Here is a 116,455-nt window from a genome sequence, read left to right as displayed (position 1 = left end):
TTTTCGCACTGATGTTATTTTGCAGTTCCAATGTTGCCTTGGTTAAAAGACTCAATGGGCAATTACTGCTAATATTTTTGGAATCTTTTTTAAAGGGACAGAAGATGAGACGTGTTGCTGGTATGTGTAATACTATTACTAACAGGCACTGTACTATACATGTTTCTTACCTCACGTTTACTATAGAGATTTCTTCATCATACCACATTACGTGCCATATGAAAATATTTTACTGTGTTAAATAGTTAAATGTATTGAAGATCTTGCACTTCGACAGAAAATGTCAATAATTTCAGACATTCAAAATATGTAGAACATTTTTACAATTATCATTAATCCAAGATAAGGATTTTGCGTGTTAAGAAAATAATAACCTGAAAACAATTTCTAGTTGTGATCTTTTGCTATATACTTTATATATAAGTTCTCATGAGAACGAAGCCACCCTGCTATTCCCCAGTACTACTACTGTTGATAAGTAATTTGCGTCACATATACAGTATTAGACGTCGCTCAGAGCTCTTCACCATTTGTTGCGGAGAGACAAATTATTCTTTTCTAAGGATGGTTTTGTCGTTCTTGCATATAATTTCAGATATTACGAATACTAAATAATTGACTTAAAACTTACATATGCACAAGTTAGATGGTAAAATAATTAAATAAATGACCATGTTTTTTTATTCGTTAGCGGCAATCTATTCGATAGGTATTCGATTATATCCAAACTCCCTCGGCTTTCTCCATTGCAACTTTTGCAGGGACCCCACAGACATGTTGGCCATTAGCTGAAGTAGACCTGCAATTTGGCTCAACTTTTGAGCCAAAAACAAAACTCACGATCCGTGGGGTTTAGTTGCAGAAATCCTACCCTTCTATTTCTACAGAGGACTGGTCCCTAAACCAGAATCTTGGATGAGCATTTCTAATATTTTTCCTTCTGATGAACTGGGCTAGTAATGCAGGAGACAGCGACTCTGACAGTGGCTCAAGATGGCAGATTTTTATTGAGTTCTAAGCTGAAATCTCGCTTCATTTTTTTGCCATGAATAACAGAAGTCCTTGCACCGATGGCCCCTATGTACGAAGGTAAGGAGCTTGAATGCCGCAGCTTTCTTGTCCATTAATGTAACTTTGTGATAATTGATAGAAAGCAATTTTTATTAGACCCTTACGAATCTCCTTTGTATACCAGCAACCAGCTGTATGGTTTCGAAATGTAATTTTAGTGTAAATTGCAAATTGCATTTTTAATGTCAAATGTTTTTCCATATAATTTTTATTTTTTCTGCTTTCAAACATTATCTGGAAATGATCAGAATAGCAATTAAAGGATAGGTGCTAGATATCATTTACTTTGTGTCAACCTGTCAATCGTGAGTTTTGTGTCATCTATTAAAGAAAATGTACTGATAGTTCTTAAAATTCTTGCATATTTTTACTTCATAACCTATTCCAAGCATCATCATGAGGATTTTGGCTACAGAGAATTGAACATTGTAACTGTAATCTTACAGAATTCATCTTTACCGACTATAGATATGTTCAGTATATCCTAAATTCATACGGTTCACACAGTGTCTATTTATTTTTAAAGCAAAACAAAAAGGCTCGCGGATTAAGAATGGTTTTGTATTGCATTATTATTGTTGTAGCGAATCTAGTTGTGATAGACTCATCTTAAATCATGAATATGTATTTAAGATGGTTAATATTACTGTTAATAGTGCACCAGTGGACCATGGCCAAAGGAATGACATGTTTTAGAAATAATACCGTATCGAAATTAGTGTTGCGTCAATCACATAAAAATGTAATTTAGATTTTTAATATTTTTCGATAGTTATTTTGTTTTTGTGTACCGTGTATACTCACGAAGCAGAATCCTGAGAGATTTTATTTTAGATGCAATACCATGGTTTATTGGTATGTGCATAACAAAGAAATTCGTTGGATTAACCCAGATAAATGATTTAATTTTTTTCATTAATCATCTACTGGCGTAGTTTCCACAACATTAAGCATACCTGTAAGATGAAACAAAACAGCAGAATACATTTGATATGAGTAATAGTGAGAAAAATGTGAACTCCCATTATATGACTGAATGGGCCAAAAATCCATTGCTAGAATTGTCTGGATTGTATGGTGATACAATGCTACTCTACTTGTTACCGTTTGCTCCCTCTGCTGGACAGTTTAAATTCCACATATCAATTCTAGTTTATGATTATTAGTCTTAAATGTTTAATATTGGTAAAGTTGAAATATACAGCTTAAGTAATCAATATATATATTCAGTTATAAAAGTTATTTTTCATATACACTCTTCATATTTTTAAAATATTTTTAACTAAATTCGATGACCTGAATGTTCAATTACTGTTGATTTTGAGGAGAACTGGAGTTTTCTTGACAAATGACCAGACTGGTAAGGTTACAAAAAGTGCTGAAATGTAATTGTACATTTTAAATTTAAGTGTATAGTCTAAACTTTTTTAATACAGTGTAAGATGTAAAAGCACCCTGTACCAAAAATATTTTGTAATTTAAACAATATTGTTTAAAATGTACTTGTTTTTAGCAATTACCCTTTAAGGTTTTTAAGCACTTACTCAGTTGGTAGTTGTGACATTCTAGAGATATGCATACTATGTATGAATGCATGGTCTGAAACATACTGTAAGTATTGGTACTTCCTGCCTCAACTCTGTTGCTTCACCTGAAAACATACCAATCTTTAGGATAATTTGGTGTTCAGCAAACCAAAAAATACTGTTGTTTACTTTTTTTTATATAATTGAAATTAATTAATTTTTGAATAATATTTTCATGAACGAAGGGTTTACCATTGTATGTTGAACATATAGGCCTAGTTTGTTATAGTAACTGGTGAATTTATTAAATGTTTCTGTTTTTTGCTTATTGCTTAATCCTTAATGGTTTAAACCCTCACAGGCCCGGGACTCATAATTGCCTAAAGTGATAGTTCCTTAGAATCTGAGAATTTGTACATCTTAACTCTTTTTGTCTCATGCTGACAAATTAATTCTTGACTTGCTGAGTTTCCTAAACCTTTTAATTGTGAGTTTCCCAATGTCTAAATCAAAATACCAAAGGCATTTTGGTTATTTTAATTGCTTCCCTGTAGGCCAAGTCCTGAGATGAGTGTTTAGAGTTTGTATTCCTCAGTGATTGGGCATTCCTTTTAAGCATAATAGCATTTTCTTTTGAGCAGTTTCTGTGGTTCTCTGAAAATCAAGTTAACAAAAATGGGAAACTTAGGAGAACATCACAGAACATCTATAGTCTGATGATACATTTCTTCTCTTCATCTTATAATGTGCTCAAGCAGATCTTACAGAAGTTTGAGCCACAGTTTGTTTTAATAGGAGTATTTCACTCTTGTGTTAGAGACTCCTACTGGCATTGTAGATGGTTAAAGTTTTTTACTAGAGAGTAGTTGGGGATACATTCTTTGTGAAACAATGCAAGAAATAGTACTATATCTTTCATCTTCTAAGATATTATTTTTAATATGTCCACACTATATGTCTTAAATTTTCCAGAGGATTTAGATGAGATGATAAATATTGTATGTTTTTCAAATGCATATGGTGTTAAAATAATTATCCCAACTATAATACTTTTGGAAGTTAATTTTAATTTGCAAGGTCTAGCTAAACCACAAAAGCCTGTGCATCAGGTGCATGCACAGTGCAGAGCAGGAAGATATGCTCAACTAAGAGCCTGCTATGTTGAACGTAAATCTTCTTTTACACCGTAGTAAAACCTAGAACCTGGCATTAATGTCCTCTGATTTGAAAATGCGTCTGCTTGTAGAATTAGAAATAAATAGTTGATACATTTGTTTTGTATTTTTAGAGAAAATAATATACCTGTATGTGTTTAAGAAAATATCAGTGCTGTGATAGCATATATTAAACATTTCAAATGCTATGTTGGTACATTTAAATAGAAAGTTGTTGGCCATATTCAAACCACAGAGAATGTATTCTCTTTATTTCTGTGTGTATAGGAGAACAAAAATGTGCCAGTATGGGATGAGAGTTACATTGGATTTTAGTATACAGCAAAATAAATGACTGATTGCGAATTAGGATTTTAAGCACCACAGGGGTTGGTTGACTTTGGACACTCTGGGTCTCAGTGCAAGTAAGAAGTGTGTTGCTTTGACAGTGTGTGTTTCAGGGGAAAGCATACATGAGTCCTAGTTTTCCTGTTGGTACAAGCTTTATTTTGATGTATCCCAGTAATTGGTGATCCCAAATGGGATGGAGGTAGTAATTTGAAGTCTTTTCTAAGGACACCTCACTGAAAAGTAGTGAGAATTGTATTTAGCAACATTCTGTTTCCACTGCTCGGTAATTGTGATTGGAATTAGTTACTTGTCATTACCATTAGCTGTAATTGCACTGTAAGTAAGTACATTTCTGCTGTACACACAGTGCCGCAAGCTGCATTAATTTCTGTTCGGCATGGAACAAGGCCTTTGTGATGTCAAAAATGACAAATTGATCAGTATTTTTGACTGAAATCATATTATGAAGACAGATGGTTTAATACAGAAGTCGTTTATTACCCAGATGGGATTTTTTTCTCAGACCTTATACTTCAACCCAAAGTTTATTAACATATATGCTACTGAAGCACAGGTGGCACTGCTACTGTGACATTGGGATTCTGAGCTAGTTTTCATAGTATTGTTCTGTAATAGTCTACCAATCTTAGCTATGTTGGGTTAGGATTTTGGCTTTGCTAGCATTTTGAGACTTGCCAGTTAGAACCCTTTCTGGAAATACATCCTCCAATTAATGGCTCTGCATTTACAGTACAAGCACAGGTTTCTTATAATGTAACAGGTTGTTAAAACGTGTGGTAGGCTTGAAATTGTGTAACAACCTTCAGTAATGGGTTTCAATAAGAAAATGAAGATGCGTATATTTTTTGCTGTGTGTATTTGTATGAACGTGTTTGTGTGGGGTAGGTGAGGAATAAGGGGTAGGGAGTAGGTTCTTTTTATAGTGTATGGAAGGAGTTTCATTACGCATTCCAAGAGAGTTCAGCTCTGCAGCCACAGCCCTCGGGTACTCCCCCCCCCCCCCATTTATATTTTACTCACAAGTTTGCATGTTTGCATAATGAAAATGTTTTTTGCTCACATGCCTCAAGGCGTATAAAGCCAATGATGTTGTAAGGCCAGATATTTTTAAGGTGTCAAGCTGGTGTGAGTTGGAGTAATGACAGTAATTTGCTTTATGCTGTTATAAGACTCATGTTCCTAAATAATAACACATTATGAGACCTTTTACCTATATTTTGGGAAAGGAAGGAAGTATTTTTGAAGTTTCCTTTGTATTTTTTTCCTTGTTCTACTATTGTTCCTAATTCCTCCTTGATTTGCCCTCTAAGAAGATAATAGTATCTGGAAATGAGATGGATATTTTAAGTTAGCTTAAAAGTTTGTATTCTATTTTCTGTGATAGCAGTTTATGAAAGTGTCCTGCAATAACATTAGAAATAAATATTTTAAATAGCTTATTTAATTTTGGTAGCCATTATGTACGGTCATTTTATATCTTTCTCCAAGATATAGAATGCGCCTTAATATAACATACAGAGTGAATAAATGCTTTTTTGCCTTCTGGTTTTTTTTTCTTATAGGTCTTAAAGTCCCATTCCAGGCTCTTACCTCCTGCATGCATTTCTGTATTAAAACATGTAACTGTGTTATTTTTCTTTAGTTTTGTTTACTCACATACAGTGCAGTCTGTAAGTATTTGGAAAATGACACAATTTGTGATGTTTTGGCTCTGTACTCCAGCACATTGGCTTTGAAATGCAACAATGACTATGAGGTTAAATTGCAGAATGTCAGCTTTAATTTATGTCTATATTGGGTGAACCGTATAGGAATTATACAGCCCTTTTTATACATAGTCCTCCCATTTCAGGAGACCAAAAGTAATTGGACACATAAACATAATCTTAAATAAAATTGTCATGTTTAGTATTTGGTTGCAAATCCTTTGCAGTCAATAACAGCCTGAAGTCTGCGACACATAGACATCACCAGATGCTGGGTATCTTCCCTGGTAAAGCAGCCATTTTAAGTTCCTGCTTGTTTTAAGGGCTTTTTGCCTTCAGTCTTGTCTTCAGTAAGTGAAATTCATGCTCAATGGGATTCAGGTCGGGTGATGGACTTGGCCGATCAAAAACATTCCTCTTTTTGGCCCTGTAAAACTCCATAGTTGCTTTAGCAGTATGTTTGGGGTCGTTGTCCTGCTGCAAGGTGAAGTGCAGTCCAATTAGTTTTTTGAGGCATTTCGTTGGATCTGAGCAGATAAGATGCTTCTGTACACTTCAGAATTCATCCTGCTGCTGCCACCTGCAGTCACATCATCAATAAAGACAAGTGAGCCAGTTCCACTGGCAGCCATACATGCCCAAGACATAACACTACCTCCACCATGTTTCACAGATGAGGTGATATTCTTTGGATCATGAGCAGTTCCTTTTTTTCTCCACACTTTCCTCTTTCCATCACTCTGGGGCAGGTTAATCTTTGTCTCATCTGTCCATAAGGCTTTGTCCCAGAACTCTAGGGGCTTTTTAATGTACTTTTTAGCAAACTGTAACCTGGCCTTTCTGTGGCCTTTCTTATCAGTGGTTTGCATCTTGTGGTGAACCCTCTGAGAGTATGCTGGTGTATTCCTCTCTTTATGGTAGTCTTTGACACATCTATGCCTACATCCTGTAAAGTATTCTTTGGTCATCCACTACTGTGGTCTCCTGTGGTCTACCAGGTCGTTTGGTATCGCTAAGCTCACCAGTGCATTCTTGCTTCCTAACAATGTACCAGACAGTTGATTTTGATACACCTAATGTTTTGGCCATGTCTCTGATTGATTTATTCTGATTTTTCAGCCTCATGATGGCCCGCTTTACTGGCATTGACACTTCTTTGATCCTCATGTTGAGAGACAACAGCAACAGACTCCAGATTCAAATGCCACACATCTAGAATCAGCTCTAGACCTTTTGTAAGCTCTCTTGTGCGTGAACTAACAATGCAACGACACACAGCTGGCCAAGAAACAACTGAGCGGGTGACCTAGATGTTCCTAGAATTAAAAAAAGTCACAGCTGGCAACAAAGCATTTTCTTATAGATCTCTCCAATTATGGAATAGCCTCCCCAAAGATGTGCAGGATTCAGACACACTCTCAATCTTTAAATCTAGGCTAAAAACATATTTGTTTAGTCAAGCTTTCAGATACATACTTAGGAATAGCAACTGAAGGAAACCAACTGAACATTCCGGATGCTGTTGGGCATTACCATACAAGATTGTACTTTGCCCACCATGTAATAGAATACAGACAGCTCTCATATGTGTTCATTCTAATTTAACCCGGTGCCAGCCAGAGGAGGATAGGCTCTCCCGTTCGAGCCTTGGTTCCTCTCAAGGTTTCTTCCTACCTTAGACTATGGAGTTTTTCCTTGCCACTGTTGCCTTTGGCTTGCTCACTCGGGGTTTAGGCCCGGAAATCTGTAAAGCTGCTTTGTGACAATGTCCATTGTAAAAAAGCGCTATACAAATAAAACTGAACTGAGAAGCCAATTGTCCAATTACATTTGGTCCCCTGAAATAGGGGGACTATGTATAAAAAGGGCTGTGATTCCTGTATGGTTCACCCAAAATAGACCTAAATACTGTCAAATTAAAGTGGACGTTCTGCACTGTAACCTTATAGTCATTGTTTTATTTCAAATCCAATGTGCTGGAGTACAGAGCCAAAACAAAAAAAAAATTGTTACCGTCAAAATACTTATGGACTGCACTGTAGATGCACATTTTTATAACAGGAGGATTTGCAGGAGACTCATACAGGATAACCCTCAAGCAGGTATAACTGATTGCAATATATGATATTTATTGGTGTCACATACTTATAGACGTCTAGCAATTTCATCTTGTCTTTGGCTCTTCTGCTTGTTAGTTAGTCTTTGCTTTGTAACATTAATTGTTATTGAATTCAGGTGGATGAGCACGGCCTTCTTTGTGTGATATGCATTACAGCCAGCTTGTAGAAATCCTGGGGTCTGTTGTATTTGATTAATGAGTAGGAGACCATGATGCCACCATCAAAAACAACACTCTTTCTGCAATGCTACTGTAGTTACAGTAGTACAGTGTGTTGTCAGTGTCTGGCTTTATCGATCTGTCCAAATAAAAGCCTAGCCACGCAAATTGTCCAATGGCATTAGCATCTCATAACCTTAACTGAAAGGTTGATGAATCCGTGAGGGCAGTCCAAGTCCATTTAACCCTAGCTGAGGACAACCTACAAAGTGTAATCCTGCTTTGGAAAATAGGTGGAGAGAGGATGGAGCTTAATATGTTTTTTGTATCACTGAAAATGAAGTGACCCCCCCTCCCTTGATGTTGACAGTTTTGACGATGTTTCAGGATTCACAACCTTGTATATTATATGTATTGTAACAATTGAAAGACAATGAAACACATCAAAACTGCATTACTGTTTCCCGACCTTATGTAATTAGCATAACTATTAGAAAAAAAGAAACCAAAATATAAAAAAAACATAAAAATCATACAGGAGTCACAGGAGTCATGTGAACCATGATTTCTGCATGTTTTCTGTCTTTTTCTTACTAGATGTAATAGAGATTTAGAAATGCCCTTATCTGCTTTGACAATTTTACAGTTCCACATTTGCTAAAAAGCAGGGGTTTCTATCCCTAACCCTGGAGAGACCAAGTCCTGTAGGTCTTATAGGTAACCATTAAATAAAAAGCTGACTTGTTAAAATTAGAGAGAGTTTGGAAATCTGAATATCCTTCCTCTCTGAAGGACCAGAGTTTCACTATCTACATTATCAATATTTTAGTGTTCTCAGTTTTTAAACAGATGTGACTTAGGATGACCTACAAAACCACTGCCACAGCCATATATAATTATTTTAAATTCTTTACTGAAAAGCATGAATACAGCAACATTTTGAGAACTTGTGCCAGGACTTTGGTGAGACCCTGTTAATTGTGGGGGATATACAGTATATGGTGTTCTCAATATGGAAGGTACAGTAAATCCAGTAACATTATGCATGGATCAGTGCTTTTGACAATTATTGAATAAAGGATATCATTAATTACAGATTGTTTGAATTGGGGAAAAGAACAGCTTAAGCTGTATTTACTCATGTTGTGGAATTTCATGTGATTTCTGGTTTTACTATATTATTTCCAACTGTTAAAAGTATTTTTCTTTATAATAAAGGGATATTGATTATATTTCTGGGGCATAGTGCCCTTTTAAGTGGCTTCTTCTTCTGAATGTGTTTTTTTAATGGTAGTGCAGACTCTTGAATGGGGATTTTAAACACAATGCTCATCCATTAATAATGCTCACGAGAAGTTCACTTAGTACTGTTACAGTACCTTTTCTTGTTTCAAATGTGTCATAGAAACCTTCAAACCCACTTTTGCGTCCTATGTATTTAATGGTGGATTGCAAAAACGCCCCTGTAAATTAATATTTTGGTTTATTGCTCTCAGACTAAACTAAAACATATTTTAAGACTAAAATACATTCACACTCATTTGAACAGATTGTGGATGTATTGTTTTCATATTTATTCTTAACTGATCTGTTGAAAAGCTCATTTCCAACACTTTATTATATCTCTTTTGTTTTGATTTTCTTTTCACTTTGTGTTTATTCATTCACAACACATATTGATCAGCTACAGTACATGAAACACTTTTTTTGCAAGTTGGTACTGTATGTTGCATACAAGTAATGATCCTAACCTGATCATGTAAATGATATCAATTTATATTGTTTGACCACTTTATATATACAAATCAAATATACTGTATAATTGTTTCTTTGAAATGCTTTTAAGCAAGTGTAGTGTTTAACTTGGTGCAACTGAGAAATAGTTACTTTAGGTACCATCTGTATCAAATCAGCTGATGCATTATTGTTGCAAATCAGCCAATGAATTATCTTCAATGCCAATAAGGATATTTCACTATAATCCACAAAACCACATAGCCTGTATTACATTTATTTTTATGATATTGTCATTATCAGTGCATCAGTTTAGTTTAAAATTAGGCATTTCCTCAGCCTGCATTTTATAGTTTACATATTAAGTACAATTATGTTATATTTATTACACATATTATATTATATTTATTTATTAAACATAATATTAAACCATTATGTACTTTGAGTTATTTATTTCAAACACTACATGCAGTGGCAACATTTTGTTTGTCTTGTACAGCAGGAATTGAAAGTAGAACAACAGCATGGTAAGCTTGATCAGAGAAATGTATACCATCTGGAGTTGTCTTTGAAGATAAGAAGGCATTTTTGTTCAGATCTGTTTGCGAGAATTGTTATTGAAAGAAATAGTTCACAGGTGTGTTCTTACAGGGCAGGAAACAGATGGGAGTGTTTCAAGGCTCTGTAAGCTGAAATGACTCTTTCCTTAAAAACAATATGTTCTACCTGTTCCAGAGTGTATTGTGTGTATGGTTTTTTAATGTTCACGTCTTGTCACCTTTATAGTTCAAGAAAAACATTATCCAGTGTACACAAAGACACAGTGAGACCATGAAAAAAGCAATCAAGGGTGTCCAGCATGTTCTTTTTAAAAAATTTAGAAAGGCATTTGAGAGTGTAAAGGAATTTCATATAAATTAAGAGTTGCCTTGTGGATTTGACTCATATATGAAAATGGGTACACTTTGGTGAATTTCAAACAGGATAGTTTGTTAGGCTTTGACATGAGCTCTGTTTTAGGAGCATCCTCTCAGCTATCAGCACCTGTTTTGGTTTGGCAGGCACACTCTGATATGAGAAGACAAGTTTCAGTCCTAGATCTGCTGCTTTGCAGTTTTATGCAGTAGTGGGGGTGACATAGTGCTACTAAATTAAACCTTATGAAAACCATGCCACACTGCTGTACAAAAAGTGCTGAGAAGACTATAAAATGCTAATGTCTTCTCTGTACCGCTGACGCTTTTTGTAATGGTTCTTTATTGTTGTTGGCATTTCAGAGCCAAAGCACAGATGTGGTTAATCTCTTCTCTGTTTCTGTCCATTCTCAGTTCACCACATGTTACAGAAGGTTTAATTACACACCTTTTACAGTAAAGGCATTTACACAAGAAATGCAATGCACATGTAGGGATCTTATCTAGTTAATGTTTTTTCAAGATCTGAACAGCCACTGAGCTGAGCAACAGCGCCTATAGGTCTGTGGGTTGATCTGTTCAATACATATCAAATTCCTTATGTTGACTGGAGGCATGATTGTAAAGGAATTATAGTGAGAAGATAAGTGACAGAGCAGCTTTCCAGTTTGCTTGCATTGCTGATAATAATATCTCATTCCTTTGTAACACTATTGCTAATATAAGACTAGTTAGCCTTGGCTCTCATCTTCATTGGAGGTTATAAGAAATGGTGTTATTGTCATTTATTTGTATTGTACTAGAACACACAGGGAACTGCATGCGGTCTACTGCTGGCTAATTTTATTCAGGCCAATGGCTTAGCCATTGCTTCACAAGAATAATAAAAACATAATTAATCTAAAGGAAAATATATTTTTCAAAACAATATATAAAGTTCGGTTCTTTCTCCTTCCTTTTGGAAATCTTTAAAATTGATTTTTATACCGATAAACTATTATAGTACTTAAAACTATAATAGTTTGAACAAACAGAATTGTTGTGGAGGGGTACTTAAAACTATTTTAAACAATGACACCATTATGGATGTCAGTAAAGGACATTGGGATCACAGATAAAAAACCATTCAGACAAAACAAAATGCCATTGTAATCTTTAGTATTAACATAAAAATGTCCAAAAGGTTTAGAAATTGTATTTTCAATGGATACTTATTTAGGGAAAGTAAATTAAGTCATATATACAAACATAAAAATTGTTATATACAGTTGCTATTATGTACAGTACTTTGCTAAATACTAGTGTGAAACTGTTAGTCTAACGGCAGTATACAATGTACAAAACCGAACAAAGGAAAGAACAGTAGGAGCTGACTTTGATGTTTATGTGTATATGCAGTGTATAGTGTGTGGGCTTCTGTTCATTCATATGCATGCTATCGATGGTTGTATTTCTCTTGCTTAGTGCCAGATCTTTGCTTTCTTAGTCCTTTAACTAGGAAACAGAGCAGTTAGCACTGTACCGTAGTACTGTTTGAATAAGATCAAATAAAGGAATTTAATGCAGCTAATTTTATAGATAATGATGTTGATTTTTTCCTTTGAAGGACTGGCATCCAAGAAACCTACATTATAAGAGAGTTACTATTATTTAACAAAGTTTGGTTGGTACGTGAGATTATCTCTTTGTGCTGGGAGAGTTGCATTGTAGTTATATTGTGATGTAGTGCTCCCCCCTGTTTAGGATTAAAGGGTCTGCTCATCCCTCTTGCTTATTCTGTTCAGGAGCCCAGCTTATCAGCATTCGCCAGTGGTGCCATACGGCACAACCGGCTTTTCTAAGATGAGTTGTGATTGCCAAAGCTGATTTGGTTGCATAAAGCTAAAAAATATGTTTGCACTTCAGCCTTTAAATTTGATTAAACTGACAGTTGTGTGTTAAGAAGGTGAGCTTGCTATTTGTTAAAAAATAGATGGAGAGCATACAAATAGTTGCTCTTGTAGCTTGTTTGGGTTCTGGTAGCTAATTGATTCGAGAATTTCTTCAACCATTTTTGAAAGAAGAGGAGGTGCCATTTTAAACTACGTGGGTGGTAGCTTGTTCCAGACTCATGCAATCCTTTGTGTAAAAATACATGCCTCTTGTCCTAAGTTTTAAATTCACTTCCCTGTAGTTTCAGCTTACCCTGTACATGTTTCAGTGTGGGTTTTGAAAAGGTTCATTGGGTTGATTTTCTCCATCCTTTGAGGATTTTCAATACTTGCTCTGCTCAAAATGAAGAAAAACGTTTAGTTTCTTTGGTCATTAAGGCATTCCTTTAAGCCTAAGAATGTGTTTCGTCACTCTTTTCTGGACTCAGCTGCAATATCTCTATTGTTATGTTACTTTATAATGTGGTTTTCATTGCTTCCTTACATTGTCTAGATCTAACAGATGTGAATGATTTGTAAATGATTTGTCAACATAAATGGTATTTAATATACAGTCTGAATTTACGGAAATTAATGAAACACCCCGAGTATTGTGTTTTAATCAGTCTCTCATTTTGATTGTGAAGTTTAAACCAGCCTATGCTAAATGAGTTTTGAAGTGTTTTTTTTTAATTTTCTTACTCTAATTGTTGTTGTTGGCTAGTCCTGGCTCCCATGATAAAACACTGTGTGATGTTTGTGAAAAATAGGAACAGTAAATTTTGTTAGACTACAGTTGCTCGTCTGTCCCGTTCTCGGGAAAATGTAGACCTCCTGTTCCTGACCTTTCACAGATGGCAGGTACAGAGACATGGCCGGCTGAAAATAAAAGGGCTTCAGAGTCCAGAGGCACTACGGCATCATTTAGTTATACAGCACTGGGGGGAAAAAGATGGAATAGATTGAATAGGTTTGATGGTCAAACCTTTCTGTAAAGATATTGGTGGTTTGGAGTGTGTCGTCACATTAATCAGTGGCCTGGACTACCTTTAGCTGAACCATCGGCATTTTTGCCTGCTAGCTGAGAGGTCAAGGGGTTCTGCCTTTCTCACATTTTAGAATGGATCATTAACATAACTGCTGGTCACGGCTTGCTGACTGTTCCTAAAACAGAGCTGAAGCACTTTGCAAGCCGTACTAATTCAAAAAATGGAGTGTTCAGATAAAATGGACACAAACTTGAGGACTTATAATTACAGAGCTGTTTTCTTCTGTGTTTCTGTGTGTTCTGTACATGGAACCGATGTCTTGCAGTGAAATTCTCGTCAATTGCTTAATGAGTCTGTGAATTACATTACTTTCATCGAGCGTAAAGAATGTTTTTTTTGGCCGAGTTGTTTATCTTTGGTCAGAAAACAAGGAAGAGCCAGACCTGGCAAGTGCCCATTCATTTGATATGTAATAGTTTTATTGCCTTTTTTTATTGGGTCAAAAACAAAGCAGATGCATAATGGCTAGGTGCAAAAATAATAAAACAAGGCTTCTATGAATTCAAAAGCATACAAAACAAATTTTACCTTTTAAATGTATCTTTGAATACAGTACTAGTCTGTAAATACTTTGACTGGAAGTTGTTTTTTTTGTTGTTATTGTGTTAGCAGGTGGATTAATTTATTTCTGAAGTAATGGATGCACCTTTTCTCTGTCCTGTCTTGTTTGTATGGTGATGATTGATGTGTGGAAACCACAGATAGCAGTCTTAGATCAGACCAGCCCCTGGCATCTTTCTTTCATACTCCTTCATTAAAAAGCCCATACAGATTGTCAAGGCAGCTACCCCTGACTTTTCTTTGAACATGTCAACTTCAGTTCAGGTTTGGATCGTGCTCTCTCTAGGGGTTCATCTTTAGTTCATGGTCATAATGCATAAGTTATTTTCTGTTATAAGCTGCAAACATTTGGGGAATTGTGTGCAAAGAAAAAAATATCCGGGCAAAGGGTTTCTGTGTGCTGAGATTCAGGATTAATTACATATGGGCTCACTAGTCCTTGGTGATTGCATCTTGGCTGCTTTGTGTTCTGAGAAAGACAACACAGTTGATGTTTCTCACTGCTTCAGAAGGGCTGAGAAAAGGACAGCGTCTGGCCTTTGATTTATATGAAAGAATATATGTGTCCTTTGATAGTACAGGGTCGTTATTTTTAGTTGACTTAATTTGGACTGTGAGGGAGCTACATGAGGAAATGATTACAGAAAGATAGTTAAGCTTCAAGAACTGTTTCAGCCACCACTCCTTAATATATCCTTGATATGTGAGCAATTTTGTACTGCAAATGTATGCTTTATAAATTTCTATTAATATGCATACATTGTGCCATGTAGGTTAAATCGCCACAGTAGCTCTGAGCATGAAATAGTATATACGGATGGCTCTGCTCTCACTTTTGGTCCTTGTATATCAGAAGTGTGAAGCAAGAGAGATAGCATGATGACAATATTTTGTTTGTTTCTACTGTGCTTGGGGGTAGAATTAACTAATTCTGTCTCAATTAGAGGGGCTGTGGTCATCTGTGTACAGGTTTTCCCTGAGAACTGACACCTTTTGGGGTGACCTGTACAGAATGGGAGCCCTGAAATATGGCCCAGATCCAAGATGGCAATGTTAAGGACACCCACATCTTTACTAGCTAAGAGTTTGTACTGATTGTGGTATAATGGGACTAATGGGTCTGTGTGCCCCCTGTGACTGGTGTCTTATCCAGGGTGTTCTCTGCCTTGCACCTATTGCTTGGGGGGAAAGGCTCTGAGACCCCTCAACCTTAAATTGGTTAAAGTTATTAGAAAATGGATGGATATCTGTTTAAGTGGGTTTTTTTTTACAGCAACAGTCACTTTGTCTTCTAAATATTCCTACTTAACAGGCTAAGCACTGTAGCTCAATTAAAAGTTCAAGGGTGGCTATTCTAACTTTTTCCACTCTGTGTCAGCTTACACAATAGCCTGATTGAAATGCTTTATATGGTGAGCAGTTTTGGTCAGGAATATGTAAGTGCTCTATATTACAGTAACTGCATTAATGACATTTACCTGCTGCGGCCTACAAACAGGCACATTTTGTTTGCTTATTGGCTTATGGCAAGCTTATCAAAGTCATTTTTATTGCAGAATGAAACTTCCCCCATTTAGTATTGTGCACTAGGCACAGTCACAATACTGCTGAGTACTACCTGGATCAGTAGAATACATTTAACTTCTGTTCATGTTTTGATCAATTTAAATGCAAATCCAGTCATAGGAAGCAGTAATATCTTGTGGTCGTCTGTGCATTGCGTTTCAGTACTGTGGTACCAATGATCAGTTTGTGCATTCTTGTTCTGTCTTTAAACACCTGTTTTGTTTTCTTTTTTGATGGAGGCAATGAAGTGTTTCCTTTTTGAGGCAGTGTACTTTAAAGGCTTTTTATCAACTTTATCATGTGCAGTGTCATTGTATCATTCATACGGTTTTAGTGTCTGAACGTGATAAATACATAAATCGCCAAAACGTCTTTTGAAGTGTAAAGCAGGTGAAACAAAATGTTTTGAAGAAAAGGAGAGACTTTGCTTTTCACATTACACATTAGCTTTTTGGGTCTTTATTAATATGTGATGGTTACCAACATTTTTAAATTATGCAATAGCGTAATTTACGACATTTGGTAATGCACTTTGTCTGAACCTGATCTAAAACCTTGACCATTTTTCTAATGTTGGGTTAATGTTCAATGGGAGATAAATGTTTAAAATATTTGTCATGCACACAGTGAATATGTCAGTTCCAGTAATATGCATTTTTCCATTACATTTCAAGTGTTTACCTCACAATGTAGTAATCCCAAGGTTTTTCTTTTGTCATTTCCTTTCTAATTCATTTGCAGTTGCAGTTTGGTGTCAATGTAGATTATCTGGGGCATTATACAACAATAACTAAAACAGGTTTCTGTCCTCTTTTAATATGTTGTTACACATTATGAGAGGAAGAAAGGATAGTAGTCAGCTTTGTCAAATATTACTTATTTGACTCCCTCCCAACCTTTGTTCTCCCGCTACTTTACCTTTGCCTACTGCCCTGTCTCTCTCACACCTGAAGAAGGCTCCACGGCCGAAACGTTGTGTTCTCTTTCTTCTTTTTTTCAGCATGGAATAAACCTATTACTTGTTCCTTTGCAGCCTACGCATGCTGGCGCAGCTACCCACCTGAACTACTACAAAATATTACTTATATTAGTAACTTTTAAAAATTTATTAAGAGTGTTTAAAATTGCTAAATATACAATTAGAACAAAGACATCCTGGCTCTACAGTTACATGCCTGGTTAATAGTACAAAGTTATCTAATTAATAGAAGGTGTAAAATGTGTTCACATTGTATTCTTGAGAGGAAATTACAGATTTCACAAGCTAATAGAGTACTCCTTCTTTCTTTTTCATAACAGCATGCATGTCTTTGTTCCATTTTAACCCCGAGTTCAATCTAAATGTGAGATATAGCACTTATTTCCTTAGGCCAGTTTTTCATTTGAAGACGTACTGTATTCCAGGTAGCATAAGCTTCCTTATCTCTTTCAATATCGTTTTTTGCAGTATGTGTAAGGTGGTGTTTCGGCATGATGCTTGCATAGAATTTCCTTGTAGTTGCTACAGTACATACAGCTTATATACTGTACAGATTGAATGTTATTGAACTTTTATTTTTGCTTGTAATGTCTGGCGAGGTTCGACATGCCACCAAAATCCCAAAATTCCCCAAATCCTCAGACTGTCCCCTTCAGTAACACCTGTTGTCTGAAAGAAAGGTTTGATCTTGTTGTGATTAAGAGGCTGCTTAATTGTTGAGACATTAAGGAAATCCTGTTGCCAGTCTGTTCTTAATTAATACTTTGCAACCATGCTCCCGTGTATGTTGTTTGCCTTCGAGTACACTTCTTCAGGTTTTATTGTTCACACTGTGTGCCTTTGTGGTTTTTGCATACCGTATTACTGAACTCTTTTGATGTATTGTGAACTACTGCAGTGAACGGTAAACATGCTGCTCTATTTAAACATAATTTCAGGCATAGTAATGCTTTAAAACAGAATTGGTAGGTATTTATAATATCATTAAACAATGTATAGTCATTTTTTAAAATTTAAATGAATCTGCCTTGCAATTGTAATGTTAACATTCTGGAAGGTGGGGCAGGTTCTCTTATATGGAAACTTAATTAAAATCTGATAACACCATATAAAACTCAAGTAGACTCTTCTACACTTAGAGTGAAATCATTTTGAGCTTTCAACTACTTTCAAATGTGTGTGATACAAATTTGCCAAAACTGCTTAAAACTATGAATCCACTCTGTCATAAGGTTCCAAATTTCCGCACATCATATCCAGTTAATAAATAGCACTATTTTAAGGAAATACATTTCCACATAAGGGTGAAACTCAGGATTCTCAAAATAATAATGTAAACTGAACCTTTTTGTTCTGGAACTGTTCATTTTATATTAAGTTAAAAAATCTGGGATACTATATCTTAAAGATTTCGTTTGTAAAAAGGATAGCTAAAACAGACGCCGTTGTTACCAGCCTATAAAAGCATATATGAAGTGTGTAATTAGCAATTAACAACTTGCAGTCCAAGCTCAGTAAATAAATGGAATCATAAAAAACTATGAAAAAATAACAATTAAAAGAACAATGTTTCAGATTGTTTAAAGCTACTTTTACCCATTGATAATTGTGCTTTGAAAAACGTAAACCACTGCACAAAAACCATAAACTACTCTGTAGTAGACAGTGGTAGTGAACCTCATTTTCTGGAAATGCATGATTCGTCTACTAGTAATAAGATGAGGTGGAAAATGTAAAACTCGGAGGTAGTCAGTAGCTGCACCGGGGCTGCAAAAAAGAGGGACTGCTCAGCCGTGCTCATGAGGACTAGATTGCCATGTTGGTTTCATGATTTTTGTTCTGCTCATTGTGTGACTCCTTCTTATAAGTTGTAACTGGGATGCAAATCAAATGCTTAGCAAAAACAAAAAAATGTGCAATTGGTCGTTCTTGGTAAAGTAGAACAGTAACCAAAACCTGGTGTTCACACAAAATTCAGTGTCTTTTCAGTACAGTAATTGGCTAAGGATCTGCGCCTGTGACTGGAAGGTTGCTGGTTCTAATCCCGCGGCCGGCAGAGGAATCCTACTCCGTTGGGCCCCTGAGCAAGGCCCTTAACCCTAACTGCTCCAGGGGAGCCGTACAATGGCAGACCCTGCGCTCTGACCCCAAGCTTCTCTCCCTGTCTGTGTGTCTGTGTCTCCATGGAGAAAAGCTGGGGTATGCGAAAAGATGAATTCCTAATGCAAGAAATTGTATAGGGCTAATAAAGAAACATTATTATTATTATTATTATAAATATTATATTATTTTTATTATTACATTAATTCAGACACCTCTGTCCAGACACAACAACTCTACACTTAAAAGCAGTTATTTCACAGCTTACTTGTTTCTTGTGAGGTTTAGATTATCAATTATCTTTTATTTTGTAAAAACTGTTACAGTTAATACATTGCCAGGTATGTATAATCATTATTCAGGCTGAACATTCAGGATTCCTAAGTGAAAATAAAATAATTTAAAACAATCAAAGGGTAATAAAGAATAAGAAAAATAAAAGTATATTAGGCCATGTGTTACTTTGAGTTTTCAGCATTGCATTGCAGTGTTTAACAGTTGTGTCATGTAAATAGTGATATAACCTAGACAGGTAAATAAATAACTTGAACAAATTCTGATAGTTAAGCATTATTAATCTTTGAGCCAGCCCTTGAAATTGAAACAACTGTTTTTTTATTTGTCTTTACTTCAGTGAATTTTAGGTATGGAAGTGCTGACACTGCTTGTCGGAATGCAGTGACCCATTGGCAATTGTCTCCACTTGTACAGGTGTTTTGCTAGCTGTTTTCCTTGACAGTGATGTTGCTGCCCTGTAACTTCAGTGTATGTTCGTTGTATCTTCAGAAATGAAGTCTGGAAAGGAGCACGATTTGCCTAGACCCCGGAACATGTCCTGAGCATATTTATTTTAGCAGTTATTAAAGCTACTCCAGAATACATGTCCTTTTTTGACAGGATAAGTGAACACCTTCTGAACTGTGATTGGTGAGTGATGCATTACCAAAATGTAGTGGAATAAATCCTCTTCTCTGCACATTGCAGATGATTCATGCTAGTGTGAAAAATGCTTGAGATGAGAAAGACGTTTAAAGTTGCCCTTAATCTGTCTGAAACTGAAATCTTCAGATGTAATGTTTTTAATAGATTGTTTCAATGATTCTCCAATGCATCATAATTTCATAGCCTTTTTAAAATGTTGGTATTCTGCTGATTATTAATCCATCATCTTAATTTAAATGCTGCAGTAAGTGAGTATCATTATCACTTTCCCTGCCATTACAAAGTGAGCACCTTATCTGACAAAGGAATATTTTGAGCAAGTCTGGAAAAATTAGTAGAATTAACAGAAACAAACTGAAACTAAAAAAATATAGATGAACAGTTTTTTTCCCCCTTCATCACACTAGTTTTATCCCCACAGGTACAGTATGTCAGATCTTATTTTTTCATTTTGAATCTTTTTAAAGAAAATGTATTTTTAATTTAATATTTAAATCTAATTGGTTTGGAGGTTTAAGATTACTAACACCAAGCATCTTTTTATGGTGTTATAAATTCCACTGCACTGTGGATACAATTTAGCACCTGATGTGTGTAGCTATCATGAAAGTTAAGCCTGATTTAACAATCATCTGCATTTCCTGTTTCCTATTACCAATTACACATCAATTCAGTACTTGGCCAGAAACAGTGGTGCCTTTTTGCAGATTTGATATTCTTTAAAAATAGCACTGATCAGATATCTCTTCAGAAGACAGATTGTTGCAGTTCCATTTTGATTTGTGCAACAAGAATGCAAGTGCAAGCAGCAAATCATGAACAATTCTGACAGATTATTACTACAGTCCTGTTATTTGCATCCATTTGAAAAGATAAGCAAAACGTTTTAGAGCATGACATTAAGGGCAGAGTCAGTTCTTTGCTCACATTAAAAAGTACATTTAAAATACCATGTAAATTGATGGCAGAATTACGCGTTGGGATTTCAGTGCTGAAGATCTTGATTGCCCAGCATAACAGTCATATCAAAGAATAAACAGAGTGTGGTGTTTCTTTTCCTAAAGTAGAGCAGCATAGCAACGTGGTTTCTGGAACCGTTTTGCAGAACATTTAGAGAAAATAAAGTTCATCAGTGTAAACTCTGGAGTATTCAGTATTTCACTGCATGCAGTTGCGGTTTAAATGTTATGCATATTAGAAAACTCAATAATACAAGGCAATTACTGAACTATGTACAGTTTATATCTTAATAAATTATATTACTACGATGGCAGTTAGCATTCCTGTCTCTCAACTTTTCAGTCCTGTTGTTCTCCAGCATGTTCACATGGTTTTTCAGCTAGGTGCTCTGGTTTTAATATGACTGAAAATATTTTTTTGCATGACAAATTGTATTTAATAAATACGTTGACTATAATAAATATTGGTGCTGTTGTTAATGCTGTTTTAGTTTTCACTTCTGTTTATGTATTTTCTTAAAGTGCTTTGAAATTAGACAAGTAAAAAATACAATAAAATATGGCAATATATAAACCTCCAACATAAACATATGCCATTTTAGACAGGTTTATTGAAACTACAAAAAATGACTAGACCTCCACTGAGAAATAGATCCCTATTTTGTGAAAAATGAATCCATTTGGAACAATAATGCAACAGTTGGTAAATTTTGGGCCCTTGGAGACAATGTTGTGCACTCTTATAGAATATATAGAATTATAAAAAACATGTATGTGCCCCAAAATGACAAGGTATCTGGAACACAGAATCTTGAGTAAGTACAAGCTCTGTTGGTGAGGGTTTCCTCAGAGCAATGCTGGGGGATTGGTTTTCGTTGTCAATGAAAGGACTATTATCCATTGTAGTACAAAGACGAGTGATATGTATGTAATAAGAGATGACATGTTGACTCTTTTACTGAATTAAGAAAACATTTATTTTGTGATTTGGAAAATGTTTGAAAAACAATTGTTAAAAGTCACTGTCCCTTGAGTGTCTCGTGGCATGTATTGTGCAGCCATGTTCTGTTGGTTCATGTATTGCTTGCTTATAGGAAGTTGTTGACTTTGTTCCTTAGGAAGAGTGAATGCTTTCAGTTGTATGGTCAATCCATCGGTGTTCAAACTGCATTTGTTTTTCTAGATATCCTTGCTAATGACTTTCCTAGAATGTTATAAACATCTTAAGTTTAAATTATTTTTAGCATATTGTCCCAGCAAAGGAAAATAATAATCCACAGTGACATCAGGCTCTGGTAGCTTAAGTGATTATCACAGCAACTCGCTCCTAGTAGCCCCGTGGCTATTCTTTATGATGTGCTGAATTACGGCTGTGGAAGACAGGTTGTAACCTATTTGAAAAATAGCACAAACACAGCTTGGCTCATAACAGTATGATATGTGGGTACAAGAGAGGGGTGCACAACAGGAGTCCCTCCACTGCCCTCTGTGGTCTTAATCAGCTTGCTTAGCCCTAAAACGGTACAGGAAAATCCAGGAGCATTAAGGTTAAGTCCAGATGAAAGAAAATATAGTGGCATGCATCCATGCTCTACCTTCTGTCCACTGTAGGGCAGTCAGCCAGATAAAGCAATTTAGGAGGAGGCTGGATTTATATTTACTCTAATAACTCTGAAGTACAGTTAATGAAGAAGGAATCTGACTGTGCCTCTACTTTTTCCCCATGCCAGTGCTCAGCATGTTGTCCATCTTACTCCTTCCATCACCCCGTCTCATTAATTAGCTTGGTGTGTCTGAACTGATAAGTATGAATCTTAACCCCTGCCTTTCTAGCATGTGCCAGAGAAAACAGCATTTTCTTTGTGTGTGGCTGAGTAATACTTGATTTATCTTCAGTGCTAAACCAAAAACAAATATTAATTGGGGTAAAATTAATTAGATTCTGCTAAAAGAACAAAAAAGTTGTAGGAAGTGAAAAAATTAAACACTTGCAGTAGGTAACAGATCTTACCCAGGAACATTTTAATGCAGAGCATTTGTCTGTTCCAAACTCTCTTTTCCATGTGCTCCTTTTTCTCCAGCTTTTTCATGTAATCCTGACCATTAAATGTGTGTTTTTGCAGACTTTAACTTGTTGAATTTTATTATTGTTGTAGCAGTTGTGCTATATGCTGATGATGCACTTGAACACATCACAGTGTGTTACTAATTTTTGTATCTACAGTATAGGTGATTTAAATGGATATTCACACTCTTAGTTTGAATGCTTACAGATAAAATTCCTTTTTCAAAACCTTGTTTTTGTTTCGTTACACAGTTAATTAATCAATGTAGGCTAGTAGATATAAACTTTCAAGATCAAGCCTGTGTACTTCTATAAATTTCTGTCTTACTGAAACTCAGCTGCAGGTGGTTTTTGTTCATTTCTAGGGGTGTTCAAAATGGTTCCTTTTGGAAAAAGCCCCCACATCTTGAGGTGCATGAAAAGGATGAGTGCTTTGTGTTTACTTTTGAGGAAGGATTCTGACTCTTCTAAGGCAGTGTTTTATTAAGACTACTGATTTAGTTATGGCTTGCAGGAGTATTTTTAAGCTGCCATATTTTTCAAAGTTCAGGGTTTTATTGTTTTTTTGTTTGTGTCTGTTTTCTTTGGTTTCCAAGATAACATCTTAGAAATCCAACCTAATAGTGCTTTTGCTGTAAAGATAACAAGCAACATTCTATAGTTGGGGTCTTTAGTAGGTCTTTGTAATCATTCCTGAGAGGTCACATAACTACACATAAGCCTCCATAGTAGTACATTTGCATTCTTTTCTTACAAGGTTGTATTTTTATCTGCCAAAATGTGCTTCCTGTTCTCTCTGTATCACCTGTACAGAGCACATAAGTTGTGTTCATGTGTGCTTAAAATTGTTGCAGTTTGCTGTCCCTAGTGGGCTTTTGGAAGTATTCACAATAAAATGCAAAGGCTCCTTTTATGTTCTTATAATATAGATGTTAAACACCACAAACGCTTAACTTCCTACCTGTAGCCACCCACTCACTTTCAGTCTGCTTTTCCCATGTAGATGTGTAGTGAGATACAAACACATCAGAGCAAGCTAATTCTCAGCCCTGTCCCACCACCCTTTAAGGTGTAGTAGAATAATACTCCCATTTATGTGTTCCATTTTGCATGGTCATCCTGCAGCTTTTAATTTTATTAGAGTTTTCTTTATCAGAGAATTAAGTAGTCCTGGAGAGCTGCAGGCTAACTCACAGAAGTGCTCTATGAGTATTTGGAAATGTGTATTTATAAAATGATGCAAAAATACCATTGGAACCCTTTAAATGCAATACACCGTTTTGTCAATGCATGTTTCTTATTTTTATTTTCTTTTTCCATCTGTAGTTATTTATAGTTGATACAGAAATATGAAGGTTAGATGTTTTGCTAACACAGGCAGTCTTATAAGAAATGTTTACATATCAGTAAGCCTTTATTGCGAAGAAAACTGGTTTCAGTTTTCTTTCATTTTCTTCATTTTTCTGTTTGAATTACATTCACATTCAGAGACTGCCAGCTGCTGTAAATTAAAATAATTGAGATTTAAATATTCTCAGGGGTTTTAAAAGTAAACACTTCATATATCAATACATGACGACTGAATGAATAATGCATCGTATTTCAGTTTGAAATGATAACCTCATAACCTCAGACAATGCCTGGACTGTTTGCACGGTTGTAAACTTTGTGTTCCAATTTAAGAAAAAAAGTGAGGTGTACTGTTGTGTTTCATGTCTCACATTTCTGCTTCACTTTATGTTTCTTCTCAGGTATGGCCTCGCAAGTGCAGGTATTCTCCCCTCACACACTCCAGTCAAGTGCCTTCTTTAGTGTGAAGAAACTGAAGGTGGAGCCAAGTTCTAACTGGGATATGACAGGGTATGGCACACATAGCAAAGTCTACAGCCAGAGCAGTAAGAATATACAAGCCACTCAGGTGGCTGTCAACGCCTCCCTCCAAGTAGCCAACTCTACTCTTCCTTACGAGCAAGCGGTCATCTTCCCAGCTAGTACCGGGCACATAGTGGTCACCTCAGCCAGCAGTACTTCTGGAGCAACGGGGCAGTTGTTAGGAGCTGGCCACAACCTGACCCGTCGCAGCACAGTGAGCTTGCTGGATACCTACCAGAAATGTGGGCTTAAGCGCAAGAGCGAGGAGATTGAGAACAACAGCAGCGTCCAGATCATTGAAGAGCATCCGCCAATGATTCAGAACACAGCCAGCGGGGCCACTGTCGCTACGGCCACCACCTCCACAGCAACTTCCAAGAACAGTGGCTCCAACAGTGAGGGGGATTACCAGCTGGTACAACATGAGGTACTCTGCTCCATGACAAACACCTATGAAGTCCTGGAATTTTTGGGCCGGGGCACCTTTGGGCAGGTGGTAAAATGCTGGAAAAGAGGCACCAACGAGATTGTGGCCATCAAGATTCTGAAGAACCACCCATCCTATGCCCGGCAGGGCCAAATTGAAGTCAGCATCCTAGCCAGGCTGAGCACTGAAAGCGCCGATGATTACAACTTTGTCCGAGCTTATGAGTGTTTCCAGCACAAAAACCACACATGCCTGGTCTTTGAGATGCTGGAGCAGAACCTCTACGACTTTCTCAAGCAAAACAAGTTCAGCCCTTTGCCGCTCAAGTACATTCGACCCATCTTGCAGCAGGTGGCCACCGCTCTTATGAAGCTCAAGAGTCTTGGGCTCATCCATGCAGACCTCAAGCCTGAGAATATTATGCTGGTGGACCCAGCTAGGCAGCCTTATAGAGTCAAGGTGATAGACTTCGGGTCAGCAAGCCACGTCTCGAAAGCAGTGTGTTCCACATACCTGCAGTCCAGATACTACAGGTAGGGTCTCATGGGATTTTATATTAAACACCATTGTATCAGATGTGTATCTGCCAACTGTTTCAACATGGGTTTGGTAGCTCTATGTTTGAATTTCTGCTTACTGTATATATAGCTTTCCAGTATTCATAAAATAATGGCTTTAAATTCATTAGGTGAAATAAAAATGTGCCATAAATAAGTGGCAAAGCAAAATATTTAAGGAGCACAACAAATTGTACAAGTAAGGAGATAATGTGGCCTGTTTGGCTTGGTGGGTAGTTTATTTTTCATCCAGGTATCTCATCCTGTGATTATTTCAATTACCTCCTTTGTTAATAAAGGATATGGGGATTCCTACCGCTGTAAATTATATTTATAAAGTATTTTATTATTTTATATTATTTTATTAATAAAATATTTTATTAAAAGACAGCATAGAGTGAGCTTTTCTTCTTTCACATACATCATGTTTAAATTTTATCAATACAGTTTTAGAAACTAAAGCATTTTTCTTATATTTTGCTGAAGGACAGAGGTTAGAAACATTTCAGAATAGTCATTGGGATTCAAATGAATAAGGTACATCATGCATACATACTCGGGGCTTTGGCCCTTTTAGGTGCAGGGTCAGGACCACCAATTCCAGTTCTTCAGTGCCAATTCCCAATTCCATTTTCTTGTTTATATTCAAAGTGGGAATTGAACATGCTAGACTGGAATAAACTCCAACCCTGGTAGGTGATGATTAACACTTTTTTAAAAGTATTTGCTTACATTGTTTAATATGATTAGGGTTCAATATATTGTTTTTTTAACTGTAAAGTTGGTGGTCACTGTCCTCATTTGTGTGTGAAAACCAAGTGTGCTTTTCTTTCCCATGAAAGTGCTGTAAAATACAAACCTTTGCTTTGTTGAACTTGCTAAGAAATCAGCTATTTCTTGTGTTTAATATGCTGAAACAGCCATACAGTATGTGTTCTGCTTTGAAGATTAAAGAGAACATGTTTATTATGTTTTACAATATGGATTAGTTCTGGGAAGAAAACACCTGGGAAATATGTACTATAAAATAATTTGTTTAGAATAATTTAAGAAAAAGTGTTTCTTGTTTTTTTTTATAAAAGACAGCTAAAAACACCTTCATTTAATAGTGATTATGAACATAGCCAGGGGTTAGTTCAGGCCTGGTTTCAGTTTCCTAGGGGACATAAATTAAAGGTCGAGTAGACTTCTTGTGTAATGTGTGCCTGTAATCTACACTGAACATTTTAGATAAATGAATTGTTGGTATGGATTTTTTTTTTATATTAAGATCAGCGTGGTTATAGTGAAAGTGTCTGATTTGTTTGTTCCATATTTTTGGATGTCAGCATCTGGTTGAAAACGTATCGTAACCTAGTAGTGCGTAAACATTTTCAGTTCATTTTTTAAACCTACAGTACTTTTGTTTGCTGCAGATACTGAAATGTGGTATATGTAGAAAGCGTAACAAGACTATTTGTACTTGGTTGTTGTTGCTGATCAGTTGTTTTGCTTGATTTATACATACAGTAACAGAATGCATGCAGGTATTTTTGAATTAATGGTTAATTTAAAATTCCCTTCCAAGTTTCTCACAGTTCACAGTGAATACCAATGCGCCCTGGCAGGCAAACTGGTCTCTACTCTAAATAGCATGATCTTCTGTAACTGGGGAGGTGCAGTAATCTCTGAATTGGGCCAGCAAAAAACAATGCACTATGTATCGGGAACATACAGTACACCTTTCAAAAATTTTTTTCCTTGTAATACTTCAGCTCTACTACAAAAATACTGAAATTCACTAGGAATAATTCCCTAATATCAAGGACGTATAGGAAATCCTCCTGGAATGGATTTATATTTATGTAAATGTACAGTTTTGCATTGTTACAAAAAGGGGGTTAAAAAATATAACATTTGAGTGGGGTAATAAGTAAGATAAATAATTATAATCCTCAAATTTTAAAGGATATGCCAAGAATATATCCCAGTGGTTGGTATCATTAGAGGTACAGTACCTGTGTTCTTTGCTTTGTGGCACAGCTCTTGCAAAAGAGAAATGAGATGCAAATAAAATATTTATTAAAAATAGCAATAACATAAACTTAACAACACATAAAATTCAAATTACAAGCTACCCCAATTACTAACATCTCAGAGGCCTACGTTCTGACCACTCAGATAAACCCTCACTGCTAACCCAGTAGTCAGAAATCCTGTATAATGCTTAACAGGCCAACAGGTTAACGTACATCCTAAATAAAACAGATTACAACCCAAAAGCTAAATGTCCCTTTCTTTTAATTAGGATGCTCCAAAGTGAATGGGAATCTATCTCCCTATTCTAGAAATGTGTCACTAACTAGGAGAGAACATTTTTGCCTGGGGATTCCTTATAAATGAAATAAGAATTTCCTGAAATAACAGCATGCTCTCTTAGAAAAGGTTTAAATGCTTAGCTAGAATCTGTCTTTAAGGCTGATTTGGACAAGCACCTTTCACCTGGCATGCCTTTTGTCCTCTCCCCTCTCTGTCTCCTTCTGTTCTGCTTCTGCCTACATACCTCTTTTTAGCCCAGGTTTCTGGACTGCTGATGACTTTACTTAACTAGAGCAGTGGTTCTCAAACTGTGGTACGCGTACCGGCAGTGGTACGTGGAGTGCCGCCAAGTGGCTTTTTTATTAGTTGTTGTTAATGTTTTTTTTCTGTAAAACACTTTGAGAAGCCACCTTTAAAGGCGCTATATCAAATAAAGTTTATTATTATAATATTTATTATATGTATGTGTGAGTGTGCATGCGCGCTCATGTTGGTCATTGAGAATTGCTGGGGTTCCTATGAGAAGATGACTTGTAGGTGGTACTTGGATGCTTTGGTTGGATTAGGGGTGGTACTTGGTCCAAAAAGTTTGAGAACCACTGAACTCGAGTAATTCCCCAGAAGGTCTCATTTGACCTTTGACTCTCAGACAACCAAACCTAAGTTAACACATTGTCTACTATCCGTTGATAGTTGGAAATGTTGACTTTTATTACCATTTTGACTTCCTTAACAGTATCTAGAACAAAAACAGGAACGAAGACCCCAGTTGTTACAAGTTAAATTATTTAGAATTACTCCAAATGTCAAGAAACCGCTGCAGTAAATGGATAGCTGTCACATAGCTGTACAATAACTAGGTATAGTTTTTAAAGCAGTGAGTCAAGTTTTACCACAGGAGTTTCTTGAAACTTGTCACCCTGATATCTTCACCTTTAATGGTAGGGGATTTTTTTAAAAAACTGGCTGATTTTTAATGTTAGCATTTTTGTGTTGTGTGTGTTTGTGTACTTCATTGAACTGATAATAAAAAGTTATTTTTTACTGAAGTAGTATTTATATTTTAGTTAATTACATTAACTCTAAAGAACATGCAATACACCATTTGGAGCAAATCAAGCACATCCTGCCTGGGACTAGAATATTAATTCCTTCAATAGGGAACCCATAACAATTTCTGTTTAAAAAGGTACCCACTTCATCCAGTACTGCTGGCCGATTGAAAAACAAGCAGGTGTTTATATTGCAGAATATAGAATTTGCAATTAAATTAACTTTATCTGAGACATTATATTAAGAACAGAAACTGTTCTATTTCCAGGGGACATTTTTTAAAAATAGTAATAAGATTTTTCTAGTTCTGAAACAGTGAGGATTGCTACACAAAACCGCACTGTTTTTGTCCTCTATTGCAGAAATCTCTTACGGCTGCAATAGTTATCAGATGTGTGCTAGTAAAAATATTGTATTTTTCAGGCTAGAGTGACAGTATTTTCTGACTTTTAAAATTACAATAAGAACTCAGTAATGTTCACTGTAATGTAGTAAATGGTATATGTTCTATGTTGCATGTTTAAATAAAGACACCTCACAAGCATAAGAGACAAATCATCAAATTTGCCAGTACTATATAGCAATGTGTTACAATAGGACACCGTTTCTTAGAAAACAAATAGCTTTATTATCACAGTTAAATCATGAACTGATATATTTTCATGTGAGTAATGCACTTTCTGCTGTGATTAAAACACATTATGCACTATGATAATTACAGGTCTTAAAAATAACCTGTGCATATTGAACCACTTGTTAACAACTGAGACAACTGTTGGCTACCTGAAATAAAATATAAAACAAATAAAATAAAAAATGTGCTATCAGAACAACACTAGCTGATCAACTCTCTCAGATTGCATTTGCAATTTGTTTTGTTTTACTATTATTATAAAATTGTCACACCAGTTGGCTTCTGTAACACAATATAGTGCTTGCATTACCATTTGCCTTGCCTTACCATAACGAACATAACAATCACTTTTAAAACATTACATTTTCTACTGCTTGACTGCCTTCTACATGCTCAAATCTCTTTAGAAATGAGTCACACCTGTAAAGCCCGTGAGTCTTTCAAATGATTTAGTAGCTTAATAGGTAAGTTATAGACGCTGGGTGTTTGAAGTTCTCAAGTTTGAACAGAAGGATATTGGGGGTGGGGGGGGGTTGGTGGATAAATGCACATTTCCAAAATATAAATACTTCTTTAAATAAAATATATGAATGATATGAACTGCATATTCTATTTCATTTTGTTGACATACATTATAAAAGTAGTGATGGTAGCTTGTTAAGTCTACTGTTTCAAAATAAGTGCACAGCAAAAAACAATGCAGTGCCATTTTTCCATGACATTTTTAAATGGATTATACACATTGCAGTAAGTATACTTTTTTGTACTGGTATTTTGTCTCACAAGTGTTCAGGAAAATTAATTTGAAAGTCCTGTTAGTTTCAGTTTTTCAAAACCAATCACACGTTTATAAAACCTGTTACTGAAGAAAAAAGTAGAAAGTACAGAATTTCCCCCCTTTTGGTGACTTATTGCTCTTATTTTATGACAGATATTGGCATTATTCTTTCAAATTTTGAGCTATTCAGTTTTACTTTGGTAGGGCCTACAAATGCAGAGAATGATCTGTTGTGGTACAGAGTGACTACAGTTCCTTCTCATTTTAGTAGCTTGGTGCCTGGACTACCAGCTCTCTTGATAAGCTGTAAGTTTGTAAAATGAGCGCCTTTTCCATCTGAGTTAATTGCTGTAGGCTGTAATATGGGGCTGACTGTTAAGTGGAATTTGTTATGCTTTTACTTCTTGGCTTGGACTCTTAATTCCATAACATCCCATGACTTCTGATTTTACAGCAAAGGAGGGAGAGAACCAATTAGCACCCATCACCCATTGGTTTAGAGTATCTTCCCCTCTTAGAGGTGAGGATTTACTGTATCATCCTTTGAGCAATGCTCATTTTAGAACGATTATAAACTGCATGGTAACTTAACAAGTCTAGCAATTCCTTACTCAATGACAGGAATTTTATTTCATTAACCACTCTATCAATTTTGTTTTGCAACCATAGCATTTGGGTTTTTTTTGTTAACTTTTGGTAGACCCTATAGAGCCTAGCCTGTGTGGTAGAGTGTAATTCTGACAAATAGTCACATCGAGAGATAACGATATTCTATACTTCTTTTATTTACCAAAAATTGTAGCTTTTACGGCAATACATGAAAGTTATATCATCATTATGGTTTTCTCAGGCACAGCATCCATGCCAGAAGGTGTGCTATTGTCTGTCTGTACTGTAGGTGACTTTGTAGATCTCTCTCATACATTAAGAAGAATATGATGCTAATGTTGTGTGCTGCATTGCAGAGCTTTATTATTCCAACACCATTGAACTTTTGCAGTAAACTGAAAACGCAGCTTGTTGCCTGTGTGATTTTTTTTCAGATAATTAATTCTAAATGACTGTTTCTTAGATCTCTGTTGATAAATGTATTCAGGTATTTCAGTCTGCTGCCTGAGTTTTGCTACTATTTTAATTGAAAATTACAGCTCATTGGATTTAAAAAGAAATATGTTGAACCCTTGAGCTTTTTCATTATTGGAAAAATGACTTCTAAGAATAATAGGGATTTTTTACTGAAGAAATTATAAAAAAGTGAATGTACTATAATTGAATGACATTTTCTGAGCTACAGTTTTTATTTCAAATCAAGTGTCAGGTGTGATTGTGAACTTCTCATTCATCATTAAATCCGACATTATTTGCAGATAACATTTATTCCTAAAGTGAGAAAATGAAAACCTAAAAATCAGTATCTTAAATGGTTAAGCAAATCAATTAGAAAAAATACAAGGGAAAAGAGAGCTCCTTATAAAATGTTTAAAAAAAGAGATGATCCAGTTAAGGAAAAATAATACAATGGATTGCAAGTACAGGCAAAAAAAATATAAGGCCATAAGAAGATTTGATTGGCATATGGCAATGGAGGCCTATCATGTCCACCTGGGGTCCAGCACTAAGGGGTGAGCTGATGTTACTGTAATAACGGGCCACACCTTCACTCTCCTGTGAATGCCTGTTACCATGGACGCATAATCAGACAGAAAGCCCAATCACCTGTGCACCATTATCAGGCCTCTCAGCCTTAGATGGTGCAGTCTACTGAAAGCCAGGTCACACTTCACTTGGCACTCTGGAATAAGAGTTGTTTGAAAATCTGTTTCTGAGCCCTGTTCTTGAGCTCCTACATTCCCATGTTCCTGGTTCCCTGATTGGTACCTTAGTTATTGTGTTCCTGAATTTCCGAGCTGATGTCTCCTGATCCTGTGTTCCCTTGTAAATGAGCTGTCCCTTGTTTGGATTCCCAGCCTGAACTATCTAGACCTCCTTTTGAATTCCCCCTGTACCCGTGGCTTCCTCGCTGTTTTCTTGGTTTGGACCTTTTCTATTCCCACGACTAAGCTTTACGTATTTCCCCCTGGTGGTTTGGACAGTTCTTAGTTTGATTTTTCTGGCTTTGAACCCCATCTGCATGACTGCAACGCTTGGCAGCACCCTACCTGCTCACGGGCTCTTCACTCAGCATACATAGTGTTCAGCCCAGGCCCGTGTGTGCACAGCACTGCTCCACTATTCCAGGGAGCGTGCAGCTCTGCCTACTCAGCCCCAGCTCCGCTCATGCCTTGGTCCTGGTTTGCTCAATATCCCCTGCCCACTGTGATGTTCGTCTCCTGCTTGGGTTTCTGTCCCGACATAGGTCCGCCTCTCCCTTCCACCGGACCGGCAGACGTAACAAGGCTAAAATAAATAGTAACTACTTCCAGTACTGTAACAGCAAAAGAGCCAGCGTGTGTGAAGTGAAATATATGTGGGATATAAATGGGAACCCACTAGTCTAGACAATGAAAGGGAAATGTCTAATGTTCTAAACATGTAGGCCTATTTCACCCAGGTCTTCATTAAGGAAGAAGTCAACAACATGCCTGAGGCAGCGAAAAGACCAAGTTCTGTAGTAAAGAACAGAAGAGGCAAACCGACTTGTTTCTTTCAATCAGGAATAACAGTGATAGATACACATGTAGCATAGAATATATTGTATTTGGATTTTCAGAAGGCTCTTGATAAAATTGCAAGTGGTAGACATTTAAGGAACCAGATGTGTTTGGATTGAGAATTAGTTATTCAACGGAAAACACAGGTTACAGTTAGGGGGTGAATATGTAAATAGAGGTGATGTAATTATTGGAATACCCCTGGTCTCTGTACTATTAACACTCCTTTTTGTGTATGATTTAGATTTTGATGTAGTAAACTACTCAAATTTTAATTTTATTAATATACAGTATGCATAATTTACCCTTTATATTTACAAAGTACTTCCAGTTTCTGGTGTAATTAGTATGTTCTAGTACTGTATGTTATATTAAATAATGGAAAATGTCTTTAATGTTCAGGTTGTGAATAAAATAAATGTTCAAATGGTGGGTGAGGCACAAAGGTTATTAAAAGGGTATAAAAGTAAGTTGCTTTGGATAAAAGTAACAACCAAGTAAATTAATAATAATATTAGAAAGGAACTTACACTAACAATGAAAATTGAGCATAATCGACATCCAGTTTAAACAATTCTGCATTTACTTGCCGATGTAGTAAATACAGTATATCCTACAAGAAGAGATACAAAAGAAACATTTTTTTTAAAATCACTAAACCATTGCCATGTGTTTTGTTTATTAAAGGTATTGTTGAACATTTGTAGTGAAATCAATGACTGAGGTAATGCCCATTAAAATTGGTTTGTTTTTATTGTAGGCTTTTCTGCTGGGGAAAATAAAAGCATTCCCAGCACAACTGTAAATGTGACTAAATGGAGCTGGAACCCCGCCATGAGAGATCCATTATTTGACTTTCTCTAGTCTATACCCGCACTACCAAATATTTTTGTTTCTCATTTTACAGATTTCTGTCAACAGCTATGAACTCTGACATTGAATCTGGGTGTTTTCTGATGTGCTATGTATGGTAGAGCTGAAAGTGATTTCTGTCTAAGACATGGAAGTAAGCAATACTTTCTTCTCAAAGGTTCCTTATCAAAGGGTATACGAATGCAGTAACAAAATGTCATATGAACATTGTGGTGATAAGAGAATCCATTACAAAATGGCAAGTCTTCAACCAACCAGAACTCACATGCATTAATTATGTGCTGTAGCTTTTTAGGTACTTAAAAAATGGAGATGTCTGTGCTTCATTAGAATCTGATAAAGAATTCTTTCAGAAACGTTAGGCTTGTAAGTATTTTCTGTTGCTCTCTCTGATCATCTATCTCCAATATCAATATGGCTTTTTACTTAGTGGGTTTATTTAATCTATTTTAGGAGGATATTGAAAAGTATTCAAGACATACAGTATGAGTTCTGACATCTGTTACTTTTTAATAGATCTGTAACTGTGTATCTAACTGGGCACAAGAAAGCTTCATCTACAAAGCAGACTTTGCTCTGAGAAATATAAGGGGGTAATTTCCAGCTCTAAGTATTGCTTGTGTCTTTGTGATGCAGAAAACAGTCTGTGGTTTTAGAGGTTCTTAGAGGTTCCCGTATTTAATTAGATATGAAAACTTTCCACCCTTAAATAAGAAAATTAACAATTTGGTTACATCATTGGTTGTCAATATTGTTAATTTATTTTAGATTATTTTAATTTTGGAAACAAACAAAACATAAGTTGACAAAGCTGAAACTTCTACTCCTGCAGCTGTGATGTAGTCTAGCAGAAATAAATGATGCAGTTCTATGAATTAGTAAAACTTTTGCTTAATGTATCATTTTGTAAATGTGGGTTGTTTAATAGATAAAAAAATAAAGGTTTCCGCATGAATATTAGATTCTTGTAGCGAGTGTGTAATTTTAAAGTCATTAATTACCTGTGAAAAAAACTGATTTTCTTTTATGGGAAGCTCTGAAGTTCCAGGAAATCTACGTTGAATCCTTCTAAATCATTAAAGTATTTTTAATGTATGTACTGTGGTTACCATTGGTTGTTTTTCCTCAAACACAAATGGGTGTATTACCGTGGTAATGTGTTTCATAATCTGTCCAGGGAATTTTATTACTACGTATAGAGTTTCACTTCTGACAAACATTTTAATGCATTCATGTGCAGGTCTTGCTAGCAAATCTTGGATTTATGATTGTTTTGCTTACACTGACATATCAGTTTGATGAAATGGCAGTAATGAGTAAATGAAACACAGTAGGTGATTGATGGGCATAGACACAATTAAGATACATTTTCAAACTTTGGTAGACACTTTGGTGTGAATTAGAAAATTAGTGAGTGTGATTGCTGATTTACCAGCAACAAACAGTTCTTCAGCTCCTCTTCTTCTCCTACATAAGATAATCTATTTTTATCTGTTTTCAGTTATAATCATAAAAAGTCCAAAATCCTAAGCCGTTTTATTGCGGGTTACAATCACAATCTCTCTTTTGGCAACATAAAGGAATAAATTACAGTATAAAGGAGACTGTGAAGGCTGTGAATTTTATAAAATGATGTTTGTCTATATATTAGTAATCACATTATCATATTGTTTTATTTATATGCATGTACATACAGGTAGTGCACAGTAAAATGGAATCCCCAATATAAAGACACTTAACAGGCCATTGTGCCACCAGTCGTGGTCAGTATGGCACATACAGTATGATTCATGGCATGCTGTTCAGATCTGGTGACTGAGAAAACTGTGTCATAAAGATAACACCACTGTCATGCTCATCAAGCCACTAGACAACTACACATGCTGCCATCCTGGAAGACAAAAATCCCTTCTTGGTAAAACTGAAACTGAAATTTGCTGTCAGTTGTGCTTGCCTGCTTTGCCTTGCATTTTGACCCTGGAGTATGTGCTTGCACCCCTTGATGCCCTTTGCTTATTATGTGTTTCGTACAGAGTTCCATGCTAACATCCCCTTAGACAAGCTCTTTCCAAATGTGCCCCAATATTTGAACCACTTACAAATTTACTGAGATTTTCTAGCTATGCTAGCCATAGTTATAGGCAATCAGGCCAGTTCAGCATTTCATACATGAACAATCTATCTATGTACTGTACATTATGAAAATATTTTTCTGTTTTTGTTATGCTTCAAAAAGAATACCAGTGAAATTAAAGGCTATAGTTCTTCTACTACAGAGTTTAAGCAAACGTTTAGCTTTGTAGTCTCCAATAAAATCAGCAGTTGTGGGGATAGCAGTGTTTTCTTCATTGAACATGATGACTGTTGTGTTCTAGCTACAGTATCTTCATTGGTTTAATCAGTGTAGTATTTAACACCCACACTGCTGCCAAAATTTAAAAATTGTAAAAAATCAGTTCCAGAAAGGCATATTTGCTAGAACATCATGACATAATTAATTCTCTTGCATCAGTACTGGGACAGCAAATGATTTTGAAGTATAGTTGATTATTAACAAACTAAATTGTGCTTTTGCATATTGTTCAAAATTATAACATCACCAAAATGAGTCCTGTCCTATAGAACATATAGTACACTGTGAATCTGTGATAATCCTCCTAAAAAGTAAACTGTAACATAACTAACAAGAATAATACATGTAAATTGTGCACATAGTGCTATAACGTACATTTATAATCTTAGAAAAGTGTTCTGTGTTTCATTTCTATTGTCTTGTTTGTTTCTTGTGTGGGTTTGTGTGAGTGTTGACCATTGAGGTACAATTGATTATTAATGTTGAGCCAAGCAAATCATGAAGTTTTCTTTTAGAAATTTAAATGTTATTATTACGTCCCAGTGTGTGTTCTGTGTGTGTTTTTTCTGTTATGTCCACACTGCTGACCCTTGATTGTTCTCCCTTCCCCATTGGCCCACCATTACACCACACTTTCAGTATGACGTCATCATCAATTAGCTCTCAGCCAATCAGAACACATTTTATTCACTATGTAGTGATTCATAGTCGTTCAGGGACGCCAAATATGTAATGTTAGTGGCTCTCTGAAGGCACCAGTTCTGTAGGGTTTGGGCATTTACTGAGACAATTATTAATTGTAGCAGTAAATCACAAAGTTGATTCTTTTGATGGCTTTAGAGTCCAACCATGCGACATAACTCAAACAACGCACACACACAGGTACTAATACACGAGGATACATTTATTAATACATAGAATATGCCTTAAACTAACAGATCTTATCGAGAGGGTTATCAGAATACAAAAGATATATATTCAATCAGTTACGAAGTGTTACATATATCAAGAGGACATACGTTCAGTATATCATTCATTAAGACCGTTTCATAAATGAACTTGGTTATAACTTCTACATTAGATACTCGAAACAAGTACATAACTCTTAGGAATTAAATTGATATCAACTGGTTGGGATAACAATTGAATTCTTGAGCTGTAATGCATTGAAGTTGAATACTCATCCAATCTTTGGGGATTCAGATCTCCTGCGGGCACAAAGAAACAGTTGCAGGCTGTTGCTGTCCAATCCGCGCTCTCTGGCTCGGTGCCAGGCTGTGCTGTACGGCTTGCGACAGTGCGCTGCTGATGCTCACTGACCGGCTAGTTAGTGTTGGCTTTAACTAGCAAAGTTTGTGCACAGGAGAAAAGATGACTGTGGGTCCCAGCAAGTCAGGAAGAGGACCGGTTCGTTCCTAATGAAGAGCTAGTTCTGAATAGTGATTCAGCTGTCCACAGTTCCGACCTGTTCACGAGGCCTGCTGCTGGTTACTCTCTGGCAACCTCCACTCTAGACTCTTAGAACAAAGGAAAGTTCTGGCAGGAAAGTGGTTGTCCGGGCTGAGTCTCAGGATGGTCAGGAGGCGCGCTGCGAGGATGTCTTGCCCTTGGGAGCCTTCTGCTCCTGGGCCGTCCTGCCCTGGAATTCTCCTTTGAATTCCCTTTAGAACAGTCCACAGAATCCTCTCCAGAATCCCTTCTGAATCTTGTTGAATCTCTGTGTTGCCTGTTTTTACCTGGAGGAACTTCAGCTCATTGATTGGCTGAAAGTTCCATGGGCATCAGAGTCCCACGTGGGATACTCGGCCCTACCAGTCCCTGATTGGTTGATCAAGGTGAGATATGAGTCACTTACTCCTGACACTTAGGAATGCAATCCAGATGTCCAACTCGCACTCCCTAGACAGATAGGCGCCAATGGATGACCATTGATCATGATAGCCAGGCTTAGCTAAGTGCATCCCCCTTTGGGAGCTTGTTTCTTATCACAAGAAAACATCTTAAATCAGCTTGCATGAATTCTTTCTCTGTGGCTGCACCACAGAGATGAACAGAGAAATGGGGCCTCATTTGGGAAGGCTCAGAACACTTAATTCTTTCTTATTAATAAGCCTCGCCGCTACAACTATATACATGGAGGTTTTCAGCAAGGAAAGGCCTTTCGTTTGACTTCGGTCTCGTTTGGTTTTGGTTATCGCTTCGCTTCTGGTTATTGGTTCGGGTTCATTTGTTGGTTTGTTTTGTTTTGCTTTGTGTGTGTGTGTATTTTTGTATAGCTTCGGCTTTGCTGTTTTGTTATTTTTTTGTTAGTTTCTTTGTACTTTCATTTATTTGTGTGTTCATCCTTGTTTTGCCATTACCTTGCCCCAGTGTTACATGTTCAACTTTTGTGTTCTTTTGTACCCTGCTCCTGTTGATTACTCTTGTTTTCCCTTATTTGTATTCCTGGTTCACTTGTGTTTTTGTGTGAACTTTTGTATATAAGGTTAGTTTAGGTTGTTGGGTACACTTTACACACTTAGTAGTTCAGGTGGGTAGGCTCCACGGCCGAAACGTTGTGTTCTCTTTCTTCTTTTTTTCAGCATGGAATAAACCTATTACTTGTTCCTTTACACACTTAGTTGATTTTGTATTAGTACACTAGTTTAGTACGGGTGAGTGCCATTTGTCTTGTATGGTTTTGGGTAGTCAGTGCAGGTTAGCTACGATGTTGAAGACGCCGAAGACCGTGTGTTTCGGGTTTTCTTTTGTAGTTAGGTTAGCTTTCCTAGCCAGCTCCATTTTGTTTGTTATTTTCTTTTCTTTGGCACCACTCTAGTTCCTTACCCTTATCACGCTTCCTAGTCCCTCACCAAAACCCACCTGCTTCCAAAAGAATTATCCTAAATGTTACACCCCTTTACCCCTAGACACTTGGGGTTGTAACAGTTATTTTTTTTTTCATTAGTTAGATTTGAAGCAAAGAAGAAAGCCAGTTTGGTTAACAGTATGCCTTAATATGACTAATTCAAAATCAATCTGAAAAGAATATTTAACACCTGCATGTCTTCAAGTGTTGTATTTTATGAATTGTTCTGCTCATATAAATTAGAAAACCACAGTAAGTCTTATTTATCACAGTATTATCACAGTATTTTTTGTGCCCTATGTAATTGATTCGTTGTTACTGCCTGAATTGTTAGACTTAAAAATGACTACTAATAAAACCTTATGTTATGCAAACTGCACTAAAATGACAATTTGCAATTATAGTACTTTTGTTCAATCAATCAGGGAGTGTGTGTGTATTAAACAATGTTTGTATTTGTATTTTGTGTGTGCATATACTATGTGCTACCCACACACTCATGGCTCGTGCATAGAGACAATATTGATTTTAGAAAGGTTAATAAATCAGTTAACACAGTGGTTCTCAAACTTTTTGGACCAAGTACCACCCCTAATCCAACCAAAGCATCCAAGTACCACCTACAAGTCATGATCTCATAGGAACCCCAGAAATTCTCAATGACCAACATGAGCGCGCGTGCACACACATACATATAATAAATATTATAATAATAAACTTTATTTGATATAGCGCCTTTAAAAGTGGCTTCTCAAAGTGTTTTACAGAAAAAAAAACATTAACAACAACTAATAAAAAAGCACCATTTCAGTGAGAGGGGTGAGCCTGTTTAGTTGAGCAAAGCAGATGTGAATTAATTTTTCGAGCCTTGATACAATTCACAACCGAGTCTAACAGATATTAAATCGTCAGGCATTTTCTTGACGGCAAAGGTCTCGTGGTGGATGTTGTAATGCGTACATTAATTTCTGGAGCAACCTCTCTAATTCGTGCAACTACACTGTTATGTCGGCTTGTCATTGCTCTAGCACCGTCTGTACAAACTCAGACGCATTTTATCCAGTCGAGGCCATTCTCTTCGATAAATTCATTCAGAAGCTGAAATATGTGCTCTCCTGTAGTTCCTGTTGGTAGCGGTTTACAGAACAGAAAGTCTTCATGGGACATGCCCTCAAACTCGTATCTAACGTAAACGAGCAAATTGGCCAAATCGACTACAGACTCATCTAATTGCAGTGAAAAACATCTGCTCATCTTAACGTGCTCTATCAGTGTACTTTTGATATAATCCTTCATTTCAATAATTCTATGAATGACTGTGTCTTTCAGGGGGAGGGGGGCAGCAGGTCGAGCTGTTTAGCAGCTTTTTCTCTACACATAATACGGGTCAGCTCTTTTGCCAATGGTAAATAAGGTTCTTCAAAAATAGTGTAGCTTACCTGCTTTAGCGATACGCAAGCTTGCATTTTTCCGCGTTTCCGTTTTTATTTCCATATTTATTTAAAGTTTTTATTTCATGCGCATGGGAGCGAAACACAGAGACGCTCGGTGTATTTTTCTCAAATTAGAACAGTTCTTAAATATTTTTCTGTTATCACGCTTTTGTGTGCTCACAAGATTACCTGCGTTCGTAGCACGTATTTCTATGCATTCCTGTGTTTAGAACGTTGGCATAGTTCCAAAATCACGCACATTCTCCTTTCTCCCTATTTGCTGGCGATACAGTAGCTTTTTTTAAATACAATTGGTCACTTGCATCCGTAGCACGCATTCCTGTAGAGTGGTATAGAATTACAGAGTATCTCTTGTGTCCACTGAAGTATTAGCGCGCACTGTATCGTAGTACGTAGGCTGCGTATTCGACACGTATTAAAATACAAAATATGAAAACCCGTCCCGATTTTTCAGCGCACACGACACAGTTCCAGGGTCATTTGGCGTACCACTTGGCGGCACTCCACGTACCACTGCCGGTACGCGTACCACAGTTTGAGAACCACTGAGTTAACAGATCAGTCCTGTGTTAAGGACATGGTTAAAGAATAGTGTTACAGGAACTATGGAGACTATGAGTTGTAATGTTTTAATATATGAGGAAAGTGGTACTGTACTGCATGATATGCTGTCTGGGATTCTGACTACACAATAATAAAAAAAATAGACATTTCTCAGTAAATCTTACATACTTTTCCAACCTTTCTAGCATGAATGTGAGGATCAGACTTTTTTTCTTATGATCCTGTTAATCTTAAATATCACGCTGTTTGTTTTGTGCTGTAGCTTCAAAGCGGGATTATGTTATTCTCAGATTATGGCATACAGTTCCAAATTTGTACAGCAGCTAACACAGAAACAGTAAAGATTAAGTTATTAGACTGCATCACACTTAAGTGGTTTCCTGAAAAAAAAAATCTTCATTGAGATCTGCAAGGAAATGCAGAGAAACATATGGTATCAGAAACACTGTTGTTTGAACCAACAGATGGGCTTCCTGTCCACAATGAAGACTGAGCACAGAATATATATTCTAGTCATTAAGAAAATGAAGCTGTTGTTGTCTAAATATTATACATATTTGTATTGTAGCCTATGGTACATTTTATCCCCTACAGCTACAGAAGTCTCTGTCCTATGTACAATACTGGGATGGGGTTTACTGTTATAATGTTGAAGCAGAATGTAAGCTAATTAAATCTAAGTTGGTCATTACATTATTTTCAGGTATTCCAAAACATTTTGCTGTCTGGAATGTTTCATTCTCTGCTTTGATGTCCTCAAACTATTTATAATAATATGTTACTACAAGATTGCGTTTGTCTCCTTGTTGTGAGCACATGTAACATGTCTTATCAGAATTATACAAAATTGTGAGATACAAAATATGTTAGATTAATACACTATTACTTGGTGTGGGCAAGCATGACCTAGAGAGGTTGATATAGAAAATATAACTTAAAAGCACCAGATTCAGAAGTTGAAGCTATCTTATTTATCTCATTTATTTTTAGCAACGTTTTATGATCTATAATACAGTATATTCTCTCCAAAGTTATCATTGACGTCTGTATATTTCGTAAATGTCTAGACTAGTGCAGTGAAGAGAATAAACTGACAGAAGGACAGTGGACATATTTCTAAGGGATTCATGTTTTTGCTAAACGTAATATTGAAATTGTGCAGGCTCCATATGCCCATACCATTCTGTACTGGTCCGTCTACCTTATTTTCATGTTTTTTCCTTGATAGATCTGATGTTTTCTGTTTGATCTTTTGGGATGGCCATTCAGCCATTTTTGGCTCTGCACATCTTGCAGTGGTCACTATGAAACCTTGAGCAGTGTTTCCGGTTGAATTTACAGATCTTATTTTTATCATGGAATGTATGGATGTCATATACTGTATGTCATGTTTTTTAAATGCGATTTAAGTTTGCCTTGGACACAAAGTAATCATTAGGTACATTTTAAAACTGCTTGCAATTCACTTAGGAGGAGAGGGATTTTGTTTTGTGTACTGAAAGATTACTCTGGTGGAACTTCCACTTGGCCTGCTTGACAGTATACCAAGGGATACTCATGTGGCTGGGAATCCAAATATTTTCCAAAATGACGCAGATTTGAGACTGGAGACAAAACATTGTGGGCAGTCCTTAACTTTTACAGCACTCGGTGGTGCAACACTTACCCGCAGTGAGGGTAATGAGAAATAACCCCTGAAAATCAGAGCTGGCCTGCATCGTTCTGTGGGGTTTCCATAGCAACATGCATGCAAGCATGCTGCAGCTGACACAAAGAGCTGGCTGAATAGAAGATGTGGCGTGAATGAGAAAAGAGCAGAGTCTGAAAAGAAAGAAAGGATCACTAGGCCTTTATTAGAAAGCACTATTGAAGGGCAGAACACAATTAACTAATTAAACAGCTTTAATTTAACTATTCTGTTGTTTATAATCTTCACTGATTTGATGTGTTAAGCATAAGAAGGAACTGACAGTTCAGCAGCGAAACAGTTTTTGGTTGACCTCTCTTCCATTGTTTCAGTAGCAGCTGAAGTTTATACCGTTTTCTCATGTTTTTTTTATTTTCTCTTGAGTTCTTTTAACATAAAGTTTCAAGTTAACTCAGGCTGAATTGTGGGCTTCTCTACAGGTGGGTAATGATAGCCCTTGCAATAATCCTAGTCATCATTCTTCTTCGCCCAAAAATGAAGGCACTGTCTTACAGTAGATGAAGGAAAGCTATAAACTATGGTGTTAAATAGTGTTTAATCTGAGGTGGAAATAAATCCCTTTGAAACAAAATGTCTGAATTCAGCAATTTGACAGTAAGAATACTGTATGTCACAGAATGAGAGACAGAAAAGGGAAGCTTTTTGGAAATAAAAAAGAATGGTTACAGATTTTTGATGTACTAGGTAGTCAGAGTGGGCAAAGTTTACCACTGATGTTCTGGCCTGTTATGAGCTTGAAATAAGCCCTTGTTGAGAAGGCTGTCTCTGTTGTATGCTGAAGTCTGGCTTACCTAAAGTGGCTGTTTAACCAGAAACACAACTTACATCAGAACCTTTTGTTTTGTTATTTTATTAACCTTGAGGTGGACAGAGGTGGAAATACTTGTCATCTTCATTTGTTTTTTTTAGGCTTCTGCAGTCGGTAATGAGTGAGTGTTCTCAGTTAATATAAATGAGCATGAGTTGCATTACCTAATACTGTTGAGGGCAGAATGCTGCAGGCTATTCATAGCCTAGTCTGTTTGTTTCTGTTTTTTGTGTTAAGAGGCACTTTGATTTATGGACTCAGCCTGTTCATCCAAGCTTATTATATACATCCTTTGTTGTGTGTAGCATGTAAAAGTGGATTCCAAGGGCAATACCTGAAGGGCTTAAGAATCCAGCAAAAACTATCAGTTTTTGTAAAATAATGTTTTTGATGAAGACAACCATAGGAAAAGTAAATCTGAAATAGTTCAAGTAGGTAGCTGCATCGGCATGCATCTGCATGCATCGGCTGCAAAGGAACAAATAAAGGTTTATTCCATGCTGAAAAGAGAAGATAAGAAACACGACGTTTCGGCTGTGGTGTCTTCTTCGAGCCCAAAGAAGGCTCCACAGCTGAAACGCTGTGTTTCTTTTCTTCTCTTTTCAGCATGGAATAAAATTAAATCTGTTCTTAGTTTTTTTGGTTTAATTAAAAAAAAGATTGGAAACAATGAAAATGCTTTCTCTTTGCTATATCAACAGCCTGTGTACAGAGAGTTAAAAAGTTGCTACAGTGTGCCATTTTAGAATGTTTTGCAATAACGAATAAAATTTATTGTTGTACTGTAGCTCTTGTTGTCCTTGTTTGTGTGTTACTGGAAAATCACATTTTAGCCAGGAGCTTTCTGAACAAACACTGAGCCACATTGACGTTAATGAGAGTTAACAAAACTAAACTTGGGCCCAATAACTTCCGTTTTGTGACATGTGTAGGCTGTGCATACTTTCAGAATGAGATATGAAGTGATTGGCTGTGAAGCAATGAATGTGGTAGAGAAAATTAGAACGGGAACATTACAATTAGAAAATTACATCCATCAGCAGTCACAAAGTTTAAAAGAGAGAGAATTCTTTTTTTGTATGTCTTCAATACAGGTACAGTACAACAATTAAAGTGGCCTAAATTGTAGCTTCTGTTTTGATCCCTCACACTCCACCCACCCCTTCAGCACCTGATCTAGTATTCTCAGGTTCTTCAAAGGTATTCTAGTAGGTTATACAGTGTTCTGTGTTAGGCAGACTTAGTAGCTCTAATTGGATGCAATCTTTGGAAAGTGGAGTTATTCAGCAGGTGGGAATGATTAAATGAGAAGTCCAAATAACTGGCAGCAAAACAAGCTTCCGAAGTGACCTGTGCAGCTTGTATGGTGTGGCATTTCTTTTCAGTCTGTTGTGATATTTTTTAAGTCTATACCAAAGTGGTGGAATCCAGTTAAACCAGTTTACATGCAGTCTTGTTTGTTTTTAAAGACTTTAAGCCAATGTAATTTGTATTATTTTGACCATGCAGTGAACTTTCAAGCCAGAGAACGATAAAAGGTTTCTTGCAATCCACTTGTCCCATACAAGTGCTTTGTTCTGGAGAGTTCATTATCCTCAGAACAGATTGCACACCTGCGGTGTCCCCTGTGCAGGGAGACTGGCATGTGAAGGTTTAGCTGGAGCCAAGAACATCTATGGGAATCACAGTGCAGAGGTTCAGGGAGTAACACATTGAGCTATAATTGAAACTGTTCCAGCATTTGTCCAGGTAGCTAGCCTGTTACAAGATATATTTGGAAAATGTTTATAAACAAAATAAAAGCAAACTGTTCACACACAAATCACACACAACTCAGAACATACTCATCCCCTTTTGACCACGATTTAATATTTAGTTCTTATTCCAGCATTAGTGGTATGTGATGACTTCCAGCACCTAAGTCTATGCCTGTGGGTTTGGTACTAAAACAAGTCATCGATGTTTGAATTTGAAATAGGGTACGGAGCCATATTATTAAAATAATGACTTTCTCCTTTTAAACTAAGATTGCTTCTTTGCTTCTAATGTTTGGCTATATACACAGACAAACAGTGCAGTATGCTATGCTTTTTTCCTGTGTTTTCTCACTGTTGTTGAATTGTGTACAATACTTTTAGCTTACTCAAAACACAAAGTAAAGCAAATTCAAACTACACATTCCATTTTTGTATGGTTTGGCTCTCACACTATATTTTTAGAAGCTAATAAAAAGGTTTTCAGAAATGAATAATGGTACATGGTCTAAAATAGTTATGACCTTTAGCTCAATAATCTTTCATCACATAAGATTTCATTGTAAGCTATTTCTGTTGAAACAGTGTAGTATAGTAACTGTTTTTAGATGTATCTATGGTATTGTATCAAATGTCTAGAAAACTGTTTGAGACCTAAAAGGCTTTTTGCTGTATGTGTTTATAAAATAAAATGTTTTAAAAGCTGGCATAGCATCTGGAGTTTCTTTGTGATCCTGTTTGTAGTGTCTGTGTCCTAATGATTCCTGCCAAAAATATGTTAAAAAAATTACCATTTTACCTTTTGGAAAACTGACCTCCTCATCAATGAGGACTGCCTGTATCCTCAGGGTATCATGCAAATATGGCTTTATTGGGAACCAGCTATTACTGAATGTGTCCTGCACTTTTCATGCATCCTAAGCAAAACCTGAGAAAAATTGCACTGCATAACAGCTGTTCTGATCTTCTTGTCCTAAATTTCCTTGTCTGGGGAGAGACTGAATCAGAGATTTACTTTAAATAAGTGAATCAGTCCCATAAGACTTCAAAATAAAAAAAAGCTTCCCTGATATTTTAGTGGAGAGAGATGAAGTGTAATATTTAAAAGAAACCAAAAAAATAATTCTGCTTAAGTCTTAGTTTCCTAAAAAATATACATATGTTGTCTAAAACCACAGTTAAGAATTAAATCTTCCTCTTATGGCACTGAATAGAGATGTTGTGCCTGGTTCATGGGCGGACCACCCTTCCTTCTGGCCAAGATCAAGGATAAAGTGCTGCTCATGCCATATGTGGAAGAAAGATAACATTTTATACATTCAACTCCACATAACTAGAACACTTAGTAATACTTCTGTCGTGCAGTACCTGTGTAACTTATTGCATACACACTGTACATATGAGCATAATTATAACTGCAAATGTGTGTATACTCTGTATGGGACACCCAACATAAAACTTACAGCTTAAAGTCCAAAGCAATTTTCTTTTTAAAAAAATACATGTATAGGTTAAGAAGGGATTTGGGAGCCATTTGTCTAATGAGCTTGAGCTGAGCACAGAGCCAGCTGTGGTGACTGATCAGATTTCAGGGCGGCAGCAGAACACATATACTGACAGTCCATGCACAAAGAGACAGGCTGTGGAGTAGAGAGACATTCTGAGTGAGCATTTAGGTTAAACAGACTGCATACAGTGTCTGTTAATGCCTAGGAGGGGATTTAGCAGACAGCAGGGTCTGGCAGTGGAGCTCAGAAAGGTAAACTTCAGAGCGTGCCGTCTTCCCTGTGGACTGTAAAAGAGTCCTTTGCCGGAGATTAGAGGGTAAAGAAAGGACGTCAGTTATTCACAGACAGTCTCGCAGTGAAGATGAACATTGGCAACCCTGCTGTCTGGGTATACTTGTCTTCAAATAAATACAGTGTTCATGTCTGAACTCCTTAAACCCAGGCTGGGTAAAAATAAATAGAACGCTGCACCAGAAAGGAAATTGTAGGCAGTGCAGAAGCTTTGACAGCCTTAGACAACATTGACCTTCATGCACCCACTCCATTATACCCATTATAATTGTAGTGATATTAAATCTTAAATCGCTGTAATCACATGGCATATTGACTGTGATGCAACAAATTTATTACTACCACTTGTTTACAGCACATGTGCATGTTGGTTCTAACATGAACTAGTACACAGAAACTATCCATTGATTCTATGCAATGTGTGAGAGTAAAATGACGTTTCTTCCATACTTCAAAAGGTCAAAAATGTCTTGAATTAAAATGTTTATGACTTTGAAAGTTGTTAAAATATAAAACCCTCTTCTATCTTCATCGCTTTCTCTCTTCCCCTCCTCCTCTGCATTTCCAATTGCTTACCTGTCTCATGCTCTGTTTTCCAGTGCTCTAATGGTTGTATACTATTGTAAAAATAAATCACTGTTTTGATAAAATAATAATAATGTTTCTTTATTAGCCCTATACAATTTCTTGCATTAGGAATTTGTCTTTTTGCAAACCCCAGCTTTTCTCCATGGAGACACAGACAGGGAGAGAAGCTTGGGGTCAGAGCACAGGGTCTACCACTGTATGGCACCCCTGGAGCAGTTGGGGATAAGGGCCTTGCTCAGGGGCCCAACAGAGTAGGATTCCTCTGCCAGCCACGGGATTTGAACCAGCAACCTTCCAGTCACAGGTGCAGATCCTTAGCCACAGAGCCACTGCTCTGCCCCAAATAACACATAAGAACTAACAGTAATAATATTGCAGACAAAATAAGTTGCGATAGTGTTTTCTAGACGTCTTCCTCCTAAACCCTTAATTCTTGAACCACAGGTTATTGTAATGTGAGTTTTCTATAACACAGGTTTCGTCAGGAGCACAGCTATCACATTCTAATTAAACTCAGTGTATCTGTATTCTTTATATTGTACCATACAGAGTACAGTATTGGAAACCCCAAAGTCTGAAATTAATTACATACACACCTTAGTCCAATCACAATGTATGGTAAGAACTTTCCTTGTTTCCTCAAACTGCATGTAAAGACATAATGCAATAACATTGAACATTTCCATATACAGTAACTTATTTCTGTATCCAGAAGAGCCCTGTTGTTTTCTATGGGATGGGAGACAGTATTTCTGATGTAACAATGTTGGTAGATCAGTGGAGGCACTGCTGCCTCTGGAACACAATTTCCAAAAGCCAATGTCTTAGTTTGGTGACTGGGGGCATTGTAGGAAGTGCTGTCCTTCGGACAGGACTTTAAACTGAGATGGTCTTGACAGAACATCCGCAGGTGGTGAGGATGGGCACCAACATATCCTCTACCCTGACTCTAAACACTGGAGCCCCCCATGGCTGTGTGCTTAGCCCTGTCCTCTACTCCTTATTTACCCATGATTGTGTCGCCAGGCATAACCCAAAACTCCATCATTAAGTTTGCGAACGATACAACAGTCATCATCCTGATCACAGATGTGAGGAGTCTGCATACAGGGAGGAGGTTGAAACCCTGGCAGCATGGTGCCAGGAGAACGAACTCTCTCTGAACATCAGTAAGACTAAGGAGATGATTGTGGACTATAGGAAACACCAGGGAGGATATCACACACCTCTCTATATCAACGGGACTGCAGTGGAGAGGGTCAGCAGTTTTAAGTTCCTGGGAGTTAACATCACGGAGGACTTAACCTGGACCAACCATACCAACATAGTGGTCAAAACAGCACAGCAGCGCCTATTCTTTCTCCATGGGCTAAAGACGTTTGCCATGCCATCACATATCCAGGCCAACGTCTACAGATGCACTATTGAGGGCATCCTGACTGGTTGCATCACTGCCTGGTATGGGAACTGTTCCGCCTAGGATCCCAAAGTACTGCAGAGAGTGGGGAAGTCAGCGCAGCTCATTACCAGCTGTGAGCTACCAAACATCCAGAATATCTACTCAGCTAAATGTCTTAAGATGTCCAGGTCCATTCTCAAGGACTCCAGTCATCCGTCGCAAACTGTTTTCCCTTCTTCCGTCCAGTAAACGGTACTGAAGCATTTGGTCAAACTCCAACAGATTACGGAACAGCTTCTACCTCCAGGCAATAAGACTGCTAAATAGCGATCCTGCAGCTCCCTTAGAAAATCACTTGTAATGGCTACATGGACATACATATTTCACTGCATACTGCACTACTTGGACATAATATATTGCATACACCATGGACACAAAGCAGCTCTATTCATATTGAGTATTGTCTGAGTTTATTTTATTCAATTTCTATTGTACTATTATGTATTATTATGTAACCTTCTTTTGTTACTTTAATTTTGTGATTTTTACCCCTCCCGGTGAGCTCGTAGAAAAGACATTTCATTGCCAGCAACTACTGCTGCATGCTGTATTTTTGTGCATTTGATAAATAAACTTTGGTTTGATTTGATATTCATAAGGCATGTGAATGTTAGAAGTGTTAAAACTGGTGTCTTTGCTAAGTTCAATACCTGCTTAAATCGATATGAATTGGTCAAATAATTTCTGCCCCTAATCTGCTATGTAGTGATTAACTGTTATCATGCATCACCCAAGTGCGTGGAGCACTTCAGTTGTGGATGAAGTAGGTCGCCTACTATGTGTGAAAAGATTTTTTTAAAGTGTGAAAAGTGCTATATAAATCCAATCAATTATATATGCATTCCTAATTGCTTTTCTTTTTCCTAAAGCCTCAAGCTGGAATTTTGTGAGGTGTTGTTCAGTGTTCCATTTCTGGCTTTTTTGCTTCCCTCCTGCAGAACTATCTAAAGTACACTTCTAACACAGCACATCTGGCACACAGATAGTCAGGTTTATGTGTGAGCAAGACAATAGACTGCAGCCTTATGGTTGATGTCCTGAATCGCAGGCGAAGGCCTCCAGTAAGCCCTTACCCTAGCAGCACTGTTCTATAATGCTGCACTCATTGAGAGCTCACAGGCCTGCTGGGTGACTAGTCAGGTGGATTTGACACTAAATGTACAGGGTACAGCCCTATAACTAATTAACTGCTTGGGAATTCCCTGAAACCTTTTTCAGAAGCATTTCCTTGAAAGTCAGTTTAGAATAAGCTAGCAGTACAAAGCAAAGCACAATGTGTAATTCATAACTTTACTATTGAGTTTCTGTAACAGAAATCTTGTATTGTAATGTATTGTAGTTTCACTTACGTAAAATTTGAACTTTGTGTGCTGGTCTTGTTTGGCTTCTGCTGCGTTCCTATAGACATTACCACTTGATGTTTGTAATGTAACTTGAATTTGTTTCAGAGGTGTAGCATAATTTTAGAAATATATCCAAGAAATGACTGACTTAGATTTCCCCCTGGAACAGCTGCTTTAGTTTGCATACTGCAGTGCATGCACATTACATAGTTAATACGGAGCAGCTGTAAACGTTTCACCTCTGCATTTCAGTCCTTGCGTGTGATGTTTTGTGACGTACTATAAGGGGGCTATAGTGTTAAATACAGTTTAGAAGCTCAACTGACAGCTAATCTTTCTCTTAGGCAAGAAATAAGAAAATAAAAATCTAAAATATAGGTTGTGAAGGTTTAAACTAAATGTGCACAGATGTGCAAGGTATGGATTGATTAAGTAAAAACTTGATCTATGCCCAAACAATTGTAATATTGTTGTCACTATACTAGTCAGCCATTGCATCTTAGCATGTCTCTCTCCATTTAGTATTTAATCTGCTCTCTGTTTAAATATATTGAACCTGTTTCCAAGGTGATTTTATTCTGCTGAAAAGACTGTTGATTGAAGTTTTTAATTAGTGATGTGAACATTAGTGGCACAAGCCTTAGAAATACATACGGTTCCTTCATCGGTTGATGTGAAAATGACAAGTCAAGAGGCATGTTTTTCAGCACTTCTTCATGATGTTAATGAGTGCTTTTTTCCTGACTGTTTTCATTGTGCTCTAAAAAGTACATCAGATGCATTGGGGGAAATATGTTTTTGTTATCAAGGACAGCAGTCTTTTGGGCTGATCTCACAAAAGCAAAAAAGTTAGAGAATCAGACATTGTGTGTTTTATTCACATAATATTAATAAGGTAATGTCTTCTTTTCAGTTCCTGTTTTTAAAGCTAATTAGATCTCAATTAGTCCAGAATGAAGCAGGTGTTAATTTTAAATTTTAATATGTTTTATAATGCCTGTTAATATGCATATTTACAATCCTCTAGTGGTGACATTTGTATAAGTCATATATTGTACAATAGTCATAGAAAAGGAAATCCACATCAGTGCTGACACCTTTTATCTGTAGTGCTGATTTGTATTATTTCTTGGAAATGGAGGTAATACAGCAGAAAAGAGTGAGTCGTATTACACATAATAGATTAATGGGATATTAATGGGATATTTTAACAGCTTTCTTTGTACTATTATTTTGCACATTTTTTCTAAAGTAGAAAATACTTTTTGTACACGTTTTGTGTACACAGTATTTTTAATTTAATTTGTCATATTTTATGTTATTTACATAATGACAGTGTTTGCCCTCTATTTCTTGCATTTGTGCCTGACTTTGTTTGAATTTGTGTATTATTATACCTCAGGATTTTTTTTTTGTTAATAACTAAGAACTCTGTATGTCAAAAGGAAGAGCACATGCACATCAATTGCCTGAATACATCACCTATTTCTTTAGCCTTTCAGGTGGCTGAAGCATGTGTGAAGCTCATGTTACTTGCTACTTGCTTGAAATGATCGTACAGTAAGTAATTTGAAGATTTTGTTTTGTGTCCTCTTATCATTTCAAGCCCTGTAGGATGCAAAATGTACAGTTAATGTATGTCGTTTGGCAGTCATTCTGAGTTACATACAGTGCCTTGCGAAAGTATTCGGCCCCCTTGAACTTTTCAACCTTTTGCCACATTTCAGGCTTCAAACATAAAGATATACATTTTTTATTTTATGTGAAGAATCACCAACAAGTGGGACACAATTGTGAAGTGGAACGAAATCTATTGGATTTTTGAAACTTTTTTAACTTATAAAAAAATGAAAAGTGGGGCGTGCAAAATTATTCGGCCCCCTTGCATTAATACTTTGTAGAGCCACCTTTTGCTGCGATTACAGCTGCAAGTCGCTTGGGGTATGTCTCTATCAGTTTTGCACATCGAGAGACTGAAATTCTTGCCCATTCTTCCTTGCAAAACAGCTCGAGCTCAGTGAGGTTGGATGGAGAGCGTTTGTGAACAGCAGTTTTCAGCTCTTTCCGCAGATTCTCGATTGGATTCAGGTCTGGACTTTGACTTGGCCATTCAAACACCTGGATACGTTTATTTGTGAACCATTCCTTTGTAGATTTTGCTGTATGTTTGGGATCATTGTCTTGTTGGAAGATAAATCTCCATCCCAGTTTCAGGTCTTTTGCAGACTCCAACAGGTTTTCATCCAGAATGGTCCTGTATTTGGCTGCATCCATCTTCCCCTCAATTGTAACCATCTTCCCTGTCCCTGCTGAAGAAAAGCAGGCCCAAACCATGATGCTGCCACCACCATGTTTGACAGTGGGGATGGTGTGTTGAGGGTGATGAGCTGTGTTGCTTTTACGCCAAACATATCATTTTGCATTGTGGCCAAAAAGTTCGATTTTGGTTTCATCTGACCAGAGCACCTTCTTCCACATGTTTGGGGTGTCTCCCAGGTGGCTTGTGGCAAACTTTAGACGAGACTTTTTATGGATATCTTTGAGAAATGGCTTTCTTCTTGCCACTCTTCCATAAAGGCCAGATTTGTGCAGTGTAAGACTGATTGTTGTCCTATGGACAGACTCTCCCACCTCAGCTGTAGTTCTCTGCAGTTCATCCAGAGTGATCATGGGCCTCTTGGCTGCATCTCTGATCAGTCTTCTCCTTGTCTGAGCTGAAAGTTTAGAGGGACGGCCAGGTCTTGGTAGATTTGCAGTGGTCTGATACTCCTTCCATTTCAAGATGATCGCTTGCACAGTGCTCCTTGGGATGTTTGAAGCTTGGGAAATCTTTTTGTATCCAAATCCGGCTTTAAACTTCTCCACAACAGTATTACGGACCTGCCTGGTGTGTTCCTTGGTCTTCATGATGCTCTCTGTGCTTTCAACAGAACCTTGAGACTATCACAGAGCAGGTGCATTTATACAGAGACTTGATTACACACAGGTGGATTCTATTTATCACCATCAGTCATTTAGGACAACATTGGATCATTCAGAGATCCTCGCTGAACTTCTGGAGTGAGTTTGCTGCACTGAAAGTAAAGGGGCCGAATAATTTTGCACGCCCCACTTTTCATTTTTTTATTAGTTAAAAAAGTTTCAAAAATCCAATAGATTTCGTTCCACTTCACAATTGTGTCCCACTTGTTGGTGATTCTTCACATAAAATAAAAAATTTATATCTTTATGTTTGAAGCCTGAAATGTGGCAAAAGGTTGAAAAGTTCAAGGGGGCCGAATAATTTCGCAAGGCACTGTAAAAGGCCCTCTGAAAGTAATACATTCAGTACAGAACTGTTAGGGTTCCAATAGTACCTGTGTTAACAGAGTTCACCAAATAGTCTAATTTTAATGGGCCATCAAGGTAAGTTTGACTTAATGAATACAGTCAAGGTGTTGTGTGAGAGTCTTTGTTTCTGTTTTAAAAGGAATCTTCAGCCAGAAAAGTGTTAGTGGCTTCCTGGCTTAAAAAACACAGAATGACTCCTGGTCTATATTTCAAAGGATATGGATAAGAATTCTGTAATGAGCTTCCATCTCCCACAAGGACGAAAACATTTTTTTTCTTTAACTAACTGTAACTGTCATGGAACGTTTTTGGGAGTTCTTTTGTCACATACTAGATATAAAAACACTGTCTCTGTTGTGATGGCATACTAAATCAACATAGCTGATGTTTTGATTTTTAAAGGGTAAAGAGAGAAAGTTTTTCATCGTGGAGTAAAGCCCCTAAAACAACAAACAGTCTTATCAGACACAGGGAAACTGTACTGTATGCTGGATCATAACCCCTATTTGAAAATTATTAATATTGTTGTTTCTCATGGTCTAACTGGAAGGCAGCTGTTTGCCTTATTTCTTATATATCTTGAAATTTGTCTCTCATGGTAGCTCATCATAGAGTTAATTTACATCTTACCACTTTCAGTGAGAAGGCTTTAGGCCTGTGTGAAAACATTCTTATCCACCTTAATATAAATATGTAAAGTAGATCATTCTTATATAAGTGGGCAGGCATAACCTTTTCAAGAATTATGGATGTCTTGTCTTTCTTTTACTTATAAATATACACTATCTAGTGTTTTAGATTCTTTAAAATGTTATTAATTATTTAGAGTTCAAAGTTAATCTTAAATATAACTAAAGACTCATTTTATTATCTGGTCTTATTTTTATAAAAGTTTTACTAGACTTTTGTGTTTTGTGGAACTGTATTATATATAACTTGTACTAATTCTTTTCATTGCTGTTATTTCTGATGCATGTACTGTATTGTGCAATTTTGCAATGGTTGCTTTTGAAAACACTTTACAAATCAAAAGTGGTTTAATTATTACTGTCAATACTTGTATTGTTCCAAATGTGTTATGTGTCACAGTAGGGGAATTAAATGGAGTTCCAGGACGCACTTTCAGTTGTGTACATTAATGTGGAGTGCATGTTCTACCTATAATTTTCATTTGGTTTGAGGAGAGCTCAGGAGGCTAGCGATCATGTTATTTCATTCCTGTTGTTGGGGGACATCTCACTTAACAGATAATCTCGCAGAGCTAGCATTTCTTCTGATAGCTCGGCAAATCATAGCGTACACGATAAGAATGTTAAAATACAGCAATTAAAAATGGAGCAAAAGGAGAGATGCATCAGAGTGTTTCTTGGCACAGACGCACTTAGTTTAAGCCATTGATCATGGGCCTCCTAATCTGTTTTATTCTTTTGGTGAATGGGTAGTCGGATCTGTGAATGTAAACCAAACAACTGCAACACAGACGCTCATTCTACTTAGCCTGTGGAGTTTCTTGTTGCTTAGTTTGGACTGTCACATCTGGTGATACTCTAATAAAATTTGGTGCTCTCAGCACTTTATAGTCAGGCTCTGACAATTTTAATTTTTAAAAACCGAGTTTGTTACACTTCATTTGTTTTAATATAAAATACATTTTTGTTCTTCACTACCAGTTATGCTGTTTTCTGCAAAGTGAAAAAAATTTTTTTAAGTTTGGAAAAAAACAATAAATTTTACTGAGGCTTTTTGGCTGTTGTCAGCTGTTTTTACAAGGACAGAGATGATTGTATCCAGTATATAATGCTCCATAGTTTACTTAAATGAAAGAGAGGAGTAAAAGAATAATAATGAAATAAGCAGAGGAAGTGCTTGCTGTGTTCCGCTGCCTTGGCCAGTGCCACAACCTGCCTGGAGGGAACAGCTGGTTGAATTTTTGAGAGGGATATAGACAGCTGTGATTCTGGAACTGTATGGTTCAGAAAGCAGGGTCCTCTTTTGCTCATATCCTGTCCCCTCTGCTGGACTCCCACTTCCAGCCTTTGTACCCAGGCCAAGATATGCCTTGCTAGTTTATCACACTCTATTATATACTGTAACTGAAAGCCAAATGAAAGAAGCTCACCGTCCACCCCCACCTCCTCTTGGTCTCATCAACTCCTGGAGTTAAACTCATCTCACTCATACTTAATATGCAGTAAAACATAGAGAAGACAAAACATTTCCCCTCCATTAAAATGTGTTGATAAAAGTTTACATTTAAACCAGAGGGTTCTGTGCCATATTACATCACACAAATATATACTCTGCTTTTCCTCCAATGAAGATACCAGAAGTCACTTCCTCCATTGCTGGCTTTCATTCGCAGAGTTTAAGTCTCATTTGGTGTCGCATAGTTGTCTTAAAAAGCTTGCTTTTATTGTTGCTCATGCAATTTCCAGTTTTTCCCCTGGAACATCTTATTGCTAATCAAATCAGTATTTTACCTGCACTATATTCTTGATATAAATAATTTATTAAAAGAGTACAAAATATCCAGGCACCTGCAAAGTACAGATTCTGTAGTCACCTTATCTCATAATCTGTAATCAGTTTATTTTGTTTAATTAGTTAACTGTTAGGCTTAGAATAAAATAAGTTATCCAAATAACTTGATTGTTCACTTTGCATAGACAGTTTGAACAAGGGAAATCTGCAACTTGCAACTTGGTTCAAAATGTTGGCACATTCATATTCACTTAAATGTTCCTAAATGGAAAAGTGTCTTTTGAAGTGGAGATAAACTCACTGGGCTGATGGCACATTTCCTGTACCTTTCCATGTTCACCAGTATGTTGCCTTGTATACACCCACTAGCAGGGCACCCAAGAGCAACCTACAGGAACCCGTATCGAACTTAACGTTTGCATTAACTATTATACAAGAATATTTTTATATTGCTGAAGGTCGCTTTATGAGTTAAAATATGGTCTGTATTGGTGTCTCATTTCTTTGGTAGCAAACAATATCCCAATATTGGAATATTCCAATATTCCGATTAAAATTATTTGTGTTTCCATGCTTTCAGTTACATTCCTTAAGTCATTTTTCTCTTCTACGCAATTTATTCATTTTCTAGTCATGTATGTATTGGAGCAACATACTAGCCTAAATATACAGCACAGTGATTTGTATACAGAGTGGAAAGGGGCCTTCTCTATGTATGAATATTGAATGGTTATCAATATAACCATATATAATAAATATATAACCAATATAAATATCTTCATACTCATCTTTTCTCACTTCTTCAAATATGTCATGTTCCATTTGGCAACTGGTCTCTATTTCCTTGCTGCTTAATTTTGTGTTTTATATGTTGATTACCTGACACCACAAAATCACACCTCTTAACTTGCTTGCTGTATCTTGGGCATAGTTTTAGTGTCACAAAAAGTGCTACCTTTTTGAATTCCTTTTGTATTGTCGCTTCTGATCAGCCTGCTCTCTGCTTAGAGTTCAGCTTGCTCAAAAACAACAGGGTTTATACAAGGCATTGTTTAATAGAGCTAGCACTCAGCCCTATTGAACATGTTGTTATAATTTTATTTAACCAAAGGATGTACGTACCTTCCCTCCACAAAGGATTTAACTCTTCCTCCAAGTTTTTTTTTTGTTTGTCAAACTTAATGTGATTACTAATAATACAGTTGGGCATGAGAAGCCTGAATATTTAATCCTGAGAACTGTGATCCTAGTCTCCACCACCACCATGAATGTTCTTAAATCTTTTCAGAACACCTCATAAAAGTGCAGTGGGCCTTATTTGTAATGCCTTTATCTCCATGGTGTACAGTATGCCTGTTTTACTTTGTAATAAGAAAATGAATATAATATAATGAATGTAATATATAGTATCACAAGATTTTTAGGGTGCTATTTTAAGAGTCTCTGGAGGTTGTTTAGCCAGTTCTGAAATATTAGGACTTTTTGGTTTTGATGTACAGTAGTGTAGTGACTGTAGTGACAGCGCTGTCAAATGCCTTTTACTTTGAGACTGTGTTTATGGTTCTTTACAACCTGTTGATTCAACATTGCCCCATCCTTTTAAAACACTGCCTGCAGAACTGTGTAACTCCTGCTGTTTCTCTCCACAGCATGCGCTTTGTTTCTGTTGCAATTTACTTATTACTGTACTTATTTAATCTCTAGATGAGAAACTGTGCAAAGCACCAGGGAGGCTTGTGTGTGGTGATTCAGGTTTCTGTGCAGCCGCCCTATTGGTTTTTGTGATTTTGTGATGTCAGCATAACTGCGGGTGCCCAGGTGCAGCTCAATTCGTTAGCTGTTGCTATTGAACTCTGATCTGAATCGCAGTGGCTTCTACAGTCACAACATCAAGAGCCCATCATATTCCTCTGTCTTTCTCAAGACCTCTGCCTGTTACAGCATGTGCTGTGGTTGTTAATTTCATCATGCACAACGGAGATGGTGAACCAGTGCTAAAATGTCAAGGTTTTTTTATTATTTGTAATGGTAGAGTAACAAATATTTTCTTCAATATACATATACTCCCAGGCCTCAACCTCCCAGCTCTTATTCCCTCTTTTTTGTTCTGGCCAATTATGTACTTTTAATTCCCTCATGGACCTCTGATCAGAAACCTCACCTATAACGTAATAATAATAATAATAATTGCTTACACTTATATATTTCTTTTCTGGACACTCCACTCAAAGAGCTTTACCGGTAATGGGGACTTCCCTCCACCACCACCAATGTGCAGCATCCACCTGGATGATGCAACGGCAGCCACAGTGCGCCAGAACGCTCGCCACACATCAGCTCTTAGTGAGGAGGAGAGCAGAGTAATGAAGCCAATTCATAGATGGGGATAATTAGGAGGCCATGATTGGTAAGGGCCAATGGGAAATTTTGCCAGGATGCAGGGGTTACACCCCTACTCTGGGAATTTTAATGACCACAGAGAGTCAGGACCTCGGTTTTACGTCTCATTCAAAGGGCGGTGCCTGTTTACAGTATAGTGTCCCCGTCACTATACTGGGGCATTAGGACCCTCTTGGACCGCAGGGTGAGCACCCCCTACTGGCCCGACTAACACCTCTTCCAGCAGCAACCTTAGTTTTTCCCAGGAGGTCTCCCATCCAGGTACTGACAAGGCTCACACCTGCTTAGCTTCTGTGGGTTGCCAGTTGTGAGTTGCAGGGTGATATGGCTGCTGGAAGTAAAAACAGATGTTTGCCATTCAGCTCTGGGCTAGCCACCCCGGCAAATTGTTCTGTCCTGACCAGTCAGTACCATTGGCTGGACATGAAACAGTAGCCATTATTTGTTGAGCCATTTAGGTGCCTTCTACAGTAAAGATTCCATCTATCTCTGAATTATTCTGCACACTGTAATTAAGGTCTGAAAAGGTTAGTCCTACCAACATTACACACTGACTTGGTGCAGTTTTTGCACAGTCTTTTTTGGCAGATTTGCATGCTTGCTTGCAGATTGCTTGAGGACAAGTCTTTGATAAGGTACATTTTCACCCCAGCGTTAAGTTATTAGCAGACTATAACAGATTTTCCTCTAGTATTTGCCTGTGCTTTGCTCCGTCCATTTTTCCTTAAAAGGACATATTGACAGATACCAGTCCACTAATTGTGTGTCTTGTTAAGTTTAATTTTGGTTTACCGCAGTTTGAATACTTATGGAATTACGACTTTTCAATTTTTTATATGGTCTAATTTTGTTTTCTTTGAATGTGGAGTAGGTTATACAGTATACAGTATAACTAATATCAATTACTACTTCAAAGTGTCATTGTGCTTTAAAGCAACAAAATATGAAAACTGTGTAAGGGACTGAATACTTTTGAAATATATATATATACACACATTGAAGTGATTATATGGAATGAAGGAGTTTGTCTATACATTTCAGCAGATTCCTATTATTCCTGCTGGCAATGATCTGAAGAAGGCAGTCTGTATTTGAATTGATTCAGTTCCATTTGCATTTGGCTCAGGCTGTACCCTCAGTGTGCCTGTGGCAGCAATGGAGCCCCAGCTGGGAGGATTAGCAAATAATGAAAACCTATTTGTCTTGTCTCATTTTAAATGTTAATAATCAGGCTTTTTATATATAGCACTAAAGCTGTCGGTCTGTGGTCATTTCAGTTACAGAACAGGTGTAACGGAAATACAGTGCCTGACAGGATTTTTCTAATGCACAGTAGCCTGAGGGCTAGGAAAACTTTTTTCACAGAGAATGTTTTTACCTTTTTGAGGACTTCTGTTTTTTAGCTAAGATTATTAATACTTTCGATAAGTATTTCTGTAAAATGCTTATTGTATACAGTATAAAGCATTTTAAAAACAGAATCAGAAATAACAATTTTTAATGATTTCTCAATTTAAAATTTACTTTTCCCAGAGTTATGTTTTTTGGCATATATTATCTGAATTCATAGAAGGATGTACATTAAGCTGTCTTAAAGTATTTTAAATTATGTTGTTCACTAATATACTCACTTGTCTCTTGGGCCCACCCAAAGACACTTAGCTGTATATGGGATTATGGAACAGAGTTCTTCTGTCCATTTGTAGTCCTGCATTTCAGGATTACACCACTGTGAAAATATGTAGTCTTTAAATAAAAAAAATATATACCGCATATATGAAGATGTCCTGCTTTGGTAAAGTAGTCCTCGAAATCTCCTGAGACTTATTCCTGACTAAGAAACAGACCATGAAAGATACTGAGCTCTTTTAAGGGCTTCTATTTTAAGTCCTGTAGGTCACCATCAGGTTCTGAAGACTCAAAAAAAAATTAATTGTGACCAGTTAAGCAGGTGACATGTTACATTAAGGAATTTGCAGATAAATTTTGGACAAAAATCTGAATGTCATTCAGACATTGAGTACGGAAATTATCTTAATGGAACAAATCACTTGATTAATAGAAAAATAAATTACTTGTTTTTTTCCAAATTTAAAAAGGCAAATTTACAGGACTAGATGGATTAGGGTTCTTGTCTCAACTACCATCACCAGTCTTGAGTTTCTGTACTATCAAAGAACAGGAGTTTCAGTATGAGTCAGCACAAGCTTAGAAAATTTTTCTCCTGAAGACTATTGGACAGAGAGAAGTAGGGATATGTAATTAATAATCCAAAGAAACAAGCTTTTTAAATGAAAGACAGTTATACAGCTATATTTATATTCTGTAACATTTTTTTCTTATTCAGCAAGAATAACAGCAAAAAATAGGCATGTATCTATTTGCTCAGACTGCTTCTTTTTGTCCTGTTATTTTAAGTCATTGTCACTAGTATATTGCACCTATGTGCACCTACTGTATGTTGTTGATGATGAGCATTATTATCTTAAAGCTTGTAAGGGAGTAAGAGTACAGACAGGGAAAATGTTTGTCACAGGGAATTTGATTACTGACATCAGCTACAAGGCAGACACTTAATGGGCTGCCTCAGACAGAAGGTCTGTCAAGATTTATTAGCCAACATAAATGAAATTCTCTCCGTACAGTGTTTTTCATACAAAAATAAAAAAATCAGGAAAGCCTAAGAAACACAAGAATATAATAAGGACAGGGACCTTGCATCTGTGGTGCCGTTTGTCCCTTGGGGGAAATCTTGCTTTACACGTACTCCACATTTAACTATCAGATGCCTTTTTACCACATCCTCCCGTATCTCCCTATGATAGGTTCTGTTTTGTTATTATGTGTTTCTTTTTTGTTTTATATCTTGAATGATTTCAGTGGTAGTTTTAGGATTGCATTATCTAGTAGGTATTTCCTCAGCAGTATTCACAGATAGCTTCAGAGTCTCATGCCACATTAATTCTTAGCGTGGTGTAGAAAACTCTACAGTAGTCTATTTAGCTTAAACCTTAACAATCATTAAATGTTATGCGTGAATTTACTCTAGTCATGAGCGATAGAAGCACTTGTGGCAGCACTTACTGGTCTTAGATAAGTGTAAAGCCTGGATACTGCTTTGCACATTTGGTTGGTGATCATTGATGGACTGGTATCTTTTGGTGAGACTTGAAATTTAAATGTAGGTACACAAGGTCAGGACTTTGATCAGGTCACTCATTAACTCATTAACTTTTTTCATGTCAAACCACTGCTGTGGTTTGTAATATTGTCCCGCTAAAATGTCAGTTGTTCACCCCAGTTTTAGATTCATGGATGATTCAAGTAGGGTTTTCCCTAGGGTTTTTCTGTATGTATCTCAATCATCACTCCCCATAACATGATGCTATCACCATCCTGCTTGAATGCTGAGATGGTACTGAGTGGGTGCTGTGCTATGGTAGGTTTGAAGCACATGTAATGTTTTGCATTTACATCAGAACCCTCCATTTATGTCTTGCCTGAGCATTCTGCTACATGTCGGCAGTATCTCATACTAGATCTAAATTGAGGATTTTTGGAATCCTAATTGTATTTCCAATTTTTTTAAATATACAGTGCAGTCCATACGTATTTGGACAGTGACACAATTTTTGTTGTTTTGGCTCTGTAGTCCAGCATATTGGAATTGAAATGAAACAATGTCTATGAGGTTAAAGTGCAGAATGTGAGGGTATTTACGTCTATTGGACACATTAACGTAATCTTAAATAAAATTTGGCATGTTTGCAAATCCTTTGCAGTTGATGACTGCCTGAAGTCTGTGACCCATAGACATCACCAGATGTTGGGTATCTTCCCTGCTGATGCTCTTAAAGGCCTATAATTCAGCCATTTTCAGTTCCTGCTTGTTTCGGGGGCTTTTTGCTTTCAGTTTTGTCTTCAGTTAGTGAAATACATGCTCAATGGGATTCAGGTCGCGTGATTGACTTGGCCATTGTCATTGTTTCATTTAAAATCCAATGTGCTGGAGTACAGAGCCAAAACAACAAATATTGTGTCACTGTCCAAATACTTACAGATCGCACTGTAATTGCCAATTGGGAAGACAAGATGGTGCAATGGTCATCATTTTTGCTTTGCAGCGCAAGCTTGTATGTTACAGTTATTTTGTTAGGTCCACCTGATTTGGAACCACCTATTGTGCATTTTTCACATCACAGCTACAACCAAATATAAACCTAAGAATGAAAAAGCACAAGCAGGCCTCTTACAGTATGACCCACTAATCTTTGAGACACTCATTGTTTAACGCATTAATAGGGCTGTTCCTCCAAAGTTTTACTGTCCACAAAAGGCTTTCACTCATAAGCAGATATAGAATCGGTAAAGTATAGCAGCAGTGCCTTTCCTTCAAAGATGGAGCATGAACCCTGAACGTGATATGCTGTTCAGTGTCTCCCACATGAGACTGCCATGCCACTGCTTTGGCCTGTTCTTATGTGTTTCTGCACAACAGCCTCAGTGGCACAGAGAGAGCACTGCACTCCAAACCCTTGGGTTTTTTTGGGACACTGCTTGTAAATGAAATATCAAAATCCACCCTGACTGACTGATGCACTGTTTGGGGTTGCTTCATTTCAGTGATGATTATTATTGTAGTTAGGGTTATTCCTGATATTATAGTTATTACTATATCTAGGAGATTGTTGTCTGTGAAATGTAAAAAAACAGAATAGTAGGTTTGTTAGATCAAAGACATTTTCTTGTACTTAGCTACAGTAGACTTTTTAACAAGTGCCCTTTGAAGCATCCAGATATGTTACAAATTTTAACATTATCACATTTTCACTTACATATTTTCAGGAGCAGAAAGGTTTTTAAATTATAATTTAATTATAACACTAATGCTACATATTATTAATAGTTAACTTGAAATCTAAGTATTGTAAGAGCTGAAAACTATGAATTATCATATAATATATTGATAGGCAATTGTAAATAATAATTAACAATTAAATAATGCGGCATTCAGTGCAAAGGATCCTCCATTTTGGGGGGACAGAAGGCATGTATTCAATCCAAGGGCGACCCTTGGTTATCAGACCCAGTGAGTTCTGCTTACTTTTGGGAAGCCAAGTCTCTGCTGTGATGGTTGCTGCCGGTCTTTCATGGAGTCTCTTCCTGTCCTTTTCATTTTTGCAAACATTAGATGTGAAAAGAGAGAGCAAGGGCAAGCGCACCATCGATCTTGAATTGTCGGGCCTTTTATTTTAATGTGACTATTCAATTAGTCATGTTGTGACCCTCTGTGCTAATGTGATTCCAGTTGTGCAGGTGGAAATGAAATGTATAATTGATAAGATCAGTAGTGCACGAGAGAGAAAAAATGTAATTATGGAATTGAAAAATGAGGCAAGTAAAGCTGCCCCCTCTGTTTGGTTAGTGTGGCTAATGTGCATCTCTGATTGATGGTTGTCTTTGTTTTCTGGGAAGCTCTTTGTGAGCCCAGTAGAAAACACAAAGAAATTGGTCTATGTAACATAACTGAGGAACTACAGGAGGTCCGGATAGTAGGGAAGATCTTAAGAGTGGTGTCTCTGTGTGAAAATGTCTATTTTTTTGCTTTTAAACAGTATAAATCTATCATTTTTAAGCTGATGTTTTGAGGTGAAATGAAAAGCTGAATGCTTTATAGAACACCCGTCAGATTTGGTACATTGTATTGATAATGCTGATAATACAAATTGTTACTGTTTTACTGTGTTTAGGCAGGTTTGTTCTGTTGCTGCCAATGTAGAAATGAAACCCATTTCAATAATGTTGACACTAAACATTGAAATAAGGAACAGACTTAAGTCCCTGCAGGGAGGTGTGATGAATGATTCTTTGTTATTGTTACTACTGTTCCACTGAAAGTAGATTTTTATTTATTTTAAATATTTCTGATTGCATTTCACAAGCTTGATAGGAGCAGCATTGAGAAGTGGCTGGGGTTCAGGATTGTAACTGGAAGGAGTGTGGTTTGAGGCCTCAGCTGTGGGCACTGTTGTTCTACATTTGAGCATGGTACCTAACCTCATTTGATCCTCTATATCTAGCTGTACAAATACAGATTTTACTTTACAAATATGTAATAATAACATAACTCTTACCACACATCACCTGTCATTGGGGAAGGAGAATAGAGCAGTGAAGCCAGTTTAGAGATGGGGGATATTTAGGAGACCATGATTGGTAAAGGCCAGGGGGAAATTTGGCCTGACCACAATTTGTAATGACCACAAAGAGTCTGGACCTCAGTTTTATGTCTCATACAAAGGATGGCACCTTTTTTTTATCATACTGGGGCATAAGGATCCACACAGATCATAGGGCAAGCGCTTCCTACTGGTCCCATTTATAGCTCCTCCAGCAGCAACCTTAGCTTTCCCAGGAGCTCTCCCATTCAAGTACTGGCTCACACCTGATTAGCTTGTTGGGTTTCCAGTTGTGAGTTGCAGGGTGATATGGACAACCCTGCAGTTTACCAACCCATCCAGTACCCTTGTCTAATTAAAATGCTGCAGAAACTAGAATACAATTTGGCTAGATGAGCCTCTACTTTAATTTATAAAACCAAAAGTAGTTTTTAAAACTAACTTTAATTTATTTATTTTTTCACAATCTTGATGTGTAAGAATGATAATGTTTGAATTTCAACAAATCTTCAAAGAGTAACTTTTTTGAAGCTTTCATTGAGAAGATAAAGGGAGTTATTGTACAATTAATTTATAAATGCAGTGTCTCCCAGGTTTTGTTTTTTGTAGTGCTTTCTCAACACCAAATCCTACACCATAAAATCCAATTTACCTACAATATTTATGCAGGGGAGTGAATTTCAGCTCTAAGATTCCAGTTATTGTATTTCTACCCTAATGCAGGATTTCACTTAAAAAAAGTTTTAGTCTTATCTTTAATATAACCCAAACTGCTAAGGCAAATATGATACTGTATATACTGTTTTGTAACAATTCATTTGTAACAATTAATGACTAATCTGTCATTAAAGACACATTGAAAAAGACAATTTGTCACAAACAGAATGTAAAGATCAACAATTTTATGCTGCTATAAATCACTACACTTATTAGTTATTAAATACTTTTGATCTGTCTTTTAATATCCTTGTTCTCCTTGTTCAACCCTGGTCTTGGAGAACCTGTCAATTAAGTTTTATACTGTAAGTCCTGACTAAATCAAACATCCTGGATCAATTTAATTCTGATTCAATTTTGACTGATTTAATTCAGTTATTCAGTTGTTAAAATAAATAATTTAATGACCTTTTTGAATCAAAATATTAGTATCGTTTGGATTGAAGTTCCATTAATTCAGAAGTTTACTTGCTTAATTCATGGACTGGATTGAATAACTGGATTAAAGGTCTCCAGACCAGGGGAGCCTCAATCTAACCAGTGGCTGAAGACCCCTGGATTAGATCACTGTTTTAATACTTTAAGATAAGACATTGACCTTTTTATTCTTTAGGTCTTCAAGTCTTCAGAACACAATGAATGTCACATGCTAGGCTGTATATCAATATATATTTAATCTAGTATATCAACAGCTAAAAAACGGTATTCCAAATGACTTAAGAATTCACTCAGGAAAAATACGACTGAACAGAAAGCACTTTAAAAAATGCTTAAAGAATCTAGTTAAAGAAAAGAAGTCCAGTGAATTGCAAGCACAAACAAAATGATAACAAAACAAGCAAAAATGGATATTATGCCAAGAAATAAAATTGAAAATATTTTTACATTGGGTAAAATTTAAAGGAAAGTTAGATGTTCTTTATGTAATCAACATCAAAAAACCATTAAGAATGACGTAAAATACTTCCGGAACAATAATGGGAAGTGAGAGAAGTGGCTTATGTACTAAACGTGTATTTCACTCAGGTGTTCACCAAAGAAGAAATGAACAACATATTTTTAGCTTTTGATTTACTCCTCGAGAATGTGGCTAAGATATTTAAAAAGGTAAACAAAATACTAGGGTATATAATTAAAATTGTAGAACTTAATATATGATTAAAAGTGTGGAACCTAAGGGGTGTTATTAAAAACTACAGTTACAAATGCACAAATGAGGCCTCATTTAGAATATTGTGTACAATTTTGGTCACCACATTATGGAAAAATATTGTTGTTCTGGAACCTGTCCAGAGATGAGCAACCAGACACATGCTGGGGCTTCAGGGAATGTCCTACTATGACTGGCAAATCCTCAAAGTCATTGAAAATTAGCTCTATGGGCTTTTTCAGATTCGTCAGTGAAACACAAGCCGAGAAAAAGAAATATAAACAATGTGAAAGTGCATTTAAAACATGGAAAATGAGGCACAATGTAGCTAGCCATAAAGTTGAAGTTGATACCCTGGTTTATGTCAAGAAATGTCTGGATTAGATTCTTGAATCCTGATAACTACCAAACAAGCTAGAAGTGGTAAATGGGTTCCCCTCTCATTTGAGTTTATGCAAAAAAATGTGGAAGCCAAATGATTGTTTAGCTTGGGAAATCCCTGCAATGGGAACACAGAAAAAGTAGATTTGTGGAGTAGTGAAAAAGAATTGTATCACACATATTTTATATTCTTTGCATATTAATTCAAGTGTAATATATATATTACTTCATATATATATATCTTATTTCAATGGTGGGAACCACTTGACCAGGGAAAGAAGGCACATTCTGTAGATAAAATTAAATGTAAAAGTTATACAAAAGTATACAAAACACATATACTAGATTAAACATTTAAATTATGTTCTCTGTGATTAACCTCTAAAGCAGAATTTGAATAATTCAGAAGCAGTGTTTTTTCTTTCACGTTTTTAATATTTATAAGGAAAACATACTAAAAAAAAACAAACATTGTGAACACTGAGCTTTTTCCTGTTCCCAGTCAAGCATTTTGTGCTTCAAAGCAAATTGTGTAGTTTATCAAATACAAAGGTTTTTTAAGTCTACATTTACTAACACGTCATTTTAAAGCATGAATATTAAGATTAAATTGACTTAGCAACTGTCTTTACTGAAAAATATATTCAGTAGTCATTTGCCTGAAAGAACAATGGTTATAAAGAAGTCACTGATTCACGTAAGTTTCTCTGTTTTTCTGTTCCTGAAACAAAACCACTACTTAAGAAACTACTACAATATATCATGGTTTTAGCTGTGTGAATCAGTTTTCATATTAATTTCTGTCACCATTGAAGGATTTTTTAATTTAGACAGGTGTTACTGCAACTACAAAATTGTATTTTGAATATCAATGTATTGTATGTATTGTGAATATCAATTTCAATTATAGTTCTTGTCTTTTTAATTGATCTCTTTTAGCATTGATTAATATCAACCTCACAGCTATAAGACACCTTCCAGATGAATTAAGTCTTGTTTTTGTTTCTGTTCAACTGATACTTTGCACTGTCCATTTGTCAGAATGAGTAAATAATAATTCCCTATATTTCATAATATTCTTATTTTTAAGTATCCATTTTTATGGAAATAAAATTCATCCACCCCTGAAGTGTAGAATGCACCTTGGTTATGTGCTACAATAATTACACACCTGAAGATGTAGAAAAGTGAGACATTTCTTTACCAATTGAATTACAGTTAAAGTTAAATTTGAGTTAAAGGAAAAATATACACAGGCCAGATTGAACAAGCCCTAAATTGAATTTAGCAGGACACTGCAACAAACTCCTTAATGATTCAAGTAGTCAGGACCTCTGTTTAACATTGCATCAGAATGAAAGCATCACCTATTTTTTATTCTTTATTGTATCAGGTAAACAACGTTTATTCAACATTAGCCTTGTGGTGAGTGTTTTAATAAACTTACTATATTTAGGTACACCTTATTGCAGATGGATCAATTTAAGTACATACTTACAATACAGTGTGCTATACTAGATAACTTGATGAAAAACTAGCTGATAGAATAAGTGTGTCTGGATACCAGTTAACTGCACATTCCTGAGCTATCTGTAATCTGCATGCGTGAACAATCCAAAGCCATCCTGTTAGATGTTTTTTGCCTCTAATGTGTTTTCCAGAGGCTGTGTCATTAAAGAAAGGACTGCATCTCCTTTCCTTGCTGCCTGAGCCAGAAGATCACAAGGCCTGTAAATAGAACAGGGCTTTCAGAACACTGCAACGTCAACAGGACAGGGTTAGATAAACAGTCTCCATAATGGCTTTTTCATGGTTTGAAAGCAGGAGGGAGATAGTCTGGGTGTTGGTCTGTGAGGAAGGACGCATTCTTTTTTCAGGAGGAAACATTCGTCTTACTTGTGTATAGTTCCTGCCTGCATATTGAAACCGAATGAACCTTAGAATGTGAAGATCCCAAGCCGGTTTTTGACATTTTACTTATACTAATATGACAGAGCCCTGTCACATCCATATAAGCACACCAAGCATATTTAACACACAATTTCCATGTCAATTGTATAAATTCAGCATTCTGTGATCAAACTAGATGGTAATTTGTTACTTTAGTTGTTTTCCTTGCCAGTACTACTCCCAGTTATGTTCCAGGTAAAGTTTCATTGAAGAAACATTTTGCATTTGTTAATTTGCATGTGCAGTTTTATTTCAAGAGCAGCTGGTAAACAGTGCTTTTATATAAATCTGTCATGTGGACTTCAGTGGAGCATTGTATGGCAAAACCAAGGGCAGTGGGATCAAGTGTTGGCATCTGGAGTTTTCCATGTTAGTATTACAGGGAGATAGTGACCTTTAATCAGGCTGAGCTTTCTAATTAATTGTGATTGGTAAAGTATAACCTGGACAAACTTTTAAAGCTCCTTATTACTGACATCAGGCTCTGCATAAGTTTCAGCACTGAATATTAAAATGCCAGTACTGTGAATGTCCAAAACAGAGTGTCCAAAATTAGTGTTCTCATTGAATAATGCCTGACCTAATTGTCCATGCAGATTGCAAGTGTGTGTCAGGAGGAGGGCAGAAGTTCATGTCCATTTTTACTGATGTTCCTACTTTTCAAGTGTTGTAATGAAGCTTTAAAATGAAAGGTTCCAGACTCTGCAGAAATGTGGTCTCCAAGGCAGTGAGGCTGTGAGACGTCAGTGTTTCTGAAAACGAGGAGTCATGCAGGAGGCTGAATTGGTGCGGAGGGCTTCCTTAAAGAAAACAGTAAATAATATTTGCACACTGCTAGGGCTTATGATTCAAAAATGCAAATAGGGCTTCTCAATTTAAATCCTAATTGGCTTTCAGTAGGAAATCCAGATAATGTCTCCTGATACGCATGCAAATCGAAGGCTTCTGGGCCGCATTCTATTGTTAATCAAGCTTCTTACAGCCTCAACTCTCCAGGGAATGTTACAGTGGGGGTGGAGAAGTATGTGAAAGCCTTATTTCTTGTAGAATAAAGTTACTACAGATATTATACAAAATTATTATTTTAATTATAAAGACTGGATAATTCTTTGTGCTGTTAGGTGGAAGAGCACCGTTAACAGTGTGTTTGCAGATATTGTATTCTCTGCATAAAACACCACATAGACCTGTTTATTATATTGCTATGAGCCGATTCTCATTTGAAAATCAAATGACCTGTGTTTAAAAGCTCTGCTTTTAGTATAGAACACAGATCATGACATTGATGCAGTACTCCAGTGAGAGCCCAGTTGCTCAAGGAGAATTGCGCCAACCTTGGCGTCCCACTCAGTACAGTATGTTCTGCAGCTGCCAATCTTCTTTACGCAGGAAGCTGTGTTTTTTGACAGTTTCAGATAAATGACCAAGCTTGTGTGCTGCTGCAAGAGGAGTGAAGCGCTCTGTCAAAGATAGACCTCTGGGTGCTCAGCCCACACTCTATCTCGGTTTTTTGTTCCTGCAGATAACCTGAATCTAATGTGGCTGGGCACTCCCCTGCACATGCTGTACCACCCACATGTTTACTGTTCCCCAGGGTACAGCATCTGCAACTTGCTGAGCTTGGACTGTTTATTGTGTTGGGAAACCCTCCCACGCGGCATCTCCTTTGCTGCAGCTCCAATAAAAAATGTGCTGACTGTAGTGTGAGCCCTGCTCTCCGTACTGCACTGTTATGGGTCTTGAGAACCTGACTCTGTACTCACCACTGTAAACTCCCAGCTGAAGTGAAGAGTTCTTTTCTGCATTCAATCTTTTTTTCATTTTTTAAGCACATTTCTGCAAATATTTTTCAAGTATCTTGAAACACATACTTTTAGAACAATGACAGTAGATTCCTGTTTTTACAGCTAATTATTTCATAGAGGCTGTAATGAAGACCTGTGTCAGCGTCTTTAGAGTAACAAAGTTAGTGTCAAAGTCACCATGACTCGCTGCCGCATTCCAATGTGCACTGTTCACCGCAGTTAATCAATTATCATTCATGCGTGAATGAGTCAAATTAAATTAAAAAGATAAGTTTGCCCGGTACAAGGTTTTACCGTGCATTTTGAATGGCTGCATCTGTACCGTCTATAACTGTTACCCCCTGCCTCTCATTCTCGTATCTCTGGAATTGGTACGGGGCGCCACTATTTTTTCTAAATTAGACCTCTCCGGCGCCTATAATCTGATCCTCATCCGCGAGGGCGATGAGTAGAAGAGTAGAAAACGGCTTTTATACCACGCACAGCCATAATGAATATCAGGTTACAAATATCTCATCAACCCCCCTGTCATATTTCAGAGTTTTATTAATGACTTTTTCAGGGGTGTTCTGCATAAATTTCTTCTGGTTTACCTGGATGACATTTTAGTTTTCTCTCGCAACCCTCAGGAGTACATCACCCTTGTTCGTAAAGTCCTTCGTCATCTCATCCAGAACAAGCTTTATGCTAAATTGGAAAAATGCATTTTTCATGTTATGTACTCTCCTGCCAGAGTGGAGATGGATTCCTCCAAGACGACGATCATCACGGACTGGCCAACCCGCAGAAAACTGAAACAGGTTCAGCGCTTCCTGGGCTTCGCTAACTTCTACCGTTGGTTTATTCGGAATTTCAGCTCTGTGGTCACCCCCATTATTGCCCTCACTCATAAGGGTCCTAGCCAGGGAAAGTGGAACCCCGAGGCAGACAAGGCTTTCCTACGCCTTAAACGGCTTTTCACCTCAACCCCACTTCTCTGTCACCCTGACCCTTCCCTCCCCTTCGTCCTTGAAGTAGATGCCTCCAGTCTTGGCATGGGTGCTGTTCTGTCTCAACACCATGGGGATAGAGGTACCTTGCACCCATTTGCCTTTTTGTCTAGAAGACTGTGCCCTGCGGAAATCAATTAGGATGTTGGGGACAGGGGGCTTCTCACCATCAAGCTTGCCCTGGAGGAATGGAATACTAGACACTGGAATACTAGACACTAGAGGGGGCCCAGCATCCTTTCACCATTTTCACCAATCAGAAGAACCTGGCTTATATCCAGTCGACCAACCAACTTAATCCCCGCCAAGCCTGCTGGTCTTTTTTCTCTAGGTTCCGTTTCTTCATCACCTACACCCTGGGTTCCAAGAACATCAAGGCCGACGCTCTCTCCCGTCTCCACAACCCACCCGAGTCTGACTATCCTCCTGAACCCATTAACCCGCCTGACAGGATCATCGCGGTTATCCATTGGGATATCGAGGATCAGGTTGGGCGTGACTTGAAGGACCAGCCCCTACCCCCCCTCCGGTGTCCTCCGGACGGGCTCTTTGTCGTCAGCGCCCTCCGTTCTGCTGTCTTACAGTGGGGCCACGATTCCCGCTTTGCCGGACATCCTGGAATTAATCGAACCCTTGAATTTGTCTCCAGGGACTTTTGGTGGCCTTCCCTGAAGGATGATGTCACGCAGAATGTGAGGGCATGTCCTGTATGCGCCCAGATCAACTCTTTTCATTTGTAGAAGGCTGGACTCCTCCAAACTCTCCCTGCCCCGAACGTCCCAGGTCTCACCTCTCTGTTGACTTTCTCACTGACCTTCCCTAAAGTCAGGTCAACATTATTATAGTGGTCATTATTTATCATTTTTCCAAATTTGCCCATTTTGTCCCACTCCCCACCCTACCTTCGGCCCGGGAAATGGCTGATCTTTTCGTTCTTCATGTCTTCAGGCTGCATGGCATTTCAAAAGATGTAGTTTCTGACAGGGGTCCTCAGTTTACTTCGAAGTTTTGGGGGGCCTTTTGCAAGGCCCTTGGAGCTTCCGCTTCACTCACCATGGGGTATCACCCTGAAGCCAATGGCTAGGCAGAGCGGATTAATCAAGATCTCCTAATCTTCCTGAGGGCTGACAGTACATCTCTGTATCCCATGACGACTGGGCTTCACTACTTCCCTGGGCCGAGTATGCACAGAACTCCCTCTACACCTCCTCCACGGGGATGTCACCCTTTTATTGTGCCCTATGCTACCAACCTTCACTGATACCAACCGCCCCTCCCAACTTGGAGGTCACTTCTGTATCACAATACATCTCCACTCTGCAGAAGATTTGGAAACACGCTAGGGTCACCCTCTTGAGGACTGCTCGTCGACATAAGACCATGGCTGAGCGCTGACGACGACCCTTCTCTTGGCTAAGGAGAGGACAATTTGTTTGGCTCTCCACTAAGAACTTCCAACTATGGCAACCCTCCCACAAATTGGGGCCCTGTTTTATTGGCCCATTCCGGATCCTCTCCCACATAACTCCTGTCACGTATCGCCACTCCCTGCCCCCGACCCTTAGAATCCACCCCACCTTTCACATTTCCCTCCTCAAACCTTACTGTAGATCTCCTCTCTCCAGATGGCAGCCATCTCCTCCTCCCCCTCATCTTATTGATGGCTTACCTACTTTCACAGTGAACAAGATCCTGGACGCTCACCTTCACTGAGGCAATTCCTCATGGACTGGCAGGGAAACGGCCCAGAGGAGAGATCTTGGGTCCCCAAAAAGGACATTTTGGACCATGATCTTATTGTGGAATTTCATCGCACCTCTCCAGATCATCCAATTTGGGTGTTGGGAGCCACCCCTGAGGAGGGGGGGTAGTGTCAGAGTCACCATGCATCCACGCACTCCCACGCACTTGCCACCGCATTCCAACATGCACTGTTCACTGCAATTAATCAATTATCCAACCTTACAATATTTTTCCCCTTTCTCCCTACTTTAACATTTCTGCCACATCTTTTCAGTGCTCACTATTGAGTTTCACTCACCAGAGCTACTCCTTTCGCCTGTTTGTCTAGCAACTTTTGGATTACGGATTGTGCCTTACCACCGACCATGGACCTTCTTCACGATTTGGATTTGGAAATCTCCTCCGACTCTTGGTTTACGGATATAGCCTCCCCATCAACTACGCACCTGCCTCATGGATCGGATTTGGTTTTCGGACTCAGCTCTCTGGATTACAGATCTCTGCCCTCCTTCTTGGCCACAGTATTGCCTTACGATTTGGACTTCGCACTCTCTCTCTCAACTTGTCACTCCAGGTCCGCACAGGGTCCGAATCAGCCCTACTGGATTCTGACAGTTAGGTCCATGCTAAAAATAAGAACATAGGCTGCAAAAAAAGATGAGGTCATTCAGCTAGGTTGCTAGCAGCTAACTGATCTGAGGCTTTCATCCAGCTTCTTGTACACATTATTTTAAATATGGTCTTACTAGTTCATTGGACAGATACTATACATTGACCCTTTATTCAATTTCTATTATTTTAATGTTATTATAACATTCTGTTGGCTTCAAAAGGCTTCAAGATTTCAAGGATTTGTCAACATAAACTTCTTTTTTTTCTTCCAGCACAGTGTTTCATGTTTTGTATTGTTTGTTTTTGTAACCTGCATTTAATATTCTTCACTCGTCAGCATTAAACATGATCTGGCAGTTGGTCCAGTCTTGAATTCAATCTAAATCTTTATCATATCTTATCTGCACTGTTTTCAAGCCATAAACTAGTTCTCAAACCATAGACAAATAATCTAGTTCTCAGATCAAATACATTAAATCTTAAACTGCCTGCAGTTTAGGAATGAGTGTTTTATGAGCAGATTTGTCAAAACCTTCCTGAAAATTTTCAGTAAATATACCATATTGTATGCTCTGTGTGTATCCATTACTAATGTTTCCCAAGAACTCACATTGAACTGACTCAGAGTTAGTTAAGCAAAACCCATCTTTTTATAACCAATGTTGTTTGTGTAGTGATTCATAGCCGTTTCAGGGACGCCAAATATGTAATGTTAGTGGCTCTCTGAAGGCACCAGTTCTGTAGGGTTTGGGCATTTACTGAGACAATTATTAATCGTAGCAGTAAATCACAAAGTTGATTCTTTTGATGGCTTTAGAGTCCAACCATGCGACATAACTCAAACAACGCACACACACAGGTACTAATACACGAGGATACATTTATTAATACATAGAATATGCCTTAAACTAACAGATCTTATCGAGAGGGTTATCAGAATACAAAAGATATATATTCAATCAGTTACGAAGTGTTACACATATCAAGAGGACATACGTTCAGTATATCATTCATTAAGACCGTTTCATAAATGAACTTGGTTATAACTTCTACATTAGATACTCGAAACAAGTACATAACTCTTAGGAATTAAATTGATATCAACTGGTTGGGATAACAATTGAATTCTTGAGCTGTAATGCATTGAAGTTGAATACTCATCCAATCTTTGGGGATTCAGATCTTCTGCGGGCACAAAGAAACAGTTGCAGGCTGTTGCTGTCCAATCCGCGCTCTCTGGCTCGGTATCAGGCTGTGCTGTGCGGCTTGCGACGGTGCGCTGCTGATGCTCACTGACCGGCTAGTTAGTGTTGGCTTTAACTAGCAAAGTTTGTGCACAGGAGAAAAGATGACTGTGGGTCCCAGCAAGTCAGGAAGAGGACCGGTTCGTTCCTAATGAAGAGCTAGTTCTGAATAGTGATTCAGCTGTCCACAATTCCGACCTGTTCACGAGGCCTGCTGCTGGTTACTCTCTGGCAACCTCCACTCTAGACTCTTAGAACAAAGGAAAGTTCTGGCACTCGGACACACTGGCCGTTCCGTGGTTGTCCGGGCTGAGTCTCAGGATGGTCAGGAGGCGCGCTGCGAGGATGTCCTGCCCTTGGGAGCCTTCTGCTCCTGGGCCGTCCTGCCCTGGAATTCTCCTTTGAATTCCCTTTAGAACAGTCCACAGAATCCTCTCCAGAATCCCTTCTGAATCTTGTTGAATCTGAATCTGAATCTGAATCTGAATCTCCCAGGCTCTCTGTGTTGCCTGTTTTACCTGGAGGAACTTCAGCTCATTGATTGGCTGAAAGTTCCATGGGCATCAGAGTCCCACGTGGGTTACTCGGCCCTACCAGTCCCTGATTGGTTGATCAAGGTGAGATATGAGTCACTTAGTCCTGACACTTAGTAATGCAGTCCAGATGTCCAACTGGCACTCCCTAGACAGATAGGCGCCAATGGGTGACCATTGATCATGATAGCCAGGCTTAGCTAAGTGCATCCCCCTTTGGGAGCTGTCCTTATCAAAAGAAAACATCTTGCATGAATGGTTTCTCTGTGGCTGCACCACAGAGATGAACAGAGAAATGGGGCCTCATTTGGGAAGCTCAGAAACACTTAATTCTGCCTTATTAATAAGCCTCACCGCTACATTTGCCCCCTAGGCTGTTATTTTCATATAGACCATTCTGTTATAATAATAATAATAATAATAATAATAATAATGCTTTCAAAATCTTACATATAATAGACCTAAGACTTATTGGTTTCATTACTTGGTATATTTTGTTACATTTTATATGTATATATATTTGTGACCTTCCATTCCATGGACACTGTCATGAAATGTCTTTGGAAGAGTTTTGTTAATGTCGTATTATATCACATCTGTTGCTTTAAGTAAAATGAATAGAATAGCATTGGCACAGTAAATTGATCTTCTAGTGCTGGAATCTCTGCCTCTTCTATGCTAATACTATTTAATATAAAGTTTTGTCCTTCCTTGTCCTGTACAGGTGTGATAGATCACATCTAAATGAGACGGGAATTTGTCGTTTTGGCACAAAGATTTACTGAGAAAATTAAAAACTTTTAAACTAGAATGCAAAACCCAAACAAATATAAAGGGAAGATCCAAACAAGACATCAGAGAACCAGGTCATTAAGTGCATAAATTCTACCTAAATGCTAGGAAAACAAGGAACAAAATGCAGGATGTGCAGTAGCACACTAGCACATGAGTAGATATGCACTGTAAGAGAGACTGGAAAAATGGAGGGGGGTGACAGCACTTTAAGTCAAAAACTCTTCAGACGTAGGAATTTAGCCTAGAATATCAAGTGTTTCAGAATCTATATGGGTCAGACTTAAAACATTCAAAAGATATGGTGTTAGGAGAATGTACAGACTGCAAAAATTCAAATATTAATTATAATTCATAATACAGGCTTAAACTGTCCTCACAACTTGGAAAAACCAATAGGAATGTCATCATGCATTAACTTAAATGGTAGTTAATAACTGATTTCTTACCTAGTTTGTCCATGCATTTGGAAGTGCCTGTACAGATCTCGTCTTTTCAAACACTTGAAGTGCAGCACAGGTTTATCCCAAGAATTGGGGGAATAAGCCTTTTTAATAAATCAATTAGGAACAATATAAGGAGAAAGAAAGTACTTTTTTAAACTGTTGAAAATCTTTATCCAGTTGCAAAAAAGGAATTATAATGAATTGTAAGCACAAGTAAAATGTAGACATGAGACCAAAAGAGAGAAAGCAATATTGCATGTAAAAATGTAAAACATTTTTGCTGTATTTAAACAAGAAATAAACAGTAAAGAATGAAGTTAAATACTGTATATGTCCCAGTGTAGCCCAGTGTTGGTAGTTCTTAAGATCACCTCTTAAGAAGGTTAAGATTGTCTTTCATTTAAGATTTTTCACAGTCACAGAAACTGAATTAAGGGATCATTTTTGTTAGTTACACTATGTCACTTTGCACAACTGTTGGGTCTTGAATTTGTAAATTCCACCCTCCACAATGATGTTTGTAGCTTTAAGTAGCACATTAGCATTTTACTCAAATCAGTGTAGCAAGCTATCTGCATCAATAACCATGTCAAACATGGCAAAACAGGAAGTGTGCAGCAAACAGAAATGACTGCACTAAAAATTAAAGTCTGCAAACAATAAGTCTCACACAGGTGCACAGATCACACATTATCAATAACTCCGGACGAATTTCTGGATACTCACACAGTTAAACTGGAGAAGAGAGGAAGCAGCAACTATCAGTTAAAAAAAGTTGCCTAAAGAAGCTACCTAAATGTATAATGTTACTTTTTGAGCATGAAATCTATTTCTGAGTATTAAATCTGTTACTGTTTTTCACAATATTGATGTAGTCACTTATATGATTGAAATGTTGGGATTTGCACGCATACACACTATGCACTTTAATTCTCCCTACTCCAGTCTTGCCATGTATTGTCCAGAAAATTATTTGAAAAGGGATGCTAGAATGTATTTTTAGGTCATGTAGTACATTATTCGATTTTTAATTATATTATTATTTTGGACTGTTTGTTAGATGTTGCCATCACAAGTACAACTAGTGAAGTGGTTTAAAGTCAAAATTCATTATTGAATGTTGCGAATGTTGTCCCAAAAACCTTTTACCCTGTTTAATCTGTGTACATCTGACTTGTTTTCAGATTGTTATTAGTAAAACAAATATACTGCAGAATGAGAAACAATAGTTCAAATATTTTAAGCAATCTAGTTTTAGGGCAGATTCATGAAGTTAGTGGAATGTGCCATTTACTCAGATTTTTCCTTATTGAGCTGACAGTGGATCCTGGGTCCATTTAGCTCAGCGAGGGCCTTGTTTAATAACCTGAAATACTGTTTTACAGCTTATTCAGTACTGTTTTATCTTATCCATTTCTGCCATAAAATACCAGGTGGATTCATGACTTAAATTCCCGTTCTGGGAAAGGGGATTTTTTTAATTTTCAAAGTTAGGGTGAAGATTGTTCCAAGACTAATTTGTGTGGTTTTGTTTGCATCACATAATTGGTTCCACATTTGCCTACTGCAGTCAGTGTTGTCAATTGCAGTTCCTTTTGAGATGCTTTACCTCATGGGAAAGTTCAACAAGCTCAGACTTCATGCAGATTTATTAGTTATGTACTTTTCCATAGATTGTCTAAGTCTTAATTATGGAGCTGCTATTGAAAATTTATAATGAGATCAAAGTCTTATGTCAGCACTTGAGTTAATATAAAAGTGTGATGTAAGCCTAACATTAAAAATATTATTGTTCAATAAAAGAACCAGAAACCATATTAGTGGATTGGACTTTATGGAGCACCAGAATTCTTGGTCTGTATAAACTGATTTCATCTGTTGTGGTTTTAAAGTAAAACAAAGTTCCAGGAGATGCTATTGGATTTTGAAAACTTGTAACTGAGACAAACTGGTAACCCTTTTGATGTCATGTTGTTGTGGATATTTGTCTGGAATATTTATCATAAGCACTATGACAAGTCAGCAAGCTACAGTACAGCAAAGTGAAAAATCGAAAAACTTACTTAAAGCTGCCCCCCCCCCATTGCAGTCAGTTAATATTTTAATACTGTACCTCTACAATTCATTATGGCTAATTCTACACCACCTTTGGACACCACAGAAATATGTGGCAAAATGTGAATATTCTGGCACATTTCTTGTTTCCAAGCTTGCTCTAGCTCTGTCAAGTTGGTTGATGATCCTTTATGGACAGCAGTTTTCAAGGTTGGCCACAGCCTTTATATTTAACTCATGTCATGGCTTTAACTGAGCCACTTGAGGACATTCGGTTTCTTGTTAAGCCACTCCAGTGAAGCTTCAGCTTTGAAAAGAAGGTCATTGTCCTGCTAAAAGCTGACTTTTCATCCCAGTTTTAGATCTTTAGCAGACTGAAGCATATATGCATCAATGATTTGCCTATACTTTACTTCATCTATCATATTCTCAAGCTTCCCAGTCCCTGCTGACTAGAAAGAGCCCTATCCCATAATGCTGCCACTATCGTGCTTAACACCAGGGATGGTGTTGACTGTAAAACATACTGTACATGACTAAACATTCTTTAGAGTTCTAAAGGAGGCTGACAGCATTATGCAGTACACACCCCCTCCGCTGTGAATTTGCACTTCTCCCATCTGGGAGATGTCTCTCTGCCCCAAGGTGTAACAGGAATAGACAAAGGAATTTTTGTTATCCCCTCTGCAATTTCATTCTAAATAATTTAATTCTTTTATCTCCTGAAATTCTCCTGAACTGTTAGTTGATGATATTCACTTTTGTTGTATTGTTTTGCTGGGCATAATTTTGCTGCAAAACAAATTTTCTCCAGAGGATAATAAAACTTCAGTTGAATTGAATGAAATTGAATTAATAATGCACTATGTTGGGCCAAATGTAATGCTTTGTATTTAGACTACAAAGTTCCAATTTTATCTCATATGACCGCAAAACCTTTTGCCAAATTTACTTCGTGCTTAAAACGCTTAAATGCTTTGTTGCAAACTCCATATGGAATTTGAGATAGGAATGCCAATCTACCATGGAGGCCAACAATGTGGAATGACTGGGATATTGTTGACTCAACTTTTTCGCCCATCTCATTTACTTTTTCAAAGTTGCTATTGGCCTCATGGGTGGCATCTCTAAGCAGCTGCTCTTTTTGGACACAGCCTGATCTACGCAGTATCTGGTTGGTATGATACACCTTCCACTCCTTATCAATCTACTTCACTATAGCCAGTATCTTTTATTTTGTATATCATTCTCCTGATGTGTACCTTTTAAGAGTTTTAACTTTAATTTTTCATAAATTGTTTTTGTGGTTGAAACTTTGCTTGAAATTCAATACATGACCGAAGGACCTTACAGGGACAGTTATATTTTATCTGAAATCTTGTTCACCACTATTATTGGACAGAGGACATTCAGCTGATTGTGTGATGTGTCAATTAAATGTAGGCATCTAAACTCATTTAAGTTGATCATAGCAATGCAGGTGAATACTTATGCAATTCAATAAAATGGAGCGTCATTGGAAAAGAGAGAAAACGTTTGCAAGTCACTGTATATTCATTATGAGCACTAGCAGTTTACCCAAACCCCCCACCTTTTTATCTGCAGCTTTATTTGGTTGAGACTAAACCAACATACATTTGGCAGGGTACAGTCTTTGATTCATATTGCTCAGAATCTTCAAAAACCTGATGATAACAACTCACGTTAAATTATAAATTATGAGCAGCCAAGTTTTGTAACAGCTAATTGTCACATTTACTAGTCAGGTTGAATAGACCCATTTTAATGAGTTTCTCATCTTTTGTATCTTCTTTTTGTATCATAAAATAACAGGATAAAAAAGGTTTTGAGTACCTTGATATGAGTGTTGGTATGTGTGGGGGGTGGGATGTTCATGGTGTTGAGAAATCCTACAGTTTATGTAATTTAAAATTTGACAATAGCAAGAGCCAGGACCTTAATCAGAACACTGAGATTAAATTTGTTGAAGAGCAAACAATGCTTTCATTGCATTTACTCCAACAAAATTGATATTTTTTCCAATTAATAGCAACATAATTTTAACTTAATGTTTATAAGTATTACTGTATGTCTTCATATGCAAGGGTCTTAATTGGTGATAAAGTCACTTCCTAATCCAAAAATAAGCTCTGAATGTCCAACAAGCTATGTTGAAGTCGTCAGCAATAACTCTTTTGTTGTTTAGTTTGGTAGGTGCACTAGGAGTATATTGAAAAGGGCTTCAAACCAAATTGAAACCCCTTTCCTGCACTTTTCATTATTTTCCTAAACAGAAGTAATCACTGATGAACCAGTTCTTCACTAACATGCAGTGAAAGCTGCAATGTGTGTAGTATAAGAAGGTCAGCAGATGTGAAAGCAGGACCAGATTAATGAGCACAGATGACATTTTCTTACTCCATGTAACAGCAGGCACACCTCTCCTTCAGTAAAATCATGTAGTGAATGTAAAAAATAGTTAACTGCACAAAGCAATGCAGAGCTGATGCAGAGTTAATCCAGTTAAAGCAAAACCTTAAAACACAGAATCTGCATTGTTTTCACTTTGTTTCTGTAAGTGGTCTTTAATTAGATTAATTATTTCATCTTGAAATGCTCCTTTACCAAGCAATTCATTTCAAACAATTCGTCCCACATTTACAGGTTTAAAAATCATTGGGATGATTAATTTTGACATATAGTTTTTGCTATTTTAAGGTATACTTGTTGAAAACATCTAAGTAAATGAATGACTAAGTAATTAACATATTCAATTGTGCGATATTCATCTTAGATACTGTATATTATTATATTTGTTTACTGTTGGCTTTGACATGAAAACCCAACATAACACAGTTGGCTGCTCTGAGATTTCATGCTTCCCCACACACATGCTGAGTATACATGGGATTTCTGTCTTCTCTATGCAGAGCTCCAGAGATTATCCTTGGCCTGCCATTCTGTGAAGCGATCGATATGTGGTCACTAGGATGTGTCATCGCAGAGCTGTTTCTAGGATGGCCATTATACCCTGGGGCATCGGAGTATGATCAAGTAAGTTTTTAAAATACGTTGTGTTGTTTTTTTGTGAACACATTTCTATTTCCATTTCTTATATTTCAGAAACATAACCATAGCAAGTCAATACAAGAACAAAACTTTTCTCCACCCAATATAATTCCGTTATCTCCAGTGGTACCCCACCAACGAAGAAATTACAGAAAATAACATCAATGTTTTATAACATTATAATTGGTTTAAAGGCTTGTATTCAATCTATGATTAAAAAAGGTGAAAATCAACAAGTTATCACCCAGTTAATAATAACTAATGATAAAGTAATACTTATAACTAAATCACAGTTTAAAACTTCTACAGATGTGCCTGCTATAAAAAGACACTTTAATATAAGAGAAATGAGAAATATAACAGATTTTGAAAGAGGTTAAATAGTTTTTGCCCAAATTGCAGGTCTGTCAGTCACAGAAACAGAACAATTATTTAATGTCTTAAAGGGAACAATGTCAAAAATCATGGTAGAATATACCAAACAAGGAAGAACAGCATTTGGAAAGAGGAACAATGGTCTCAAGATGAAGCTGACCTTCACAGAAAGATGGACACTTAACAAGATAGTAGCCGAAAACCACAAAACAATGACCCACACTGACAGCCTCACAACTGAATCTACACTTCTGTAACCCTGTCTCAAGAAAAGCTGTACAGTATGTCATGAGCTTCACAAAGCTGATATTTATGGCAGGGCTGCCATTTGGAAAGTGCTTGTAACCAAGGCCAGTACACAGCAACGCAAAACCTGGTGTAATGATTACAAAACCTGGACTTTTGAGCAGTAGAAGAAAATACAGTAAACCCAGGAGGGACAAACAGGAGGGAAGGGCTGTCCAACATTGGCAAAAGTCAGTAAAATCACAAATTTTTTTTTCAGCTCAAAAACATGCTGTTATTTGAGAAAAACGTGTACTATGTACTGTATCTGCTTGCAGGATCTTTTCACTTGTTTTTGTAACAGTTGCAATTGCAGTAAACAGTTAATGAAAAGTGTTCCTGCTCCTTCTTATCATATATATATATAATATACAATATTTTCATAAAATAATTTGTTTCCTTCATAAACTGTAAAAAAATTGCTGAAGGTGTTGTTTACTTTTATTTTTCTTGAATTTGAACATTAAACTACATAAATAAAAACAGACGGAAAAGCCATTTTCACTGTACTTTGGTGGTTTCTTTGTCTTATTACTTACTCCCTTATAGCACACTGCAACTTGCCAAATACTACTTCTAACCAAAGTTATATAGAGTGATATTTGTTCACCCATTTTGGATAAAAAAATAAATAAGAGAGGCTAAATGCTTTAAAATGTATTAGGTTAGGTTACATTCTAAGAAGATGTGTATGTAATACTTTCCTATCCCAAAAATAGTATATGATTGCCTGCTTGGAATTGTTGTGATTGTGGATTAAACAGAATTCCAATCGCATTTGGTGTCAAATAAGAATGTTTTTTGCTTTTGTGAAATTATTCTTATATACTTAAACCAGTTCTAGTGACCCTTTATAATTGTTACATTTTCCAGTTCGATTTTTTTATAGTGATTTGTTCCATATCAGAGTAATCTTTCTGATGTATGCAGATTTATTTTTTAAAAGCAAGAACTACGTAGGGTAATGGAAATCTTATTAGATTAAGGATATGAAAAGCTTTGAAAATGGTGAACCGTGTAGTTTATATTCCCATCATTTTAATATTTGAAAACCTTTCTATATAAATTGTTAGGTTATGATCAACAAGGAGTTAAGTTTGAGTTGGCACATGAGACTACACATTATCTTCCTGCTTTCAAGAAATACAATTTGTATATGAATTCATTCTGTTGGGAAACATTCTGATGTTTTTCAAGTCAAGGAAGGAAAATCCAAAGGTTGTAAATAGTAAGAGAATCTTTGACACAGAAACACAGTCAGTGTGTTTCCTTGATATCATAATCCATAATAAAAATTTTGTAATTTTTTCTCATGAAAGTAGGTACATTATTAAATGTTATAAGTGATCATTAACAAATACTGAGTGACTCCCTCCTGCCGCAAAGAAACAGCAAAATAATAATATTGTTTGAATAAACCTGCACAGCAAACCATGTTTCTGTTTCAAAGGTTTTAAAGGAAAACTTTGTTTTCTTTTCCTGAACTTGTCGTGAGTCTTAAGACTGGAAATTCTCTGGATGGTTGAATCCTGATGCATTCATCTTCGTGTTTCCACCTGTGTTTGGTCTTCTTGCTCCACAGATTCGGTACATTTCTCAGACGCAGGGGTTGCCAGCAGAGTACTTGTTAAGTGCGGGGACGAAGACGACAAGGTTCTTTAACAGAGACCCAGACTCGGCATACCCTCTTTGGAGACTTAAGGTGAGGGCGGAGCACTCTTAAATTTTTCCCCACAACATAAGAACTTTAAGAAAAATAGGAGATGTTTCAAAAATACTGTGCAAAAAATGTGATATGTTTAATATTGTATGAATGAGATGCATCAAAGATTCTCTTTGACCCTGTAGACACCAGAAGACCATGAGGGAGAGACGGGGATCAAGTCGAAGGAGGCGCGGAAGTACATTTTTAACTGTTTGGATGATATGGCGCAGGTATGCATGCACAGGAATCTGACCCCTTAAAAGAGGAAAAAATGTAATTTTTTATGTCATTTTTGTTGTTACCTGTACTCTTTGACAGTGTGAAAGAATTGAACACTGGAATTCATTTCTATTTCATGAAAACCCCCCAAATTATACTGAAATGCCATATTTTGGTTTCAAAGACATTTAGCTCTAATACTGTATGCCCTTTCAGAAATGTAACCCATGCTGGGAGTTGTTTACATACAAAATAGCCAATCCAGAAAAATGGATTGCATTAAATCAACATTTACTTTTAATTGTAAGTCTGCTACACTCATAATGAGTGATATGACTTGTAGTTTTCTGAAGGTAAGGGTTGTAGTCATAGCTACCTGGAATACTGCATAGCAGCAGCTTTAAACAATGCAATTCTGCATTCTCTGGCAAAAAGACACATTGTTTGCATGAGGTATCGAGCCTTCTTGTCTCCTCAGAGTTGGGTTAAGTCTGAATTTTTAAATGTTGCCTTGATGACATTTTTTTCTTCTTCTTATAGTATTTACTCTGTGGATGAGAGTGCTCTTTGTACTCTAGGTTAAATATTTTTTGTGGGGTTTATTGTCTGATAAATAAACTCCTTTTGTATTTATTCGTTTGAATGTTAAACATTTATGCACAAGACTATGTTTCCTAAAATCAAACAAGGTGTTTACAAGGTGTTATAGAAATGTAGGAGATGACTCACAGCCCCCAGTTCTGTGAAAGCCCAGTTTGCACGCAGGTATGTTTGCACTAAGCTACAGAAAGATTCTCTCCTTCATTATTTTCATTTCTGACATTAGATGGAATCAAGGTGAAAGCAGGTTTTTCCTTATAAGTGATATGTAATGTTATGACTAGACTGCACACCTAGATAGAGTAATTGTTTTAATTTAGTCCACTTTGAACATTGTTTGGACATTTAACCCTTTAAGTACACACCCTACATAATACAGTATGTGCTTCTAATAATAACAGAAAATTTCTAAGATTTTTGCTCAAATCCTCTTCCTTTCACCTTTTGTTTAATGAATATTGAATAGCTCTCATTGAAAAAAAAATAAAGTCTTATTCTAGAATATATTTCTGGAGCAAAAATTTGGTGTTAATATGCAGCTTACAAGCTGTGATCCTTGGTTTTGAAAACAGTTTTCCTGATTTTTGGGAGATCAGTTGGTTTACTGTCACTGCTGTTCTCATATGACTACTGATGAACAGCATTGCTGTCTTAACTTGCAAACAGATCTGGAATCTCACTTCATAGTTTTCGTTTCAGATGCCTCAGATTATGTATCACTCGGGTGTGTTGAAATATGTGTTTGTCTGAAACCGTGATTCCCTCCCCACTGAGGGGTCTGAAGCGTTGCTTCAGAACTAAGGCAGCTAATTAAACCCACATCCAGTTTTGAATAGGTCCACAAGGACAATCTAAAAATATGTTTTTAGCACTTCTTTAGTGCTTTGGGAGCTACATCTGAGGCTTGAGTTTAAAGGAATTAGTTTAGATGGATTTTATGGATGCCATTCATACAGTAAGTGCAAAAACACAAACCACAAGATTTTTAATGAGAGAACACTCAATCAAAAAGGCGTCAGTGGAAAAAGCATTTTCTTCTACAATATTGTGTAAAAAATTACCATTAAACTATGGAATTTAAAAATCTGGTGGAGGGCATCTTTCATGTTACAAGAGTGCTGAAAAAATTAAAATAGTGCTGGTACAGTATGCAGACAAGTCAGAAATGAAGAAAGTAAAGATCAACAGTAATTGCCACAGGATGTTACAGTAGATTCTAAAAAGATATTATTGATTCTCCATGTGGTTCTCAATACTGAAAGGGATTCTTAGCTACAGCAGTGGACATGTGATGCTGAACCAAGATGATTATAGATTTATACCAAGTCTTACTTAGTTTTATCTATGAACTTGGTATCTGTTGTCATGGAGAAAGACACATGTAGGAAATGCTTTATTTCACTGTTGCTGCATAATCTTTTCATCACTGATACACAATATGGTATAATCAAATGCATAATGTACACAAGAGGTCATGACATCTCTTAGCATAATTTATAGCACTTGGTACTGGGCTGATGAGGCCCAATTTCAACATCCAGTGGTGGTGGTTGATAGCGTTCATATGTTGATAGGGTACAGTAGTTTATTGCCACTGTCCGGGGAATACTGATCACAGCTGAACCTATCCTCCAGGCAGGGACCTTTACTGATTGAGATGCAGGGAAACCCTGGATATATAGATCTGAATTAGAGTAATTATAGACTATCTGACCATTTTTCCAAAGTTTTTTTTTAAATTATAGTATACCCCACAGAAATAGATGGCAAACTCTAAAGCACCTCTTTAAGAGGAGTTTCAGAGTGTATGTGATTGGTGCCTTTTACATCTGTCTATTGTTTTTTCATGAAATGGAAGTTTTGCTATATTTATACATGTTGTAAGGCATAAAATAAGTAAGGTTCCCAAATTCCAAGTCATTTTCTAGTTTGTGAGTAAAGATAAAATAATGATTGAGCAGTATTCAAAATCCTCCTATGTTAATTTTTTTCCCAGAGATTATTCTTCACCAGTTAGATAATACACAGATTTATCAATGTTTTCTGTTGTTTATAGCATTTATATCACATTTTTACATCTCATCAATTTTTAACTGCATTGATGAGAGTAAATGCAACAGATATAACCTGTTTTTGATGATAACAAAAAGAAGAAAATGAAGTTTTGATAATGTCTGGAGTTGGTGGATTAGGGTATTAACCTTTATCACATACTGTAGTAACAAGTAATGTATGGATTTTCAAATGTCATAAAAGGGAACATCAGCCCCAGTTTCTCTGACTGGTAATAAATCTCTGTAACAAAATAAATTCAGAGACAGTATATAAGTATTTAACACGTTTCGAATTAAGCACTAAGTCTTGAGCATTGTGAAAGTACTGTAAATTGCCATGTTGTTGCAAACCCCTGGACTTGCCACAAAATTCCCACGAATATTGATGTGATGCCGCCCCTTCCTGCTCACTAGTCACTGTAATAATTGATGTAATGCAAGTTACGAGCAAATAAGTACAGGTTGTGTAGCAGACATTTCACCACAGAAATGTTCCAATGTGATCTGCATGCAAAGTTAACAAGTAACAGCTGATTCTTTCTAACCCTTTGAAATATTAAAATAGTGTTGTCCTTTAATGTTTCTAGTTATCATCTTTTAAGCATGATAATAGAAAATGTTTTAAAATCTAAAGGCTTGCACCTCTCATGCTCTGTGTATGGGCTCAATATGGTTTTACTCCTCATCTAGGGAAAAGAGCAGGTTCCTAAATTGGAATTCCCTCATGGTTCCATTCTTTTTACTTCACAGGTGAACATGACAACGGATTTGGAGGGAAGTGACATGTTGGCAGAGAAAGCAGACCGGCGGGAGTTTATAGACCTGTTAAAGAAAATGCTGACGATTGACGCAGATAAACGGATAACCCCCATTGAAACTCTGAATCATCCCTTTGTCACAATGACACATCTCCTTGATTTTCCTCATAGTACACAGTACGTTTTGATGGGGGTGGGGGGTAGAAACTGAAATGTGTTCTTTGCAGAAAGCTTTTTATAGCAGAAGGTAGTTCATACAGTACCTATCAACCTTCATTTCTAGACAATTTTGTGTTCACTAAAATGGGTTCCTATATATCCATTCATTTTCTAACGTCTTCATCCAATAAAGGGTAATTGGGGAGCTGGACTCTATCCTTGCGGGCAAGGGGGTGAGGCAGGATACCCCCTGGACAGGATGTCAGTCCTTCAAAAGACACTCAAGACACAAACAAAAACATACTCACACCAGGGCCAACTCCCCCAGAAGACAAGTATTGTACAAGTATGATTTTGAATTTTGGGAGGAAACCAGAGCATCAGAAGGAAACCCACATAAACTCGGGGCGACCACCACTCCACACCACAGGTCCAGATTTGAACTCAGGGTTTTCAGTGCTGCAAGGCAGCTATCTACTGCACCACTATGCTGTTCTATATATTTCAATATAAAATATTTTAATTTTAAAAAGTAATTATTTATTATATATCAGTATTAAAAAATAAAATAATTGAATAAGTCTCCACTATGTGATGGAAGCACTTTGGCAGGAATTTCAACTGTGAATCTATTGAGATGTGTCTCTCCCAAATTTGCACACCTGTTTTGATCATTCTTATTTACAAAACTCTTCTAGTTCTGTCAAGTTCCTTAGGGAGAGGTGATGGAGAGCAATCTTCAAATCATGCTACAAATGTTTGGTATGATTTAGGTCAAGGCCCTGACTGAGCCACACAAGGACATTTATCTTCTTGTTCCTTAACCACTCCAGTGTATCTTTGGCTATGTGCTTTGAGTTGTTGTCATGCTGAAATGTGAGGTCCCATCCTAGATTTAGCTTTCTTGGTTCAAGTTTTTCTCCAGGACTTTTCTGTATTTTGCTCCATTCATTTTCCCTTCTGTACTGACAAGTTCTCCTATCTCTGCCAAGTAGAAACATCCCTGTAACATGATGTTGCCATGACCCCGCTTCACTGTAGGGATGGTGTTCTTTGGGTGTGTTGGGTCTGCGTCAAATATAGTGCTTTGCATTTCAGGCCAAAAGGTTCCATTTAACTTTCTTCAGATCACAATTTTTTTACCACATGGCTACAGATTTGAATTGTTTCTTCAAATGGAATTTAAGCTGGGGTTTTGAGTACTTGTGATATTGTTATCACATACAGTACATCCTTTGACCAGTCCTGGCCAAGTCTCCAGGTCTTTCAAAGTTGCCTTTGTCCTCTTGGTAGCTTCTCTGATCTGTTTCCTTTTTGCTCAGTCTTCTTACATCAGGAACAGCCTCATCTGGACAGGGTCTTAATGGTATCATACACCTTTCACTTCTTAATAATTGTCTTGACTGTGTTTCAAGAGGTAGTCCAGTCCTTTGAATTTCTTTATACCCATTCCCTGATCTGTGCTTTCTACAACTTTGTCCCAGAGTTCAGTTGCTCTGGGCTTTGTAATGCACTACCCAGCAGAGTAACAGGAACTGCTGAACTTATCCTGAAATTGCATGAATCACTACAATTTAATAAAAGTTGAGGCCAAGTTGTGAGATTTTGAACATGATTGTAATTCTAATTTAGGATTGATTTTGTAAAGCGGGTGGACATTTATCCATGCAAGCTATGTCAGTTTTTATCTTTAATTTTTTTTTAATGTCTAGCATAATATTTCACTTGGAAGTTATAGAGTAGCAAGTGTAGATAAATGAAATGTGAAAAATTTGAAAGGGAGTGGTGACTTTCTATAGCAACTATGTTGTTTAATCTCATTTTACCTGACTTCTTTTATAACTATCGAGTTTATTATTGCTCTTATGTAATTATGTGAATTATCTATTATTAACAATTTTCTCTAAAGGTTTGTAATTTAAGAAGACCTTGAACAAAGACCAAACTTCAGGATAATTGTTTTTAGTTTAAATATCTGATGTTTTGATGTGTTAGCTTTACTGTAGATGCTTTGATGCTTATTCTTACCATGTTTTTTTCTTCTTATCCTTCTGCAGTGTCAAGTCTTGTTTTCAAAACATGGAAATCTGCAAGCGCAGGGTTAACATGTACGACACTGTTAACCAGAGCAAGACTCCATTCATTACACATGTTGCCCCCAGCACATCCACCAACTTGACCATGACATTCAACAACCAGCTTAACACTGTACACAACCAGGTAAGCTGATCACAACTCTGAGCAAGCAAATTTATTTTGAATTTCTGGTATAAGATGACTTGTATTCCAGTGAAGTTAACAGCACAGAGTCTAGTGATACAATTCAGAAACCTGAAAACTGCTAGGTTTTTTACAACCAGCAACACAAACGTCCTCTCAAATTTTCAATATGTTAAAATTATAAAAAAGCTTAATTACAATGTGTGTTTTAACTGTTTTTATGTATCCACTGGTTTTAGTGCTAGTTTGCATTGATTAATATTTCTTGTCATTGGGAGAAAAGGCTGTTTTAGTAATTTCCTCATTTCTGTAGATTAACTGTAGATTAATATCCATGGTCAAAGGTAGATATCTTTCATACAGATATTGATTTGGTGTAATATTAGCACATCCCGCTGATTTTATTAATTTTTTGTAAGCTAATTTGAAGATTGTTTTCTAGTTTAATCATCGAGGTGAAGAAAGCACTTTGCAAATGTTCTGTACTGTAAAGGCCTCTAGACCAGACCTCTGTAATGTTAATGTAATGGTACAGGTTGAAAATCCTTAATCCAAAATTCCAAAATCCGAAAACCTCCAAAATCCGAAACTTTCAATCTCACGGTGAGGTCATCGATGACGTACCCTCTCCCTCAAGTTTCACGGACCTGATGTAGTTTTAATGTCTGGGGCTGCATTTATCTTCAAGTTTGTAAGCAGTGATCATCATGTTTTGTTCTGTTTTTTTTGTAAAGTAAGTACAAAACGTTATTTTTACGTGAGATCTGAATTTCACCTCCATGTACAGTATGAGTGTCACTTGACTAGCGTCATTACTTGTACATTACTTTAAAAATAAAATACTGACTTTTTTCAGTTTTCATTTTATTTACCTGTAATCATATTCAATGCTTTGTTTTTATACCTTACATAAAACTTAATACCTGTGTAGTAAAAAATAAAATAAAAATGGCATACCTGTACTGTAACCTTTTAATCAAAACATGACATTGTAGGTAGAGACTGATATCTTTCTGATGGTATTATGTTAAAAAAATATTTATATATTTATATAAAATTACATTCAGGGTATATGTATAAGCTATATTATGAAATGTAAATGGATATGGTGTTTAGACTTGGGTTCGATCCCCAAGTTGTCCCATTTTATAGATGCAAATATAAAAATATTCCGAAATCCGAAATCCGCAACACTTTCGGTCCCAGGAATTTCAGATAAGGGATCCTCAACCTGTTCTATGTATCACAATGCTTGCAGCTCAAATTAAGTCTCCCTCGGTGTTTGGCCAGTATTGAGAAAAGTAAAAATGAAGAATTTGAGTGTTTCCATTATAGACTCTTAATGAAAATGATGCAATTATCAGAATATTTACAGAAGTATTACTTAGCTGAAGATGAAAAACACCAGTTGTATATATTGCACCTGTTGTTTGAGGAAGGGGCTCAAGCAATAACATGTTTGTTTACATTGTTTATTTCAATAACTCATTTCTCTGGAAGCCAACCAGGTCCTGAACCTCCCATTTCAATATGCTTGTTATTGATGAAAACTGTGTTAATCAATGGTAATTGATGGAATGAGTGCTGTGTTCTTACCACTCATTTTAAGAATAAGGTCTGTGCACTTTTTTTACTGAGACTAAAATGATCAGAATTGTTGAGCAAAACCTTGTGGCGGCAATATACTGTAGGTACCTTTCAAAAATCACCTGTTTTAGTTCTTTTAAGCACCCAACAGAAAAATCGCTCCTTCAATCTGCAGGATGACTCCAGAGACTTTGCACAACTGGCTGGTTTCACACTATTTGTCACATGTAATGAAATATTGCTGTGATAATGCAAGGCAGAAAGGTAAAAAATAGGAAACAAAAAGTCACTGTTATTACTGGTTCCACATTCATTAATGATCTTTGGCTTGTGAAGTTGTTCTAACAAAAACATTTTCCGTGACAGTAAATTGACAGTAAATAAAAATGAAGTTTCTTTTCCAAAACCAGGTGCTGTCTGCAGTTTAAATACTGTATAAGTGAAATCATAGATGTGTTATTTAAGGATATGTTAATAAATCATAAAGGTCCAAGTGTTTATATATATATTTCATTATCCTGTGGGATTTATTACTTGGTTTTCATTTAAACCCATCTTTGTCCATTTTTTGTTGGTTTGTGTTAAGTTGGTTTACCTGTAATATATCTAATGCATTACAAAATAGGAATATGTACAGTAACAAAGCTCCTAAAATAGATCATTTGTAAATGATCTTCATTGTTCAACATTAGAACTTCATTTTAATAATAATAATAACCGAAGTATAAAGGTGGAGTTGGAAATAATTATAGTAATGGGTTAAATGTACCTTAGAAAAATTGAATGTTGGGGTAATTAGTGACACAGATGCTTTTAAACGTAAGCAAACAGGCCTAATGTTTCTTTTACCATTTTTAGTTAATCTAGTATCTTTTCTTTTCACTTCAGTTCTTTTTTTTCATTTTCCCCTACTCATTATTATACCATCAACCCCTTCGTATTTATGTTCAATCCCATCATTCCTTTAGGGTCCCGCCTCCACCAGTGCCACCCTTTCCCTTGCCAATCCTGATGTCTCCATACTAAACTACCAATCTGCACTCTACCAGCCCTCCGCAGCGTCCATGGCTGCCGTGGCCCAACGCAGCATGCCTCTGCAGCCCGGGGCCCCGCAGCTCTGCGCCGCACGGCCTGACCCCTTCCAGCAGGCCCTCATTGTGTGCCCACCGGGATTCCAAGGTAACCTACCCGCTGGAAGTCAGGAGTTTGTCCTGCTTGTGGCACTGCTTTGTGACTCGGTCGTATCTGTGGATATGAGTCATGTCCACAGATAGTTGCAGTCTCTGTTCCACAAGATGGGATTCTGTCAGAAAACTGCTGCTGTCGGACTGCAACTATAGACATTTCCGTTCACAATTTACATATTCAATTTAACTAATTTTTCACAAATAATAGTTTAAAACTTTTCTTATTAATACGAACAAACATAAGAGTGAACACAAAAGAGACTGGCTTTCTTTGGGTAAATAATCAAAAAAAAAACATGAATATATTTTAATATATGAGCAGTTTCTTAAGCTTCAGCCTGACACCAGTTGTTATATTATATAGAGAAGTCCATCAGATGATGTTTTTTTATTGCTATCTGTGCTAAAATCAATCATAACTACACATACTGGTCTTCAATAATCAGGTGTCGGGCTTTTACCAGTGATGAGAGGTCCTATTGGGTCAATATTGAGTATTATCTTTTCCTGCTGTGTCTTGACTTCTTTCTTAACTTAACTCTTATGCACTGTGATGTAGTGATCTAGCCTTGATTTCACACCATCCAGAAACCACTGAGGTAAGAGCACTGTCACCTGCTGAGAATACAGAATCGTAGTGAGAGCACAACTAGAGCATAAGGGTTTTGAAATGTAGAGCTGAACATGAGAAGTGTAAAACGGCACTTATTTTTCTATTATTTTATAGAGTTCACTTTGGCATTTATTATTTTTTAATGAGAAATACAAAATCAAGATTTCATTGCATTGCTTTCATTTCAGGTAGTTTAGTTATGAAAGCAGTGTGGTCAGCACTAGTAATGTAAAATAGCTCCTGAGAATCTGTGATTCTGTGATCACAGGCAATTTATTGGCTCTGGATTGAAGAAGCACAAAAATCCTGTGACACCAGAGATACTCAGAGCTTTGTTTTTACTTTGTGCTCAGAGACCACCCAGGCTTGTGTTGGTGTGTTTGATGCTACTAGGGCAGGTGGATACTCCTCACTCCACAGTTTCATTGAAATAAATGGCTGACCACCAGGAAGCCTTCAATATACAGTATACACACCTAGGAAAAGCTTGAAGTACCCTATGAATAATCAAGATATTCAAAAGACAATTACTCATTTCATGTGGTGGATATTCACTCTGGCAGAAACTGTCACAATGAATGGGGTTTTTCATTAATGTATACATATCTTCTCAGTAGAAAAAAGAAACATTTTCTTCAGAACTGAATTTCACACAATTAGAAGCAAACCTGTTTTTTTATACTGGACTTACATGTGTGTGGGTAGCTAAAATGAGGTTCAACCACACTGGCTTAGAGCAGTAATTGGTGGTTAAAAGAAGTTTTCATGTCTTTGTTGGATGATTTCTAGGGTATGAAGATTTATTTTTCAAAAGCTTGACCTTAAAGTCAAGGTGGCAGTTACAGTACAGTACGTAATGAGATAAGTATGTTGACAGCAAATTTACTTTTGCAATTAGGAAAAAAAACACTTATCTATATTATTTGATGTATTTATAACTTTAACACTAATTCATCTTAAGCAGCAGTGAAGACTCCAAATGTACTGTATTAACTGATTTCAAACATCATGATGCAACAATTAAAATCTGTAGCTGTAACAGCTACTTGTATTTACAATCTAATGTAGCTGTTTTTTTCTTACAGCTTCTTATGTTGGCAAAGTATGACAGTATGACACAGAGTATGACGGTGACAAATGATCTGTTAAATAAAGACATTTTTGTTGTGATCTGTTTTGAAAATACTTTTTTTAATAAAATAAAAGTTGTTCATGCTTTTGAGTTGCATGAGTACATGGGGCCAGTAGCAAAGCCCATATATTCTAGATGTGTAGGTGTCTAGGTTTTGAAATGTTTAACCTGGTTTTTGGTGGGATTAACTTCAGTTTGGAGCAAGAGTGAATGATTAGTCCTGGTGAGAAGATTTACCAGGTGATTGTGAGAAACATAAGGGAGAGTGAAAAGAAAACATTTTCTGGATTTGTTTTAACTTGACTATCAATATTAGGACTGTAAGAAAAAAAGTAACACTTTATTTGAAGCATTGTAAATCATGCTTTGAAAGTGCAGTGCATGATTTGTACCCCTTTAATCATAAACATTTGTTTGCACTGACATTAGTGGAATATTTCTAAATATCTAGTGTCTAAGTGGCACTAATTATGCCACACCTGTTAATGCTATTTTCATATATGGTGAGCTATAATGAATTCATACATACAGTATGTTGAAACAGATCATAAATATAGTAACAATAATATTTATTATTAAGTTATTTATTTTATAGGTAATTGCAGAACTGTTAATTTTGTTCATCATCACCTAAAGAGGATATAGAAAAATGTTAATTTGTTGCTTTCTTTCTATTGGCAACCCCTGTTGTCTCAGATTACATTTTGGAGCTGTGGCGGTCTGGAACATCTACCCGTCCACGTTGTTGAGGCCGATATCGTGAAACAGCTGGATGAAATCCTCCAATCAGTTAGCTATCAACTACTAAATGACCTAGATGGGCTGAATGGCCTCCTCTTGTTTTTTATGCTCTTTTAATTGAGTGCTTGCTATAAATTTTAGTCTGATTGAAAGTGCTTTGACTTTTAACACGTCCCCAATTAATTTGAGTTGTCTTATATTTGTTGTGTTGTGTGAAAAGGATTTGAATATCTCATTGTGGACTCAAATACCAATTATATCAAGCTGAATCTGTGTTTAATTGAAAAAAATCATCAAGCCACTGAAATGAGAAATGTTTTCATTCCCCCATTTTCTAGTTCCTCTGACTGTTTTTTGTTGTACCTACTGTACAGTGCACGGTTTGTTATTTTGTGAGGCTGAAATGGAATTTGTTTTTTATGACATATCACTTCTCTTTTTTCATGCCACAGGACTACAGGCCTCTCCCTCAAAGCATCCTGGTTACTCAGTGCGGATGGACAACGCTGTTCCCATAGTTACCCAGGCCCCAGGTGCCCAGCCCTTGCAGATTCAGCCAGGCCTACTAACACAGGTAAGCAGCTCAAGCAGTCTCAATGGTATCATATCTCCTAAAAATTCTGTGTGTACTGTTAGCTTAAGCCTTAACACTGTTTTATTGTTGTCCAAAAACTAGGGCAGTGAAACCTTGGAACTTTCAGCATCAAAATGCACCATACTTAAGTTAAGTTAGGAGGCATCATTAAATATTTAGATTTGTATGTTTTTTTAAATCTTGAAGAACATTAAGCTCCTTGGAATTCTGTATCCTTGTGTCAGAACTCAGAAACATGGCACATGAAGACTGAACTCATATTAGGTTTGTTCCTCTGTGGGGAGTGTTCCTGTATCTCATTTCATGCCTTATCTGCCAGGCTAAATCATAACTTATAGATCTACTCACCCCAGGCCATAGCACACACATTTTGCTCTGTGGAGGGCAGTCAAGTATGCATTTCTTTTTTTTACAATGATGAGAGTACTTCTGCTGCCATTCATATTTATTTTTGTTATATACACTAATCACAGATGCACAGATGCCCAAATTTATCAGGACTAATCTTAATAAATGGCTTTCTTTTCTGTGAGTAAAATCTTATTACAGACTATTACAGATAAAGGGTGTGGTGCGATTAATAAAAAATGCTATCAGCTATTGCTCAACTGAAATTTGAGATGTTTGCTTTTCCCCCTTTAAATGGCTGTAATATGTTAAATATTGATGGAAAGCAGTGGTAAAATATTTGGAAATGTGATCAAATATTGCAGTATTTTAGCACTAATTTGAGTATTTTTCCTTGCTTCACTTCACATGCTTAAATTTTTTAATTCTGAAGTCACAATTATCGTATTCCACAACAGTAATACCCAGTAATCTAAACGGGACCAGCAGCTTTTGTCCCTACTGATTCAGTCAATGATTTATCAGTTAATGGCACTGAGATATTTAATTCTGTTAGTTCCTCTTGTTTTAATTCATTTTTGAGGTTTGTTCTCTGAGTTGCCATTAATGATCTGTCCCACACTTCCAGTAGAACAGGATTCCGTCTTTAACTGTGGATTTGCCAACCTTGGAAGTCACTCATACATGGTTTCCATATTGAGTACCTGCCGTGGTGAAACCCTTGCACATACTGTACATGGTTCAAACCTAAAAAACCGTGCAGCTTTTCCACCAAATAAAGTCTCCCTCCCTCACCACTTGTCTTTTCTCCCAGTTAAGCATTCAGATTTAATATTTTTCACATACATGTGTGTCCATGAGTTCAGTGCTCTTTTACGTGTACTCAGGTATTTCAGTGTTTTAAATCTCAGGATTCAAGGTAATTAACCTTATGGTTTACTTCTATTTTTTATTACTTTCTTGTGAATTATAATTCATATTATTACTGTATATTTGTAATTTTTAAGGGAGAAATCTTAAGTTATGATGAGTTTTACATAGACTGTGGGAGCCTAACCCCCTATTTACTATTGAAGTATTTACCAACCACAGTTGGTAACTCCTCAGTTGGTGAAGGAAACCATACTAGGGTTCCAACATTGTGACAAAGAATCAATGTCAACTATCTAGTAACCCTTCAGGTCACAGGGTTTGTGTATATAAGTTACAATTGTTTGTAATTCTGGATTTTGTATTGGTCTTTTTAAAGTAAAGTAATTGTTGAGGTATAAAAATCAGTAGTTGCCAATTATTTTTGCTTTAACCAACCAAACTGCTAGCACTAGGTTGGGCACAGGGGTTACCGTGTCTGAGAGCTGAGAGAGCCCTGGCAGACTAATCCTACTCTGCCCTCGGCAGCACTCAGTCAATTGCATGCCACCATTTGCAGAAATCGTGGTCATGGTCAGCTAGCAATATAACCCAGGCTTGAACATATGATCCGAGAGCGCAACCTGGACTCGAGTAAGCACCTTTATTGGTTGAGCTTATTAGAAGGCTGGTACATCATTACCAGAGATAACACATACGACAAGCACAGGGGTCTTTCCTTTGTGGTAAGACAAAGAGTCTTTGCACATAACCAGAGCATGCTTAGAATCACAGTGGCAGAAGATTCCTGAGAAAGTGTAGACCCAGCATTATAAATCAGAATTTATTATTTATTATTTAATTTATTATTCCTTTCTCAGCAAAATCAGTATGCATTCCAATAGATGGCATTTTCACATCCATGAAAACAAAACAGAGACAAAACACATTTACTATCTGTATTTCTTTTCTTAAGTTTCTGTTTTATTAATGCACATTCTTTTATATAAAAATGTAATTAATGAATGAAAAAACAGGGCAGAAAGTCTTCTTTCTAGACCTCTAAATGTTCTGTAGGTGTTATACATTAAATGGATCCCATTCTTAAAACCATCAGCTGTAAAAGACCTTGACTCCCTCTTATCTGGTTCATCTCCCTGACATTCCTCACTGGGGGGCTTCATTCCCAGCCATTCCCACTGCTGTTCTTGTCAGTGATAAGCAGTTGTTGAATTTGGGTGGGGGGCACATAACGACTGTCCCTTTATCTGGATCAGAAATACTGAAAAGGGGGCAACAATTGAAACAGGGCTAAGGTGATATGCTGTTTGGGGGAGGTTGTTGTGTTTTGAAAAAAAAATAGTGTATAAAAGTGTATAATCCTCAATTTTTACAGGTTAGTACTATTAACTACCAAAAAGCCTAGATGGACCAAATGGTCTTCTTGTTTGTAACTGTTCCTGTGTTCTTATTTTTTTTTTAGAACACCATTATGAAGTACATAGTATAACCTGTATGACATACTGTTTCAGTTATCAGTTTTGTCGAAATCTTACTTGTTTCTACAATTTTTCTCTCTTCCCCTCTTTGTTTGCTCCTTCTCAACCAATTGAATCGTTAATGTTAACAGGGAACTTAATTCAATCTCAGTCCAGGCTTAGGAAGTTGACATGAGCCTTGGCCTATTTGTCAGCAGGCAGAACTAGAAGTCAGGCTTAGGGGGGAGATATAAATGGTTCTGTTTTTTGGACAAAACCTGTTTTATATTTAAAGATACTTTTTGTAAACACCTTCTTTTTGTATGAAATTTTGGCTCAGCTAAATAAGATAACTTTATTGGCCATACAGTTTCTTGCATTAGGAATTTGTCTTTTCGTATTCCCCAACTTGCTCTCCAGGAGACATACAGACAGGGAGAGAAGCTTGGGGTCAGAGCGCAGGGTCAGACATTTATATGGTGCCGTATACTGCCACAATAAATACACACAGGAGCCTTTAATTCACTGGACAGAAAATTGGATAAAAATTAGTTATGTAAAAAACAAAACAGCTACTTTACCTGGAATAGCATAGTCTCTCCGGTTCTCTTTTATTGTATACCAAATTGCATTTAAAAAGTAGCAAAAGCTAATTTAATATTTGCAGAAATGGAAAATATGTCTTAGCATTCCACAAATTGCTGTGACACATACCCATGCATTAAACTTTAGTCCTGCTGTTTATTTACCTCATGTGAAAACTGGATTTTTAAAAATAGATGTGGTCATTATATACTGAGCATCAAACTTATTGCTTACAACTGTTTGTCAGAAAATCACAATGTTTTGTGATTGACATCTTAATCAACAGACTTGTCATACATAACTTTGTAGTTCAGGTGGGTAGCTGCGTCAGCATGCGTAGGCTGCAAAGGAACAAGTAATAGGTTTATTCCATGCTGAAAAAAAGAAGAAAGAGAACACAACGTTTTGGCCGTGGAGCCTTCTTCAGGTGTCATACATAACTTTGGATTAACATTGATTGTCAGTAGGGTTGACCAGAGGCACAGGCTAGGCGCACATAAGGCCAGTGTTAGAAGCTATACAATCAGTACATCTGTGACGCTTGCTTTGCACCAGGGTGCAAATGATGTCTTAAGGGATTTTCTCCCATTCCTCTCATAACATCTGAACAAGACATGCTTGTCTCTGAGCCCAAGATTCCACAACATATCAGCCCATCCTATAACTGTTCTGTGGTGCTCAAGTCTAAAGCATAACTATAGTATATTTATCTGACAAAAAAGCATTGTACATGAGCAGCGTGAGAAAGTGAGTTGTCCTGGAATGTTGTCATGTCATAAGGAGCCCACAAGTGAATTCCCAGGACTTAATCAGGATATTGCCTTTGAGTCAGGCATCCAAAAATCACTACAGGCAATGTTCTGTCAAGGTCAAAGTCAGGTGAGAGTATCACACTTAGCCTTAAATGATCAGTTAATCAAATTGCCTAAATCATTTATACAATACTATATACAAAATCTATATGATTTATTTTTCAAAAACATACATGCATAGAGTGTATAGAGTATGTTATTTCGATATTCAGTAAATGAAAAGTGATTTGTTTTTATTTTTTAGAAAGGGGCAGCTGAAATTTCATGGCTTCAAATGCAACCAAAACAATAACTTGGCTGTTTTCTTTGAGCCTCTGAATGTTTTGTCTTCAAATTTCCTAACTAGAACAATTTAGAGGACACACAATTTAAGGACCATTAGACATTGTTTACATTTTCAAAATATGTCACCATACAGTAAGTCATTATATTTCCAGTACATTTTGTACTTTAAATACTAAGAAAGGTTTCAGAAGGAATTATCACCATCAATTTTGTTCTCAACTTTTATTGAGTGTCCTTCCAGATGCCTTAGCTACTACTCACATAAAAGGAAGGATTAGTGCCTATGCAGACCTGTAAAATGTCTGTAAATTATCATCATTACCTTACAGAATTATTTGAACCAGTTAAGGTCATTAAGTCAGGATTCTTATCCTGAGGTATACAGTTTACAGAGATTTCTCTTCAATCATTCCAGGGGGGTCCCAAAAAATAGAGAAATGCTTTATTAATTTAACATATTTTGTATTTCAGTATTTATGTAACGTTATTCACTTTATTTCTGCTGTCATTTATTGAGGTGAAATTTCTTCATCTTTTCTATAGATTTTGAAGTTGCAGCTTAGTGGCATTTTTAATAACTGTATATACCATTGCCGTTAAGTGCTATCTAGTTCCACATTGTTTGGAGAAAGTCGGTGAAAACATGTAGTGCAGATAAGGAAGGTTCATGCTAAATATTTGAGCTAGGATTGGGGTCCCCTTTTTAGAGAATACCTGACACAGGCTGAGAACAGTAGGGCATCATTCCCTAGGCCTGACATTTTTTATTGCTCCGTCCCTGTGACTGCAGCAAGCTTGGCCTACTGGGACTCAGCAGATCCTGCTCCCCTCAGCCTGGCAGCAGTTGACAGGAGTGGCAGCACACACCTCAGTACAGCATGCAGCTGTCATCCCTGAGACGATGGCAGGCACTCAGCAACTGGCAGACTGGAGGTGAGTCCTACTGGTGATTAGACATTTTCATTCAAACTTGTGTAGACTAATCGAAAGCTTCTTACTTGCCTGTCAAAAAACAGTACACAAGAACACACATTGGTTCACTACTTTTACCTTATGTCTTTGCCACAAAAATCACCACACACTTAATTGTTCTTGCATATTAAATGCCAGTTTCATAGTGCATTTAAAACTGAGAACAGTAGGCACTTTATTACCAAAAGGGTGTAGGTATATGGAACCTGATATATTGGCTTCTTTAAAGAAATTTCTGAATAAGATCCTTGGATCTATTAGCTATTAACTACCAAACTAGATGGGTCAAATGTATTGTATTGCATTTGTAGGTTACCGTTATGAAGCAGAAAATGTAATCTGTATGGCATCAGTTTGACATCAGTTTTGACTCTGACATCAGTTTTTTTGGAAGGTGACTTTCATTAAGCATTAGATCATTTATGTAATGACTAAAACATAAATATTGAAAAGGCATTATGCCTTTCAGTTAATAATCATAATATTTTTTTTGTCCATGGAATATAACATTTTATGTTTCATTTTACCAAATAGGTGTTAGAATTTTACAATACTGTCTGACAGACACAGGCATTTAGGTGGCCTTGTAAAAAAGATTTAAGTTCATGCACACTTACAGGCAGCTCTAGAATGTGCTACAGTGCATTTCACTGTCTTCTCTGTCTTCACTGGAGGGGACAAGGCAGACCTGTCTCTGGGGAGAAAGGGAGGCTTGGAAAAGTTACAGCAGAGTATCGGTTTATTTGAATCTAGAGAGCGACATTGTCCTGAGAGTAGTGTCGCACTTCCTCTGCAGAGCTGCTTTAATACAGTTTTATCTTTTTTTTTTCCTCTGGTTCTGCTTCCACCTAATGGCCAATGTGTATTTTGTTTGGTAAATTTGTTTTCTGGGTAAGAAAAAAACACAGAATTTTGACCGGATTTGAGTCCTAATATATATGTATTTAATCACATTTTTATAAACAACTAGAAATCTAGCCTGAAAAGCAGCAAATATACTTTCCGTGGTAAGCTCTTAAGATTGTCTAGGAAACAGTTTGCAAAGTTTGTATGTACGGTAATGTGTGTAAAGTGATGTTATGTATTTTAGGTGCTGAAAGTGGTCTTAATTAAAAAGGGTTAATGTTGAAAAATTGTATTTATTTAACAAATGAGCATTATTTTAAAGTTGCCTGATATATGATCTCTCTGTTGTTCATTCAGAAATTCACATACCCATGGCAGCCATTATAACCCCATTATGCAGCAACCGGCCTTATTAGCTGGTCATGTGACCCTCCCCTCAACGCAGCCTTTGAATGTTGGAGTCGCCCATGTGATGAGACAACAGCCAACCAGCAGCACCTCTTCCAAAAAGAACAAACAACATCAGCTTTCAGCAAGGTATTTTCACCCTGTCTCAGCTTTGGCAGTTTACATAGATTACATAGTTAAAAAATAATGGTAAGCACTATTTTACAGTCACTAGTCTGAGGTTTTGCCATGTCTACAAAAATTGGCCTACATTGGCTGAGTGCCATTGGGGTTGAATGTGCTCTAGACAGCTAGAATTCATTTGGCATTTATAAGAATAATTTTTGGGACCTGCCCTGTCCTGAAACATACAGTAACATCAGTGAGAGGCACGTCTCTCCTCCAATCAGTACTTACTCTCCTGGATGCTGTTGTGGGGCTTCTGCTATATAAAAAAGACTAATTACACTGGCAGTTGAGCACATCAACTACAAGAATTGTAGCTAATGCGTCGAACTGATAAGCAATTGGCAATTCCAAAGTGGGTGAGTATAAAATAGAAATTTAGATTAAATTTCTTTTTTTTTAAAGGGAAACCACAGTACAAATTAATTGGTGGTATAGAAAAATTTTACAAATTTCAAATTAAGTACAAAATCATGAACTTTGTGAAAGTATTGTGTAAGTATTGTACTGTAAGTTGCCATGTTGTTGCAAACCCCTGGCCTCACCACAGGCAAGAGCGAGAGTTCCCACAAATTGCAACGTGATGCAGCCCCTTCCCGCGCTCTAGTCACTCTAATGACTAATGTCATGTGATGTACGGGTGAATTAAGTACAGGTTATGCAACAGACATTTTACCACAGAAACAAGATCTGCTTGTAGAGTTGCCATTTATCGACAAAACTGTCTTGATTTCGATTGGCAAAATATGGCGCTGCGCATGCCTGAAAATGTAGTCTATGTTGTGATGTAAATTGGAGGTTTTACAAGTTACTTTGGAACGTTTTACGTTTAATGTGGTTTAAAATGCACTTACCAGTGGTGATTGGCACCTCGAAATATAAAAATAGCATTGTTATCCCTGTTAAAGAATTATTACGACAAAAACATGGGTGGGAACAGCACTGCAATTACTCCTTGAAATGTAACTAAGACTATTTATTTACTTGAGGTCATGGGAATCTGCTAAGCACAACTAGAATTAAGTGAGGTTTAAATAAAATTTAAATCATTAGTTTATCAAACCGTTGTGGTCTCACTGTGTCCCCTCAGGAACATGTCGGCGTACGATGTGTCGTCTTCACAGGCAGTTGGCTCTCCACAGCGCTCAAAACGAGTGAAGGAGAATACACCGCCCCGCTGTGCCATCGTCCAGACCGGTTCCTCAAACTGCACTGCATCTGTGGCATGCAGCTGGGGTGAGCCAGCATCCAGCACCACACGAGACCACCACCAGAGACAGACCATCGTCATCCCGGACACACCGAGCCCTGCTGTCAGTGTTATCACTATCAGCAGTGACACTGATGAGGAAGAAGACCAGAAGCAGGCCGCTACCAGGTGAGATATCACCAAAAAGTACAAGGTCCCTGAGGATATTTCCTTGTAAAAGCTCAGAAAACAGTATTATAGTAATCTTGGGATTCTACTTTTTCCTGTGGTATCAGAGGAGAACATCACTAACACTTTCCAAAGTGCAGAAAAAACAAAAACAAAAAGAATACCAACTGTGCCATTTTTGGAAGTAGCTAGAAATGACCTGTAAAAGTACATTGACATATTATGTTAACTTTCTACCAGTCACACTGGTGATACATGACATATGAATATAAAATATGAAGATTGCAATCAAATTTGAAAGAAATGAAGAATTGAGATAGTATGCGCTCCTGTCTTTGCAGCACAATGTCCAAACAGAGGAAGAATGTCATTAGCTGTGTCACAGTGCATGATTCCCCGGACTCCGACTCCTCCAGTAACAACAGCCCCTATGCTGTAGAGCACCGCTCTGGCTTTGCCAATGGAAATGCTTTTGACTCAAAGGGAACACTGGACAACCACTGCAATGGCAACCCTCGCACCATAATCATACCACCACTCAAAACCCAGTCAAGTGAAGTTTTGACTGAATGTGAACGGCTTGTACCAGGTACTGCATTTTATCTGTGTTGTCATGCTTGCAGTTCCTATGAGTTCATGTAATTTATTTTTCACAGGGAAGATGTTTACCTAGGAAAATTAATGTCATGTCAATATATAGGTTTTGCACAAAATAATGGAAACACCCAGAAATATATGAATATTTATTAATAAGGAGTTGAGCTACCCTTTGCCTTCAGAAAAGCTTCAGTCCTTCTTGGAATACTGTTATACAAGTTTTGAACTATTGAACATTCTTCAAGAAGGAAACTACTCCACACTCTGCTGTATGTTCCATACCGAATCTGACCCACTGACTCCTATGAGATGCCTGCCCATACCATAACATCATCATGTTTAAAAGTTGGTAACGCGTAGTTTGGGTTGAAAGCTTTCTTTGGCTTTCTAAACATAAACCCTTCCAGTATATGCACTTAAGGAGTAAAAGACAACTCATCCAACCATATTATTTTATTCTGCTGCGCCACCAAAGTCCAGGTTTAATGCTGATTATGCAAGATTATGCATTGCTGTGCATTGATCTTGGTTATATGTGGTTTCAGAATGGCAACCCTACTATAAATATCAGCTTTGTGACGTTCACGCCATACAATTTCTGTTGAGATAATTTTTGACTCCATTGCTTTGTGGTTTGACAGTACAGGTAAATATCCTATTAAGTGTCAGTCTATCCCAGTCAATAAGCTTTGACTTGCAAACACTGTTCTTACCTGAAGCGGTTTTTCCTTTTCCTGGCATATGCTGTCATTATATTCAACACTGTTCCCCTTGAAACATTAAATAATTTTGAGATTCTGTGATTGATACACCTGCATTTCAGGCAAAAATTGTTTGACCTCTTTCAAAATGTGTTAGATCTCTCGTGTTTCTTTAGAAACTTGCATTTTAAAGTATTGATTTCAAGATGTCTTTTATAACGGAAACATATTGGTGATCAGTATTGAAATTATATGAAACACACATAGAATCCTTTTAAATTGTAATTTAGTTACTTCAAAATATGAGTCCTTTTTCATTAGGTGTTTCCATTATTTCGTCTACCTGTATATTAAAGTCTGTGTAAGGCTTGTCTTAAATATTTGTCATGGGAAAATTATATACAAATTAATTCTTCTTCCTTGAGAATTTCCTTTTAAAAGAGTGGTTCTCATCTGTTTCAGACACAAGTGTTCATCAGTCTTCATCATACAAATCCAAAACATCCAGCACAGTGGTTCCTGCCAACAGTCACTCCTCAGGGAGCTCGGCTGGGGGCGTCACCTATAGGCAGCAGAGAGCCGGGACACATTCTTTCCAGCAACAGCCTCTGAACCTCAGCCAGGTATGGACAAACATATACAACCACATACTTCACAACCACAGTGGCACAAGCTACTTATAACCATCCCACGGTAAATTGGAGGTGTTTACTGCATGAATGCATAAACATAAACTAACAGTGTAATTGCTAGACAAATCCAAATTTAATTATCCTTTTTATTTTCTATAATACCATCCATCCACCCATTTTATAACTGCTTCATCCACTACATGCACTACTCACTCACAGGAGAGCGAGTGCATATCCTGGCAAGCAATGGACACAGGTCCACTGCAAGGCACATACAGATAGACACACACAAATTCACACTAGGGCCAATTTCCTCAGAATCCAGTTAACCTACTAGGAGGAAATCAGAGTAAAACCAGAGGAAACCCGCACAAACATGTTGAGACTATACAAACTCAACACAGATAGCACCCCAGGTCTGGAATTGAACACAGGGCCCCAGATAACCTGTATAACACGTTACTAGGTACTGCCAGTTTATCTTGGGTGAATAATAGCAATTGTGATTTCTTTCAGTTGCTGCACATACTGCATTGTTTTGTACTGCGGCAGAAATAAACTTGAAATTGAAATTCTGTGTCCCTTAGGACCTGTGCCCTCTCTATAAATGTGTTATAAACATTAGAAAGAGAAGCTTGCTCTGTTAAAATCTGGGTCCTTCATTATATGGATTTATAAAGATCTTGATCAAGGGCCATCACACATATGGCCCTCAGATTGGATCATAGTAAAATGGGCATTATAATTTTGTTAGAGAAGAAAATAAAAGTAAAGAATGTTGTGTGGTCCAGGAGAAGTGAAGAAGTTATGTTTCTTCATAAAATCAAAAGCTGACTTGCTTGATTTGCATGCCTTACCAAAGTGTAATAATAAAGGTAGTAGAAGTGAATTTATTTGAGTAGGGAGCTGCAAATTGATAAGTAAAGGTTAATTTCACCATGAAAACTTTATTATGTCAAATTAAAGCCAGCAAATTTATATATACTATTATTTTTTATTATATTGTCCATTTAAATAACTATAACATGCCTTTTGCATGTTCTTTCCAGTTAAAAACACTAAAACTATGCAGAATATGAAACCTGCTGAATCGCTTTTTCACTTTTCATCACAGGTGTTGTGTTAATTTTATCAGATCCGTGGTCTAGAAATTTGCTCAGTGATACTCATCATTACCTTAAGAGGTGTGCAATTTAGGATACACCCTGGGCCTAGAGAGGATACCAGTCCATCACAGGGCTCACACAGATACACATGCAGCAGAGCCAGAATCCAATTAACTCTAATCTTTGGGCCGTGGAAAGAAAACAGCACCCAGCAAAAAAGCCCATTTGAACAAGGGGAGAACATACAAACTCCACATAGATAGCACTTCAGGTCCAGAATTCAACCTAGGGCCTCAGATTTGCAAGTCAGCAATGCTAACCATTGGGCCACCCATGGCTATATATTTCACTCACAAAATACATTATGTAACAGTTAAAGACAGTTGTTATTCATACCTCTTTTTATGTGCATGTCTTAAAGTCATCCTTTTTAATTTCACTGGTAAAACTTATTCAAAACAATAGTATATATTGTTTTAGAAAAAACAAATATTTATGCTTACATTATTCCCTTGAAATTGTTAAGAAAAAACTTCTTCACACCTGTGTTTTATTTTTTCTTATTTTTTTAGTATGAACTGCGCATTACTTTCCAATTCACCACACTGATGCAGTTTATCCCTCTTTACTGTTATACTGTAGGCTTATTCTTTGAATGTAAAAGTCTGTCCTGGTGCTTGAGCATTGCTAATTGTAATTACTTCACGCCTTGGAATATGTTGGCGATATACAGGAATAACACAGGTGACAGTTGCACAGGTCTCTTTTGGGGCACATAGTTTCCTATCAATATACAGATACATGAATTTATCATAATTTCATCCAGATTTAAAAAAGGCCAATGATTTATTTTGAGCAGGTATAATTTTGTGCAGCTTTTGTTGATCAAGCAGAGACTGAGCCCAGTACATTTTCATGCATGTACAAGCACATAATACTCATAAAGAGTGTGTGACTTCATAGAAGACAAGGTCAGATTTTTAGTACAAATGTATTTTACTGACATACTTTGTCTACACAATTAATGGAATACAGTGATTATTCTTGGTATTTCCACAGACATCATCAATTTGCTAATCAGCACTCCTCATTTATATAGGCAGCAGACAGTATCACTGGGGAAAGCAAGATGATCCAAAGTATGCCTCTTTCAGCTTTTTTTCAATCTCCCTCACAGGCGCAGCAGCATGTGGCAGCAGAGAGGAATGGGGGCCACCGCAGGCAGCAGGCCTACATCACCCCAACTATAGCACAGGCACCTTACTCCTTCCCGCACAACAGTCCTTCGCACACTGCTGTTCACCCACACCTAGCAGCGGCCGCCCACCTTCCTGGACAACCACACCTGTACACTTATACCACGCCCACAGCTCTGGGCTCCACAGGCACCGTTGCTCACCTAGTGGCCTCGCAGGGCTCAGCACGCCATGCGGTGCAGCACACAGCCTACCCTGCTGGGATCGTTCACCAGGTCCCTGTCAGCATGGGCCACCGTGTGCTTCCTTCACCCACCATCCACCACAGCCAGTACCAGGCACAGTTCGCCCACCAGACCTACATTAGCGCCTCGCCAGCTTCCACCGTCTACACTGGATATCCACTGAGTCCCACCAAGGTGAACCAATACCCTTACCTCTGAAAACACTGGAGCCACACCAACGCTGCTTTAGAAAGAGAACTGAAAAAAGAAACATGCAATCCAATAAAGCTGACATGTTAAACTTGAAGAAAAAAGAAAACTCCTCTCTGAAAAAAGAGGGGGTAGGATTTTAGGATTATTTCTTTTAAAAGGATCTTTAAAAGGGCCAGTGCTTTTATTTTTTTCCCAGGTTTAAAAAAATCCTTGAAGGCAATTTTTTTGTTTTATTTGTTCGAGCAGCCTGGCCTTTGTCAAGGCCTATAGGAAAGGTGGCTATTTTTATTTTTCCCCTTTCTTTTTTCTTAATCCAATATGACTTTTGAAGACAGAGGTCATGCACTGTCCATGTGACCTCTAGTGAGATGGGGATGAGGCGAAAAGGATACCTGCTGCTCTTCAAAGAAAAACAATGGCCTTGAACTGTCTTAACCATTTCCAAACTGTAAGTTGGGTGGAATTACCCGTGTTTTGACAGATGACTGGATGAGTTTTTCTGAAAGGAATATATATACTTTATAAATAATTTATAGCTTTTATTTTCTTTTAGGAAAACTTTCTTTTCTGATTTAATTACCTTCAAGGTAGGAATTTTAGCTGGGCCCCTTTAGAATGTAGCAGTATGCACCCTTTTTTGTGAAGAACTTCTCTGAAACCAATAGATTTTGTTTCTATTCTTTAAATGTGATTGCACAAAGTGATTATGATAACATAGGCATGTACAACGTGATCGTCTAGGTGTGTGTGTGTGCGCTAACGTCGCCTTGTGTGTGGTCTATCCTTTGCACCTTTGTGCAACTTTAAATACTTCATAGTCTTAGGTTTTGACATTGTTTCCTCGTAGTGCCTTACAGATTTACAGACACAGTTTAAAGTTTACTTCGCTGGAACTTACAGAACCAACAGGGGCTAGTTTGAAAGCCAGTTCATAGCTTGTTATTGTCCTTGTTATAACAACCCTGTTTCAACTTCCAGGTGTAAGCTAAGCATATTAATATAAACATATAAATTTGCATATTCATACACAAAATCATGAACTGCATGATTTACAAAAGTTATCCTGATGTGTTTTTGTATATTATCTCACCATGCTGGTATCTAAATAAGTTTTTGAGAAGAACTGCGTTTGGTACTGAAGCAAAGTTATCAATGTATAAGAATAACCAGCGTTTTATTCTTTACTTCTGTTGAACGTAGTGACTTGCTTGCGGTTCTGTATACCATGTGTGTATATAACCTGTAGGGTTCTGTCACTGTGGTACCAATACTGGAACAATCTAACTGCTTTGAGAGGTACATCCTACAATAGACTGAAGGATAAATCTGCAGATGGCACAGAAGATGGAAGTATGTACTACAAAGTAATGATGTAATGAAAATACTATTATCACCTCTTAAATATGGAATGGTCTATTTAAAAAATAATGTTTTCAGTCATTTCAGCTACCACAGGGATTAACTTGAAATCCAACATATAAAATGAAATATGATAAACAAAACATTAAATTAAAAACATGAACATAGGATAGTTCTAATAGGGAGGCCTGTATAAAAAATACTGGTACTTAAAATAATGCTTGCCTGAAGTGTTTTTTGCTTGGTGGTAGTCGTCAAGGTATTTCCTCACTGAATACATTTAAAATAATGTAAAAAACTGGCAAAAATAAGGTTAAAATAGGCAATGTTAAATTATACATGCATACCCACAAGCAATTATGCTTATTAAGCTATTATTGTGGTAGCTCTGTATGTAAAATTTTGAGACAGAAAAATATTTAATACATATAAAACTATGATTTATATTTTATTAAATCTAAATTAATTCTGTTGTAATAGATTTGAATTAATTGACTTTTTATTGCATAAGTCTAAATGTAATTTGTGAAAAATAAACTACACAAGGCAAAAAAAATGATAGAGTTCTAAATCCGCTCCAGTGTTTGACAAAAGAAAGAAATAAGAGGCTGACCTGATACTGTACCTTTCCAGAACCTCTCAGTGGGAGTGAAATAGAATATTTCTGGGGGATTTGTGGGATCAGGGGTCTGATGTTAATTGAGACGGGGTAGAGGGAGAGGCTGAGTAATAAGATGGCTTGATCAGTTGAGGAATTGAGAAGGACAAAGTGAAATTTTGCATCTTTATGGGACTTAAGTATTGCAAGTTGGGAAAGAGTATGTTGGAACATAAAACCATCATGGTACTACAAGATACAAATTGTGTGGGGTGCTACTTGAATGCATGTGGTACTCTGAAAGCAGTCTGGGTTAGTTTAATAAAGGTTTTTCTTACTGCTTCTGCAGTTTCTTGGTGATGTTAACTAAAAAATAGAACAGTGCTTTAGCATACACCTGGAATTGTTGTTTTTGTTTTAATTGTTAGTACAGTGATTAGCTATTTCAATCTTGTGTAAGTTTAATGACATGTAAAAGGGATAGCTACATTTTGTGAATTGATGGTTCAAAGCTTGTTGTACTTTCTGCTTAATTTCAAATTAAGCTTTATTTTAACCAGTGTTTCAGGCTTTATTTTTTCCTGAACTGGGCACATATTAGCAGCTGATTCAACACAGTGATGGTATTCATGTTGGAGACTGTGAGTTTGCGTGTGTTACCCATTTTGTCTTTCATACCACTTTGCTGAAACGTATAAGTAGGTTTGGGAATTGAAAAGGATTGGGGATTGTTTGGTACCATTGTGTTTTACATTGTTGCAGTGATTCTATTCAGTGTATTAACAGCATGAGCTTTGATTTCTTGTAAACACATTTATAATATTATTTGTAATCAACAGTTGATTTAAAATTAACTGCCCTAAGGAGGGATATATTTATCAGTTGTGTAGAGCTGCTGTAAAAAGTGTTCCAGTATCATGAAAAACAGAAAAAGTCCCATGAGACTGTGTAAGGTACTGTAGGTAAAAGAGACAAAGTTGAGTGCACTGAACCCAGGTTTTATGCCTTTAACGTTATCCCCACACCCAAAGAACAATTAAAATTGATTAGAAGTAATGTATAGCCTTTCTTGATTTTTGTACAATTTCACATTTTGCAGCACCACTTAATTCTTTTTGCAATGATTCCTGGGTCTCATGCAATCAAAAGCTACTGTATCATAAAGTGTATTGTTAGGTAGGCCATTTGGTTTTACATTGTGGAAACAGCCCGGTTTAAGCACACAGTCGAGAAAGATCCTGTTTTGTATGAATCCTGCCTAGAGAGAATCATCTTTCAAACATTCCACTCAGATGATGCACCTGTCAGCTGCACAGTTTGCCTCCCAGTCTGTGCTCATTCCGAGAACGAGCCGGGGAAACAGTGTGGCCTATTTAAGGCTTTTTTTCCCACCAAAGAAATGATAAACTATTAGATTATATTTACCCTCACTACCTGGAATTAACCGGCAATAATATCTTAACTTGTCTGTTTCTGTGTTCTGAATAATTGCTTTGTATTACATGTCACACAACAGCAAAATAAATAAAATACTGTACTTGCCAACTATTCTCCCAACAGGTGTGTGTGAGATATGTATGTATCCACACACCAAACAGAAAATGGGGATGCCACAATACAGTTTCACAAAACACATCATCTTTTGTGGGGAAATTGTATACCTTTATTTTCAGCATTCTTTTCACTTCAAGAATGTGATTTCCAGACGTTCAGCATTTATTTCATTCACACTATGAAGTCCCAGAAGGTTTTTTTTTAACTGAAATTTAAATTGTTTTGGATTTTTAGCGTTTAAACCCAAACCTTAGAAATCTCTTCTTTGTGTTTTTGTTTATTTTTCTAACTATGCAGGACAGATGTTTTTTCCTGCATTGTTTTTAAGGCTTTAAAAATGTGTGGTAATCATAGCGCTTCATCAGTAATAGATATTTTACATAACTCCCAACATTAGTGCCATAGCAGTTAACTATAGGAAAGATCTTAATCAAATGTTAATAAAAGCAATGAAAGCATTTCATTTTTGTTACTAACAGTGTGATTGTAAATAGAAAAAAATACAAAAATGTTCTCTTTCATTATTAGGGGCCAGTGATGGAAATGCTCTCTTCTCTTATGAAAAAGAGAGTGTAGGTCTTTGTTACTACTGCTGTGTGCTATTGAATAAATGTTCCATTATAAATGCAATACCATCCCAGAGGCGAAGGCAATACTAACAATCATTCATAGCTTGTCTTTATATTTTGGTGATAGTGTGACATCTCTACATTTTCCAAAAGAGAATATGTGTAAAGAAGATTGTGTTTTTTTAATATATTCTTCTGTACTTTCTAAAATACTTTCGTTGTGTGGTGTGCAAGCTATGAGCAGCCCTTTAACCCTATACCACTTAACCTTGTTTTTGTTAAGTGCTAATGCACTTCTGAAACAGTCTGAAACAGTCAATTCATTTTTTAGTACTGAAAATGTTTTCATTATTGTGTTTTGTTCAATGTATCATATGCAGTAATGATTGCAATTTACAGTAACATAGAATTTGTATCTCATGCAGTACTGTAACTGCCCAAACGTGCTAACAAAAAATTAAATTACCTTCTCTATGTGAACCATATCTGTGAAAGAAATTTCTTAAGGAAAAAGATAACAGCAGCCCTCAATTGATTAATTATATATACTGCATGAAAATGTCCCACTTTACTCTCAAAGCTTTAAGGAGTGATATAAATTATAGTAATGCTTAGTGTTAACATTTTGTAAAGCCTAGTAAATTTACAGCCATCTAGACTAGAACCAAATGAAACATATAGCTTCAAACATTTCCACTGCATAAAACCTTCAGATTAAAAAAATTATCAGTTTTGCTATTTATTTTGTTTTATATTAACTACATACCAGAAAGCTTTGTGTACAAGATTCACTTGGTTTTCTAAGGCAGAATCATTGAAAGTGACCCTTCAAAATGTTTTTAACTTTTAAAAAAAGCATCCTGTTGTGATGACGAGCCACCTATACAGAAAGCAGAATTATAACTTCAAAGCACATTCTCCTCTTCAGGCTGTGGGTTTGGCAAGTATAGTTCTTGTAGGCAGTGAGGTACAGTAATTACTTAAGATGTTTGACATTAGAGGTCCTTTCAAACCAGTACTTAGACATTCTGAAACACTTCTGAAGGCATGAGTGTACGTGTGTGTGTTTGGATTTCAAGTACTGCTTGTTCCGTTTACTGATTTTTTTTGTTTTGGGAGGGAGAGGGGAGCACGGATTTGGGGTTTGATGCCATCCTTTTATCTCTGGACATACAAAGCCAAATGTTGTAATTTGGCCATTTTTACACATTTCTTAAAAGAACCAAAAAAATTATGAATAAACATCAAAATGCAAAGAGGTTTTGCTGAGGTGCACTGTGTTCATAGCTTCTTATCTTTTTTGAATGAGTGGGATGTGATTTTACTTGTTCTCCCTTTGTTCTTGGCAGTCAGAACTTCAGTGTTGAGTAAATTAACAAAAGAAACTTCATTTAAAAGTAAACTCTGTGATGAATCCTTGAGCTTTGCTTTGCAAATGGCTTCTGCAATGGCTTTTTGTGGCATTTAATGGGTACTTGCACTTCTTGTTATCCAAAGGTATGTCAGCATCCCAGTATGTCACAGGGATACGCAATAACATCCAAAGGTATGTCATTGGGTATCCCTGATGGCAAATACTCTCGTCTGTGAAAAATGTCAGGCTGTGGCCTAGCTGTTCACAGTCACTGCTGGTACTATATTAACATTCAGACTTTCCTGAGGTCATAAAGAAAAATGAAACTGATAAAGTTCGTCTTTTCATTACTCATCAACCAGTCCTGCTGTTCTGTTAATCTCCAGTAAACTTTTAGTCAATAAACCAAACACACAAAAAAAGAACAAAATATTTTTCTATAAACGACTCACAGCCTAAGAATGCATCAAACCCTGACTGTGTTTGTGTTCATTACTGTATGGTTTCTGTATGAAGTGTTATTTCTTGTTTATCTTTGAAATCTATTGTGTGCAGCAGTATTTTCCTGTATAATTCGCTGTGTTGTCCTTCTTACATTTTTGGGTTTTTTTTTGGTGGGGGGGGGGGGTGAAGAAGTGTAATGTCTCTTTTATCAGTTTGATGATGTAGAAATATATGTATCCTATTCCTTAGTCTCATATTATAAGTATGTTATGAGAATGGATATTTTACTGGCTTATAGAATGTTTGAAAAATAATAATAAATTAAATTCTTAACCAGTTGAGTACTTGCTACTAAAGGCTTGTGTTACCATTAAGACATTGTGTGCTTCTCTTAATAATCATTTTCGTTGTAGAAAAATGGAGTGAATTTATATTAGTCTTCAAACTAATAATAGCATTGTAAATTTACAGAAGATTTTAACTGAAAATTCGTTATAGAAGAATATAGTTCTTTTAATTGTTATATTTACTAACTGTAGGGTGAGAAGGGGCTCCCGTTGTGGTGAACTATGTTATAGCTTGTTATTCACTGTTACTTTTGATCATTTTTTCGGTCTCCAAGGTGAATCGAGTTATTAATCAGAATTTGTATGCTCACATATGCATATTGTATATGTGTAGAAATGTAATCACACTTTGTCTTGGATTTACATTAAACTGTTTTAAGTCACAGCACCTGTCTCTTGTCATATTTGTGATTGTTGTAAATGTTCAATGTGTGCAGTGCATGTGTCTGAGAAAATCAGTGTAGCATGTGGTACAGGATTACTGTTGGTACAGTACTGACACAGTGCCGAGAAAATGTTTGTGAACCCTAAAGATAAATATAGAAGCTTCATTGTGTTATCATTATACCCTTTTTGAATCAAAATCAGCCTTTATGTTAATATCCAATATGTTTTATAGTAA

The 116,455-nt window shown here is 36.9% G+C and overlaps 1 protein-coding gene across 3 annotated transcripts; it reads left to right on the top strand.

Moving 5' to 3' along the window:
• Positions 1 to 528: 528 nt before the first annotated feature.
• On the top strand, positions 529 to 116,218 carry hipk2 (homeodomain interacting protein kinase 2). 3 transcript variants are annotated; one of them, XM_088646943.1, is made up of 15 exons: positions 529 to 1,089; positions 24,638 to 25,718; positions 82,445 to 82,568; positions 84,826 to 84,945; positions 85,092 to 85,178; positions 88,572 to 88,756; positions 90,796 to 90,958; positions 93,595 to 93,724; positions 96,671 to 96,792; positions 101,961 to 102,103; positions 103,346 to 103,525; positions 104,652 to 104,939; positions 105,281 to 105,528; positions 106,700 to 106,860; positions 109,153 to 116,218. In XM_088646943.1, the coding sequence occupies exons 1-15, from the start codon at positions 1,071 to 1,073 to the stop codon at positions 109,612 to 109,614; spliced, it is 3,513 nt and encodes a 1,170-aa protein (XP_088503069.1). In that variant the 5' UTR covers positions 529 to 1,070; the 3' UTR covers positions 109,615 to 116,218. The 3 variants fall into 3 exon arrangements, with proteins under 3 accessions (XP_088503069.1, XP_088503068.1, XP_088503070.1); XM_088646942.1 differs by having other exon boundaries at positions 93,514 to 93,724; XM_088646944.1 differs by lacking the exon at positions 529 to 1,089 and adding an exon at positions 26,394 to 26,434 and having other exon boundaries at positions 25,631 to 25,718; positions 93,514 to 93,724.
• The last annotated feature ends 237 nt before the right edge of the window (positions 116,219 to 116,455 follow it).

Source organism: Lepisosteus platostomus, chromosome 9 (genome assembly GCF_059453375.1).
Source record: "Lepisosteus platostomus isolate fLepPlt1 chromosome 9, fLepPlt1.hap1, whole genome shotgun sequence".
Lineage (NCBI taxonomy): Eukaryota > Metazoa > Chordata > Actinopteri > Semionotiformes > Lepisosteidae > Lepisosteus > Lepisosteus platostomus.
The sequence above is the reverse complement of the archived record's forward strand: the minus strand, read 5'-3'. Positions and strand labels throughout refer to the sequence as shown.

Excerpts from the sequence above, each read along its gene's own strand:
- hipk2 (XM_088646942.1), top strand. Across the intron at positions 82,569-84,825 it reads GGGCATCGGAGTATGATCAA|ATTCGGTACATTTCTCAGAC; the intron begins GTAAGTTTTTAA and ends CTTGCTCCACAG. Across the intron at positions 104,940-105,280 it reads CAGAAGCAGGCCGCTACCAG|CACAATGTCCAAACAGAGGA; the intron begins GTGAGATATCAC and ends CTGTCTTTGCAG.